The 137,947-nt window shown below is 40.9% G+C and overlaps 4 protein-coding genes and 1 non-coding gene across 7 annotated transcripts; 2 read left to right on the top strand and 3 right to left on the bottom strand.

Annotated features, from left to right (window-relative positions):
* Positions 1-5,991: 5,991 nt before the first annotated feature.
* On the bottom strand, positions 5,992-14,518 carry Pnn (pinin, desmosome associated protein). Its single transcript, XM_059279428.1, has 9 exons — positions 14,278-14,518; positions 13,513-13,584; positions 12,718-12,786; positions 12,267-12,339; positions 12,070-12,164; positions 11,884-11,959; positions 9,394-9,549; positions 9,177-9,315; positions 5,992-8,412 (listed from the first exon to the last, which is right to left on the bottom strand). The coding sequence occupies exons 1-9, from the start codon at positions 14,388-14,390 to the stop codon at positions 7,040-7,042; spliced, it is 2,166 nt and encodes a 721-aa protein (XP_059135411.1). The 5' UTR covers positions 14,391-14,518; the 3' UTR covers positions 5,992-7,039.
* Positions 14,519-19,883: 5,365 nt separating this feature from the next.
* Positions 19,884-38,963, top strand: Trappc6b (trafficking protein particle complex subunit 6B). Its single transcript, XM_059279606.1, has 6 exons — positions 19,884-20,196; positions 30,001-30,068; positions 31,516-31,633; positions 34,428-34,511; positions 37,700-37,793; positions 38,402-38,963. The coding sequence occupies exons 1-6, from the start codon at positions 20,116-20,118 to the stop codon at positions 38,431-38,433; spliced, it is 477 nt and encodes a 158-aa protein (XP_059135589.1). The 5' UTR covers positions 19,884-20,115; the 3' UTR covers positions 38,434-38,963.
* Positions 38,964-44,780: 5,817 nt separating this feature from the next.
* Positions 44,781-61,473, bottom strand: Gemin2 (gem nuclear organelle associated protein 2). Its single transcript, XM_059279709.1, has 10 exons — positions 61,029-61,473; positions 60,588-60,672; positions 58,176-58,265; positions 57,879-57,938; positions 55,760-55,873; positions 52,113-52,157; positions 50,827-50,895; positions 48,210-48,320; positions 46,066-46,124; positions 44,781-45,125 (listed from the first exon to the last, which is right to left on the bottom strand). The coding sequence occupies exons 1-10, from the start codon at positions 61,163-61,165 to the stop codon at positions 45,086-45,088; spliced, it is 810 nt and encodes a 269-aa protein (XP_059135692.1). The 5' UTR covers positions 61,166-61,473; the 3' UTR covers positions 44,781-45,085.
* Positions 61,474-62,593: 1,120 nt separating this feature from the next.
* On the top strand, positions 62,594-135,512 carry LOC131924426 (protein transport protein Sec23A). Of its 3 annotated transcripts, XM_059279707.1 has the most exons (21): positions 62,597-63,005; positions 68,279-68,524; positions 70,420-70,477; positions 71,194-71,280; positions 73,780-74,016; positions 75,744-75,823; positions 76,949-77,093; positions 82,011-82,169; positions 83,051-83,166; positions 85,317-85,440; positions 87,926-88,006; positions 88,883-88,972; positions 92,864-92,970; positions 100,383-100,536; positions 103,560-103,637; positions 105,051-105,212; positions 108,090-108,176; positions 111,388-111,543; positions 112,726-112,791; positions 117,734-117,849; positions 135,261-135,512. In XM_059279707.1, the coding sequence occupies exons 2-20, from the start codon at positions 68,304-68,306 to the stop codon at positions 117,821-117,823; spliced, it is 2,298 nt and encodes a 765-aa protein (XP_059135690.1). In that variant the 5' UTR covers positions 62,597-63,005; positions 68,279-68,303; the 3' UTR covers positions 117,824-117,849; positions 135,261-135,512. The 3 variants fall into 3 exon arrangements, with proteins under 3 accessions (XP_059135691.1, XP_059135690.1, XP_059135689.1); XM_059279706.1 differs by lacking the exon at positions 135,261-135,512 and having other exon boundaries at positions 117,734-119,087; XM_059279708.1 differs by lacking the exons at positions 111,388-111,543; positions 112,726-112,791; positions 117,734-117,849; positions 135,261-135,512 and adding an exon at positions 111,150-111,355 and having other exon boundaries at positions 62,594-63,005.
* On the bottom strand, positions 111,152-111,288 carry LOC131924798 (small nucleolar RNA SNORA2/SNORA34 family). Its single transcript, XR_009383058.1, has one exon. It is a non-coding gene; the product is annotated as a small nucleolar RNA SNORA2/SNORA34 family (small nucleolar RNA).
* Positions 135,513-137,947: the final 2,435 nt, after the last annotated feature.

The following is a 137,947-nucleotide window of genomic DNA, read 5'->3' as shown; positions in this document are numbered from 1 at the left end:
AGCTGCCTTGCCATAGGCCAAAGCAGCTTTATTCATCAACCAATGAGAGCAACACATATTCACAGTATACAGCAAGACCATCCCATAGCATGTTTCCACTTTGCATTCTAGATGACATGGCCTCTAAAGTCATCACAGAAGTGCAAGAGAACATGCTGAGAACCACATGTGAACTTTGATGATCCAGTCTGAGAATGCATCCCCTTTACCCAGACACTGCAGAACCCAATCCTGTGGCCACAACTTGATTGCCGGAAAGTGCCCAGGGAAGTGATATACTCCGCCTTAAGATAGCTTCTCTCATCAAACCTCTGCAGTATGGTTTCCTGCAGATATGCACTGGTAGTTCTAAACTAGCCCTTTATTATATATATATATGCTGCTTGCCTCAGAATTTTATCAAGTCATGACTTGTTTAAACGAACATTACAGTGGAATTTTGTTCACATTGGTTACAACTCTTGAGTAAGAGGTCATAATCCCAAAGTAAAGAACACACTGTTCTACACTGAAGTGCTGAATCATATGCTTTCACTCTCAGCAGAGCTAAAGATGGATAGAGTCTTAGCTGAGGAGTTCAAAAGGTTAAGTGACTAAATAGAAAATTACCTTGCAGCCCCACCCTAAAAGTAAATCAAAAGAGGACTAAGGACAACATGCTTGGCAACTAGGAAAAGTAATTTTGCATTTGCTCCAGGACTTAGAATGATAAAACTATAGAGTTCTAAGTTAGCATTATCCAACATCCGTAGACTAAGTGTGGGTGGTAAGGTGGCTCCGTAGGTAAAAAGTGCTTGCTGCCAAGCCTAATGACCTGAGTTCGATCGCCAGGGCCAGACGGTAGAAGAGGACCAGTGCCCACAAGCTGTCCGCAGACCTTCACACATGCTCCATAACACACATTCCCCTATACAAACTAAATAAATAAAGCTTTAAAAATAGGTAGCGAATGATAGAGGGAGACACCTGAAGTAAACCTCTTGCCTTCACACATATGCATACATGTGCACCCACGTACACACACACACAGACACATACATGTTCAAAATTATCCTCGGCTACATAGTAAGTTGAGGTCAACCTTGGTTCTTAAAAAAAAAAAAAAAAAAGAAAAAGGAAAAAAAGTGGGGGCTGTGTCTGTATGTATTTGCACTACATGCATGACTGCTGCTCACAGAGGGCAGAAGGCATCGGATCCCCTAGAACTAGAATTACAAGTGGTTGTGAGCCACTGTGTAGGTACTGGGAACAGAACCCAAGGTCCTCTGCAAGAGCAGCAGGCACCCCTAACCACTAAGCTTTCTCTCCGGCCCCAAAGATTGTTTCTTGTTCATACTAGAGTGATGGATATAAAGTGAGCATAAAACAGCTAACCTCTGCCTAAGCCATCTAGAACATAAGACATCCAAGTTTCTGTATCCATGGTAGAAGAGAGCTGGGGAATGATGCTTAAAGATTATGACTATGAGTTTGAGGCCAGCCTGGTCTACACAGCAAGTTCCAGGATGGCTAGGTTACATAGAGACCCTGTCTCAAAACAAAACAAAACAAAGACCATGCCTGAAAGTGGTTTGTGTGACTCCTGGAGTTGGAAGGCTGAGACCAGAGTAACCAATGGTGTAGTTCCAGTCTGAAAATTAGACACTTATTCAAATCAGTCAAACATGTCAACGGGTGCAACCACAAAAGGCAATTTTCTTGTCTTCCTGGAGGACGTCCATATGGATTCTATGATTCAATAAAGTATGGCTAGAAAACGTCGTAAGACTCTATTCTGGAGACAAGAGAAAAACAAGCTTCCTACATTCCAGAAAGACCTTTAAAGTTGTTTTGACATGTAAGTAAATAGATTTGGCATGCAACGAAACACGAAACTTCTATTTATAATAGCAAAATCGAAAACTCTGAGGAACTTAAAAAACTGCACAATCCGAATGAAGAAAACGATTGGAATTTTCATAAGGACTGTAGGTGATAAGGTAAATGAGGAACTGAATTTCTTTGTTTAGATTGATCCAGCATTCTAAAGATGTTAATTACTCCCAAATAAATGTAAAAGTTAGTAGGACAACTAAAATTAACAGTGGGTAGTGGTGACACACACCTTTAATCAAGAGAACTCAGAAGGAAGAAGCAGGCAGATCTCTGAGTTCAAGGCCAGCCTCGTCTATAGTCCTGTCCAGAACAGCCAGGACTACACAGAGAAACACTGTCTAGAAAGACTAAAAGTAAGACTAAAAAAGGTGCACACCTTTCATTCCAGCACTCGGGGAAACACAGGTAGGCAGATATCTGTGAGTTCAAGGCCAACCTGGTCTACAGAGTGAGTTCCAGGTCAGCCAGGACTGCTCCACAGAGAAACCCTGTCTTGAAAAATCAAGACTAAAAATAAATGAATAGGTAAAAATTATTTTTGGTTCTTGAGAAAATAAGTTTACATTAAAACTAAATACAAAGACTGGAGAGATGGCTTAGCAGTTAAGAATGCATATTGTTACTGGGCAGTGGTGGCACATGCCTTTAATCCCAGCACTCGGGAGACAAAGGCAGGCAGCTCTCTGATAGTTCGAGGCCAGCCTGGTCTACAGAGGAGTTCCACTATAGCTAGAGCTGTAACATAGAAACCTTGTCTCAAAAAACTAAGCCAAACCAAAAGAATGCATAGTGCTTTTGCGGAGGACCAGAATTCAAGTCTTAACACTTGTGTTAGTTGATAGCTCCCAATCAACTAATCAACTATAACTTTAGCTTCATAAGGATCTGACACTTCTGGCCTCCTTGGGCACTTGTATTCCTGTGTACATAACCACATACAAGCAGAGGTAGGCATATCTCTTTTGAGTTCTTGGCCAGCCAGTTACATGGCGAGATCCTGTCTAAAAAATAATTTAAACAAAAAACTAAAGGCTTGTTTCTAAGTCAAGCATAATGATGCAGGCCTATAGATCCAACACTTGGGTAATGGATGCAAAAAGGATCAGGACTTCAAGGTTTTCCTTGCCTCCACAGTTGAGTCCAATGCCAGCCTGGGCTGTATTAAGACCATCTTGACATGGCACCCTCCAAGTCTAGTATCAAAATTTCATAATAATAAAAGATAATTGTGGAAAATATTTGGGTAAGCTCTTATTAATTTGGGTTGACAAAAATGATAGACAAGCTAAGAAAAGTAGCCTTATTAAAACACATTCTATAATGATAGATTCTTTTTTAGACTTCTAAAAAAATTTATGTTTGAAGCCAGGCAGTGGTGGTGCACACCTTTGATCTCAGCACTCAGGAAGCAGAAGCAGGCAAATTTCTGAGTTTAAGCCCAGCCCACTCTACAGATGGATTTCCAGGACAGACAGAACTACACAGAAATACCAAGTCATGAAAACAAAAACAAAACAAAACCAAATTTGTTTCGGTGTACGTACACAGGTGTCTAAGGATACCAGAAGAGGATGTCAGATCCCTTGAAGTTGGGAGCTGCCTGGCATGGGTGCTGGAAAATTAACTCAGGTTCTCTGGGATACAGATCAGGAAAATGCAATGGATTCTGGGTTGGGTGGAAAGGGAAATAAGGAATACATAGGAGACTTTAATTCTATTAGTTCACTTTCTAGGTCATTTCACCTACAAAGAATTCAGTGATGACCCAATTACCACATAATTTGCACTCTGAAACACAAAGGTAGGCAGCCTTGAACATAACTATGGCTGTATTAAAAGCCCCTGAGAACACAGTGGAAGCAGGCAAACATCCATTTGAAGGGAACTTTAGTGTCTAGCTCATACTCTCTACTCTGAAGGGCTGTGGGATACTGTTAAGGTTGTGTAAGTGGCCTATTTTAAGATTTATTTATGTATATGAGTGCTCTATCTACATGTATGACTTAATGTCAGAAGGCATCAGATCCCACTCTAGATGGTTGTTAACTATGTTGTTGTCAAGAATTGAACCCAAAACCTCTAGAAGAGCAACCAGTGCTCTTACCTGCTGAGTCATCTCCCCAGCCCCTGTGGGGAAGCAGTTTATGATAGGTAGAGTGCCTGTTTAGCATGCATGAAGCCCTGAGTCCCATCCCCAATATTGCATAAACTGGGAGTCATGGTAAATACCTGGGTTACATGAGGCCTATAAAAAAAGATATGGACTGTCAATTAAGATGCAAATATTTTATTATCATTATTGTGTGTATATATGTATGAGTAGAGACGGACATTTGCAAGACATCAGTTCCAGAGATCAAGCGTGGATTTGGCAAGCATTTTTAATTGCTGGGCCATCTCACTAGCCCTGAATTCACAATTATTATTTTCTACACAGGGTTTTTCTGTGTAGTCCTAGCTGGCTGTCCTGGAGAATTCACACACACACACACGTAAATGCAAAAGATAAAAATTCTGAATTCTTAGTCAGGGGTCACAAACCCCTTCTCCCTAAAGATCTACAGTTAATGACTACTGGGGAGAGACATTTCAATACCTGTGCTCTTAAAAGGAACCTTAATTAAATTTAGAAAGCCATTAAAATAAGGACAGGAAAGTAGAAGGGGACTAGCTGGGAAGTGAAGGAAGAGTGGGACAAAGAGCAAAGAGGAACAAATGTTATATCCTTGTGTGAAATATCACAATAAAACCCTTTATAACTAATACATGCCAATAAGTCTTCCATGGGCTGGAAAGATGGCTTAGCAGTTGGGACACTTGCTGCTTTTCCAGAGGACCTATCTCCCAGCACCCAATAGGGCAACTCAAAAATGCCTAGAGATCTGACACCTTCCTCTGGTCCACACACACACACACCAGTGAATAAAATACTAAATTTAAAAAAATTACAAGCCTTCCAGTTGAAAATACATGTAACTTGGGCTGGAGAGATGGCTCAGAGGTTAAGAGCACCAACTGCTCTTCCAGAGGTCCTGAGTTCAATTCCTAGCACCCACATGGTGGCTCACAACCATCTGTAATGAGATCTGGCACCCTCTTCTGTATATGTAATAAATAAATAAATAAATAAATCTTAAAAAAAATACATGTAACTTAAAATATTAGTACTTAATACTTATAAAGCTTAAGTGGAAATTGTGAATTATTCCTTTCTCCTTATAAATTATATTCCTTTGACCATTATCCACTAGTTGAACAGAAGGAAGTAAAACTTTTATCACAAAATGGGCTGTATCCAGGGCCTAGCACTTTCTAGTCATTGGACTACACCGCTATTCCAGTACGTAGGCTCTCAAAATATGCTAATGTCATCAAAAAAGGTTATGAGCTCATATTTCCACACAGACAAAACATATTTAAGTAAAAAAATGTTATTAAGTACTTCTTCCTTGGAGGCTCTCCCCACCTTCAGTTCTCACCTTTCCTTAATCTATGTGCTTTAAAAAAAGAAAGGCCAAGGTCTGGAGAGATGATTCAGAGGTTAAGAGCATTTTAGAGGTCCCAGAGTTCAATTCCCAGCAATCACATGGTGGCTCACAACCATCTGTAATGAGATCTGATGCCCTTTTCTGGCATGCAGGCATACATGCAGACAGGGCACTCTATACATAATAAATCATAAGAAAAAAAGGAAAGAAAGAGGCCAAGCTTTTTTTTCTCCTCAGCCATTTTAAATCTAGTCATTCCCTTAACAATTTGTTCCACTGCACGGCACAAGGTCATCAAGAGCACAGAGTTGTTAAGCTGGTCTTGGTGTAAACAGGCTCATGAACGAAGGTGGTTCTACAGTTTTGACTTTTGTTCATCTAACCCAAGAAAAGGATTTTTAAAGAATTCTTTTCACATTTGCTTTAACAAGTGGGTTGTGCAGACACAAAAATTAAATTAAGATGTTTGTTCATTTTTCGTGCAAACTGTTTAGTTGTTGATGGTATACTAATATTTAAAGTCAGGCTACAGCTATAATGTTAAAATATCAACTCAAAAATAGCCACTGCCATTGAAATGCTCTCATGTGCATCAGAACGTTAATACAAATACTAATCTTAAACAGTCACAAGTCTAAGCCACATTTATTTGCACATATATAGTAATGGGCAACAGATACTCCAAGTCCATACAAATTTATAAACAAAGTTAATAATCACTTGGTACACTTGTGTGTTATCTTGTTTACATAGTCCAGTCTAGATGAGCTTCCTTCATTGGGTAAACTTCCATACAATACTTCCTTAAACAAAAATTCTTGAAAACACAGATTGGCATGTTTCAGTTATAGCCAACAGAAAAGACAAGACCACAACTTCAAAAACCAAGTTTAGAAGATACTTTTACCCCCCAACCACCCAGGAGGTGATAACTATAACAGATTTATATACTATGTTGTTATCACACAAGTAGCTATGAGGACAAGAGAATGATGTTCCCATAATCATGAAATGACAACCAAATTACACTGTTTAAGTTATCTACCAACTGAATGGTTTAAATGAAAAACAGGAAAATGCTTAGATTAAAATTATAAGATAGGAAATAATTAAATGTTTTAAAAGAACTATTTCCCGTCAAAGCTGTAAAGACCTGGTAACTCAAAATAACTGTTTTTAGGCAAATCCAAGTGATGGAACTTTCAAAAACATTCTAATCATGTTCAGTATCTTGTGACAAAAACTGAAAATGATATAAAGATATTTATTATACAAGTGTTAACAAGGACATCCCAAAAATAATGAAAGATGCACATTTATTTCTACAAAAGCAATGTATGGTACAGAACATAAAGGAACAATTTAAAGATTTACCTATTAAAATATACAGATTTTGACTGAAGAGTAATAGGGTATTTAAAAAAGATGACAAGGGATGTTAATCTTTTTTTATTATTATTATTTTTACATATTTTGGAACCTCACATAATTTTGATAAATAACTCTTACAAAATTATGCAAAAAGTACAAGAATGTCTGGTAAACAAACAGTCTGTATTTTCCAAAAAGAATTTTTACAACATGCAATTCTTAAGGCAGCATCCTCCTTACAAGGTAATCCTTTTACTCATCAAATCTTCTGCTGCAAATAGGCTAAGAAAGCCTGGCTTCTTCCATTAACGCCTTTTGTCTTTCCTGTCTGATTTTCGGTCTCTTTCACTTCTTGAAGATCTTTTGCCTGATCGACTACTCTCTGATATAGACCTCTTTCTGTCAGATCGGGAATTCTTATCCTTTGATCCTTTTGTATCTCTACTACTACCACCTTTGGAAGATTTGTGACTTCTTTCTAGTCCTGCAGTATCCCTCCGCTTCCGGTCCACGCTCCTCCTGTGCTTTCTATCCCGGTTATGTCCTCGGCCCCTGCTCCGACTCCTACTCTCACTACTGCTGCTAGTGCTGCTGCTGCTGTCTCTGCTGCTGCTCCCACTGCTGCTCGAGCTGCTACTGGAGCTGCTGCGACTACTACTGCTGCCACTGCTGGAGCTGCTCCCGCTGCTGCTGCTGCTCGAGCTGCTGCTGGAACTACTGCTGCTACTGCTCCGACTTCTACTCTTGCTCGTCTTACTTCTCGCTCGACCTCTGCTTCTGCCCCTAGTTTTGTTCTTACTCTTGTTCTCTGAGTGTACTGCCAACACTGGCTCTACAGGCCCGTCAGGGAGCTTTACAGACTCTAGAGGAAACTCCTTCCGCTCAGGTAGTAGATGCCCTTGCTCCTGAACAACCTGAGGTGGAGGCTGCAAAACTGCTGCTAACGGCAAAGTCTCAGGCTGAGAGAGAAGCTGGGACTGGAGTACAGGTTGGGGCTGAGAGTGGGGCTGGCTCTGGGGCAAGGGCTGAGGCGGGGGCTGAGGCTGAGCCATAGGCTCAGGTTGGGGCTCAGGTTCTTTATCTTCTTTTTCCTCAGACTCCTTTTCCACTTCCAGAGAATTAATATTCTCTTTTCCAGGAGAAAGAGATTTACATTCTTTATCTGGCTCAACATCAAATTCCATCTCTGGCTCCAATTCTTTGCTAGTTTCATTTTCTGAAGGCTCTATACTTTCAACTTGATTAGTTTCCATTACTTCCTGCTCAGCAATTACATTTTTGACACTTTCAACCATCTCTAACACATCCATAACTTCTTCTGGCTGACTATCCTGTTGCTTCTCACCTTCTCTTACCTCAGTTTCCTCCTCCATCTTAGCCTCCATCTCCTGCTTGTGTTCCTCCTCCTCCTCCTGTTCTTTCTCTGCATCACTATGAACTACACCTGCTTCCTTCTCCTCTTCCTCTCCTGCCTCCTCTACTTCTACATCATTGTGCTGATTACCTGTCTCCTCCAACTCTTCCTCTCGCTGAGCCACCTTACCCTCTTCTTGTTCCGCCTTCTGTTCTTCATTACGCACCACCTGATGCTCTTTTTCCTTCATTGATTGTCTTCTAGGCCTAGCCTCCATTTTATTTATTTGTTCTGCAAATTCGATGCGTCTACCTTCAAATAAAGCTAAACAATAAAAATTACATGTGTACAATTTATGGTAGTTAAGAAAGAAAAAAAAAAGTAACAACTTTATACCAGGTCACAAATTGTCACTATCATCTAATAGTCTTTTTATTATATCTCTAGTTTTTGTTTTTTGGTTTTTTAGGGGGACAGTGTTGGGAAGTGAACTCAGGGATCTTAAGCAAGCTAGACAAGCACTCTATAGCTGAACTACCAGTTCCTGAATGTTTTCCTAAAGAGATGACAATACTGATTATGGTAAATGTATTACAAACTGACATATTGACAGGAGACCTACAGACCAAGGTCCTGCACACCTGGACATCTTTGCTGCTCAACTTCATGCCAGAAGATCAACAAAACCTCTTTAAAGCAGACCCACCATTATGGGTAACTTTCCCGGTCTCAGGCACAACAAAATGCCCAATTACCAGCCTACCAGTAGCCTGCCATATGAATACCTAATATGAACTTTTATTTTGCCTAAATTTCCTTAGCATTCTTCTGTGTCTGCTAAGATTTTTAAGCACAAAGTAATCTTACATAAAGTCTTTATACATATAATCACCACCACAAAATGAGTTTGAGGTTAAACTCAACTACGTAGAAAATATTCCCGAACCCTAACCCCACTATCAATTTCAGAATATTATAAAACAGCAAAACAACCCAAAACTGAACTATTAAATCATTTCTAAGAAATGGGTATATGTGAATGTACGGTTTTAACATTGAGAAAGCTTCAATGGACTTCATGTACTTACCATTCATTTTTCTCTGTGACTCTTCTATTAGCTTTTGAGTAGCTGGACACATTCTTCCAGGAATATAGAACAAATGGGGCTTTGTTTTAGTTCTTATATACTTAATTATCTTGGCATTATGCTCATTCCATTCTTCTTGCTGAAGAAAAAGTAGAAAGGTCAGTTCTCTGTAAACATGAAGGATCATCTCATTTAGGACTTAGAAACCATTGCTCACCAGCTGCGCAAGCTCAACCTTCTGTTCCAGAAGGCGCAGTTCTGTCTGTTTAGCACGTCTCTCCTCAAACAGTTCTCTCCTCTCATTTTCAACCTGCTTTCTCTCTTCTTCAGCCTGAACTTCAAGTTTTTGTTCAATTTCTTGGCGTCTCTTTTGCTAAAAATAAATAACCTGATTTAGTATACAAGATAATCAAGATTTCAGTTTTAGTTCAATTACAATAAAACCACCACACATCTTGATTACCTGAAACTTACAATTTTACCACAAAAATTTACTTGCATACTTTTTTCTGTATCATACTTTCAGGTATTAGTAATTTGAACTTAGTATTTGGTATTGATTGTAACTGACAATTTCAGGAAACACTGACTAAGGAAACATAAAAGTTTCTTTAATATAACTTAACTCAGGTCTGCAAGATGGCCCACTGGATAAGGGCACTTGTTGCCACACCTGAGCAACTGAGTTCCATTCTCAGAGGACATGTTGAGGGTATGCATGATTACCTCCACAGGTGTGTGGTGGCATCTACAATGTCCCTCTCTCCCTATTAGTTTTCCTGCAAAAGCATTAACATCAGTTCCAGAGACACAAATCTGTAGCTGTACTGAAATAAGAATTTATAGAAGCCAAAATAAAATAAACTGTAAAGGGCAAAATAAACTGTAGAGGGCAGCCTTTTGCTTCTAGAGTGGTAAGGATTGCCTTTGTGTGTGTAATAAGACTCAACTACAACCCTTGAGTTGCGTGACTTAATAACTGTAATTCCAACATGTTGGTGTGGGAGGCAGGAAGACCAACTGCTCGAGGTCATTCTCAGCTACACAGGTAGTTCAAAGCCAGCCTGGATTACATGAGACCCTATTGCAAAAAGACAAAAACAGAACCAAATACTAAAACCCAAACCCCTTTGAAGGAAAATCTGAGACCTAGAGCCAGTAAGATAGCTCAACAGGTAAAGGTGAATGCCATCAAAGCCTGATAACCTGAGTTTAATCCCCCAAACCCACATCTTGGAGAGAGATAATCAACTCCCAAAAGTTATCTGACCTCACTCACCATACATGTGCCTACCACATAAATAAATGTAATTAAAACATACACTCCCCAACCAAACTTGATACCAAACTTAAGACCACACAATGAGACTGTTGTAACTTAGGCCAGAACCCATGCTCTCAATAGTTACAAATTCAGGCTCTTTATAACAATACAAAAAACATTAAAGAAAAAAAAAGTCAGCTGAAAATAGAACAATTTCTGAAGATTTTAAGTGTTTCCTTAGATTTTACTTTGTATTGCTATGGTCTTTAAAGAAAATTTCTTTCTTTTTAGGGGTGGTGGTGGGAGGGCCAGGGTTGTACTGGGAACTGAACTTAGGGCCTTAATTATCCCAAGCAAGGACTCTACCAACTGAGCCACTCTCCCCAGGACTCGATTTTGAGACAAGTTCTTACTATGAATCTTTAAAGAGCCTTAAAGCTGGACACAGTGTTACAGGCCAATAATTCTAGTCCATCACTGATATAGGTGGATTAAGAGTTCAAAGCTGGGGTCAGGTGAGATAGACTATCGGATAAAGGTACTTGCTGACAATTGGAAGTTAATCCTCTGGGTCTACAAGCAAGTTTTCCTTGTATATGCCCACATGCATATACACAATAAAATAAACACAACAGAAAATCTTTCTTAATAGTTAAGACTGGCATGGACTACATAAGACAATGTCTCAAAAAAAAAAAACAAAAACAAAATAACCACCAGATGTTCTTCTAGAGGACCTGTGTTTGATTCCAAGCACCCATAGGGCAGCTCACAGACCTGTGATGTCAGCCCCAGAGAACCCAACACCCTCTTTCTTGCCTCCACAGGCACTGTACACACACTGTGCACAGACATATGTAATGGCAACACCCATACATATAAAATAAAGGCAAAAACCTATTAAAAAGCCAGTAATGGTGGCTCACACCTTTAACGCCGGCACTCAGGAGGCAGAGGCAGGTGGATCTTGTTTAGTTCGAGGCTAGCATAGTCTACATAGTGAGTTTCAACAGACAGATAGTGAGACCACCATCTCAAAAACTCAAAGGTGGACAGGTAACCTATTCAAAAAATAAATCCCAGTACTTCTAAGGTAGAAGCAGGAGCATTAAAAGTCCAAGGTCTTTTTTTTTTTTTTGGTTTTTGAGACAGGGTTTCTCTGTAGTTTTGAAGCCTGTCCTGGAACTCACTCTGTAGCCCAGGCTGGCCTTGAACTCAGAGATCCACCTGCCTCTGCCTCCCAAGTGCTGGAATTAAAAGCATGTGCCACCACCGCCCGGCTCTAAAGCCATTCTTAGTTACAGGGTGAATATCAGCTTAGCCAGAGCTTCACAGCAAAAGACCTTATCACAAAAGCAAAGAGAACTTTCAAGCTCTTTTTAGAAACATTACTCCCCTATTTGGTAATGAGAAAATGAGGCAAGACAAAAACTGCACCAATACCCTTTCAGTCGCAACAGTAGATTCTTGTTTAAATTTTTGAAGGGTGCCCATCAACAAGCCAAATATTCGCCGGTTCCTAAAAAGCAACAAAATAAAATCAATGTCTGCAGGATCTATACCAAACCCCACATTTTCTAAGAGATCCTCTAGGCTTAAAACTCTATTATCTGACATGTCTGCAGATACCTTTGCTTTCCCTTTTCATCCATATTTTGATCCTGGATAAGGTCTCTACGTGTGCGCTCTTTGGAGGTAGCTACAACAGAAGACTGAAGTGCTGGCTACAAGAGAAAAGAAGTATGGTTGATTGCCTGCACACAGGTAACATGGTTTCCAAAACGCACAAAGAATCGTGTCCATCCTCTAATATTTAATTTCAATACCTTTTTAACATCATCATCTTCCGGGTCGCTTTCCTGGCGTGATTCTCTTCTTGTCCGCCGCTCCCCCCCCAGCCTATCACAAGAAAAAATATAAATGACTGCTGCAGAATCAAGCACTTAATAACCAAGGACAAAAGCCACAGTGTATCAGTTTACATCTCATTCACCTTTTTTTTTTTTAAAGTAAAAAAATAGGGGTTGGGGATTTAGCTCAGTGGTAGAGCAAGCGCAAGGCCCTGGGTTCGGTCCTCAGCCACGGGGGGAAAAAAAAGAAAGAAAAAAAAAATAGAAGCAAAATGCTCAAACCAAACTCTACCCACATTTCTCACAATGAGTTTCAAATTATAAAACAAAGTGTTACTTCTTCCAATCTTATTGACTTTTCTAAGACACTGGCTAGCCCAGTTCAGACACCAAGGGACTCCAGGGAGAAGCCACTATATCCACTTACCTACTGACTGCCCCTTCCAGGTCTCTCTGTTTGGCTGGGGGTCCTCCTCCACTATCTGAGAATCCACGCCTGCAATTAAAAAAATCCAACAGAAAGCTTGAGATAAATTGATATTTTGTATTGGTGAAAGAATTTAATTGACTTCATAAAAAATAAAAACACTTCCAAACAAAGTGAACTTTAGTGAACATTCACAGGAAAAAGTTGCCTTCTTCCATTCTGGGATTGCAAAGCAACACTCTACACCAATTATAGTCACAGATGTCAAAAAGCATTTATAGTACTTAAAAACACAATTAAGTTTATACAAAACTGTTCTAATTAATAGTCTTCAACCTGTACTTTTGCAATACACTTATTAGAAACCTAACAGGTTCAATCTGATTCCCCACTCCCCCCCTACCTCCACCCCCAACCCCGCAACACAAGGTTTCAAAGTGTAACAGTCCTGGCTGTCCTGGAACTCAATTTTTAGACCAGGTTGGCCTCAAACTCACACAGATCCACGTGCCTCTGCCTCCTGAGTACTGGGACTAAAGTTATGCGCCACCACCCCAGCTCCTGATAATTCTTTTTTGTTGTTTTGGTTTAGTTTGGGTTTTTGTGACAGGGTTTCTCTGTTTAATTTTGGTCCCTGTCCTGGCTCTGGCTCTGTAGACCAGGCTGACCTGGAACTCACAGAGATCCGCCTGCCTCTGCCTCCCGAGTGCTGGGATTAAAAGCGTGCGCCACCACCGCCCGGCTCAATTAAGTTTATAAATTTTAGCATTAGGTAACATATATCAAAGACCTTACCTTAGCAATAAACTACCACGTCCTCTACCTCCAACAGGACCAGAAAGGGCCAGCAATCTGGCTTGGATGGGCCTATAAAAAGATTTATAATCAGTGCCAAAGTCCTACGTAGACATATGCAAGGGCATCATCTACTTCCACAGGTGTGGGTCACCCTAAGGAAAACTGAACACAAATCATTCTAAAACGACGGTTTCAGATCCACGTCTTGGAAACGGGAAATTACATTCCTCCCCCTTGTTTCCCCAAGGCCCGTATTTCGGAAAATTAACATTTCCTTCGAACCTCTACACATTAATAAGGCTGGATTAGCTTCTATCTGCCAGCCCCAAGGGAGGGGGACACCTAGGCCAGAGCAGGGAGAGAGGCGGCCACCCGCGTCCCCGGAGGGTCTCGGGGTTGGGCCGGGGCTGGGGGGCCGCCGGGGTGGAAACCGGGCTTTGTACTGCAGTTCCGGGCCTGCAGCGCCAAGGGCGGGAAGCCGTGGCCTCGGCCTCCTTCCCACGGGTGCGGAAGCCATGCGGCGCAGCCGGGCTCGCTCTCCCTCCGCAAGCACTTGCGCCCAGCGCCCCGGGGCGCAGGGATGGCGTCTCCCCTCCGCGACCTAACCGAGAAGCGTGCTCGGCCGCTGCCCGGGGAAAAGAGGCCTCTTGACCCGCAACCGGCCGGCTGCCCTCTCGCCCCCGCTGGGCCCCGACCTGAGGCGTGCCTCGCCGACCTCGCAGGTTCCGTTCGTTCTGCCTCCCCCGCCGACTCCCCGCTTACCTCACATCATTTGGGTCCCGGCCGGTGAGCTTGCGGATATTCTCGTCTACGTTCTTGAGGCTCTCTTTGGCCTTCTCCAGCTGCTCCTGCAAAGTTCTCACCGCGACCGCCATCTTCTCTCTGCAGCAGGCTTCGCGACTGCTCTCCAGGCCGCGCAGCGCCGCGCCGCCCCGCGCCGCGCCCGCCGCCAGACGCGGAAGGACTGACAGCCCGGCCCAGCCAATGACCGCGGGCTTGGGCGGTCGGCCGCAACCACCCAGGGACCGGAAGGGGAAGAAGCTTGCCGCTCCGGGACTCCGGACCAATGAGAAGCCGGCAGGGCGCCTCGCGGGGTGGTGGCGCTGCTGCTTCTTGCGCAGAGCCGGGAGGATTTATGCCGGTGGGCTCGACTCCACCCACCCCCGCCCACCCCCCACCCCCAGCTCGCGCGTCTGGGAAGGCAGCGCCTGGAGTGTGCGATGCCGCCGACTTTGCAGTGATTTTGAACGTCTACTAACGCCCATGGGGCGGCAGCGGCTCTACCCTTCCCTCTTTTCCCTCCACCAGTGATTCAATTAGGACCGGGCATGGCAATGAATGGTTGTTGCGCATGCCCAGAATGCAGGGAGGCGCTGGCTGCCTGCCATTAAAGGGAACTTGGACGTAAAGCAAAGAACCACTACCACCACCACCACCACCACCACCACCACCACCACCACCACCACCACCACCACCAAAGGGAACTTGGACATAAAGCAAAGAACCACCACCACCACCACCACCACCACCACCACCACCACCACCACCACCACCACCACCACGAGTCTTCATCCTAACAGCTAATAATGGTCGTGGACGCTGCGAATCGCTTTGCACGCCTTAGTCGTTAAAAACTAGAAACTTGGATACAATGGTTATTAATGATAAGGAAATTGAGGCTTCGGTTTCCCTAGGTCAAGCAGGTCAAGTCAGATCTATATTGAGAAGTGATGTGACCCCCAAGAAAGGCTGACAAGTCTTCACCGGACCTAGAGCCGGCTAATTTAACAGTGGATCTAGGGAAGTGGTCTGGCCAGAATTTTGCTGAGTGTGTTTTCCAGACTCCACTCTGACCTCTCTGCACTGTCAACATTGGAGCTGGTTCTGATCCAGATGTACAAGTTGTAGTTCAGAAAATGTTACCCAGAGGTCAAATCCTCAGAGGCTTGCTTCCTGAAAAAGAATGAGTTTTTGTTTTCAGTAACAGTAATTTGGCCTTATCCTGTATACTGTTTATGTGGAGGCCCATAACTGGATAAGTGAGGAATAATTTCACTGTCTTTATTAAATAAGTAAATGTTACAGCACCTGTGATCTACAAAACGGACAGCCAGGGCTACACAGAGGAAACCCTGTCTCGAACAAAACAAAACAAAACAGCCAGGAGGTAGTGGTGCAAGCCTTTAATCCCAGCACCCAGGAGGCAGAATGTATGTATGTGTGTGTGTGTATATATATGTGTGTGTGTATATTATATATATTTGTATACGTTTTGTATAATATTTTGTGTTCTGATAAAACTTGCCTGGAGATCAGAGGGCAGAGCTACCTACTAATTAACCATAGGGGCCAGGCATTGGTGGCACACACCTTTAATCCCAGCACTTGGGAGGAGGAAGCAAGAAGATCAAGACCACCCTGAACTATACAAGATTGAATCAGTCTAAAATAGAAACAGAGCCAGGAGGTGATGGCTCACACCTTTAATCCCAGCACTTGGGAGGATCATGTCTTTGATCCCAGCACATGGGAGGCTCAAGCCTTTAATCCCAACTAGGGAGACAGACACAGGAATATAAGGTGGGTGGAGACGGGATCTGGGGCTTCCCGTTGGGTCAGATGATCCAGAGAGGTAAGAAGTGACTGCGGCTGCTCCTTTGCTTCTTTGATCTTTCAGCCTTCACTCTAACATCTGACTCCTGGTTTTTATTGATTAGGACTAATTAGGATCAAACTATATATATATATATATATATATATATATATGTATATATATGTGTGTGTGTATGTGTGTATATATGTATGTATACATATATACATATATATACTGTGTGATATGATTTAAGAGGTAATCACACTGTAATTAAGAATCCATGTTTGCTGGGCGGTGGTGGCACATGCCTTTAATCCTAGCACTCAGGAGGCAGAGCCAGGCAGATCTCTGTGAGTTCGAGGCCAGCCTGGACTACAGAGTGAGTTCTAGGAAAGGCGCAAAGCTACACAGAGAAATCCTGTCTCGGAAAAAACAAAAAACAAAAAAAAGAACCCATGTATGCCAAAGGCCAGCCATCAAGCAAAATCATTTTGTTGGCAAAATACAGCCAATGAAATGATGTGGCTAGTAAATTCATTATTCTATTAATTATTTTTAAATTTTTTATTACATTTATTTTTAATTTACTTTCAAAGTGTTCATATATGTGTGTATACACATGAGGGGTCAGAGGACAACTCACTGGAGTCAGTTTTCTTCTTCACCATATGGGATTTGGGACTCAGCTTGTCAGGCTTGGTGGCAGGTGCCTAAGTCATCTCATCAGCCAAATAAACTCTAACACTATTGAAAGACACAACACATGTCCATGTTTCTAACATAGTGTGCTGGTTTAATTATCTTATCAGAACCCTTCTTAGTATTGGGACTGGTGGAGCATGCCTGTAATCTTAGCACTTGAGGATTAGATAAACAGTTCAGCATTTAAGACTGGTTGCAGATACCTGGTGGTGGTGTGCTGGGGATGTCTTTCTGTATGCTATGAATGTGTTGCTCTGATTGATTGATAATTAAAACACTGATTGGCCAGTAGCAAGGCAGGAAGTATAGTATAGGCTGGATAAGGAGAGAGGAGAATGCTGGGGGAAAAAAGGCTGAGTCAAGAGACATGGCCAGCTGCCGCCTCCATGAGAAGCCAGATGTAAAGGCAGAACTGGGAAAAAGTACCAAGCCATGTGGCTAAACATAAATAAGAATTATGAGTTAATTTAAGTGTAATATCTAGCTAGCAAGAAGCCTGAGCCATTAGGCCAAACAGTTTTAATTAATATAAGCGACTGTGTGTTTATTTGGGTCTGAGCAGCTGCAAGCTGGGTGGGACCAGGAAAACTTCTCCCTACAGTGGTGGCATACAACTTTGATCCCAGCACTGGGGAGGCAGAGGCAGGTGGATCTCTGTGAGTTGGAGGCCAGCCTGGTTTACTGAGTGAGTTCTAGGACAGCCAGGGCTACACAGAGAAACACTGTCTCAAAAAACAAAACAAAAGAAGCAAACAAACAAAAGTTTGGTTGCTGTTCTTGCAAGGATGCAAGTCTGGTTCTCAGCACCCATATCAGGCTGTAGCATGCTTTTGTGAAACACCAGCCCTCAAATCATGACACAGAGACTTATTATTAATTATGAAAGCTGCTTTTGTGAACCACCAGCCCTCAAATCATGACACAGAGACTTATTATTAATTATGAAAGCACAGCCTTAGCTTAGGCTTGTTTCTAAATAGCTCCTATAACTTAAATTAACCCATTTTTAAAAATTAATCTATGTGCTGTTGCATGGCTTGTTTACCCCTCCTCCTGCATGTCCTGCTTCCTCTGTGTCCAGCTGACAACTCTTTTTTTTTTTTTTTGGTTTTTTGAGACAGGGTTTCTCTATAGCTTTGGATCCTATCCTGGAACTCACTCTGTAGACCAGTCTGGCCTCGAACTCACAGAGATCTGCCTGCCTCCCAAATGCTGGGATTAAAGGTGTGTGTCACCTGGTGACTCCCCTTTTTTCTTCTGTCCCCAGAAGTCCTGCCTAGCCTCTTCCTGCCTAACTATTGGCCATTCAGCACTTTATTAAGCCAATCACAGTGACACATCTTCACACAGTGTAAAGGACTATTTCACAATATCAGGTGGTTCACAACTATCTGTAGCTCCAGTTCTAGGGGATCCTACACCTTCTGGCCTCTGCTAGCATCCACACTCACTCTTGTGCACGTGTACAGACACATACACACACAATTAGGAATGCAATGAATTTATGGCATTGGAGAGATGGCTCAGTGGTTAAGAATACTGGCTGTTCTTCCAGAGGGTTGGGATTTGATTCCCAGAACCCACTTGGCAGCTCACAACCATTGGTAGCCCCAGTTTTAGGGAATCTGACACCCTCTTCTGGGTTCCAAGGGTACCAGACATGTGAATGGTGTATAGACATATATGTAGGCAAGACACCCATGCACATGAATAAAAAAATAATGTCTTTAAAAAAAAGATTATAGAAATCCCCTAGGCTGCTGTGGGTGAGAATGGAACTGTCCATTGAATCTGTCCTCTTCATGCTGAAAATCTCCATTTCTGCTTCCACCACATGTGCCTTTCAGGTGGGACTTTTATGTTTGATGCATATGATGAATGACACAAATTAATCTAAATGTTGGAAGGGATTTATTAGGACAAGAAAACAAAGAAGCCCATGTTATTGTTGTAAATAAGAATGATTCCAAGTTCCCTAGAGAGGTGTGCCTAGACAGATTTCAGGGAAAATATCCTTTAGGAATGTCAATCACTTGCATTGGAGGAATCTCCACTTGTCCCTTGAATCCAACTCCCCAAAATCTTTGCTGCTAAGATGCCTTTCAGGGTTTGTTGTTGTTTTGTAATCTGAGTTTAATCCACTATATCTGATATTTGCAGTCTGAGCAGGGTTTAGAAGCAGGCCTGCTGGTGCAAACTTTCAGCTACAGCACTTCTGAGGTGAGGCTGGAAGAGCCCAAAGGTTGAGGTCAGCTTGAGCTGCACAGAGACACTCTTCTTTTACCCCCAATTCATTCATTCTTTTCATTTGTGAGACGGGGTTTCACGTCTCTCGACACTCAGATGAGTCACAAATCATGGAGCCGCCGATGACAGATCCTATCCTCTTGCCTCTATCTCCGGAGTGTTAGGACTACAGGTATGTCGCCATGCCCAGTAATCATAGTGTTTACTTTTTCATGTTAAAGAACATAAGATAACTTAAAAAAGTATTTTAGCAGTGTTGTGTATGTGTGGTTTGTGTGTGTGCGCGCGCGCAAGCTCCTGAGCGCAAGTGGCCACAGAAACCAAAGATCAGGTCCTCCCCTGGAGCTGGATTTACAGGCAGTTGAGAGGTACTCAATGTGGGTGCTGGAAATCGAATTTGAGGTCTCTTAACCGCTGAGCCATCTCTCTGGCCCAAGTTTTATAATTAGCACCGAGATGGCAGAAACAAGACTTTCATCAGCTTAATAATACTGCTTTATTTATTTATTTATTTTTGACAGAGGTCTTATTCTGTAATTTGCGCTGGTTTCAAACTCAAGGCAATCCTCCTGCCTCAGCCCCCAGCGTGCTGGGATGACATGCATGGACAACCACGCCCGACTTTCAAGGCAGACGCTTGGGTCTTTACCCTCCAGCCCTGTGCCACCTCCACTCTGCCTCGTCCTGGAGAAAAGTCCTTTTCTCCTTCTATCTGAGAACCTGGACTAGCTGGATGCAGCTCGGTTATCACCGGTCTCCCAGAGCCGGGCAGAGCACCGGAAGTTGCTCACCCCAGACCGGAAGTTGCTCACGCCCGGCGCCGGGCGCACTGGGCTTTGCGGGGTGTGGAGCTGTCAGAGGTTCTGGTGGGTCCAGTGGCGGCGGCCCCGGGGAGGGAGGGAGGGAGGGGCGCGGTCCACAGCGGCCTTCCGCGGCCTCGGCACCGGGGTAGGCCGCTGCGCCTACGGGCGGCGGTGCGGGCCGCCGGCGCGGGCTAACGGGAACGGCGAGTCCCGCACTAGCTGGAGCCGACTCGGCGCCGGAGGGATCGGCGGGAAATGGCGGACGAGGCGTTGTTTTTGCTTCTCCACAACGAGATGGTGTCCGGAGTCTACAAGTCCGCCGAGCAGGGGGAAGTGGTGAGTGCCGCCGCGCAGCCTGGGGGCCTGCGGGCCACTTGCTTCCGTTCCCCTCCCGCCCCGCGGCCGTAGACGCCCCTCAGTGAGACCGCACTGGTCCACCTCGAGGCATCCCACAGCCTAGAACCTGTGTGTGTGTCGGCTGTCTCCTCCGAGATTTAATCCCCCGACCCTTTCTGTCTTGTGTCTTCAGTTTGGTGTGTTCGTGTCTCTATGTTCCTTTGAGTGCATGCCACACAGATGATTTTTTTTTTATAATTGGCACTATTAGGATTTACTGCGAGTCTAACTGCAGATCAGCTGGTTTTGACATACCTGCTTAGTTTTCCTGGTGCGCCCAGCGCTTTGAGAGGCCCACGACAGCAGTCCCAGAGAGACTCTTCTCCCACTTTCCTCGTCTCTTGACTCAGGATACCACGCCACACAATTCCAGGGCCGAACCCTGATGAGCCTTGGAGTTAAAGCATAGGAAACTTTGCAAGATTTTTTTTTTAAAGCAATAATTATGACGCTACTTAATTACTTAAAATATTTGGTGTTCATTATGGCAGAGCTGGTTTTGGGAGTTTGGTTAATAGTTTATAGTAAATGACACAGTGGCCTTATCCTTGTGGGGAGGTTACATCGAATGTGGAAGTTCTTATTTCCTCGTTATTCTGAAAGAATAACACTTAGTGGGACTGGACCTTCTGGGTAAATAAGATTAACAGTCGTTAGGGAATAGAATTTATCGATTAAAGTATTGGGTCGCAATCAGTCATAAAATCACAGAATGTTATCGAATTTTAGAAATGAGACAGTCTGAAGTTATAGTCAAGTCAGGAGGCCTCCTCTTTTTTTTTTTTGAGACAAGGTCTCACTCTTTAGCCCTGGTTTACCTGGAACTCAATATGTTGATCAGGCTGGACTAGAACTCACAGAGATCCTCTTAACTCTGTCTCCCAAGTGCTGGCATGCGCCAACACACCTGGGAGGAGCCCTTCTTTAGTGCTGATGATAAAGAGGGAAGGATGATGATGATGAAGGCTAGGGAAGGAAGCATCCTAGTTAAAGTCATAGAATTATGAAAGAGTGAGGACTTTGTTTTTGAGACAGCGTCTTACTGTGTAGCTCCGGCTGGCCTGGAGCTTGGTATGTAGATCAGGCTGGCTTCAAACTCACAGAGATCTGCTTACCTCTGCCTCCCGGATGTTTCTCAGTGGGGGACTTAAAGTTAGGGAACGATGTGGTCCATTTGCTTGTAATGAAAATAGCTCAGTGTCTGGACTAAGAAATCTTTGTAGTGAGAAGATATATTTTTACAGGAGTCAGGGCAGGAGATGATCGAGGTCTGAATTCAGAAGAGATAGTGAGAAGAGGGAAGAGACTTAAGAGGTAGGGAGATGGACACTAAGCCTTGGTTAAGTATGGGAATGGAGGTTGAAATTACCCCCTGTAGATAAAGCATGTGGGTTGGATGGGGGTGCTGTTAGTGAGAGAAGGGATAAAGAGAAGAAGTACAGAGACTGTTGACTTATGCAGGTTTAACTTTTGAGACACTTAAGAAAAGGTGCAGACATATTGTAAACTATAGGAAAGATGGGCATTACATAATTGAAAATACCATTGGGAAGAAGATTGAAACTGAGGTTTGTTTTCTTTTCTTTTCTTTTGTTCTGAGACAAGGTCTCACAATGTAGCCCTGGTTGGCCTGGAGCTTCAGTGTGGACCAGAATGACCTCAAACTCTGCCTCAAAGGGCTGGGATTAAATGCATGCTACACCACATCTGGGCCTTCACATTTTAAAAACTGATTTCTGTGGGTATTTTGCCTGCACATATGCCTGTGCATTCTGTGCATGCCTAATGCCCACAGAGGCCAGAAGAGAGCTTCATATTCCCTGGAACTAGAGATACAGACAATTGTGAGCTGCCTTGTACCTAGGTCTTCTGGAAGAGCAAACAGTGTCTAGCTTCCCATACTTCTTTTTCTTATCTTCCACCTTTTAATCACTTTTCCCTGGGGTTAACTCAAAGTAATACAAACATAGTTGTTCTACTCACAACAGATTCTTACAAAACAAAAAACTTATAAAAAAAGGTTTTTGTTTACCTATTTCAATGTATTTATAGTTGGGAGAGGGAAAACCAAATAGAGAGCAACGGTGATGATGATGATGATGATGATGATGGTGATTTGAGAGTGTTTCATTATGTAATCCTGACTGGCTTGAACTCCATATGCAGGCCAAGCTTGCCTTGAACTCACAGAGATCTACCTGCCTCGGGAGTGCAGGGATTAAAGGCATGCACCACCATGCCACCTGACATTTAAATTTTTTCTTTTTCTTTCTTTTTTTTTTTTTTTTAAATTTATTTATTTATTATGTATACAGTGTTCTGTCTGCATGTATCTCTGCAGGCCAGAAGAGGGCACCAGATCTCATTACAGATGGTTGTGAGCCACCATGTGGTTGCTGGGAATTGAACTCAGGACCTCTGGAAGAGCAGTCAGTGCTCTTAACCTCTGAGCCATGTCTCCAGCCCCTTTCTTTTCTTTTTCTAAGTTACTTTCTGAGGTGGCTTTTCCCACTGCAGTGGTCTCTGTGACTTCCACTGTGGCGGACAGTGGTGAGTACCAGAAGGTGCCAATGGTGATGGTGCAGCCCATTGTCCTCATTTTCAGACACTTGCAAAATAGGTCTCAGATTCAGGCTTGGCTGTATGAGCAAGTGAGCATGCAGATGGATCAAACAGAGCACTTTTTTATAGCCTTTGATGAGTTCCCTCCATTAGTAGACATTCTCAAAGTGGAGAAAACAACGGAGTCTGATCACACTAAAAGGAACTAATATCCCTCTGCTACAAAGTGTCTCCAACTGGAAATGGCCCAGGAACCCAGAGGTTGAGAAGGTGATACAGGGATTTTTGGGAGCACAGTCTGAAACACTTTTGCATACTGTTTTGGTGACCCTTATGTTATTATCAGGTAACAAGTAATGCTGTGAGATTGCTTTTATTTAAAAAATATATTTTTAAACTTCAAAAAATAAGTTTCCGTTTTAAACATTCTTCTTTGTATCTTATTTTGTGTGTAAGGGTGTTGCTGTGTACTAACTTTGTTCCTGGTAGCTGAGCAGGGCAGAAAGGTGTGGGTGTGCCACTGTATGCAAGTGAGAGGAGAACTTGTTAGAGTCAGTTCTTTACTTCTTTCGTGTGGGTTCCCGGGATCAGGTTAGGGCTGTAATCTGGGCAGCAAGCACTTTACCTACTGAGCCATCTCACTGACTTTTTTCATTTTTCTAATTAAAAAAAAAAATACACACACACACACACACACACACACACACACACACACATTATGTCTATGCAGTGCCTGAGGAGACCAGAAAAGGCCATCAGATCTCCTAGAACTGAAGTTACAGATGGATGTGAGCCTCCATGTGGGTGCTGGGAACTGAACCCAGGTCCTCTGGAAGAACAGCCAGAGCTCTTATTGGCTAAGTCATCTGTCTTAGCCCCCTGCTGTTGTTTTAAGTTCAGGGGTAGTTCTAGTAGCCCTTAAGAGAAAAGTAACGTGACATGCGGCGGCAAGCAGTAAGGCTCAGCTGCTGCCAGGAGAGGGGACATGAAGAAGAGAAAGAGAAAAACCCTGGTGTTTGTGGTGGAAGTAGACAGCCACTCAACAAAAGGAGAGACTTCAGAAAGCCAGGGAAGAAGCCCAGAGTCCCAGGGAAAGCCTACTTGTTTTGGGCCAGTGTCTAAGAAATAGGTAAGAAAAACTTGAGCCTCTCAGAAGAGGGGCGGGCCCCCTGGCAAAAGCCCCACAGTGCTGCATGATGGAAGCAGCTGCAAGGGACTGCCCTATTTCTAAAACATATACTTCAAAATTTTTATTATTTATCTTTTGTGTATGAGGTTTTTTTCTTTTTCCCCTACATTTATGTCTGTGCACCATATGTGTGACTGGTGCCCAGGAGGGCAGAAAAGGCCATCAGATCCCTTAAAACATCGTTATGAGCCACCATGTGGTGCTGGCAATTTAACCTGGGTCCTCTGGAAGAGCAGTCAGTACCTTTAACTGCTGAGCCATCTCTCTAGCCCTTAATATATTTTTTAAAGACTGAAACCATTCTTGATAGGGATTATATGTCATTTTAGAAATACCTATTTATTATTTGTGTGTTCACCCATGTGCTATGACACACATGTATAGGTCAAAGGGCAACTTTCAGGAATCAGTTCTCTCCTTCCATTGTGTCGGTCCTGGGGACTGAACTCAGGTTTGTTAGGTTTGGCTGTAATTGACCTTTACTGGCTGTCCTAATTAGCTCTAACTGTCAACTTGACACAGCCTAGACTAATACTGCAACCCTTTAATGCAGTTCATGTTGTGGTGACTCCGAATCATAAAATTATTTTCATTGCTACTTTATAACTGTAATTTTGCTACTGTTATGAATCATAATATATCTGATATGCAGCATATCTGATATGTGACTCCTGTGAAAGGGTTGTTTGACCCCCAAAGGGGTGACTCTTGGTTGAGAGCTGCTGGCCTGGAGTCATCTGAGTTTCAAGCCTGGATTGAGGAATTGCCTAGATCAGACTGGCCTGTGGATATGTCTGTGGAGAGTTGTCTTTGTTTTTAACTAATGCAGGAGAGCCCAGTCCATTGTGGGTGGCACCATCCCTACTCAGGTAGTCCTGGACTGTGTAAGAAAGCTAACTAACCTGTGAATAAGAAAGCTGGAAAACATGGTTTCTTTGTTGAGTTCCAGCCTTGGCTTCCTCAGTGGTGCACTATGACATGGAAGTGTAAATGAAGTAATCCCTTTCCTACTCTTAAGTTTCCTTGGTCATAGGTGATATGATCATAGGATTCGAGTGTCTGTATAACTATAGTCCCTGCTAATAAATATGTTCCTGGATGATTCTGCAAAAATAGATTGTTTCTCCTCCTCTCAGGATTCCTTAGTTGCCTGTAGTTCTTTGTCTAGGATTGAGGCCTCAGGAGCTTTCCCTCTTCCACATTAGCATGTCTATTGGTTCTATTAGTTGTCCTTATTTAGGTCATATTTAGGCAACCATGTTGGTAAGACTTCATGAGTGTATTTTCTGACATTTCTAGGAGACACAATCTCAGCAAACTTCCTGTTCCTCTGGCTCATTAAATCTTTCTTCTTCCTTCATTATGATCCCTGAGCCTCAGGTGCAGGAGCTGTATTGAAGATGTATCAGTTGGGACTGACTTTACCACTCTGCATTTTGGACTGTGTGGTTTTCTGTAATGGTCTCTGTTGCAGGAAGAAATTTTCTTGGTGAGGGGTGAGGACTACATTTTATATCTAAAGATTTTGAGCTAGGAACTTCAAATGAGAGGGAATATGTGATGTTTGTCTTTCTGGGTTACTTCACTCAATATAGTCTTTTCTAGTTCTATCCATTTACTGGTGTAGGCTCTTGAGAAGGATGTGTAGAATCTTGCTGAGTGGAGAGGTTGGATGTGGCATTTTTTACAGTCTTTCTGCTCCCTCTTCTACAATGATTCCTGAACCTCAAGAGGAGGGTATATGATATAGATGTCCTGTTTAGGGATGAGCTCTCTGCAGGTTTAGTGTCCTCACTGTGACCAGGGTGAGTCTTTGTTAATCACTGTTGACTGCAAACAAGTCTCTGAGGGTTGAGAGATGCAGTAATCTATGGATGTAAAGATGAATCATTAGGCCTTGGTTTAGTACTATGCCCATTTAGCAGAGTCACAGTATAGTAGTAGGTTCTCCCCTAGGGATTCTTTTTTTCTTTTCTTTTTTTTTTGTTTTGAGGTCTTTACAGAATCAAGATAGCAATCCCATGTCTGTATACTTAGCAGAGATTTTTTTTTCCATTCCATCATTCTGTAGTTTATCTCTTTACTTTGCTGACTGTTATGTAGAAACCCTTTATTGCATAGGATCTCATATGTCAGTTACTAAGATTATTTCCAGTGCTACTGGGAACCTTTTCTGAAATATTTTGCCTCTGATTGTATCTTTTTTTTTTTTTTTTTTGGGTTTTTCGAGACAGGGTTTCTCTGTGTAGCTTTGCGCCTTTTCCTAGAACTCACTTGGTAGCCCAGGCTGGCCTCGAACTCACAGAGATCCGCCTGGCTCTGCCTCCCAAGTGCTGGGATTAAAGGCGTGCGCCACCACCGCCCGGCGTCTGATTGTATCTTAAAGTGTTTTACTTTAGCAATTTGAGAGTTTCAGGTTTTTACATTAAGATCTCTGATCCATTTGAATTCATTTTTGTACAGAGTGAGAGAACTATTTTCTTTTACCTGTTACAATCCATTTTTTTCAGTGATCCCCCTCTTTCCTGGAAAGAACCCCAGATGTTAGGGATTGTGGCCAGGGTCTTGTGTGAGTCCCCACTAGAGAAGTGTTCTGTCATTTACCCACACCCCCAGCACTGTTCACCAGTGTATGTTTGTGCTGTTTTTATGAAGAATCAGCTGTGGCTGTGTGAGTTTGTTTCTGGGATTGGTCTTTGTGTCTGTTTGTGTGCCAATGTCGTGCTGTTTTCGTTACTATAGCTCTGGAGTGCTCCAGCATTATTCTTTCTGCTCAGGATTGCTTTGGCTATTTGGATCTTAGGCAGTTTTTAGGTTTTGTTCGTCTAGTTTTGTGAGGATCTTACTAGATTCTTGATAGGGATTGGGTGTTGACTTTCACAGCATATTCACTAATCCTTGAGCATGAGAGGTATTTCATCTAGTGCCTTCTTTTTTTCCTTCACTTTTCTTCAACTTTATTTTTTTTATTTAAATTTTTTTGAGAATTTCATGCATTAGTACTGTATTTATATCACTTCCACCCCACCTTTTTTCTCTTCCGACTTATCCCATGCTTCCCCACTCTCAAACATGACCTATTCTTAATTATTGTTCACATACACACACATACACACACACACACACACACACACACACACACCCTACTGAGTCATTCTAGTGTTGTGCGTTATTTAGGGCTGACAACTTGGGATTGAATAACCTATAAGGGACTCCTCCCTGAAGAAGACCAATTCTCCCTCTTTCTGCAGTCTTTAATGGCTCTCAGCTCTTCATTTAGAGGTGGGGCCTTGTGAGACATTCCCTGTCTCTGTTGGCATGGCAACTGGTATTGTGTAGGTTTTGTTTAGGTGACTGTATTGTTGAGAGTTTATGAGTGCGGCGTTCCTCTCATACACAGAAGACACAATATAGTCTCATAGCAGATGTTCTGGTCCTCTGGCTCTTGCAGTTTTCTGTCCCCCCGCCCCATTCTGATATATTCTCTGAGCCTTATATATAGGGGTTATGTTGTAGATGTATTAATTGGCATTGGGCACCTTACAGTCAATTGTTTTCTATGTTTCACTTGTGGGTTTCTGTAATGGTCTCCATCTGCTGCAGAAGAAACACTTATATGTAGGTATAAGGATAAGCATTGAGAATGCAGTTAGAAATTATATTGGTTTAGGAAAATGGCAGAAGGAGGTTCTCCTCTAGGGTTCATGACTTCACAGGTAATTGGTTAGGGTCATAGTACCAGATATGACTCCCTTCCTCTTGAAGAGACCTTATGTCCAATTAGCTATCTACTGGTTACCCCCAAGATATAAGTGCGACTGTTGTACCCTTGGGGACGACATTCTGCCATGCTGGTCATTGTGGTTTGTAGGCATCACAGCTGGGTAGGACTATTGATCGCTTTTCTCTCTTGGCAGCTTGCATACTACTTTTGGATACTGTGGTAGCTAGTCTTCAAGGGAGTATACTTCTAGTCAGTTCCAGCTCAGTTTGTGACGTGTGTTGTGTCTTCAGCAATAGGGTCTCACTTCAGGTTCTGGGAGGCAGCCAAGGGCAAGGGCAATAGCCTATTGCTGTGAGATGTCTTTCTGTATGTTGTGAGTATGTGCTGCTCTGACTGGTTGATAAATAAAGCTGTATCGGCCTATGGCAGGGCAGGATGGAGCCAGGCTGGAAAATCGAAGAGAGATAGTGGGAGGAGAAAGGGGAGGAAGGAGACAGTGCAAGTTGCTGGCAGAAGCAGCAAGATGTAAAAATACTGGTAAGACACAGCCATGTTGGCAACTTATAGATGAGTAGAAATGGGTTAATTTAAGATATAAGAGCTGGCTAACAAGAAGCTTGAGCCATAGGCTATGGCCACACAATTTATAATTAATATAAGCCTCTGTATGTTTATTTGGGTCTGGGTGGCTGTGGGATCGGGTGGAACACAGAAAAACTTCCAGCTACAGCCTATTGTTTTGGGGAGTCTCTTGAACTTCCCTTAGCAACAGCTCACAGAGAGGTATTCCACTCCTGGCAAACCTAGTTTTTGTTAGTTAGCCTGTGGCTCTGGGGTGAGAATTATCCCCTAAAGTGGTGTAACTTCATTCAAACGTGTGTGTGTGTGTGTGTGTGTGTGTGTGTGTGTGTGTGTGTGTGTTATCTTGAATTTATTTTTTAGCATTTCAAAATTGTCACTATATCTACCAGCAGAGACTCTGTTGAAAAGGGTGCTGTAGTAGAATATTATTTTAATGTATGTTACTTTTGTTTATGTTGCATTTGTTTAACTCTGTGAAGCTGTGTTACTATGCCTGTATAAAACACCTGATAGTCTAATAAAGAACTGGCCAATAGCAAGGCAGGAGAAAGGATAGGTGGGGCTGGCAGGCAAAGAGGATATATACAAGGAGAAATCTGGGAGGAGAGAGCTAGGAGCCAGAGAAGGAGAAGGACTCCAGGGGCCAGCTGCTTAGTTACACAGCAAGCCATGGAGTAAGAGTAAGATTTACAGAAGTTAGAGAATGGGAAAAGCCCAGAGGCAAAAGGTGGATGAGATAATTTAAGGAAAGCTGGCAAGAAACTACCAAGCTAAGGCCGGGCATTGATAATTAAGAATAAGTCTCCGTGGGCTGGAGAGATGGCTCAGTGGTTAAGAGCACTGGCTGCTCTTCCAGAGGTCCTGAGTTCAATTCCCAGCAACCACATGGTGGCTCACAACCATCTGTAATGAGATCTGGTTTCCTCTTCTGGCCTGCAGGGATGCATGCAGGCAGAACACTGTATACGTAATAAATTTAAAAAAAAAAAAAAAAAAGAATAAGCCTCCGTGTGTGATTTATTTGGGAGCTGGGTGGCGGCTCCCAAAAAAGAGTAAAAACAAACCAGAGGATGCTTGTTACCAAGCCTGAGAGCCTGAGTTGGATTCCTGGGACCCATATGGTAGAAGGAGCAAACCAACTCAGTTTGTCCTCTCACTCCCACAGGTGCATTGTGAGCATGGTACACACACCACGCGTGTGCACATACACACACACACACACACACACACACACACTACATGTAAGACAAATTTAGGGCTGTTAAGTTGCTTAAGTTGCTTACTTACAAAGGTGCCTGCTGCCAAGCTTGAGAACCTGAGTTGAATTGTTGAGTCCCTTGAATTCCTATGGTGGAAAGAGAGCTAAGACCTACAAATTGTCCTTTTACTTCCGCCTGTGTGCCATAACATGCTCCCCAGATACTTACAATGAGACATTTAAATAAAAAGTTGTTAGAGTCTTGTTGTGAGGGTCTTCTATCTTTTTGTAATTTATTTAATTTTTAAGTCATTGTGAATTCGTTTGCCCCCTGATTTCTTTCTTTGCAAGTGGTATATAGTAAAGGTACTGATTAGTGGCAAGTACCTTTACCTGCTGAGCCATCTTTTTGTTCTCTGATTTCTATTTTACTGTTTTAAAATACAGATGTCTTAGAATTCTAAGTATTCAAAACTTTTCTTTTGATAGGAAAATGGACGATGTATTACTAAGCTGGAAAACATGGGGTTTCGAGTGGGACAAGGATTGATAGAAAGGTGAGCAGTATGGATTTGAAAATTTTCTTCCAGGTAGGTTATGACCCCAGAAGATCGGTTTCAAATCATTATATAACACTTGAGATACTTTGATTTTAATTTCCAATTTTTAATTCTTTTCTGCCTTTTTTTTTTTTTTTTTTTTTTTTTTTTTGTAGTTTTGGTGCCTGTCCTGGAGCTCGCTCCGTAGACCAGGCTGGCCTAGAACTCAGAGAGATCCACCTGCGTCTGCCTCCCCAGTGCTGAGATTAAAGGTGTGCGCCACCACTGACTGGCGTCTTTTCTGCTTTGTAGTTGATAGAATGGATATTGTTTTTAAGGGGCTGCAGGTATATCAGTAGTAGGGCATGTGTTTAGTGAGCCTGAGGCCCTGGGTTCCATCACTGGAAAAAAAATTCTCTTTAGATCTGATGCTTGTTTAATTCTGTTATTCGGGTTTTATTATTTTTGTTTATGGACTTGGCCTTGCTGTGTAACCCAGATTGGCTGAGACTTACTATTCATGCTGTCAGTCCTCCGAATACTGGGATTATAACCATTCTCCACTGTGCTCAGTTTCAAATTTTATGTTTTAATAATTGAGGAAGACCTATTTTACATACGTGATTTTTTTCTGTGAAAACATTAATATACTGAAATATCTATTTACAGTCTCATTGCGTTTTCTGTTTGTGGCTTAGTAGGTTTTTAAAAACCGAATGGAAATGGAATTTTGTTTAACTGCAGAGGCATAGAAATGCCTGAAAGTCTCTGTTCATGGATCATTTCTTTTTTGTTTTTTTGTTTTCCTTTCTGAATATCTAAATAGTTGAATTTAGATTAGATTATATTTTATATAAAACACTATGCTTACTCTTCTTTGGTTTTTGGTTTTTCGAGACAGGGTTTCTCTGTATAGCCTTGGCTGTCCTGGAACTCATTAGGCTGGACTTGAACTCCTAGAACTCACAGAGATCCACCTACCTTTGCCTTCTGAGGGCTGGGATTAAAGGTGTGGGCCACCATTGCCCAGCATTTTTTTTTTTTAAATAAAGTTTCATACTGTAGCCCAGTCTCCCAGCCTGCCCTGGAATTCATAAAGCCCAGGTTGGCCTCAGACCTGTGGAGATCTTACCTCAGCCTCCAGAGTGCTTGGATTATAGGCACAAACCACCACGTTCAATGAAGTCGTTTTTGTTGTTTTTCATGTGCAAGTTTGAATTGTCACTGAAAGTATGGCTGACTAATAAATAATAGACTCTTGAGCCCCATAATTATGTGACAGAATGTAAATCCACTGAGATGAGATTGGCTTTGCTTGGTATTAATCACTGTATGACTGTCAGTAAATGTTTAGTAATAGTGGCATTTAGAAATTAGTTAATAATTTGCCCCTTGTTAGAAAAATACTTCCCCCTTTGTTTTCTTTGGAAGAAATATATTGTATTACTTCTAGTTGATCTTTTAGGTTTACGAAAGATACTGCAAGGTTCAAGGATGAATTAGACATCATGAAGTTCATATGTAAAGATTTTTGGACTACAGTATTCAAGAAACAAATTGACAATCTAAGGACAAATCACCAGGTATTTAGATAAATCTATTTTTGTTTTTTTTGAAGACCTGTTTTTTTAAAGTCATTTAATGTGAATGTCCTTCATATCAAATATTTACTTACCTATTGTTGTATATGATATATGTGTGAATGTAACTGCTTGGGTGGCACAGTGAGGTTAGAGGACAGCTTCCAGGTTGTCTCTCCATCTACAGTAGGTTCAGGGATCCAGTTGAGAATGTGAGGCTTGTGCACAAGGGCTTTTACATGCTGAGCTGTCTTTGTTGGCCCTTAATTTACTTATTTCAATTACATTTTTTAGGATTTGTTTTTATGTATGTAAGAGTACCTTGTGCATTTAGTGGCCAGAAGAGGGTGTCAGATTCCTTGTAGCTGGAGTGAGGAAAGATTGTGAGCTTCAGTGTGTTTGCTGGGCAGCGGGTGATCTTAATAGCTGAGTCATCTCTCTCCAGCCCCCTAGAAATCTTTTTTTTTTGGGGGGGGGAGGGGTGAACTTCATGTTTTTCTAATGTTATTGATAAGTGGGTCTTTTTCTTTGGTAGGGTAAAGTGAATAAGGAAAAGGCAATAGCTATCAGTAACTATAACTGGTTCTTTCCTCTAATTACTTAAGTTGTGTTAAAAATTTGAAATGTAGCATTGGGTGGCAGAGGCAAGGCAGGTGGATCTCTGAGTTTGAGGCCATCGTGGTCTATAGCATGAGTTCTAGGACAGCCAGCCAAGGCTACACAGAGAAACCCTGTCTTAAAAAACAAAAACAAAGCAAAACAAAACAAAAGTAAAAAGTAGCAATGGGGGCTGGAAAGATGGCTCAGTGGTTAAGTGAATGTGTTGCTCTTCTAGAGGACATGAGTTTCGTTCCCAACACCCATGACAGTTGTCTCACAAGCTCTTGAAATTCCAATTCCAGGAGGATTCAGTGTCTGGCTTCTTTAGGAATCTACATGCATGTACACACACATACCTATAAACACATAACTAAAAATAACTCAGTGGAGTTAACTATGTGGAGTGGCCTTAATAATTTCACCAATATCTGGCTCTCACATGGGGCAAATTCCAAAGGCTCAGCTAGCTCAGTCGGTAGAGCATGGGACTCTTAAACCCAGAGTCGTGGGTTCGGGCCCCACATTGGGTGCCAGATATTGGTGAACTTATTAAGGCCACTCCACGTAGTTAAAAGGAAAGTTTATTAGTGGCACAACTTACGAATGAAGGGATAGGTAAGTCGCAAGGTCTGGGGAAGGTGTATCGCAGTCCAGTGGTGTTCTCTGGAGCTCTGCTCGGTCAACCTCCACCGTCCAGGGTCCAGGAACAAGAGAGAGCGGCGCATCCCGATCTCGGTTTTTCAGGGCCCTCCCTTGGCTCCCCCTTGTAGGCGTGACAGTTACTGAAGCCTCAATGGGGGTTGGAACTTCCAGACCAAAGCTGGAATGGCTACCCACTACAGCTGGGTGTGGTGGCACATGCTTTTAATCCCAGCACTTGGGAGGCAGAGGCAGTTGAATCACTGTTTGAGGCCAGCCTGTTCTACATAGCAAGTTCTAGGACAGTGAGGGTTACACAGAGAAACCCTGCCTCAAAAAACAAACAAAAAACAAAACAAAAAATACAATAGCCCTCTAGCAGTGGGCAAAGAGACACCTCATTTTTGGTGGTGTTTTGATAGCCGAGGACTCTGCATTCAAGTTTGCAGGACCGTCATTCATGGCAGTGATTCAGTGCAAAGTACTGACAAAGAGATGAGTCTGTGGTTCAAGCCGGAATAACTAATTGACTACAAGTTTGTGCCATCATTGGGTCTCTGAATAGAGGTGAACAAAAAAGGGTCCTTTTTAGCATTACTGAAGGGTTCCTGGACACAGCTCTTCATTCCACTGACCAGAAATGATAAAATGAGTCTTCTTTTCAAAAACATATTTTGTAATAAAACTGTTGGAACTGGGAAAAAAAATCTTTAGAATGTACGACAGAGTAATTGGTTTAGGATTGATCTTTTATTTATCACTCAGAACCATAACCATTATCATATTTATATCTTTAGAATAATTTCTAAAGTCTAATTCATAGACCATATTTAACTCTTAAATAACTTGCTTTGGTTTAACTAGAGAGATGGCTCAGTGGTTAAGAGCTCATAATATTCTAACAGAGGACCTGAGTTTAGTTTCCAGTCCATGTCAGACACTCATAGCTGCCCGTAGTTCCAGCTCCAGGGGATCTGTGTCTTTTTTCATCTCACTGAGCAGCTACACTGATGTGCACATTCTCATATACAGTTTTTCAAGACAGGGTTTCTCTGTGGAACAGCCCTGGCTGTCCTGGAACTCGCTTTGTAGACCAGGCTGGCCTCAAACTCGCAGAGATCTGCCTGCCTCTGCCTCCCAAGTGTTGGGATTAAAGGCAGTGGTATCGGATTAAAGGCACCATGTGTACCACCATCGCCTGGCCCTCATGAACAATTAAAAAAAAATGAATCTTATACAAGAAGTTGTTCGGGTGTGCAGTAGCTAATTTATATTCTTTTTATTCCTAGATCCGTTCACTTATTTATCCATCTGTCTGTCTGTCTGTCTGTCTATCTATATCTATCTATCTATCTATCTATCTATCTATCTATCTATCTATCTATCATCTGTCTGTCTACCAGTCTTATCTACTTTATCTGTTTATTTATTGAGACAGGCTGCTGACTTTGTGATAGAATCATAGTCATGGGAAACTACACCCGCCTAGGGTAAGGTAATTTTTAAGGACTGCAGACTGCTCGGACTTTTGATATCATTTTTTAATTTTTTAATACAGGGCATATATGTACTTCAGGACAACAAATTTCGACTACTTACTCAGCTGTCTGCAGGAAAACAGTATTTAGAACATGCATCAAAGGTATTTAATGGAATTTGGTTTTGTACTAAAACAAAAAAATAGAATAACAGGGAAAATTACAAAGCCAATCACAACAGATTGAAATTAAACATAGTAATCTCAGCAACTCATTGAGAAGCCCATACCCATGTTCTTAAGTGATCCTTTATTTATTTATTCATTTATTTATTTATTTACTTATTTATCTATCTATCTATCTATTTATTTATTTATTGGTTTTTCGAGACAGGGTTTCTCTGTGTAGCTTTGCGCCTTTTCCTGGAACTCACTTGGTAGCCCAGGCTGGCCTCAAACTCACAGAGATCCGCCTGGCTCTACCTCCCGAGTGCTGGGATTAAAGGCGTGCGCCACCACCGCCCTGCGATCCTTTATTTTTAAAGTAGATCTTTTGGTAGAAAGCAGAAAGAAATATAAGGCGTGAGGATCAGAAACTAGGAGCATTTGGCTGGTTAAGCATTCAGGTTTTGAGCAGCACAGTTCAGCTGAGAGCCATTCGGATATGAGGACATAGAAGCTTCCAGTTTGAGGAAACAAGATCAGCTTTGGCCGGGCGGTGGTGGCGCACGCCTTTAATCCCAGCACTCGGGAGGCAGAGCCAGGCGGATCTCTGTGAGTTCGAGGCCAGCCTGGGCTACCAAGTGAGTCCCAGGAAAGGCGCAAAGCTACACAGAGAAACCCTGTCTCAAAAAAAAAAAAAAAGATCAGCTTTTTTTATCTAGAATTTTTATTTTATTATTTTGCGTGTAGAAGTGTTGCCTGCTTATATGTGTGCACTATATGCGTGTCTGATGCCTGAGGAGATGGTGAGCTTCCATGTGGGTGCTGAGAACCGAATTCCTGTCCTTTGCAAGAATAACAAGTGGTCTCAACCACTGAGGCAACTCTCCTCTCCGGTCCCCTCTTTTTTTCTTAACCTGAATATTAAAAATCCAAGTTAAAAATGTCTTTTAATAAACTCTTTCGCTGGTAATGGTGGTGGTGGCGGTGCCTCACGCCCTTAATCCTAGTGCTTGGAAGGCATCGATAGGCAGATTTCTGTGTTCAAGGCTAGCTTAGTCTACAGAGTGAGTTCCAGGACAGCCAAGGCTACACAAAGAAACCTTCAAAAGACCAATAAAAAAATAAATGAGTAAGTAAGTACACTGTCTCAATAAATAGTAATTTCACTTATACCATTTTGTTTAAGCCATTTGCTATGAAACAGGAGACATGTTGACCATCAGCTCCTGTGTACCTGAGACACTCAGTGAATGTAGACTTACTGCAGACTCTTTAATATGATGTTGTTATCTCAGTAAAGGTACTCAGACACAGACATCAGCTGTGCAGAATTACTTACCTCAGAGTTTACCATCTCTTTGCTAGGCTAAAATGTTTAAGAAATAGAATTGTCATTTGTTTCTAAAAGTTTGTTTTTCATTAAATATATCTGTATTTCTAGAGTTTGTGTGGGTTTTGCCTTTAATCTCACAAAGAAGTCAATGAGTAAACAGATGGACTGTAGGAAACTTAACAAATTTTAGGGTGTTTTGTTTTTGGAAGGGAGGTGGGATCTCACTCTGTAGCCTGGCTAGTCTGAAACTTGCTCTGTAGACCAGGCTGGCCTGGAGCTCACTGCCTTCTAAGTGTTGGGATTAAAGGCCTGTGTCACTATGCCTGGCAGAATCACAAATTCTAATATAAAGATTCCTTTGAAATATTAAAAGTATCTAAGCAAGTATAATTTGCTATTTATCTATAAATATTGTTCATTCTTCAATTTTCTATGAATTTTTTAAAAATTACCATGCAAAGGTAAATCATACAAAGGTGTCATGATTCTTTTTTCATGTATGCTTTGTTCTTATTGGTCCTCCTCGCCCCCTGCCCTCCTCTTTTTGTCTCCCTCCTTCCTGCTGTCCTCCTACTCTTCCTAATATCCTCCCATATCTAAAATAGCTTGCAAATGCAATGTAGTTATGATGTAGAAATCATGGACCTAGAACCAAATGAATTCAGGCTTTAGGCATTTTTATGGTTAATATATATTCATTATTTTTCTTTTTATTCACATTTTACTACTTTTAATTCTCACTTAACTTTGGGGCCTCTTAGTTTCTTCAGTCGTGAAGAATAAGTTAAAGATTTTTTTGCTGGGGGACTAGATTGATGGCTGCTGAGTTAAGAGCACTTATCACAAAGCCCAGGCTAGTCTCCAACTTGTAGTGATGTTCTTGCCTGAGCTGCTTGAGTGCTAGGATTACAGGCAAGTTCCGTAGCTAAGCTTTAAGTCTTAAACAAGATGAGATGTTTGGTTTTAGGAGGCTGGATATGATAGCGCATGCTTGTAATCCCAGTATTTGGGAGACAAGCTGGGAGACCAGGAGCTAGCTACATAGGAAGTTTGAGGCCTGGCTGACCTACATGCGACCCTGTCTCAAAGGTGAAAAAAGGAAAAAGAAACATAGACGTCTTCACTTAGTCAGCAGTGTTGATAGGAAGACCAAGAAAATAGGCAAGAAATTAAGGCTAAAGGGACTAGAAAAAGAACTAGTTAAGTGTTGTACAAGTGTGTAGTTAGATCCCTGTGCACAGCCTGGAGAACACTTACAAGCCAACTCTGTTGTTTCTCTGTTTTTGTTATTATACTAGATTCAGAGTCTTATTCTGCAGCACCAGATTGATTAAGCTGAAGTCATTTGTCCATGTGCTTTAGTTACAGTTAGATTTAGCTCTTAACAGTTCTTTACAATATCTGTGCTGTTTCTTTCTTTTTAGTTAGGGGTTGCATGGTGTGGGGACTCTGTGTGTTGTTCAGGTTGGCTTCCAATTCCTGCCTCAAGAAATGATCCCCTTGCCTTAGCCTGAATAGCTGAAGTGCAGGGGTGTACCACCAGTGGCTTTTTACACCTTTTACTATGTAGCTCTGGCTGTTTTTGAACTCACTGTAGATCAGGCTGGCCTTGAACTCAGAGATCAGCCTACTTCTCTTTCCTAAGTGCTGGGATTTAAGGCCAGCTTCACAACTTCATTTTTTCTTAGTCCTGTCTTTTCCTCTTGCTCTTACTCCTTGTCCTCCTCTTTCTTCATTTTCCTTTTTAAATATAGCATTGATGTGTTGATACCATAGCTTAAATCAATTCCATGTTTATCAATAGCTTATTGTTTTAGTAAATCCTTACTATTTTTTAATTTTTTTCCCCTTTTAGTATCTAGCATTTACATGTGGCTTAATCAGAGGTGGCTTGTCAAACTTGGGAATAAAAAGTATTGTAACAGCTGAAGTATCTTCAATGCCTGCCTGTAAGTTTGTTTATCTTATATATGTTTTAACTCATTTTTTAGGTCTTTTTCTTTTAAATGTAGTGGAAACTAAAAATGCTGAAACTTTTATTTTAGTATCATTTATTTCACATTTATTTTGGTAATATGTAATATCTTTTCACTCAAGGTACTAACCAAGAACACAAGTTAGTTGAATTTCACTGTATTACTTTTCTATCCACTGACAAATTAGTAATGAAATACCCAGAATTACCAAGCATGGTTATTCACACCTTTAATCCTGGCATTGAGGAAGCAGAGGCAGGCAATCTCTGAGTTTGAAGCTTGCCTGGTTTGGTCTACATTGTGAGCTCCAAGCCAGGGCTACATAATGAGACTCTGTCTCCAAACAGAGTTGGGGGAGTTGAGACAGAGGGACAGACCCAGGATGTAGGAAAGACACTTCCTCATAAACCAGACAATTATTCAATGAAATAGGCTTTATTGAATACCTTAAGGAGTGCAAAAGACCTTTGACATAGCAAGTTCTTTGAATGAAACTACTTCCTGAATGGAAATGAATGTGCTTGTTTTCCTTATGCCTGCAAATTGAAGAAATTTGTTCTGTTTTCTGTTGTGTTTTTCAGGCAAATTTCAGGTGATGATCCAGAAGCTGTAGAGTGCAGTGAAGCACAGAGAGACTCTCCTGTACAAAGTGTTGCAAGTCCTGATTTCACCTCATCGTTGGCTGGCTGTGCTGGATCAACGTGTTAGCTCACCAGATTCTTGTAGACCGAATCCCAGGAGATAAAAGGTCCTTCCACCACGACACAGACTAACCGAACTGTTCCAAGTGATTGCAGTGAACTAGGCACCAGGATGTAAAGCTCATTATTTTAAACATCCTTATTTCCTTAGTGTGATATGTATTTAACCATAGATTGGGAAGTGAAACTCAGGGTGTATTGAATTCCTGTATAGAAAAATATGCACCAATCACAATAGTTTGTGTTCAAATGACCAAAATTTGTTAAAGTATAAATCTGTTTTAGTTATTTAAAAAACAAACCACTATGCTAAATTAAGCTTAAGTTTTATTGTATTGTTTATAATTTATTTCTGTTAAGAGAATTTGTATGCTTGTATAAGGATTTCATTTATACATTGTGTGTATATATGTACATATAAATACATATGTTACTGTCTAAATTGCTTGAAAATTTAATTTTACTTTAATAGATTTCAGTCCTTGAGACCTCCGTCAGTTAATCAAAGTGAAATGTAGGTTAGTTGATAACTCCAGTGCCAGAGAATATTAGACTGGGAAGTAATTTTTATACTTACTCCTGATCATACCTTATCCTTTTAAAAATATTTCATTTTAGTTGTGTGTTTGTGTGTGTGTGTGTGTATCAATTTTCCTGTCTGTTGGTGAAACTTAGGTTGATTCCATAACTTAGTGCTTCTCAGTAGTGCTACAGTAAACGCCTGTGTGCAAGGACCTCTGATTTGTGAATTTGAAGTCTTTCAGGTAAATGGCTAAGTGCTATAACTGGACCACAGAGTAGGTCTTTTTTAAGGCGCCTCCATACTGATTTCAGTACTGGCTGGACAAGCTTCAATTCTCAGCACCACCATTTTGTTCACAGCCTGACCGGAATTTGTTGTCTTGTTAAAACCAGTTCCATGCTGCCTGCTGAGACGGGATCTCGTTTGCAGTTCTCTTCTGACTAGTGGTGTTGAGCACTTTTTATTATGTTTATTGGTCATTTGTACCATCTTTTTGAGAACTGTATACTCATTTCATTAGTCAATGTGTATTTTGTTAATTGTAGCCAAAAAGAAACTTCTTTCAGTAGAAACAAGGGAAAGTTAAGTTATTTAAGAGATTAAAAGGAAAATTGAATATGCTTTTTCTTGAGGTTATAGCAGACTTAAAAAGTTTACGTATAAAAATGTCATAAAGTACTACAGAAAATAAGAGGTTACTTTTATGATCTGGTAAAGGCTTTTCCAAAATAAAAGTAGAAACATGGTTAAGGAAAATAGAAAAACAAAAACAAAAAACAAAACCCTAAATGTCTATATTAGTTAGGTTTCCATTGCTGTGACTAAAAACTATGACCAAGTATAGCTTGAGCAGGAAAGAGTTTATTTGGCTTCCTTATCTCGAGCCACAATCCATTGAGAGAAGCCAAGGCAGGAACCTGGAGGCAGGGACTAAAACAGAAGCCATAGAAGCATGATGCTTACTGGCTTGCTCCACCTGCTTTCATATACAATCCAGGACCACCTACCCAAGGGTGGCACTGCCCACAGTGGACTGGACCTTCTCATATTAGTCATTAATCAAGAAAACACCCACAGATTTGCTTTCAAGCCAATTTTTTCTCAACTGACGTTTGCTCTTCCTAGATGACTCTAGCTTATGTCAAGTTCACAAAAAAATCCAACAAGCACATCTCTTCTACAAATGCTAGGAAAGTAATATCCATGTGCAAAAGAGTGAAACTGGATCACTATACTAATACTACACACAGTGATCAACTAAGGTAGATCAAAGACCTAAACATAAAAACTTAAAAATTGGCCTTACGATGTGGTTCAGTTGGTAGAGCACTTGCCTAGCATTCATAAAGCCCTAAATTCCACCACGAGGAATGTATAAATGACATGGTGGCAGTGCACACACAACACCAGCACTCTTAGAAATTCCAGGTCATACAAATTCAAGCTACTATGATCCTGTCTCAAACAGAACCACAAAATTACCCTGCAAAGTTCTAGAAGAGAATGAGAAAAGCATTAGATTGGTCCTGGTAATAATTTCTGGGCTCTCACACCCTGAGCACAGGCAGCCGAAGTAGGAAGATGAACAGAGCTAGATCAACCTGGAGAAGCTGCATGGCAAAGACCTTGAAGATAAGCAGCTTAATAGACTGAAAGAAAATATCGCAAATGTCTAAAGGTACATAAAGAGCTTCCATAACTCAGAACTGGCCACTGCTAAGTTGCTCATGATCTGTATGTGTGGGAACAACCCTAATTCAACTCAGTAGGTAATTAAAAACAGACATGTAAGTAAGGGGATGGTGTTGGGAAGGAGGAGGGTCCTGGAGGGAGAGGGAGGGGATAAGTGAGGGGGATGAATTTGATCAAAATACATTATATATATGTATGACATTGTCAAAAATATTTTTTTTTTCTTAAGAGCTCCTATAACTCAGTAGCAGAAGCAGCCTGATTGAAAATGGCTAGGACTGAATAGACATTTTTCCAAAGAAGGAATACAAATAACCAAATAAATATGAAAACATGCTCAGTGCTGGAATGCTCAACATTGCATAGGAAAATGCAAACAAAACAGTAAGCTATTACTTCACAGTTCTTAGGATGGTCAGTATATAATATAATATGATTGGTGTGTGTGTGTGTGTGTGTGTGTGTGTGTGTGTGTGTGTGTGTGTAAAACAAAACAGATGTTCCTGACACACACACAGTGTGTCAATCCTTATATACTGTCCATCATAAGCACTGTGAAGTAATGTTTTACAGTTTTGTTTGTATCTTCCTGTGCAATGCTGAGTGTTCAGCACTGAGCATGTTTTCATTTTAATTTAGTCATTTATTCCTTCTTTGGAGAAATGTCTGTTCAGTCCTATTAGTTTCCAGTCAGGCTGTTTCTGCTGCTGAGCTGTACGAAGTGGGGATTCCTCAGTTTCTGGCTGCAGCTGGCATCACAGCTTACAAGCAGGCCTGGGTAATTCCTTACCCCTTACCAGCAGTGAGTGTTAGGGCTCTTGTGTAGGCCTAGATGTCAAGATTCCATAGTCTGTAAAATATAAATATACTAGCACTCTTGGCCCAGGTTCTCACATTGTGACCTTAATAACTAATTCTCCTGGTGATCAAGGCCTGCAATTTCTCTCTTCCGGCTCTTTTTACTCTCTTAGTCTCAGCTCTTCCGTCACCCGTCCAAAGCAGTGGAAGTGTTTATTTTGGCTTCTCATTCCAGGGTATAGTCAGGCCTGGGAAGTCAGGGACTTAGAAGCTTGAAGCAGCTGGTCATATTGTATCCAGATCAGGAAGGACAGAGAGATCAGCTCACTGTCCATTTTATAGTTTGGAATCCCCAAGCAGAGATTGGTCCTGCCCAGTTAAGATGAGTCTTCCCACATCAATTAACCTGATCAAGATAAACCATCACAAGACAGTCTAGCCTTAATCTGGTTAATTCCTCACAGATGTGCCTCAAGGCTTTTCTGTAGATGAGTTTCTAAACAGTCTTATTAAATAAGAAACACAGAGCCAGATACAGAGTTAAACCAAAGAGATCAGAGCAAGAGCAACCTAGCTTTAGCTTACCACCAACAGTAGCTTCCCCCGAGAGAAAGAGACCTTCTAATGTCTGACTTGTGTTTTTATTCTTTCCTGTTCTTCTAATTGGCTCTAAGCCCAGCTACATGACTTCCTCGTCACTGCCTGTCTATACAGACCTCCTGGTCTCTATGGTTGGTACTGGCATTAAAGGTTCATGTCACCACGCTTGGCTGTGTCCTTGACCAACCAGAGACTGCCTGCCATGTGATCTGGATTCCCTACTATAACATCTTTGCCACCTAAAGTTAGAATGGAGTGTTATCCTGGAGCCTGTTAAACATCTGGGTTTCCTACTGTAACATCTTTGCCACCTATAGTTAGAATGGAGTGTTATCCTGGAGCCTGTTAAACATCTGGGTTTCCTACTGTAACATCTTTGCCACCTATAGTTAGAATAGAGTGTTATCCTGGAGCCTGTTAAACATCTGGGTTCCCTACTATAACATCTTTGCCACCTATAGTTAGATTGGAGTGTTATCTTGGAGCCTCTTGTACATCATAACAAATTTATAAATAAATACAATGAAAAAATGAAATGGATTTACATGGGCACATGTAAATTGCTATTTTAACAAAAAAATGAGGGGCTGGAGAGATGGCCTATAGTGTATCTTAGTTTTTTTTCTATTGTGACACAACACCATGGCCAAAGCAACTTAGAAAAGAAAGCATTTAACTGATGTTATGTTTTCAGAAGGTTAGAGTCCATGATGGTGGAGTGATGGCATGGCGGCAGGTGGCTGGAGCAGCAGCGAGTGCTCACATCTCACAAGCAGGAGGCAGAGAGGGCACATTATGCTTTTGAAACTCACCCTCAGGCAGTGACACCTCTCCTCCAACAAGGCCACACAGCCTAACCCTTCCCAACACCAACTTGGGACCAAGTACTCACTGTTAGGAGCCTCTGGGGGTCATTCTCATTCACACCACCACAACAGGTTAAGGCACTTCGCCAAGCCTTGTGACCTAACCCCTGGCTGGTTAGATCTACATGGTGGAAGGAGGGAATCAACTCCACTAAGTTGTCCTTTGACCTCCACACAACTCCACTAAGTTGTCCTTTGACCTCCACACATACGCTGTATTGCAGGAAGGACCACACAAAGTAATAGTATAACAAAAAACCTGTCATAGAATATTGCAGTATATAAGAATACATATGAATGAAACTTTCTAGGCATGAAAGTTACAGTGTAGTTTTCCAAAACTTTTGACATTTAGCCTTTATATTTTGTGTGTATCTTAGTGTTCTATTGCTGTGAAGACAGCATTATTATAGCAACTCTTAGCATTTAACCTGGTGTTTGCTTGCAGTTTCAGAGGTTTAGTCCATTATCATCATGGTGGGAAGCTTGGCAGCATGCAAGCAGACATTGTGCTGGAGAAGGAGCCAAGAGTAATGAGCAGGCAGCAGGAAGAGACACCCAGACTGGCTTGGGCTTTTGAAAATCCAAAGCCCACCCCCAGTGACACACTTCCTCCAGCAAGGCCACACCTCCTAATGCCACTCCCTAAGCCTTCAACTATATGAGCCTATGGGGGACATTCTTATTCCAACCACCACAGTGGGGGGTTATTAATTACTTCCACAATAAATGCATTTCTATGAGAAGCTGGGAGCTGGATGAAGGGTGGGGGCAATTCTAGAGTCTAAAGAAACCATGGGGTTATTGTGCAAAGGTCTTGTGGTTTAAAATGTTTACTTCTGTTTGTCTCCAGCACCCAAAATATCCTTACACCAAATTAAATCATTATATAAATGGTTTCTCACTTTTGTTCACAATCCTCTAGCTAAACCAGGTATGGTAGCTCATGACTGTTATTACAGTTTTTGGGAAACTGAGGCACACAAGTTTAAGGCCATCTTGGGCTACATAGAGTAGCATATATAACTATGCTACTAGCTGTGGAAATTAAAACAAACAGTAACTGACACTTTACTTTGTCTGTACCATATCACCATATACCATGTCCCCAGTGCATCCTCCTCTCCCAAACAAATCAAGACAATGTGAAGCTTTAAATCCAGCTGTGGTATATCTTCTTGTTTTTAAGACTTTATTTTGAAGATTTCTTGTTGATGTATAGAAGTGTTTTGCCTTTATGTATACCAGTGTGTATACCTGGTACCTGGAGGGCAGAGGAGTGTGTCAGATCCTATGGAACTGATGTCACAGACAGTTGACATGTGCTATGTAGGTTCTGGGAACTGAACCCAAGTCCTCTGTAAGAGCAGCAAGTGCTCTTAACCACTGAGCCATCTCCAGTCCCTTGTTTTTTTTTTTTTTTTTTTTTTTTTTTTTGAGGTAGAGTCTTATTATGTAGCCCAAACTGGCTTAGAACCTCCAAATGCTGGGATTACAAGCTGTACCATGCACAGCTTATTAGGTCATTGCTGAAAATGATTTGCCAAAAAAAGATCTGGTGGTGCAATTAAACGATTGAGTTCAAACCTGAACATCTGATTAGTTTTGTTGACTATGAACAGATTTGCCATTTCATCTATATGAAGTATAATACTAAGGACATCCGCTGTCTTTTATTTTGTTCAAAAGTCAAATGAAATTTGAGTAGCCAAAATACATTTCAACATAAATATGTATGTATATTTGTAAACAAACAATGAAACAGCACCAGGGACCTGTATAAAATTTCATCAGTTTTTATGCAAGCTGCTTAAGTAATAAGTCACACTTCATCTATTTTCAATGCACATGACTGAAGAAACTATTCCAACTGTTCAGATACCCCGTGGACTTTTCCTTAGGTATTGCAGATACTCAAACCAGTACTGTCTTTATTTTGAATATCAACTTGAGCTGCAGATTAAGATGAAACACTTCACATAGAGTTGAAGAAGTGCTGCACTCTGTCCTCAAATTGGCATTGTGCTTCCTCAGACTCAGGCTGCCTTCAAAGAACTACCTTCCATCCCCAGGAGATAAGCTCTATCAAGACGGCTCATCAGCTAAATCACGCTGGTCAAAATACCTAGTAAGAAAAAGAATTCAGTGTATGCATTCATATCAAGTACAGTACTACCTGTAGCAGCAAAAGCTCACACCTCTATAACAGACTCAACTACAGCACGTCTACCCAATGGGAGAACACCCATTATGGGGGGAGGGGGACGCTGAGTTCTTGAGTAAAGCTGCCTGCGTTTGGATCCTGTCTCTACCATACACTACTGTGATGTTCAGGAAGTAGGAAAATCACTTTCCATCTTTCTGCCACAGTTTCCTCATCTCTAATAAAATAAACAGCATAATTATTAATAGATCAAGAAACTAGATGAGCCAGGCAGTGGTGGTGCACGCTTTTAATCCCAGCACTTGGGAGGCAGAAGCAGATGGATCTCACAGTTGGAAGCCAGCCTGGTCTATAGATGGAGTTCTAAGACAGCCAGGACTAGCTAGACAGAGAAACCCTGCCTCAAAAAACAAACAAAAAAACTCAACAAAAAACCCCCTAGATGTTCAGTATGTGTGTATTTTCAGAACGCATCTTGTTTGGGGAAGCGGGTGACTTGGGGTATGTAGTTGAACATATTATGAGGCTTTAGAAAGGTGCTAACAAAACCAAGAGAAAGCAAACAAACAATAATAACAGCTACTCATCAATGAGCAAAAACATGTCCAGGAAGAGACCTAAAATAAATGTGCCTTTTGTTTGGATTTAGAATATATTCTCAAATAAATTCAGGTGAAACCCTGATATAATGTACTAAATCAAACAAGGAATGGAGATGCAGCTTAGTTGGTAGACCCTTGCCTGACATGTACAAGGCACTGGGTTCTATACCCTGTACTGATAAAAAAAGAAAAGGAAAAATGAAGCATACTAGATAAAAATATACAGCACCTGAAAATGAATTAAGTGTTAAGCTCGTTCTACCTCATACTGTTAACAATCAGGAATCGGGTTAATTTACCTGCTAACTAAGCAGATGAGCAAATTCAAAGCAGGAACTCTTTCATCATCTTTACTACCCTGAAAAACAGAAAAAGTACAGGTTTTTCCCTCAAATATTTTCATAATAAATTTCCTTTTAAGATGAAAATGTGAAAATTTTATTAGGTGATAGTCATCACCATATGGAATAAACTGTCAAGATGCTGGTGTTTGACTCATGCCTCAGATATCAGAGATCAGGAGGCAGAAGCAGGGGGAGCTCTATGAATTTAAGGTCAGCCTTGTCCCCAAAATGGACAGACAGATGAGAACTGAAGTTAAGTATTCCCTGAAAATACTAGAGTATTTATTTATTTATTTTTTGAGGTAAGGTCTCACTGTTTACCCCCAGCTGGCCTGGAACTTCCTATGTAGACTGGACTGACATAATATTCAGAGATCTGCCTGCTTTACCTCCTGAGTACTGGGATTAAAGGCATGTGCCACTACACTTGACCCATCTTTTATTTATAAAATTAGAATATAAACACATTATTTTCCCTGTTCCTAAATTTTCTCCCTGCAATCATATCCATGTACCCCAATCTTGCCTCTCAAAATTATGGCCTCTTTTTCTTATTTTTTTAAACAAACACACACAAGTATATATAATCTGCTTAGTTCATATACCGTTACTTATGCACACAATTTTGGGGCTGACCAGTTGGTGTTGGAGGGCCTCCAGCTATTAGTATTGCTTAGTTACTTATAAGCGGCCCCTTATTTTATTCTGAGGCTTAGGTTTCATGTAGCCCAGTGGGGCCTAAAATTCCTGTGTAGTCTCCAGGCTCTCCTTGATCCTCCTGCCTCCACCTCCCCTGTGCTGACAGGCTTGGGCTATCACACTTGAAATATGTAGTGCTGTGGCTAGGTGAGCACTGGAATCAGTAGGTTATAGTCCAAACTACAATCTCTTATTTTATTTTATTGGTTTTTTTGAGACAAGGTTTCTTTGTGTAAGTCCTGGCTGTCCTGGAATTCACTTTGTTCAAGGGTGGCCTTGAACTCACAGAGATCGCCTGCCTCTGCATCCTGAATGCTGGGATTAAAGGCTTTATTTTATTTTTTAATTATGCTTCTATTTAGTGTGTGTGTTTCCCAGGATATCAAACTCAGGTCATCAGCCCAAGATCATTATATAAAGATGCTGTTCAGAAGGATTAATAATTAATGCTGCGGCAGTGGTAACACATGCCTTTAATCCCAGCACGTAGGAAGCAGAGGCAGGAGGATCTTTTGATTCTGAGGCCAGTCTGGCCTACAGAATGAGTTCTAGGACAGCCAGGGCTACAGAGAGACCCTGTCTCAGAGTAAAAAAAATTAGTGCTGTTTACAAGGCTCCTAGTTTTATGGGCACTACAACAGGAGTTGTTATAAAGTGAACATGAGGTAGGGATTGCTCTAAACACCTCCTGTTAGGTGATCCTCCCCAGTATATCATGGTGTAGTTGGAAGGTAGAACAGATGGGGCCTCTGAGCTTCCAAAACCGAACTAAAATCAATTTCTTTTCAGGCTGGGGAGAGTGCTTGCCCAGCATACTCAAGGTCCTGGATTCAACCCCTCCATACCTAATAAACAGCTTCAGGTATTTTGCTATAGCAACACAGACTAAGAGAAAGATGGAAGTCATGAGCATCAGAACCAAACTTCTGGGTTCTAGTCACTTTCGATCTTGTCTGTACCTTCAGACTTCATTGTACTTTGTTTTCATATTCTTTTTTTTTGAGACGGGTCTTACTATGTAGCTGTGGCTGGCCTGAAGCTCACTCTGTAGACTAGGCTGGCCTTACAGAGATCCACTTGCTTCTGCCTCCTAAGTGCTAGGATTAAAGGTGCACACCACCATGTTTGGTCCCCCCTCCCTCAATATAGCCCAGGCTAGACTTGAACTGCAGTACTCCCCACTTCTACTTGCTAGATGCTAGGATAACAGTCTTGTGCTACCATATCTGGCTGTATGTTATTTAATCTACTATTTTTGAGACTTTTTTTGTTTTTATGGCCTCTTTAATCTCAACTAGTAACACATCCCACATTTTTCTATTTCACATATCACTGGAATCTTCTTTTCCACCATAGGCTTGAGTAGACAATTAGAATCTGAAATATACGTTATAACTCACCACAAGGAGCCTAACTTCAGAGCATCTTCTTGCAAGCTGTCGAATTAGTGAATGAGCCTCAGGTAATAAAGGTTTTTCAAGACAAGCCAACAAAGCATAAAACCATCTTCCCTAAGTAAAAATTTAAGAAGTAATAGATAAGTAATGAAGCACCCATTTAACTTGTTTTTCTAAATGCCCAAGGCTGTTACCTGTTTACATGCTCTTACTAAATCAAGGGATGAACAAATCAAATGATATCTCTTCATATCTCCTGACCACAGACCTACGCCACTAGATACTTCAAAATAGCTCCTGACTCCCAATGAATTCATTTTTGATATTTGTACTACAGTTTAGTCCCTCCCACCCTCTTTTGAGACAGGTTCTCACTGGGAGCCCTGGTTGACCTGGAATTCACAGAAATCTACTTGATTCTGCCTCATGAATACTGGGATTAAAGGAGTGCATACCATGCCTTGTCCTAAGGCTCTCAATTATAAGCAAAAATCTTTTTTGTTTTTTGAGACAGGGTCTCATTATGTATCTCTGGCTGGCCTCTGGCTTAGAGAGATCTGCTTGCCTTTGCTTCTATAATGCTGTGATTAAAGGTATGCACCACACCGGGGTATAATCAAAACTCTTTATTTCTAGGTTTGGTGGGCGTGTAGTGCTAATCACTTGAGAGGTTGAGACAAGAGGATTGTAAGTTCAAGGCCAGCCCGACCAACTTAATGAGACCGTGTCTTAAAATGAAATAGTAAAATGAGGGCTGAGGGTACAGCTCATTATAAAGTACTTGCCTAACATACATAAAGCTGAGGTTCAACCTTCAGTTTTAAATAAGACAAAATCTTAATTAAGATGTATATAAAAATTTGTTTCTCATACAGTAGTGCAAATCATTTTAATATTAAAACCTGTCTCCTGGATCCTCACAAAGGAACTGTACTGCAAACAAAATAGTAGTCTGGGTCTTCGTTGCTGAATGGGCAGGTCAGCAGCTGTGCTTCACTATTCCCTACCATCATGACGTCAGTCCTGCCTCACTGAAGCCGGGAACAATGGAGAGAGGCAGCATGGCCGCGAGGACCCCGAGACTATGAGCCCAAATGGACCCCCCTTTCCTTAAAAAACGACTAAGTTCTGGGGCTTCATGTAGCTATACTCTTGAAATGGTATTTTAATTATAAAATAGAAAAGTAATAACAGTTTACACAGAAAAATGTCAAGAATATGAAGCAAATGGAAAGAAACATTATCTTCAGTCTTATCATCCAGACAAAATTTCTGATTTTTGAAATGTTTAGAATTCAGGCTTTTTGCAGTATATGATTAAAATTATCTGAAAGACAGGTATGATTCTAGGGAAAAAATTGGTATGAGTGACTTTAATGTCTATTATCTCATGAAAAAAATATGCTAAAGAATTGTTTTTGTTGAAACTGGGCCTACTTTGTAGCCCTTGCTGGCCTCAGATTTGCTATGTAGTCTAGGCAGGCCTTGAACTCACAAGTGATCTGCCTGCCTCTGCCTACCCAGTACTAGGATTTCAGGTATGTGCAGTATACTACAACTGACTGAAGATCTAAAAGAATGACTCTCAGAGAAGACCACATCCAGGTTCCTGGTGTATCTTAATTTTCTTTAGAAATTTTTCTTTCAACTCTCATGCTTAAAACCTGTATTAAAATATCTTTAGGGGCTGGAGAGATGGCTCAGCGGTTAAGAGCACTGGCTGCTCTTCCAAAGGTCCTGAGTTCAATTCCCAGCATCCACATGGTGGCTCACAACCATCTACAATGAGATCTGGTGCCCTCTTTTGGCCTGCAGGCATACATTTAGGCAGAACACTGTATACATAATAAATAAATAAATCTTTAAAAAATCTTTAATAAACTCTTACTTTATTAAAAAAAATGGCTTGAAAGAATGAAAAAGCCCCAGGAGAAGGCCTAGTGCTGAAGTGTGAGCTCCACCTCTGATGGACTATGTGACTGTAGAAACTGACCTACCTGTGCTCTAATTTCCTTACCTGTAAAACGGGGCTGGCAGCTCGTGCATTCTTAGTGAAGAATTGTATAAACGTTCTTAGGATAATGCACGTAACGTAGTGTTTGCTACTATTGCTCACACCTCTGCTGTATTTTTTCTTTCTGGTTTTTCAAGACAGTTTCTCTGTGTAGCCCTGGCTGGCCTGGAACTTACTCTGTAGACCAGGCTGGTCTTAAACACAGAGATCCGCCTGCCTCTGCCTCCCGAGTGCTGGGATTAAAGGCGGGCGCCACCATTGCCTGGCTCCCTTTCTGTATTTTTGAGACAAGGTCTTATTCTAAAGCCTAGGCTGACTTATAATTCACTGTGTAGCCAAGGCTGCCCTCAAACTCTTGTATCTGCCTCCCAAGTACTAGAATTCATAGGTAGGTGACTTATATTTCCAGTCCCTATGACTTACTTAATGAGGAAAATATACTGATTTTTCTTATAAGGTCCTTATTTATAAACAAGATTAGGATTTTATATTGCAGAACACATGAAAACATATATATGCATATATCTGTATAAATACTACAGTCATACTTCATATAAATAAACATAATTTTGCCTGCATAATGAAAAGAAAAAGATGCAATACTACCAATTCTGGAGTAAAATCTCTTTCTCCAAACCAATTACTCAGGTATTCCAAGACACTAGTAACTGTTGCCTAAAAAAAAGGTGGGGCGAGGGTAGGAAACAGTGACATTAGAGATATAACACCGACAAATTCAGAGTTCCATTAATTGTACTTAAAAAGCAGCTGGAAGGGTTAAAATGGCTTTGTTCTTTAGGCTTCCAAAGAAAACCATGAGTAGTGCTTATGGCTCACCTCTAGCAATTGGCTTTTTGTTTTGTTCTTGAGACAGTGTCTCACTATGTGACCGGCCTGGATGCACAATGCAGAGCAGGTTGGCCTCAAACTTGTGGCCATCCTCCTGCCTCTGTCTCTCAAGTGCTACCATTTATAGTCATGAGTCAATATGGCTGACTAAAAAAAGTCTTTTAAGAGAAATAGTTTTATATTCTCAAGTATCAACTTAGGCATTACATTTAGTTTATAAGTAATGAAAAAATTTAAATACTCCTACAAAAAGAGCCTTTAGTTTACTTACCAATTCAAATTGCATTGAAAACCAAATCTAAAGAGAAACAAACTTAGCTAGAGAAGGATGTTTTAAAACTATACAGATGAAATTATCAATGCTTTGAGAATATTCTCTTACTTAAATGTAATTGGGTACTTTAAAAAAAAGCCCCAAATAATAGACTGTAGCTATGACTACCAGCTTCTTTCCTTTCTGAGACAGGGTGTCTCTACAGAGCCCTGGCCGTCCTGGAACATGCTCTGTAGACCAGGTTGGCCTCAGACTCAGAGATCCACCTGCCTCTGCCTCCTGAGTTCTGGATTAAAGGCATGTGCTGACTGGCTTCATTTGCTTTCAAGCTGACAATAAAGTCTCTATTCCTAAAGGACTAAAGAATGAAATGCCATCTGTTTTCCCCCTTTGGTCCAATAAATAATCTATTTCAATCTTCATGGGCTCTGCTGAGACAGGCACTTTACAACTAGAACTGTATCTTGGCCTAAGTACTGAATTTCAAATGCAGACTTAACACTCACAACTAAATGTGTACAAGTGAGTATGTTAGCACCTTATCAGGAACACAAGCACCACCTGTCATGGACTCTTTTTACTTCATGAAATTTTGTTTCCTCAGCTATAAAACAGCTATTAACATTATTTTCTCACATTGATATGTACTCAGAATCACCGCAGGACCTCGGACAAGACCCTGCATACTGTAAATAGTGAGGAAATGGATTCAAACCCTTTCATATACACTGCAAGCAAAAGACTGTATTCACTGTTTGATGATGCTTACCTGATTCATTCTGCTCACAATACTAAGTAAGGGAGGAAAACCAATCTGAAAGAAAAAAGGAGAGACTGAGGTTTACTAAATGACAGCTCAATTCGGGCTTCATTTACTTCTGTGCAAACTGGTGAACTTCTTACCAAAGGACAGGAAATTCCAAGGGCTGGGGATGGAGCTCTGTGATAGAGCACAGTTAGTGTGTGTTAGATGCTGGGCTTAAGTCCCACTTACGTGAGGGAAAAGAAAAAGAAAGAAAGAGAAGGAAGGGAGAGAGAGAGAGAGAGAGAGAGAGAGAGACACTCTGGAGAAATGGCTCAGCAGTGAAGGCTATTTGCTGCCCTTGCAGAGGACCCAAGTTCAGTTCCCTACACACATATCAAGTGGCTCACAACCACTTGACACAGCTGAGATCAGATGCCCTGTCTAGCCTCTGTAGGCACCAGGCACACACACACACACACACACACACACACACACACACACACACACACACACGTACTCACATAGATACATGAAATTTTAAAAAGCTTTAGCAATAACAGTGCAAGAGAAAGAGAAGGGCTGGAGAGATGGCTCGGAGGCTAAGAGCACTGGCCGCGCTTGCAGAGGACGTGGGTTGTTCTCAGCACCCACATGGCGGCTCACAGCCATCTGTAACTCTAGTTCCGGGAGATCCTCTCCCCTCTTCTGGATTCTTGGGACACCAAGCACACATATATAGGCAGGCAAACACTCATATACATGAAATTAAAAGACTCTTAAAAACAAGAACAAAACAAAACAAAACACCCTTGAAGAAAGAAGCCTTTGAGGCTGGGGAGGGACGGCTCAGTTGGTCAAGTGCTTGTAAGTGAAAACGAGGACCTGAGTTTGACTCTAGAACCTGTGTGGCACGGCGGCTGTGGTGGTGCATGCCTGCAGTCCCAGTGCTGAGCGAACAGACAAGTGGGTCCCTGGAGCTCACTAGCCCATCAGCCTAGACGAACAGGTAACCCCTAGGCTAGTGAAATTCAGGACGGACAGCACCTGAGGAGTAAGAGTTGAGGTTGGCCTCTGGCTTCTATATGCACCTCCACATACATGTGTACCCACACATACACACACAGAAGAAAATCTCTTCACTGTGAGACATTCTGAGCATATAGTTTTCAAAAAAAAATTTTTTTTTTAAATTTTTTTTCGAGACAGAGTCTCACTACATAGCACTGGAAGTCACAAGGATCTGGCAGCCTCTGTCTTCTGAATGTGGGATTCAAGGTGTGCACCCCTTCCCTGCCGGGCTGCTTATTTGTTCTTAAGACACTGTCTCATTATGTAGACCAAGTCGGCATTAAATGCCACAGATCTGTCTGCTTCTCTCTCCTGACTGCTGGGATTAAAGACATGCATCACCATACCTGGCTTTGATTTTAATTTTTTATTTGTTTTTTTTTTTTGAAACATGTTCTCTCCATGCAGTCCCAGCTGATTTTGAACTCACTCTGTAACCAGTGATCCTCCTGCCCCAGTCTCACAGGGACTGAGCGCTAAGATTACAAACATTCACCATAATGCCTGGCTAAGAACAGGATTTTAATAGCTGAACTACTAAAGGAAGAAATCTAAAAAGCAATATGACTTTAAACATTAACTTTTTTTGTTTGAGACAGTCTTATATATTCTATAGTAACAAGCCAAATCAGTACAGTTCTATGAGGAGTGAGGTTGGGCATATTCTATAAAAAGCTGATATTTCCTTTTTGTGAGATGTATATTTACACCCTTTGTCGAGACTGAACTCCTGCCACGAGGCCTGGTTTGGGAAGTAGTTTTAAATAGGAAAAGCAAAAATACAGCACCGCATACCAAACAAATTATCTCTTAAATAGACTATAACATGGAGAGTCTGGGGGTGGTGGCACACATCCTTGATCCCCAGTCATAAGGCAGACATAGACATCTTTGAGTTCCAGGCTAGCCAGGGTTACATAGTGAGACCCCACCTCAAAAAACATAAAACAGGTGTTGGAGAGATTGCTTAGAGGTTAAGAGCATTGGCTGCTCTTCCAGAGAACCCTGGTTCAATTCCCAGCATCCACATGGCAGCTTACAACTGTCTGTAACTGCAGTTCCAGGAGGTCTGACATCCTCACACAGACATAACTGCAAGCAAAATACCAATGCAAATAAAAAATAAAAAGGAATCATCAAAAAAAAAATCAATATACATATAGAGTAATGTAGATGTATACAGTGGGTCTTAAAAAATTAAAAATGTGCATATTTATTTTTCTTGTATGTATGTGGGTGGGCAAACATGTACCACAATGTGTGTAGATGGGAAAACAACCTCCAGGAGTTGACTTTCTCCTTCCACCATGTAAGTTCTGGGGATTGAACTCAAGTTGTCAGGCTTGGAGGCATGTGTCTTTACCCACAGAGCCATCTGCTGGCCCTCACAATGGGTGTTATGGGAACATCTTCAAACTTAGAGGCAGGTCAATTGTGAAGAATGAGGAGTTAGACACAAAATTTATGACTGGAGTCATGTACATACTTTGGGTGTTGTGTCATGATGATTATGTGGTCAAGGCCATCCTGGGATACACAGCAACTTCCAGGCCAGCCTCGGGCAAGACTGTCTCAATATTCTCCACAAAGTGATGAAAAATTTAAAAATATTCTCAATATTTCATCTGCAGAATAAGTTTATTAATAACTTAAAAAATTCCTAATTGGGCCAGGCATGGTTATGCAGGCCCTTACTCCCAGCACTCAGGAGACAGAGGCAGGAGGATCTCTGTGGGTTTGAAGACAGCCTGGTCTACACAGGGAGTTCCAGGACAGCCAGGGCTACACAGTGAGTCCCTATCTGAAAAAAAACCAAAAGCCAACAAAAGCAAGAGTTTTCTAATTATCATGTTTTCCTGTGTTTCTGACTACTTATAACTTAATATTTTATCCATGCCCAATCATTAAAAACAAAACAAAACAAACAAAACCACCCAAACCCCAAAGCAACTCTTGAGATGTCGTACACACCTGTGTTCTAGGGTGTGTATTTTTGAGTGCCTCTTTCTATACTACTCTTTATGCCTGGAATTCATATTAAAATGTCTTTAGTAATTAGCAACTCTGCTTCACAGAAACCAAACCAAAACACACAAACAAACCAGCAAAACCTCAATCCTAGGTAGACAGGACAGCATAGATGCATAATGCTACTCAAAAGACTCAGGCGGGAAGGTGATGTCAAGGCCAGCTCCAGCAATGAGATCCTGTCCCAAAATAAAACAAACAAAAAACCCCTTCCACGACAGAATATCTTTTAACTCATAAAATCATTATATAGCTAACACATGAGAGAGAGTATGAAGCCCAGTAATTAGAAACTGAACTGATACTTTCTAAGTTAAACAGCCAGGGAGCTAAGTGAGAAGTTAAGTATTTTCTACACAGGATCAGACAGTCTTTGCCAGCCACATACTGCCTGAGCCATACTCGGCTTTGTTATTAACAACCTGTGAAGGAAGAGCAGGCGACTCAGGTCACGAGGTGTACACAGACAGTTTGTGGTTTGAATCCGGTGGAAGCTGTGAACTGCTAACTCCAGTACACCAATGGATGTCCGCACGTCTGTGTCACTTCTTGTGTTTACCTACAGCATCACCTACTTGTACATAATCGATCCCAGGACTTTCATTTGTAGATGGTTCAACAGCCCCTTCAGCACATAACCTTTCACCCAGACAAAATTTTTTCCAGCCTTCTTCATCTTCAGATTTTGGCTGAAAGAAAAAAAAATTACTTATTTCTATTTATTTTTATACTGAACAGTAAGAAGTAAGGCCAAAAATGTTACTGAAGGTAACATCAAATGCAAGGAATGAACAAATAAAAATTTGGGCTTATTTTCTTTAAAAAGAAGAAGTGAGGGTTCCCTATATCTTGATTACCCCAACTTAAAAGACATGGTGCTAGTTAAGGACATAATTGTGTATGTTCTCCAAATTCCCATGTTGAAGCCCTAACTGTCAGAACTGTAGGCTGTGACTGCTGTTGGAGATCTGACCTTTAAAGCTGCAGGAGTGAACTCTAATTGACCCTGATGGCCTCTTTTCCAAAAACCCAAACCCATTTCTGTTATGCATTTGTGTGTGCACAGTCAGAGAACAGCTTGAAGGAGTCAGTTCTTTCCTTCCACTATGTGGGTCATGAAGATCAAACTCACATCGTCAATGGCCTTCACAGACTGAGCCATCTCACCAGCCCCTGACTGGTCTATTTATAAGGGGGCATTGGGATCATAAAGAATACATTTTCTTCTCTTTCAGTAGATAAATAGCTTTCATCGCTTTCTTAGATGTGTGATTCCCTAGAAGGTTTAAGAAAACTGGCTAGAACTATGTATTCATCTCTTCTCCAATTCCAATATTTATTCTAACTGCTAATATTTGAGGAATTTAATTAATTATATATAAACTGCTATGATACAGAAAGCAGTATCTCCCAATATGGACTACAGGCTTCACCACTATGTCTGTTACTGTGAAGCATATAAATGTGCTCATTGCATGGCATCAATATCTCACCAAGAAAATCTAATAAGCGTCCCTTCAGTGTTTTTAGATCCTAAAAACGTGTTTACATTCTAAAAAAGCAACAGTTTAGAAGAATCCTTAAAAGCCTGGAGAGGTCACAGGGTCACCATCTGTCAACCTAAATGAAAAAAATAGATGCCCACATGACAGCACATGCCTGTCCCAGCACTTGGGAGATAAAGGCTTGAGGATTCCAAGTTTAAGGCTACACATAGTAGACTTTGTTTTAAGAAAGCAAGGGCTAGGGGGTTAGGGGTAAGAACTACATATGCAAGGCCCTGAGTTCAATCCAAGTTTAAGGCTATACATAGTAGACTTTGTTTTAAGAAAGCAAGGGCTAGGGGGTTAGGGGTAAGAACTACATATGCAAGGCCCTGAGTTCAATTCCTAGCACTGCAAGGAAAAACATACACCACAGGAAGCTATAGGAGTACTTAAAGAGGCTGAGGAAAGGACCACAGCAAACATTTTGAAAAATCAGTCTGCTGGTGAACAGATAGCAGCTGGGCAGATGTCCTTGTAGAAGTATTTTGTTTACTTGCTTTTTTGAGATAAGATTATCCTATAGCCTAAGCTGACCTTTAAATTACTCATGCTGGTCTCAAACTTATGATCCTCCAGCTTCAGCCTCCAGAGTGCTGGGGTTACAGGAGATGCCACTGTGCCCGCCTTCGAAGTTTAAGATGGTGGTGGTCTTGTGTAAGATTATAGTTTGACAGTCTTTTGTGGCTATTATTAGGCAATAATCCATAAGAACATGTTCTATGTTAGAACTGAGACAGCAGTAATACTCTATTTTGATCCTGACAACTTTCACACACTCTAAGTCTCTCAAGATAAAGTGAATTAAAACAGTCATGGGCCGGGCTTGGTGCTGCATGCCACCAATTAATTCCAGCACTCCAGAGGCAGAAGCAGGCAAATCCCTTGTGTCTAAGGTTAGCCTGGTCTACATAATGAGTTCCACACCAGCTGGGGTAATACAGTGAGACTCTGTCTTAAAAAAATCAAACACAAAACCAAAACATGAACTGACTCAGGCTACTAGTATAACAAACTGATACACATACATATCGACATATGAAGGAAAATAAAAATAATATAGATCAAGCAATTAACTCTTTAAAGACTAGAATATGGATTATTTCACACAGACATATACTGGACAACTTAAGCCAAGAAACTCACATACCATCGTCACATTACTATCCAACTGCTGAGATTTCCAGTGATTTCTATGCTTGTTCACACTCTAAAGGAAAACAAGTTAATGATCGTCAGAGAATGAAAAACTAAAAAGAAGTAAGTTTTTGTACAAAATTCCAACTATCCTAAAATTTAGAGAATACATACATACCAAATATATCTAGTAACTAGAATAATTTGGTAATTGATTCATAAATATTTACGTATTTATAATTTTTCCAACTACAGTCTAAGAACAGAAATACATCTGACGCAGGTTTAATTGATTAGGAGGGACACTTGCCTGTCGAACAGCTGAAAACCGTACCACTTGTTGCTGCTGCCACTGAAGTGTTGGAGAATAACCTTCCGGGGCAGGCTGGCATCCTGAAAGCTGGAAATCAGTTCACAAGCGTTAGAGTCCATTTTATATCTAGATCTGTGCCTATGCCAGATAAGAGTAAAACCAAGATGAAGAGTAAATAAGTTTTAGTGAATACGGTTATTTAAGAGAATAAAGATATATTTTATCAGAGCAGGAAAGCAAGTAGTTTACTTTACAGTCTATGGACCAGTTAATAAAAGAGATCCTTTGGGGCTGGAGAGATGGCTCAGTGGTTAAGAGCACTGGTTGCTCTTCCAAAGGATCTGGGTTCAATTCCCAGCACCCAAATGGCAGCTGACAACTGTCTGCAGCTCCAGTTCCAGAGGATCTGATGCCCTCATACAGCTATACATGCAGGCAAAACACCAATGAATGTGAAATAAAAATAAGTAAATTATTAAAAATAAAAAGAGATCCTTTGTCATTTTACTTAAAAAAATATGGACTGAACGTTGTGGGTGATATGAAATTTGAATGCTATGAACCTGAAGGATATAACTTAATTTTACTTTTCTATAATAGTGAAGAGAAACAAAAAAGAGAGATATACCTCAAATAAAGAATTTTAGGATGGTCAAAATGTATCCAATAACACAGACACTTGACTTGAAAAGATCTACTTGGTTTTTTGGGGGGTGGGGTGAGGGTGGGTGGGCCGGCACGGTGATGGCACTGTAACCCCAGGGTTCTCAAGCAAGGTGGCCAAATACCAACATTACTTTAGTTTTCCGAAACAGCACACAGTTAACAAATGATCAGGTATCGCCTTCTAATAAAACTCAGTGGGGTAACTTTGAAATAAACTACGTTTACATGAAATCATGTGCCATCAAGTAAAAATTTTTGAAGTTATATAAAACCTTATAGTGCCTGAATTAAAATGTCCTAATTATAAACATTAAAGGAATTACTTCAAACATAAAAAAATTATCAAAAACCTTCCAAAATAAAACAAAAACCTGATCTTAGGTTAAATATAATCTTCATTGAGAAGATTTTTTTCCCTTGAGATGCCTATGTGGCCTTGGCTGTCCTGGAAATCACTATGTAGACTGGGACGGCCTTGAACTTAACAGAGGTCTGCCAGCCTCTGCCTCCCCAGTGCTGGCATTAAAGCCATGTACCACTATAATTGGCTGAGAGATTTTTGACTAAGAAGTTTCATTTATTTTATGTGTATGAGTGTTTTGTCTGCATGCATGTCTGTGTACTATGTGCATGCCTGGTACCTGAGGGGGTGAAAAGAGATCCCCTTGAACCAGAGTTAGAGATGGTTGTGAGCAACACTGTGGGTGCTGGGAATTGAACCTGCATCACCTGGAAAAACATCCAGTGCTTTTAACTACTGAGCCATCTCTCCAGTCCTGTAGTTATTTTATTTATTGAGTGCTGTTTATTTTCTTCATGCAACGACCAGATGATATAATTATTTGGTTATTTTCTGTGTCCTTTAGGAGACTGTTACTGTACAAGCATAGGGAACTTTCCTCATTCTTTCTTTCTGAGATGAGGGTCTTTTATATTCCAGGCTAGCCTGGAACCCTCTATGTAGCAGAGCATGACCTGAACCTCCAGACTCTCTTGTCTCTACCTCCAAGTGTTAGGATTATAAGCGTGCTCACCAACATGCCTGGTCTTATCTTCTGCTGTGTTCCTAGTTCCCAGCACAAACTAATTAATTGCTTAATAAAAAGTGTGCTGGATAAGCAAATGAACAAAGACCAGAATACACATGGAAAGAATAGAAAGATGCTAAGACATTTGTGTTTCCATTCTGAGACAATACGGCGTCAAATGGAGAATGTGCACCGAGCACCAGGTTGATAATAATTATAAAGGTATAGTCAGAAAAAAATTCCTTCATAATTTACTTATAAAGGTCAGCATTAGTAAGCAATTGAAGTATTCTGGGGTGTGTGTGTGTGTGTGTGTGTGTGTGTGTGTGTGTGTGTAATCTTTTCTTCCACCCCCCCACCCCCCCAGGGACCTGGATCTTGCTCTGTAGATCAGGCTGGCCTCGAACTCACAGAGATCCATCCGCCTGGCTCTGCCTTCCGAGTGCTGGGATTAAAGGCATGTGCCACCACCTCCCATCATGTGTGTAATCTTTTAAATGATACACACACACACACACACACACACACACACACATATTTACATTTTTCAGAGGGTCTCATAAGGCAGGCTGGCCTCAAAATGGTGTCTAACTTTGTAGGGAGCAACTGAATGTTACCCTACACACCATCTCTGATATTCTTGACAAGATAGGAAAAGCTTTTGTCATTTGTTTATGTGTGGTTAGAATATACCCAGTTGGTTAGTAAAACTCACGGAAATATTCACACTTTGCTTCCTCTTCAACTTCTTTGGATCAATTTGGGCTACCACAACATCTGGACACTGAGCCGCTTCAATCCTGTAAGTAAGAGATACATGTGTTTAATTTATTATTGCGCTATGCTCGTGTCTCGTATGTAGTAAAACAGATGCATTTTACTTCATTATGAAATCGCAACTAAAATTCAGACTCCCAGTGAAAGAACAAAAGCGCCTGACACTATCTAGATGAAAAAGCAAAGAGATTTAAGAGCACACCTTTTAACGTGCAATCAAGTTCAAAGGATATTTGCCAACGACAGGTTGTCAGACAGGGATCTTAAACTTCCCAGACCTCCCGAGAGATAGGAACCCAAACAGAGGCGAGACTGTGGCACACGGAGGGTCAGGCGCGGCACCAGGTCCATGCCCAGGGGCACGACAAAAAACACTCACTGCACCCTCCTTAGGTATTCCTGAGGCGTCCTGGGGGGCACCGAGGGATCGAAACCTTCCGTCAAGTCACAGGGCTCCACAGGTAACAACCGTGGCATCAACTCCTCCACCGCAGACTCGGCAGGAACCCACGCCATGGTATTCAAACCCGCCAATCCCTATTGCGCCTGCGCTCAGGGTGGGCACGGCGCCGGAGCTTCCGCGGCCTCCGGTGGCGCTGACAGGCTTAAGGGGGCGGAGCCGCGCCAACTTGCGGGTTGCATCAAGTTAATGGCTCCGGTGGTGGAATGCAGCGGGAGAGTAGAATTCCTGAGAAGAGTGGTTCCTAAAGAATTTCTAGGTCCTTTTAACCCAATTCCACTTTCTCTTCTAAAGCTTGAGTAGGGAGCAGGGACTGAGGATGAACTTCATAGTCTTGAATAGTTTCTAAATTAATGAACACCACTGCGGTAATTATCATTTTTAGAGTCCTAAAGAATCCAGCCACTGCTAAGCACAATTCATTCATCTAAATCTTACAACCCTTTCTGGTTTCGCGGGGAACAAAATTGACACAAAGTGGATAGATGGAGAGTTTAATTTTTTTTCCTCCTTTTTTTGGATAGGATCTTAGTGGTTTGTAGCTCAGGCTATTCTGGAACCCATTAGGTAGCTCCGGTTGTCCTCAAACCTGTAGTGATCCTCCGGCCTCAGCTTTCTTAGTCGTGAACCAAGTAGCACACCTGAATAATTTTTAGGGTTTTGCGACTACGTCTCTTCTGTAGCCCAGAAGGGTCTACAGTTCGCAATGTAACCTAGGCTGGCCTGTCTTTTTTACTTTGACTCTTGGGATTCCAGGCTTGACCCTCCACCACCAGCCTAAAAAGACACTTCAAAAATATACAATTACGATTTTTGTGTTTGCATGAGTGTGGGTGCGTGCCTGTCACAGCAGGTGCGGAGGTCAGAGTACAACTTCGGAGAGTAGGTTCTCTCCTTCCACCTTGTGAGTTCTGCTGAGTCCAGCGAGTTTACTGGCTGAGCCATTTCATTGGCTCTTAACACACTGGCGGAAATTCAAAATTAGGAGACTCGGAGCATCTTTTTCTAGTAAATACTTCAAATATTGTTGGCTAGTGCCTTGTTTTTTCTCCATTTGAACACACGGATAAAATCCATCAGAAAAGAAACCCATGCAAGAGCTTTTCCCCGTAGGCCAGAAAGCTGAGAACAATCATTCCAACAAACAAGCAGCAGACAGGAAGGCTCCATCTGGTGGTTAACGGAGTATTTTTCTTCCCGTTACCAGCCACGTCCCAGTCGGGTATTTTAACTTTACTACCAAGCCTGACCCCAGTAGCTTCACAGCGGCGCCTTACCGCCAAGTCCCACCTTTTATTACAGCCCTTCCGCCACCCGCCCCGCCCATTGCCTCCTGCTCGCCCCGCCCCTTCCTGAATTATCCAGGACTTCTTCGCTCGCCCCACCCTCTTCATTACTCCGTCCCATCCCTTCCGCCAACCATCCCCGCCCATTGCCACCGGTGCGCCCCCGCCCCTTCCGGGGCTGTCCCCGCCCCTGGCCTCCCTCTAGCCCCGCCCTTTCCTGAATTATCCCCGCCCTCTGCCTGGGCTCTGCAGGACTTCTTCGCTCGCCCCACCCTCTTTCTTACTCCCGTTCCATCCCTTCCGCCACTCATCCCGCCCCTTACCACCGGTGCGCCCCCGCCCCTTCCGGGGCTGTCCCCGCCCCTGGCCTCCCTCTCGCCCCGCCCCTCCGCGGCTCGCACCTCTCCTCGCCTCCTCCCCTTTGACGTGGCAGAGGCGGCAACCAGCCATGTCGTCCCGGCCGAGGCCCTCCCGAAGGCCGGGGGCGGGGCGGGGCCGCCCCTGATTGCGGTGCCACGGCTGCTCCAGGGCGACGGCGGAGGGGCCTGACTCTGTGAGGCGGAGGCTGCGGCCGGCGCGCGCGGAGCTCGTTTGGAAGGAAGGTGCTGCGGTAAGGACCGGCGTCGCTGCCACCTCCCCAGCGCCACCCGGGCTGGGTGGCGGGCAGCGGGCTGGGGGCTCAGGAGGACGGTGTTGTCTGTCCTCGCTGTGCCCCTAGCCTAGGCGGCGAGGCGTGCCGGAGGCTGTGGCCCAGCGCTGGCGGGAGAGCGCTGAGCACTGCAGCTTGTCGCGGCGATCGGGCGCCCACGTCCCCAGCCCTCCTAGTGTCGGTGGAAGGATGGGAGCGGGGTGGAGAACGGCGGTCTGGGCAGCTGGCCCTGCACCCACCCACCCCTCCTCCTGGGTGACACGCTTTCCCGTCCCTGCCCTGGGCTCCTGGGCCCGGGGGCCTCTAGGTTCGTTTCTTGATCAGGAGTGCCCTAGACTTTGAACCCAGGTGACTACATCACCCGTAATTCGGCCTTGGGCTTTATAAAGGTTAAAAGTAGCAGGTAAAGCTAGTGCCTTGGGCTCACGGCTAATGATCAGTTTTCAGAAGTGAGCAATACCGTGGTGCACTCGGGCATCCATCCTGTCGGTAGGGCTTTACTGCTCGTGGCAAAGGAAGAGTGACAGTTACAGTAAATGCATAGGTGGACCAGAGAGGAGATGCTTCATTCACTTTCTCACCTAAACTTCTGTCCTGTCCTACGTCTTAGCACACTCCCACCCTAAGGCGCGGATAACTAAGCATATTTGCTTAAAGAAATCTAAATATAAATGCGTATTAAATCTCCCTTCTTCCCAGTATCTTCAAAAGTCCATGTGTTTTTAGTTGTTTCATAGACCTATATAGTATTATTGCCCAAATTTCTCATCGAAGTTTATTGCCCAAGAGCATGACATTTGTTACTCAGTTCTTTTCATTGAAAATTTTACAACTGGCGCTGGGAAGATGGCTCAGGAGTTCAGAGCAACCAGTGGGTCGCTCTTCCAGAGGACCTGTGTTCAGTCCTGGTTCAAGTGGGGACACACACACACACACACACACACACACACACACACACCACAGCGGCTCACCTACTAGCTTATAACTATCTCTAACTCCATTCCTAGGGGATACACACACACACACACACCCACACACCCACACCCACACACCACAGCGGCTCACCTATTGGCTCACAACCATCTCTAACTCCATTCCTAGGGGATCCACCGCCCTCTTCTGGTCTCCACAGGCACTGCACACACATGGTATACAGACACACATCAGGCCAAACACCCACACACACAAAATGAAATAAAATAAATACATATAAGAGAAAATTTTACAACTGAAATGTAGAGAGGTACAATGGTAACACATAACTAAGGAACTTCAATTTATTTACAATTTGTATGTTTTTCAATTAGGAATGCATAAGGAGGTTAAAATTGGAACTGAGAAAAACAATACTAGGGAAAGCCTTTCAAGATACTTTAGGAAAATATTTGCTGTGCTACATTAAAGTGACATGATGCTTTTGGTCTACCAGGAGAAATTATTAAAATAGTTTTCACTGCTATAAATTATTGAAAAATGTGTCATTTCTTTAGAATGGTCTTTTGTATCTTATATCACTTTTAAAAAAGCTGAGTTTGTTAAATCTGTGTTCTAACGATATTTCAGAATATGTGTGTGTGTGTGTGTTTTAAAGAGGGTCTCACTACGGCAGCTTGGAACTGAGAAGAGATCCCCCTGCCTCTGCCTTCTGAGTGCTAAGATTAAAGTTGTGTGCCGACATGCCTGTCTGGTTTTATATATTTAGGCTAATGTTAATACTAGGTAATAAAGTGCCTGCCAAATAATGTCGTCACATTAAGGAAGTTTGTGAAAGGACTTTTGTGCTGGGATTTGTGATTTTAAGCTTGAGCAGACACTACTTTTGAAAGTAAGAGAATATTGTATGTGACCATGTAACCAGACACAGTAAGAACAGGTGCAGCTCGCTTCAGAGGGTTGCTGGGAGGGGAGAATGTTAAGAAATACAATATCAGTGAGTGGATATAATTTTAGAGCAGAGAGGGTGAGAGAAGAAAACTGAGGAAAAGGGAAATTGTACTCAAATATCACTCAGGTGACATTTCGTGTATTATAATAAAATACAAGCATATAGAATTAGAATGCACTACATAGGCTAGAGAGATGTCTCAGCCATTAAGAGCATTGGCTGCTCTTCCAGAGGACCAGGGTTTAATCCCCAGCACTCATGTGGCAGAACATAACTTTATAACTTGAGTTCCAGGCAATCAGATACCCTTACACAGACATACATGTAGACAAAACAACAATGCACGTAAAATAAAAATAAGTAAACTTTTTCAAAAAGTATTCTAGATATAATATACTTTAAAAAAAAATCCAGTCCACAACCTGTTGTAGAAACTTAAACCTGGCTCTTGCTTAAGTGTGAATGCCTTCTGAGTCTTTTAATCTTCCTCATTGAGAGGGAGCTTAGGCAGTGGTTCTCAGGACCTCTTTATACTTTTAAACGTTGTTGAGGATCCAAGGAAAACATGTTTACTTTTTTTTTTTTGGTTTTTTTGGTTTTTCGAGACAGGGTTTCTCTGTGTAGCTTTGCGCCTTTCCTGGAACTCACTTGGTAGTCCAGGCTGGCCTCGAACTCACAGAGATCCGCCTGGCTCTGCCTCCCGAGTGCTGGGATTAAAGGTGTGCGCCACCACCGCCCGGCTCATGTTTACTTTTTATATCCCTTAAACAAACAAACAGAAAGATTACTATATGTAGTCTGCATTGGAACAGAGAGGAGGGGGAGAGGAAGCAACTGAAGATTTCTGTTCATGTAACCATTGTCTTACTTATGATCTCTGCTCAGTTTCTCTTCTCCTATTACTTTTAATTTTGTTTCTTTAAGACAAGGTCTCACTCTATCAACCTGTAGCCCAGGCTACAGCAGTCCTCCTGTCTCAGCCTCCCCTAGTACTGGGGTGGCAAGCATGCAGCACCATGCTGGTTTTACCAGATATGTTTATTGCTCCTCTGTCCAAGGAGAGAGCCTAGCACATAGGATAGCAAAAGATGGAAAGTCACTCAAGCCTGGTGGTTTCCAGCAGCTTCATTCATCAGTGAGGGATGGCTTACAGAACTAATGCTAGGTATGACAACATCGAAAACCTTACCAGCATTTTTTATTGACTAGAAGCTTACTTCTAAGTTTCAGAAGAAATCCCAAATCAAGATGCTATATTGGGTGTCTGGTGAAGGCCTGCTTTCTGGTACATACGTGGTACTTTGCAGTGTGTTCTCACATAGCAGAAAAGGCATATAGTTTTCTGGAGTCTTAAAATAAGGCCAACAGGGCTGGAGAGATGGCTCAGCCATTAAAGACTGGGCTCACAACCAAAAATAAAATAAGGCCAACAATCCCATTCATTTAAAATCAGTTTCTTTTCCCACATCCTTCTCAGCAATTTTACATCCATATTCTCTCTTCTGACAATGTAGGTCTATGATTTTCAGTTCTATTCTTTTTCTAATTTTTTTTCAGCATGGCTCTGTATCAATTCTGTTTTTAGACTTTTTGTTTTGTGTGTATGGGTGTTTTGCCTGTGTGAATGTCTGTGCACCACTTGTGTGCCTGTTGCCCTCAGATGCCAGAAGTGGGTGATCCCTGATAGAATCTCGTAGTGAGCTGCCATGTGGTTGCCAGGAATTGAACCCAATAGCCAGTGCTCTTAACCGCTGAACCATCTCTCCAGCCCCCCCCCTTTAAGTTTTTTTTTTTTTTTTTTAATATGTATGAGTACTTTGCCTGCATCTATGTTTGTGCATTACTTGTGTGCCTGGTGTGCTCGGGGGCCAGAAGAGAGAATCAGAGCCCCTGGAACTGGAGTTAGAGATGTTTGTAAGCTGCCATGTGGGTGCTGGAAACTAAATCAAGGTCCTCTGCAAAGGGCAGTGAGTGTTCTTAACTATTGCCATCTCTCCAGCCTCAGTTCTTTTAACCTTATTTTTTTCATTTTTGTTACACTAGTATTTGAAATTCTATATTTTTGTGCTTTTAAGTTCTTTGGCTTCCGTTCATGACTAACCACTCTTTGCAGTTGAAGAGCCTGAGGCAGGAATGTACTCTAGATGGGGAAGCCAGCACCTTAACCAGCCAGTTAGAAAGTGGTAAGATACCTGGTCGTGATGACACACACTTATAATCCCAGCACTCGGGAGGCTGCAGCTGGGGGATGGGGTTTTCCAGGATAACCTGGATTATGTAGTGAGACTCTTTCAAAACAGTGACAGTGACAAATGATGACCAGAAAGCCTAAACCTGGCTGTGAGTTTAAAATATTCTGTTCACATTTTATATCTCAACATGCTTTCACAAGTTAGGATTCAGTTTCTACAAGGGGCTCTGTGGTGTGTAAATCCTGGGGATACCACTTAACAGGCACTTTGTCATGCCACTGGTATTCTCTACCTAGTTTCAGGACAAGCTTTCTTGTTAGCAGAAATACTATTAAATGCTCTCTTTTAGAAAGTCAGATGAGAGCTTGTCCTTTTTTTTTTTTTTTTTTTTTTTGGTTTTTCGAGACAGGGTTTCTCTGTGTAGCTTTGCGCCTTTCCTGGGACTCACTTGGTAGTCCAGGCTGGCCTCGAACTCACAGAGATCCGCCTGCCTCTGCCTCCCGAGTGCTGGGATTAAAGGCGTGCGCCACCACCGCCTGGGAGAGCTTGTCCTTTTTGAATTAAAAACCATGTATATTTTAGAATTTTACAATTTTTGTATGTTTATTAGAATTATATAACTTACAAAGTTGATGATTGGAATCATAATGTCTAGGTTCCTACTCCCTTTTTGTCCTTTCCCCTATATACACATTTAAATAAATAATAAGGGCACTCATTATATATTGGTCCTACTCTTTGATGTTTAATATTTTATTATATTTGTTTCTTTTGTGTGTGACAAAGTGCATGTGGTTGGTTGTGTGCACAGTGCGTGCATGTGCACAGCACACATTTGGAGGTCAGAGAACAACTTAGTTCTCTTTGTACCGTGTGAGTACCAGGGATCACATTTGGTAGCAAGTGCCCTACTGAGCCATCTCACCTTGTCAGTAGTTTTAAAAGAGTGAATTAAGTTAGCTAAAATCACTACTTCTTACTGAGCCTCATGAGCATTGGGCTTTGTAGAGCCATTATGGATTATGAGTGGAGATGTTAGGTTTTTGTTTGGTCGTAATTTTTAATGTGTTAATGTTGCCAAAGGTAGGAAAACATATTTACTTTGAATTTCTTATGAGGCTTCTGGATTTTTAAATATCTTTTAATTTATGTTTCAGACAGAGATAAGAATCAAGCACTACAATGACAACTTATTTGGAATTCATCCAACAAAATGAAGAACGAGATGGGGTCCGGTTCAGTTGGAATGTTTGGCCATCTAGTCGGCTGGAAGCTACAAGAATGGTTGTTCCGGTGGCAGCCCTGTTTACACCTCTAAAGGAGAGACCTGACTTACCACCCATTCAATACGAGCCTGTCCTGTGCAGCAGGACAACTTGTCGAGCAGTTTTGAATCCTTTATGGTAATCACAATACATGGAAGGGAGTACTGTGGTAATATAGTTCAGAACTGTAATTTGTGCTGAGGGGTTAGCTCAGTTGGTAGAGTACTTACTTAGCACACACAAAGTCCTGGGTTCAGTCCCCTGCTTCACATAAACCAGCACACACCTGAGATCTCAGCACTCAGAGAGTGGAGGCAGGGCAATCAGAAATTCAAGATTATTTTCAGCTGCATGGCAAATTCAAAGCCAAGCTGGGCTACATGAGATCATCTCAACGAAAAGAAAAGGAAAATACATTGTTTCTTATTCATTTATGTAAAGAATTCTGCTTTTTCTATTTACAATTGTAGTCGAGGAATCTCAAGAGCTTAAGTTTTAGTATTCTAGTTATAATGAATTAGTAAAGTGAAGAGACCAGATACAAATGTCATTATAAAAAGTATTATATACTACTAATGGTACTGGCTGTGTGTGAACCCATCTTATGACTTGGAAAAGTCATAAATGAGTTAGTGTGGTATTCAAAAGGTGCTATTATTCCTAAGGCAAGATCTCAGGAAACATTTTTTAAATTTCTCTTTTTTCTGCCTTTTCTCCCATCTAGTTTGTTAGTGAATGCAGTCAGTTCTACCTCCAGAGCACTGTGGATTCTCTGACTTTGACTTGGTGTTCGCTGATGCTGGGATTATAGGCTTACCCAGTCTTTCCTATCGGTGTCACATCTTCCCATCTTTTCTCTGTCTGAGCCTTGAGCGTACCAACTAAACTTACAGCCTGGCGCTTTGCAAGTGTTTGTTAATTCTTCATATAGCTTTCTGTCTCTGTTCTCCTGTCATTGGCTTCCTTTCCTTCAGCCTGTTCTTCAAGTGTGAAGGATCTCCTTTGGTTTTCTTTGTTATTATCTTCGTTGTTGTTGTTGATTTGTGTTTTGTGAGACAGTCTCACTGTGTAGCCCCGGCTGGCCTGGAACTTGTTATGTGGCTAGACTAGCCTCGAATGTGCTGCATGTAGTCCTCCTGCACCTGGCTCCCAAGTGTTGGGATTGCAAGAATGTACTACCGTGCATACCCAGGAAGGCTCTGCTTTATTGAATTCTTTTTTTTTTTAATTAAGAAATTTTTTTTTATTTGTTTTACATACCAGTTAAAGATCCCCCTCTTCCTTCCTCCTGCCCCTCCAGCCTTCCCCTCTCAGCCTATCCCCTATTTCCTCCTACAAAAAGGAAAGGCCTCCCATGGGGAGGTATATTTAGTAGCGGCAGGTTCAAGCCCCTCCCCCTGCCTCAAGGCTGTGCGAGGTGTCCCATCATAGGTAGTGGGCTCCAAATAGAAGGCTCTGCTTTAAAGTAGCTGTTCCAAACACTTTCTCTAGAAATATCACTCCTTTCTTGTTTTGTGTAATTAAAACAAATAATTTGTGTTTGTGTGCATGTATGTGTGGTGCTATGGAGGTCAGAGGATAACTTTTGGAAGTTAGTTCTCTCCTTCTACCATGGCTCTGGATATTGAACTGAGGTTGTTAGGCTTTCTTGGCAAGCACTTTGACCCAGTGAGCCATCTTGCTGGCCCTTTAGTCTTTATTATTGCTACTTAAGTAGTATTTTCAGCTGGGTGTGGTAGTAGAAGCCTATAATTCTAAAGACTTGAGGGGTTGTGGGTTCTAGGTCAGCCTGGATGTTTTAGCAAGATCCTGTCTCAAAACAAAACAGGGGTACAATTTAGTTTGGTGGTAAATGTTTGTCTAATGTATGAGGCCCTGGGCTCAACCCCTCATGCCCCCAGGAATAAAAAGCAAATCACTTTGATCATCAATTTTACTCCATGTTTTTGAATGAAATTAATTTTATTTAAATTGAGGTCCTTGTAAAATGGAACTGAAACATTGCCTAACTAATCTGTCTTTTCTTAAAACAGTCAAGTGGATTATCGAGCAAAACTCTGGGCTTGCAACTTTTGTTACCAAAGGAATCAGGTAAGGACATCTACAGATGCTAATGCTGTAGTGCTGGTCATGTAGGGGAATGCTTGTGTAAAAAGGATAAAATGGTTACAACAAAACAATCCTGCTTTTCATTCCATGTTTGGCTTGTGTGTGTGTGGGTGTGCATGTGCAAGGCTGAGCATGTGTAGGTCAGAGGAAACTTGAGGGATTTAGTTCTGTCCTTATACCATATGGACTCCAGGGGTCAAACTCAGGTAGGTAGTCAGGGTTAGAAGCAAGAGCACTTAGCCACTAAGTCATCTCACCAGCCTGAAAAAATATATATATATATATATATATATATATATATATATATATATATATATATATATATATTTTTGTTTTGTTTTGTTTTGGTTTTTCGAGACAGGGTTTCTCTGTGTAGTTTTGCGCCTTTCCTGGAACTCACTTGGTAGCCCAGGCTGGCCTCGAACTCACAGAGATCCACCTGGCTCTGCCTCCCAAGTGCTGGGATTAAAGGCGTGCGCCACCACCGCCCGGCTGAAAATATATTTTTAATAATTAAATGAGACCATCCTGGTCTACATAGTGAGTTCCAGGACAGCCAGGGCTGCATAGAAGACCCAAACACAAACAACAACAACAACAAAAAATGCTGACAGAAATTTAAATGATGAGGAAACAATTTTGAGTTTAAAACCTTATTTCTGGCAATAATTTGGTAATTTTTTTTTTCCTGTTTGCAGTTTCCACCTACATATGCTGGGATATCTGAATTGAATCAGCCTGCTGAGCTTTTACCCCAGTTTTCAAGCATTGAATATGTAGTTCTGGTAAGAAATAAGAGTAGGTATTTAAGAAGGCTATAAGTGACAAGGACTTATGTCAGAATAATTATGAAAATGGAGATCCTGTTAAGGGCCTGATAAATTGAATTGAGCATTTCACAGTTAAGAAACATTAAGATCAATTTGATGAAGGTAATTTCTGACTAGAATTATTTGATGATTAGTCAGATACTGGGTAGGATGGTGTGATTTGATCAGTAAGAAACAAAGTTTCAGCTTCATTTTATAATTGAAGGTCTCTTGACATATATTCTTGGTTAATAGAATACTAAATTCTGCTGTGTGTCCTGGAGTTTATGAAAGAACATACCCTTGTTGCTTATGGATTTTATTGTGGAGAGCTGGGCAGGTTAGGTCATGCCTGTAATCACAGAACTTTGCTTATGGAAGCAGAAGGATCAGGGGTTCAAGGTCATCTTGGTCTATGAGTTCGAGGCCCACCTGGACTTTATGAAACATATCTCAAAACAACAAAAATCAAAAAAGGTGTGGAAATTTAAAAGTATAAATATATTTTTGAGACAGTACCTGTCTCTGAAGCCCTGGCTGACCTGCAGCTCCCTGTGTAGAGCAGGCCGCCTCTGACTGCCTCTATAGTGCAGGGATTAAAGGTATGTATTATGGCTGGCCAATAAAAAATACCTGAATGTGGTACAGGAACAGAATTGTGGTTCACTAGAACTAGTTACTACATTTGTCAAACCTGGCTAGGTTTTGATTTTCTGAAAAGTCATCCCAGGCTTAGGTAATTATTTTATAAACATTATTTCATTATTATTAATTTTAATAATTTTTCTTTTTATTTTATGTATATTGGTGTTTTGCTTGCATGTAGGTCTGTGTAAGGGTGTTGGGTCCCCTAGAACTGTAGTTACAGTTGTGAGCCGCCATGTGGGTGCTGGGAATTGAACCTGGGTCCATTGGAATAGCAGTCAGCACTCTCAACCACTGAACCATCTCTCCAGGCCTTCATTATTATTATTATTTAACATGTATTAAAGAATTAAAAAAATTAACAAAACCTTCTGAAAGCCACATGGAGAAAGATGTATATTGGTTTAGTATAGGGAGGGATAGTGTGAGTTAGGGGCCAAGCAAAAAAAATTACAAAGAACCACTATGAAATATCCAGTAATCATATTTCTATTTTTATGTATGAGTATTAAATATAAGTAAATTAAATCAAATTGAGAAAATAAATTGTAAAAATATGAGTAAACAGTGTGATTTTTGCTTATCAAAAAAAAAGAAATACAATAACCGAAATTATCTCTTGGGGGTAGGATGGAGGTGGTGTTTATTTTCTGATGAGGATTGCTGCTTTCATCCTAATGAAATAAAAATCAGTGAATATTGCTTTAAAAACAAAAACAAAAACAAATTATTTAACTAGCTGGGCGGTGGTGGCGCATGCCTTTAATCCCAGCACTCAGGAGGCAGAGGCAGGTGGATCTCTGTGAGTTCGAGGCCAGCCTGGTTTACAGAGCAAGTTCCAGGACTTACTCCAAAGCTACACAGAGAAAGAACCCTGTCTTGAAAAACAAAACAAAACAAAAGAGTGAAATAAACCCAAACGAACAAAAATAATTAAAAAAAAATGACTATACTTACAGAAATTCACTCAAGTAGAAATACAAATATTACTAGTGTGCTATTTTACTCGTAGTAGAATGCTATTTAACTTATTCTATACGGTTTTGACCAAAAACTTGGTACATGGTTTATGATTTTAAAATAATATGTTATATCATTTACTTTTTTTATCTGGCACCCCACTCTGTTTTCCATCCAGGTTAATCTTGATTTTGTTGTTCTAAGTGAAATCTCCCCAATAGCTGAAGCCATAGGTGTTCCTGTACCTGGCCTGAACTTTGTAGTTGTTAAATTATTATTTGAAATAATTTAAAATTATCATTATTATTTGCAACAGAGTCTTACGTATTTCACATTTCCTATGTAGATGAAGATGACCTTCAACTCTTGGTGGTCCTCTGCTGGGGTCACAGGTGTGCATTACTACACTCAGTTTGAAAAGTAATAAATGCTTACAAGAAATTAAACTTCATGTAATTAAATAGAAAACCAAAGCCGGCCCCCCCCCCCCCCCGTGGTGTGTGTGTGTGTGTGTGTGTGTGTGTGTGTGTGTGTGTGTGTTTGGAGGTCAGAAGAGAGTTTTCCGAAGTCAGTATTCTTCTTCCATTGTGAGTTTTGGGATGGACTCAGGTTCTCAGGCTTGTGCCAACAAGAGTCACCCTGTCAGCCCTTTACACTTCCTTTTTCACTCAGTGCTATGTCTTAGTCCATTCCAGGACCACGGATATAACCTGTTTCATTTCTATAATGGTTTTATTATAATTCCACTGCATGCACATATTAATATTTCACTGTTTTCAGTTTTAATTGGTCCTTGATTGACTATCTTGAATATTGTTATACAATGCTACTATCTTTATAAGTCCTTTTCTTACTGCATTTTTTTTCAAGCGCGGTCCCCAGATGCCTTTGATATTTCTCTATGTGGTTGATACTTGTATAGAAGATGAAGATTTACAAGCTCTAAAGGAATCCATGCAGATGTCATTGAGTCTTTTGCCACCTACAGCTTTGGTTGGACTTATTACTTTTGGGAGAATGGTCCAGGTTCATGAACTTGGATGTGAAGGCATTTCAAAAAGCTATGTCTTCAGGGGAACAAAGGATTTATCTGCCAAACAACTGCAGGTGGGTAAGAATGGGAGTGCTCAACCTATTCTTTGTGTACTATGTATGTTAATAAATACTTTCTAGATGCATGTATTTTTAAAAATAATTTATTCTTATTTTATGTACATTGCTGTTTTGCCTGCATGTATGTCTGTGTAAGGGTTCAGATCTTGGAGTTACAGACAGTTGTTAGCTGCCATGTAGGTGCTGGGAATTGAACCCAGGACCTCTGGAAGAGCAGTCATTGACCTCAACCACTGAGCCATCTCTCCAGACCCTAGATGAACGTACTTTAAAAAACCATGATGACAGTTCCAGGAGAGGCGCAAAGCTACACAGAGAAACCCTGTCTCAAAAAAAAAAAAAAAAAAAAACCCAAAAAAAAAAAAAAAAAACCATGATGAATTCACTTTCTTAATTGCATTATGACAAGGCTTTAACTTTAGTATTAACATCAGTTTTGTTTCTTGTGTAATTTAGCTGTCATACAAATTGAAGACTTTCTACTTCATAGTGTGTCTTTGATATCTCTTCATGACCACATATATAACCTGTTTCATTTCTGTAATGGCTTTATTAGAATTTCAGTGTATGCTCTTAATTAGGATTTCACCGTGTGCATTGTTTAGTTAGTGACTGTATGTGCATGCGTGTGTGTGTGTGTGTGTGTGTGTGTGTGTGTGTGTGTGTGTGTGTAGGCCTTAGGATAACCTAAGGCATTGTTATTCATCAGGCACACTCTACTTTATTTTTGTCTTTTGTTTCTTTTTGAGACAGGCTCTCTCATTGGCCTAGAGCTTGATGATTAGGCGAGTCTGGGTGACCATTAAGCCTCAGGTATCCATCCACCAGTCTCTATCACTCAAGTAGTGGATTACAAGTTTGCACCATTACACCCAGATTTTGATTGTTGTTTTTTGAGACAGGGTTTCTCTGTGTAGTTTTGGAGCCTGTTCTGGAACTTGCTCTGTAGACCAGGCTGGCCTCAAACTCACAGAGATCCATCTGCCTCTGTTTCCCAAGTGCTAGGATTAAAGGCATATGCCACTACTGCCCGGCTAAGAAAAGATTTTTTTTTATTTAAAAAAAAAAAAGTGTGTGTGTGTGTGTATGCAGGCACATGAGTGCAGGTGCTTGCAGAGGTAGAAGAAGGTATTGGATTCTCTAGAGTCATAGGCTGATAACGGCTGGTAGGCTGATATGTGGGCCACCTGATAGAGGTGCTGGATCAAACCCTGGTCTTCTGCAAGAGCTGCAAGCCTCTTAACTGCTGAGCCATCTCTCCAGTCCTTGGTGTACTGCTTCATAGTACTGCAGTTATGATTTTACACTGCTTTATTAGATAACTTCATTCCTTTCTTCTAGATTTTAAATACCATGCGAGCAGTGAGTATTTTTTTAAACCACTGTATTCCTGCTACAGAGCAGGTGTTTAAGACAATAGTTGCTGAAAAGGATGAATGCATATAAGCTAAGAAGAAAGACATTTAAGTTAATCATTAATGCATTTTGACTACATTAGATAAGAAGTACTTCTAAATTAGTATCCTTTTTAGTTCATCAGAACTTTTATTTGCTCTCTCCTGGTGCTACTGAGAGAGAGCTCAGTTTCCACAGATAGACTGTTGGCTTTCTGGGGAAAGAGACCTTATGCTCAGTTTGTGTTCCTAATTTGTAGCAGAGCACCTTGAACAACTTAAGAAGTTGACAAACATTGTGATCTCACTGAAATCATCTTTTTACAGGAAATGCTGGCACTCTCTAAAGTACCTGTTACTCAAGCCACACGTGGTCCTCAGGTTCAGCAACCACCTCCTTCTAATAGGTAATTAATATGGCAAACAGAATTCTATAATTCAAGCAGGTACTTAAACATATCATGTCCTCAACTTCGATAAAGGCATTAGGTGATAGTATAATTTTGGTATTGTTAGGGATATAAATAGATTGTGGTAGTACATAGTTGTGAAAAATAAGCTATAGTTTTTTTCAGGCTGTTTATTTTTTTATCATTATGATGTTAGGAGTTTAGTTCTAATATGTTAATTTTTTTAAGTTCATAAAGGCTTTATGTGGTTTGAGGGTGGCTATACAAAAATAGAACCTCAAAAGCTTTTAATTTTCTCTTTATGGGTAGCTTTTTCTTTAACCTTCTGATCAGAGGTGCTGTTACAAAAATTCATTGATGTATTGATGTATCTTCTTTTTCTTTTAATTTATTTAACTTTATTTTATGTGCATTGGTGTGAGAGTGTCAGATGCCCTAGAACTGGAGTTACAGACAATTGTGAGCTGCCATGTGGATGCTGGGAATTGAACCAGGGTCCTCTGGAAGAACAGCCAGTGCTCTTGACCTCTGAGCCATTTCTCCAGCCCTGATGTATCTTCTAACTATGTTCATAACCTTAAAACTTTAAAAGAAATTGGTAATAATTGTATTGATTCCTTGGTTGGTAGCAGCAGTATGACTGGAGTGATAAACAGACTATAGTATATGGCCCAGTAATAACCATTTCCCTTTCTTTCTGGGGAGACAGTATCCTATAGCCAGGTTGGACTTAGACTTGATTTGGTGACCTTGACCTCTTGATTCTCCTATGTCCACCTTCTTAGTGCTGGAATTACAGGCGTGTACTACCATGCCTGACTCATTTCTTTCTCCCTTTTCCTCTTGCCTCCTTCTCTTCCTATCTCCTCTTTTTCCCACCACTTGGAGTGTGTATTTGTGTGTGTTTTTGTGTATTGCTGGGGATCCAGCCTAGGCTCTCATACCTGCTAGATAAGTCCTCTACTGACTGAGCTACATCTCCAATAGCAAGCTGCTTCCAAAGAAACACTCCAGTGCATTCTGCTGCACACAGAAGATTGTGAACTGTTGGTCTACTGTGTATCAAATAGTTTTTGCAATATCACATTTGTAAATGGCTTTTGGTTTACTCCTGTTTTGCAGATTCTTACAGCCAGTACAGAAAATAGACATGAATCTCACAGATCTTTTGGGAGAACTTCAGCGAGACCCTTGGCCTGTACCACAAGGGAAGAGACCTTTGCGTTCCTCAGGAGTGGCCCTTTCCATAGCTGTAGGACTACTTGAGGTAGTAATGATGAAAATTTGGTTTTGAAATGTAAGAGTCCTTGTGTGTGTTCGCTCACATGAGTGTGTGTGTGCACATGTAGAATGGTAAAGATGTGAGCCAAACACCATGGTGGTGGTTGGTGTAAGGGTCTATTCTTTCTTCTTCCTTTCTTATTTCTTTTTATCTTTTTCTTCCTTGCTCCACTTTCATCTTTCTCCTCCTTTTCTTCTGTCTCACTATATAATACAATTAGTGCTGAACCTGAACTGACGGCAGCCCTCCGACCTTAGAGTTCTGAGTGTAGGACTATCGCTGTGCACCTCCATGTGTGGCTCTTCTCTTCTCATTCAGGAATCAGTGTACAATACCTTTTTTTTTTTTTTTTTTTTTAAACTCCACATTTCAGGCAATTCTGTGACAGAAACAGCTGTGTGTCCTATCAATTCAATTTTGACACTGTTTACTAGAAGTAGCATTAGTTCTCACAGATTAAGGGCTCGTTTCCATGAATAGGCTGTTCACTTCAAATTCCAGCTACAAGTAGTAGGTTGTTACTTGTACTTCTAGCTTTAAGTTGGGTAGCTCCTCAAGTTTGATTAATTTGCTATAGTGGCTGGCTCAGAGAACTTACGGGAAACCGTTTACTTGAGTGTTACAAAAGACACAACCTGATAGGAGAAATGCATACAGTTGCAACATGAAAGGGCATGTCCCCTCTATACACCACATATTAGAAAGCAGCATGGGTTCAGCCATCCAGAAACTCCAAATCCAGTCCATATGATTTTTAAAAAGGAATTTATTTTTATTATTTTAAATTATGTGTGTGTGTGTCTGTGTGCATGTGTGTGTGCATCTGAGTATAAGTGCCCTCAGAGGTCAGAGGCAGAGCTGGAGTTATGGGTCTTTGTGATCCACCTGACATAGATGCTGGGAATCAAACTTGGTTCTTCTAGTAAGCTCTCCACCCTGATTTTTTTTTTAAAGATCTATTTGTTTTTATTTAGTATATGAGTGTTTTGCCTGCATGTATGTCTGTACACCCTGTGCATGTCTGGATGCCCATGGAGGCCGGAAGAAGGCATTGGTTCCCTGGAACTGGAGTTACAGATGATTGTGAACTGCTGGGTGGGTGCTGAGAACCAAGCCTGGGTCTTCTGCAAGAACAGCAAGTGCTTTTATCACTGAGCCATCTCTCCAGTGTCCCCGCACCCCATGATTGGTTGTGGAAGCTTCACTACAGAGGGGAGATTGACTGCATCGCTGGCTGGTGGTGTTCAACTTGTGATCTTTCTTTATTCTTGAAATCTATTAGTAGGATGATTGTTGTAGTTAATTTGTTCTAGTACCTGTTGGGCCCATGTGATTTATTCCTGTAGCACTTTCTTGGATTATATTTATTAGTTTTCCTTCCTTCCTTCCTTTTTTTTTTTTTTTTTTTTTTTTTTTTTTGGAGACAAGGTTTCACAGTTTTGTGCTGGTTGGCCTGGAAAAGTATGCCACAGAGATCTGCCTGCCTCTGCCTCCTGAGTTCTGGTATTAAAGATGTGTACTACTATCCTAGTTAGGGTTATTATTGCTGTAGTGAAACACCATAACCAAGAGCAACTTGAGGAGGAAAGGGTTTATTTCACTCACAGTTCCATATAACAGTTTATTATCAAAAGCAGTGAGGGCAGGAACTCAAGCAGGGCAGCAACCTGGAGGTGGGAGCTGATGCAGAGGCCATGGAGGGGTGCTGCTTACTGGCTTGCTCCCCATGGCTTGCTCAGCCTGCTTGGTTTTTTTTTTTTAACGTTTTATAAAATCTTTATTGACAGATAATTCACACTGTATACAATTTGCCTGTTTGCACAATTTGATAGACTTTAGTCTAGCATCCTCATAGGCCCATGACACCATCACCACTTTCTATTTTAGAACATCGCTGTCCTCAATTTCATACACACATATAACGTATGGTGATTACATTCCACCTTATTTTTTAAATGAACGTAATATTTGCAATTGTAACCATTTTAAGTTCATAATTCAGTGGTATGAATTACTTTGAAGATATTAATTACACTCATGATATTAATTATACTCATGATATTAATTACATTTGTGGTATTCATTGATTACATTCACAGTATTCATTCAATAACTATATGATATTAATTAATTACATTAATTGTATTGATTTATTACATTCATGATATTATGTCCTGATACTACTGTCCATTTTGGGGGCTTTTCCATCACACAAAACAGAAACTCTATACATAGGAAATCATTGCTCTATATTCCTTTCTTCTTTGTCTTGAGATAACGTCTGATCTTTCTGTCTCTATGAATTTGTGTATTCAATATATTTCATGTAATACAATTCTATAGTATTTGTCCTTTTTTTTGAATGTAAAAACATTTTATGTACAACTGTAGGAGAAATAATACACAGATAGTTTGCACATAAAAACAGGTTATAATTCAAAAGTCCAGGGTTATTTGAAACTGGAAAGTATTTTCTCTTTAGAAAATAGTAAAAATGGTAGCATTTCTCTGTAGTGATATCCACAGCATTTCTCAATAAGCCCTTTTAACTCAAATAATAGCTGAATTATACATAAATATTGATTAGATTCTGGGGTACAGAAGAAACCTATCTTCATCTGTTCAGACAGCTATGTTTTACTTAAGTTGTGTAAGTGAGATTCCTATTCATTTTCCCCTTCACTGTTTGATTTATGGCAGACATTTTTCTATAGGCTAATCCATAATCTAAAAAGATTTTAGCCTCCCCTCCTGAAAGTACAGCCAGTATATTCTTTCATCAGCTTGATACGGTACAAATTCTTATCCTAATAGTGAAATGTTTCACTAAAGCTTGCCCAGTGATTGGGCAAAACCAAAACTTATTATAAGCCACAGGTATCCTAGGGTCCTCCCTGCTAGGTTGTTTCCAGGTTCTGGCTATTATCAATAATGCTGCTATGAACATAGTTGAGCATGTATCTTTGTGTCAGCCTGCTTTCTTATAGAATCCAGGACCACCAGCCCAGGGGTGTCCTGACCTACAGTGGGCTGGTCCCTTCCATATCAATCAATTAAGAAAATTCTCTACAGGCTTGCCTACAGCCAGATCTTATGGAGGCAATTCTCAAATTAGTCATCAGTAGCTTGTTTCAAGTTGACATAAAAACTAGCCAGCACAGCTCCCATGTCTGTCTGTCTGTCTGTCTGTCTGTCTCTCTCTCTCTCAACAGAAGAGTTTATTTTATCTTCTTACTCCACAGAGAGAGTCCATAATGGCTGGGGAGGAATGGCAGCAGGCAGCCAGAGCAGGAAACTGAGAGATCACATATTCAGTCACAAGCAGAGAGAGTGAACTGGCCATGGGACAGTTTTTGAGCTTCTAAAGATATATTTCTTTAACAACTGCAACGCTGTGTAGCCTTCCCAAACAGCACTACCAAGTTCAGAGCAAATATTCAAATGCCTGAGTCAGTGGGGTCATTTCTAATTGAAATCATCACAAACTGATTATTGTATTTCATCTTGACTTAATTGAGGTACATTATATGCATCTAGAAATTCATCCATTTCTTTTTGATTTCCTAATTTTGTAGAATAAAAGTTTATTTATTTTTTTGGTGGAAGGGGGCGGGCAGTTTTTGAGACAGGGTTTCTCTCTGTAGCCCTGGCTGTCCTGGAACTCACTGTATAGACCAGGCTGACCTAAAACTCACAGAGATCCACCTGCCTCTGTTTCCCAAGTGCTGGAATTAAAGGCGAGCGCCACCACCGCCTGGCTTTAAATAATTTTTAAAAAATTTTATTGGTGTTTTTGCTTGTATGTATGTCTGTGTGAGGGTGGTAGATCCTAGAGTTACAGACAGTCGTGAGCTGCCATGTGGGTGCTGGGAATTGAACCCAGGTCCTTTGGAAGTGCAGTCAGTGCTCTTAACCTCTGAGTCATCTCTCCAGCCCCCAATTTTTTAATTTTTAAAAAATTATAGTATAGCTACATCATTTCCCTTTTCGCCCTCTCCTCTTTTCAAACCCTCCCATATGTCCCCTAGTTTCTTCCAAATTCAAGCCTATTTTTTCTTTGTTATGTATGTTTTCCGAGCTGATCATTGGTTATTGGATAAGGAATTGGTATGTTCTTCCCTGTCATCCCTCCTTTCACTCCTCTGCCTCAACTCACACCCCCCTCAATTCACACCCCAATCCCCTCCTCCAAAAGGGTAAGGCCTCCCATGGGGAGTCAGCAAGGCCTAGTACATTCAGTTGAGGCAGGTCCAAGTCCTGCATCAAGACTGAGCAAGGTGTCCCATCATAGGTAATGGGATCCAAAAAGCCAGCTCATGCACCAGGGATAGATCTGGTCCCACTGCTAGGGGCATCTCAAACAGACCAAGCTACACAACAGGAGACACAATCTTACAGCAAACTTCCTGTTCCTCTGGCTCATTAAATCTTTCTTCTTCCTCCTCCACTATGATCCCTGAGCCTCAGGTGCAGGAGGTGTGGTGTAGATGTGTCAGTTGGGACTGACTCTACCAACTCTGCATTTTGATCCTTTGTGGTTTTCTGTAATGGTCTCTGCTGCAAGAGGAGTTTCTTTGATGGGGGTTGAAGACTACACTTCCCTGGAGAAGGATGTCTTTTTCATTAATAGTGTGTGTGTGTGTGTGTGTGTGTGTGTGTGTGTGTGTGTGTGTAAAGGTGGTTGGGAGGGAGGGAGAGAAATAGCGAGAGAGTTCATGTGTACCTTGTGTGTGCAGCAGACCCTGGAAGACAGACGAGGGTGTCATATACTCTGGAGCTATGGTCGCAGGGAGTTGTGAGCTGCCATGTGGTGCTGGGAATTTATTTATTTGAGACAGGAGTGTATATACCTGCTTTCTGTTATCCTTTACATTTTTTGAATGAGTTCTTTTCCTCCAATAGTGTACTTTCCCCAACACTGGTGCTCGGATCATGATGTTCATTGGTGGTCCTGCTACCCAGGGGCCTGGAATGGTGGTTGGAGATGAATTAAAGACTCCAATAAGATCCTGGCATGACATTGAAAAGGACAATGCCAAATATGTTAAAAAGGGAACTAAGGTAATTTTTTATTCAGTTGTTTTCTTGTGAATTGTTTTCTATTTCTGTAACTTTACATTTTTAGGGGTGGTTTGCAAAGGTATATTTCACTAATGATGATTCTTGAATCTTTGTATTGTTTCTGCTTGAGATGCCCTTGTTATTATTATTATTGTTGTTACTATTTTTAGTTCAGATTTTTACTTCAATTTTGCTGTACTATTTGATAGTTTATGGTGGTCATTGTTATATTTTTAACAATAATTGATGTCATATTTTTTGACACTGTGAGTGCTTTTGTCTGCTAATGAGTTTCCCATTTGAGCTCAGTTTTATTTTTTTGTTAAAGCTGCAAAAACATGCTTTAGATTGGCTTATCTTCTGTAAGAGTTAGGGTCAGGGTTAGGGTTAGGGTTTTTTTTCTCTTTTCAGATACATTTGTTACTTGCCTGTGGATTTAGCTAGGAAAAAGAATTTTGTATTCTCTTGGGTTTTTTATTGTGTTTGTGTTGAAGAAGACAATATATATATACCTCTTTAGTTTTGTTTCACTTAGGAACATATCTAAAAATAATGGCTTTTAAGTCAAAGAATGTTAAAATATCAGACTTTACTTACTCATTTATTTATTTGTGACAGAATCTTTCTATATAGTGCAACTCATGATGCTCCTTTTGGAGTCTCCCCAGTGATGGGATTTCTGACATCTGCCACATGTCTAGCTGGAAGTCAGACTTTTAGAAGTCATTTTATCATTTGTATGAAACTATAGGAAATTAAATGAGACAAGATCATATGTAAATGAGTTGTTCTTTTACTATTAAATTATTTTATCTGTTAATAGGAAAAAGATTTCTAGGACAGTTAGATTATATATTTGATTTTATTAAAATCTTTCCCAGCACTTCGAAGCACTGGCCAATCGAGCTGCTACGACTGGGCATGTTATTGATATCTACGCATGTGCATTAGATCAGACAGGTCTCCTGGAGATGAAGTGCTGCCCTAACCTTACTGGGTACGTATGTGCATATCTAATAACGACTGCTTACAGTGTGAACCAACACTGAGAGCTTAGGAAACGACACACTCACTCATGGTCTTCTGCTTTATGGCAACATTCCTGACAGCTCTGCTGCGTCTTCTTTGGAGCTCATGTTACACTTTTTTTTCTGAAAAGACAGGCTTATAAAGGCACAAGTTCTTTGGAAAAAGTTTATTCTAAAGTTTCTTAGTTGTTTTAGTAATGTTTTTGAGATAGCACATTGTAGCAGGCTTTCTTTGGTCCACCAACCATGGTGGAGACTCCCAAACCATGACCCAGAGACTTCTGATTAATTATGAATGATTGGCCTAGCTTAGGCTCATTTCAGCTTAGCTCTTTTAATTTAAATTAAGCTGTTTCTTTTTATCTACTTTTTGCCTCAGGGCTTTTTTCTTTTCTTTCTGTATGTCCTACTTTTCCTGCTTCTTCTGCGTCTGTCTGTCTGGCAGCTGCCTGCCTGCCTGGCTGGCCCCGGGCATGTGCCTCTCTTTTCCCCTCGTTCTCTCCTCCTTCTCTCTTCTCCTGTGCCTAGATTTCTCCTCCTATTTATTCTCTCTCCTGCCAGCCCTGCCTGTCCTTTCTCTACCTAGCTATTGGCTATTCAGTTCTTTATCAGGTGCCATAGACAGGCAAGGTAAACTAGCAATACATCTTTTCACAATTAAACAAATGCAGCATAAACAAATGTAACACATCTTTTCCTAGTTAAAATAATATTCCGCAACAGCACATCATGAAATGTATCCATTTAAAATGTTTGATGAGGTTTTAGTACATTCACATATTATATGACCATTATTGTGATTGAATTTAGAACAATTGTCTGACCCTGGAGAGACTCTGCCTGTTACCTGTCACTTCCCATTCCTCTCTCCTTTCTCACCCCATCCTCTTGCCCTAGGCAATACTACTTGCCTCTTCTGGATGTTTCATGTAAGTGGTGTTTGCTATTGGTTTCTTTAAAAAATATGTTTATGAATGTCTTGTGTATGTATGTATGTATGTGTGCTGTGTGTATGCCTGGTGCCCAAGGAGGTTAGACAGAGAGTTGGATCCCCTGGAATTGCAGTTACAGAGGTTATGAGCCACCTTGTAGGTGCTGGGAACTGAACTGGGATCTTCTGCAAGATAAACCAGTGCTCTTGACCACTCAACCATCTCTCCAGCCCACCACGGGCTTCTTTTATTCAGCATGCTTTTTAAGTTTATGCACATTTATGATGTGCCAGTATTTCTTTTTATTGCTGAAAAAAGTGAAGTAGGGGTTCAGCTTCATTCAGTGTTCTCTTAGACATATACCTAGGGAAATGTAAACAACTAGGAACTCAGTGGGGAAAAATACTATAACGTAAAGGCCATGGCCATCCGTGCTAACCATTACAGATACAAAATAATGCAGGATGGAGATTAAGTAATTCAGCATTGTAAAGGTCATTGAGAATCTTACTAAAAACAATGAAAGTTGACCTAGAGTGAATTAGAAAGACAACAGGAGGAGAGAGTTGGAAGAAGCTGATATGGACAAGAGCTTCTCAGGTATTAACTTGTACAAAATCTTGGGTTTCTTGTGAAAAAACCAGTGCTCTTTAGTATGTTTGAGATGGAGTTGTTGTTGGTGTTAATGTTGCTGGACCAAGGACCACACTTTGAGAAGTAGAAGTATAGACAACTTTTGTGGATACTTACTGAGAAAAGGAGCAGTCATTAATGCACGATGCATTATCAAGTATTTTACAACACGGATAATCTTAGATGATGCGTGTGAAAGGAGAAAATCTGGACCAGTTAACCAGTTTTTTTACCAGTGGGTAAAAGCCTGGATGGCTAGCCTGAGGCCCTGAGGTAGATACTTTGGACCCACATGGTGGAAGGAGAGAACTGGTACCTGAAAGGTGTTCTCAGACCTTCACGTGCACACTGTGTTGTGTGCATACCCATATACATAACATAAATAAAGGTAATTGTATTTTAAATGAATTATTAATAGAAATAGAGTTAATTACATTTGTTTTGGGGAAATGTTTTTACTATTTGTTCATAGTGTAAGTAATTTATTTTTTTCAGGTAATACATGAGCCCAATTAATTGTGTTGTTATGTTGTGTTTGCCTTTTTCCTGTGCAGAGGATACATGGTAATGGGTGACTCTTTCAACACTTCCTTATTCAAGCAAACTTTTCAAAGAGTGTTCACCAAAGATATACATGGACAGTTTAAAATGGGCTTTGGTGGCACATTAGAAATAAAGGTAAGAATCCAAACTTGACATGTGTGATATGTTATCAAGTGAGAACATTGTAGGCTTAATGGTAACTTTAAAACATTAATCAAATTCAGATGTACTTTAAAAATACTGGTTACTTTTGACCTTGGATTAGAGATTTTGTTTCCCAGAAAAAGGTTTGTCATTAAAAGCCCATGAGACTGGGATCATTCTGAATAATGGTTAGAAAAGTAGATATAAGTAAAGTTACTTATATTGGATATATATTTTCATTTTTTAGAGATAAGTTCTCATCAGTTTGTCTTCTAACTCCTGACATCAGCTTTCCAGGTGCTGTGATGCACGTGTGTTCTACTCTGCCTGGCACTACACATTATATTTTTATCCTAAATTTATATGTTAGTTTTTTGTTTGTTTATTTGTTTGTCTTTTTTTTCAAGACAGGGTTTCTCTGTGTTGCCCTAGCTGTCCTGGAACTTGCTCTGTAGACCAGGCTGGCCTTGAACTCAAAGAGATCCAGCTGCCTCTGCCTACCCATTGCTGAGATTAAAGGCGATCACCACCACTATCCAGCTATATGTTAGTTTTTATAATGGCAGAAATGAACTAACTTGAGAGGAAATTATTCTTTAGTTTTGAGATTAGTGTTGGTTGTATGTAAAATTCCATCATGAATTTCAAATATTGACTTAAAACACTTGGAAGCCTTTGTGTTAATTACATGTATATTGCAAAAACCCTGATTGTGAATTTTCATTAAATATTTCTTATCATGTAATCAGCATGATGGTAAGAAATTGTGGAGATGTGATTGGATCTGTAAGGTAGAGGTTTTATTATTAGGGAAATTTCGTCTTGAGAGAGAGACTAAGCTAATGTATATGATCAAATGAAGTAACAGCAGAAAATAAAGTGGTGTAGAAGTTTAAGAGAAGCGAGAGCTGGGCATAGCGGCTCAGGAGGCAGAGGCAGGGGGATATGTGAGTTTGAGGCCTGTCTGGTTTATAAAGGACTGCCAGGGCTACACAGAGAAACTCTGTGTCTCAAAACAGAAAATAAAACACCAGGGGAGTGTGGCTTGTATTATTTTCTGAAAGATAAGAGGAAAATGAATGTAATTCAGTGGCCCAAATTGAGGAGAATCCTGGAGGCGAGCATCAACATGAGATGTTTGGGAAGAATGCCTGGTGAGAGTGGACAGTTTGTGTTGAAATATTAGAACCATAGTATTAATTATGTGAGCTGCTTGTAGATTGTAGATACATGTATCTGTCATTTGAGGGTTAATGAAGAGCCACATTTCACTGTATAGCCTGGCTGGCCTGGAACTCACTATGTATGCCAGCTTGGCCTCAGATTCATAGAGCTCCACCTGACTCTGTATCCCAGTGTTAGAATTCATGGCATGTGCTGCCATGCCCAGCAAAGTAGTTTTTTTTTTTTTTTCCCCTCCAGTCTTGGGAATTAAACCTTAGGACCTTTTCAGTGCTTAGCCAGTGCTCTGTCACTGAGCTACAGTCCCAGTGTTTTCTAATTTTTAGTTACAAGACAATGTAATAGCTTACATTTGGTAGCAGGAGAAACTGGGAAGAGACTAATCTTGGGGCTAGAGAGATGGCTCAGTGGTTAAGAGCACTGGCTGTTCTTCCAGAGGACTCAAATTTGATTTCCAGCATCAGCTCATAACTGCCTGTAACTCTTGTTTCCAGTCATCTAGTGCTGCCTTGTATCTGTGGGCACTAGACATGTATATGATGTATAGATATACATACAGGCAAAACATTCCTACACATAAGATAATAAAAAAAGAGATCAATATTACAGACAGAATTTTCTATGGAGAAGCATTAGATGAAGCCAAGGATTTTGATGTATGCAGTTTGAATTTAAGGCATGGCATGACTTTGAAAGCATGGTCGGATTCCCACATGGAGTCCTCCTATGGCTGGTGGAAATAGAAGACTGGAATTTAATTAGAGCCTAATCGTTAATTATTTTTAATTTTAGCATATTTTCATTGTCTTGTTTTTGAGACAGGATTTTTCTGTGTAGTCCTGGCTGTCCTAGAACTTCTTACAAACACCAGGCTAGCATCAGCCTCACATAGATTCACCTGTCTTTGCCTCCAGGTGCTGGAATTAAAGACCCACCATACCTGAGTCTTCACTGACTTTCGAGTTTTAAATATGGAAGGATGTCTTATATTCTTAAACACTTATAAACATCTGAACTTACTAAGATTTTTATTATTTATTAATGTGTGTGTGTGTGTGTGTGTGTGTGTGTGTGTGTGTGTGTGTATGTGTGTGAGCACATGCTCATGCTATGATGCTTGTATGGAGATCTGAGGACACCTTAGAGGAGTTGGTTTTTTCTGCCTACCACGTGGTTCCTGGGATTTAAACTCAGGTGGTCAGGGTTGGTGGCAAGTACCTTTATCCACTCAGCCATCTTTCAAGCCCTGACTTTATCTTTGAGGAAACCAAATGTACCGTGTTCTTTTTTACAGACCTCAAGGGAAATAAAGATTTCAGGAGCTATTGGACCCTGTGTGTCTCTTAACTCTAAAGGACCCTGCGTGTCTGAAAACGTAAGTAATGTTTGTTCTAAAAAACACAGTTAATTTCTAGGCTAGCACAAAGACAGGCCCGTCATGGAAGCCTGTGATTTTCCTTTTCAACTGTTGTATGTGGTTGAGCTTCTGTCGCACACTTCCATGTGTGGTTGTTCTTTCTCATACACTGCCACCAGTCACCATAATTAACAACAGAACAACCAAATCAGAGAAATTTAGGTTTCAATCCCCTCTTTTTCTCTGCATGTTGAGAGACTGTAATGCATTGTAAAATTACAGTCATGTAGTTGTAGATAGGATGATAAGACAGCACAAAATAGACAATCAGCTTTCAAAAATGACAAAGCAAAAAATCAGTTTATATGCAGTTTGTGTGGTAAAGATTTGTGTCTGCATTTTCTTGGCATTTAGAATGCTTTTAATTCTGATGCAGAGGACCTAGTCATATATGCATATATATAGGATCCCTTGACACAGATAGGAAAGTTGGGTGGAAAGGTAATGTTACTGGTTAATCACTTGTTAAATAGTGCATGCTTCAAAAAACCTTGTATCCTTTTCATTTACTTAGCAAACCATTTAATAATCTTAATGTTTTTGTCATGCAAAATGCTTAATTGTATTTAATTATATGTTGGTGATATGGTGTTAAAATTTTTAAGCTCTTAAGATTTATTGAGGGTTGGGGATTTAGCTCAGTGGTAGAGCGCTTGCGTAGCAAGCACAAGGCCCTGGGTTTGATCCTCAGCTCCAAAAAAAAAAAGATTTATTGAATAAATCTGAAAGCTGTGTGCTTTTTCTTACTGGAGGCTTATCCCTGCTTTTCTTCTTCCTATAAATTAATAAATAATGTTCTTTAGCTTCCAAGCACCCTGTCTTTTTTTTTTATAGGAGATTGGAACAGGTGGCACTTGTCAGTGGAAGATATGTGGACTCAGTCCCACTACAACCTTAGCCATGTATTTTGAAGTTGTTAATCAGGTATGACTGCTTACATTTAAAAAACCATGTTTTTGGTATTTTGAGACAGAGTATGTAGCTCTGGCTCTCTGGAACTCACTATGTAGAACAGACCGGCCTCGAATTCTTAGTGCTCTGCCTGTCTCTGCCTCCCAAGTGCTGGGTTCAAAGCATGTTCCACCCTGTCTGGCTGACTGCCTGATTTTTAATACTGAAAGGTAAACAAACACTAAACTTAGAACTGAATCTTTCATATGAATTGGAGGATTTATTTTCTAGTTCTGTGAACCGTGTCATTAGTAGTCTGATAGATTGGCAGTAAATCTGTAGATTGAATTGGGTAGTGTGGACATTTTAACAATACTGATTTTCCTGTCAATGGACAAAGATATCTTTCTATTTATTTAATTTCTTTCACCTTTGTTTGGATTTAAAAATAGGTATTTTTTCACTGTTGTAAATGTGATTATTTCCTCTTCCTCTCCCCATTTCCCTCCCTCCATCCCTCCCTCCATCCCTCCCTCCTTCCCTCAGCAGTGCTAGGGAATGAACCAGGTTTTTACTCTGGCTAGGTAGATGTTCCACCATTGAGCTCTCTATGTCAGCCCTTGATTTCCATTTCAGAGAGTTTGGTATGTATGACAGTGTTGTGGATTTTTTTAGCTAGAGTCTTATGTAGCCAAGATGCCTTGAATTCCCTGTGTAGCTGATGATGGCCTTGAACTTCTGAACTTCTTCTGATCCTCCTCCTTTCAAGTGCTAGATTATAGGCATATCATAACTTCCCTGGTTTTTTTTGTTTAATTTATTTTAAAGTTGTGTGTGTGTGTGTGTGTGTGTGTGTGTGTGTGTGTGTGTGTGTGGTTTTGTGCCTATGTGTACAAGAGCCCACAGAAGCCAGAGACATCAGATTCCCTGCTGCGATAGTTACAGGTGGTTGTAAGCCGTCTAGTGTGGGTTCTGAAATGAAACTCGAGTCCTCTGCAAGAGCAGTATTCACTTTTTTGATTGTTTTTGTTTTATTTTGTTTTGTTTTTTTGAGACAAGGTTTCTCTGTGTAACAGCCCAGGATGTTCTGGAACTCTCTTTGTAGACCACTCTGGCCTCGAACTCTCAGAGATCAGCCTGCCTATGCCCCCTGAGTGCGGGGACTAAAGGCGTGCACTACCACTTCCCAGCCAGTATTCATTCTTTTTTTCCCCCAATCAAAATAAAATTTATTGCCTCCTTGTGTCAGCTTACTGTAACAAGGTAATCTTTTTTTAAAAAAATTAATTTATTTTACATCCCTACCGCAGCCTCTCCTCCCTCTTCTCCTTCCACTTCTTCCCCTCTCCCCTCTCCCCTCTCCCCTCCCCCTTCATCCACCTCTCCTCCATATTTGCTCAGGAAGGGCCAGGCCTCCTATGGGCATCAGCAAAGCATGGCATATCAAGCTGCCTTAAGACCAAGCACCTCCCCCTGTATTCAGGCTGGGCAAGGCAATCCAGCATGAGGAACGGGTTCCCAAGAGGCAGTCAAAGCACCAGGGACAGCCCCTGCTCCCACTGCCAGGAGTCCCACAAGTAGACCAAGCTACTCAACTGTCACATATGTGCAGAAGGCCTAGGTCAGTCCCACGAAAGCTCCCTGGTTGTTGTTTCAGACTCTGTGAGTTCCCATGAGCCAGGCAGCGGTTTCCAGACAGGGTGGGTAACAAGGAGGGCCTGAGTGGGGGACATATGGATCTGCCTGGGAAGTGGAAACAGGAGATCTGCAGGGGAACTGGGACAGGGTGGGCATGGGAACTTGAGGGATTGGGTTGTGGGGTGGACAGAGGGAAGAGTGCTGAGAGACATGACTGGAAAGGGGGGCTTAATGGGGTCAGGTAGAAGCCTGATGCCAGGAAACTCAGAGCTACAAGGATGGCCCAGCTAAGACTCCTGACAGCAGTAGATGCATAGCCTGAACTGGCCATCCCCTGTGATTGGATTGGTGACAATCCCCGTTGTCATCGGAGAGCCTTCATCCAGTGACTGATGGAGGCAGATTCAGAGATCCATTGGATCTTTTGGCCCATGCTTGGGAGTCTTGCTGAGGAGAGGGAGGAGGAATTGTAGGAACCAGGGGGGTCAGGGAAAACCCACAGTATTTACTCTTAATTGCTGTCTTATCTCCAGCTTCTCCCTCTCCCAACATTAAAAAGAGCTTATTTTTTTTCATGATTTTTAATATTTTTAGTGAATGTGTAGAGATCTCTATGTGAGAGACAGGTTGTGTTATTTTAGTGACAGTTTGACTTCCTGTTCCAATTTCGATGCTCTGTTTTCTTCTTCTTGCCTGATTTTGTGCCTAGGACTTTATGTAGTACAATGTTTAGTGACTGGTAAAAATAGGAATCCTTATTTTATTCTAGACATTAGAGAGAAGCTCATTTTCTCCTACTAAGGTGTGATGTCATTTGTGGCCTTTTTAAATGCATGGCCTTTTGTTATGTTGAAGTAGAATTCTTCTATACATAATGTGTTTATCATTCTTATTAAAGAGTGCTGAATTTTACCAAATGCCTTTTCTGCATCTATTGAGGTGACGTCATATGCCTTTTGTTTTACACTTTATTGATATAGTACTATCATATCATTTATTCATTTGCATGTGTTGAACCACTCCATAGGAAGAATCCCACTCTGAGAAGATTAGTATTAGTTCTTTGTTGCTGCTGTAGTTAGCAGTGTGAACCAGGGAGAGTGGGGGCCTAAAAATGAGGCAGACTAAAGTCTCATACAATAGCCAACTTTATTCAGAGCATCAGACAGTTTATACTCTGAGGGTTAAGAAGAGTCACCTGAGTAAACTGTACAATGACAAGGACAGGCTGCATGTGGCAAAATCATGTTTTCCATAGAGGCATATAAACAGATGATAGCCAGCTGTAGTGCATCATTTAAATGAATCCACTCTTATCCCCTACATTTGGGAGGGTCAGCAAAGCACATTCCAGGAACAGCCCAAGTTATGGAGGAACAGAGATTACAAGACTTCTGTCTTGTTTTCTCACAAGGTCTCAGAAGTCTCACCTAGCTTTGTTCATGGACTGTGTTCTGACAGTTCTTTAAATATTTATTGGGCTCTGTAGTGAAGACTTCTGTCTTAGTTAGACACATACTACTACTCAATCTGGGTGTCTTATTTGGGTAACATTTATCACTAGAAAATAATACTATTTAATTGTGGGTGGCTTACAGTTCAGAGGGTTAGTTCATTATTGTCATGGTGGGAAGCATGGTGGCATACAGGCAGACATGGTTCTGGAGAGGTGGGTGAGAGTTCTACATCTGGATTGGCAGATATCAGGAGGAGAGAGTGACACTGGGCCTAGCTTGAGCACCAGAAATCTCAAAGCCCATCTCCAGAAATCTCAAAGCCCATCTCCAGAAATCTCAAAGCCCATCTCCAGTGACATACTTCCTCCAACAAGGCCACATCTCCCAACAGTGCTACACCCTATGAGCCTATGGGGACCATCTTCATTCAAACCACCATAGCATCTGACACTGGGCTTTATTTTATATTTATTTTATGTGTGTGAAATTTATTTTATGTATGTTTTGCTTGAATGTATGCATGTGCACCACATGTGTGCCTGGTGCCTGAGAGTCCAGAAGAGAGCATTAGATGGCTAGAGTTGGAGTAATGGATGATTGTGAGCTGCCATGTGCATTCTGGAAACTGAACCTGGGTCCTCTTGAAGGACAGCCAGTGCTCTTAACATCTGAGCCATCTCTTAGCCCCTGGGCTTTCTCTTGCCCTAGAATGATTTTTTTAGTGCTAGAAAATATGTAGTCTTTGATACTGTGACATGGCCATAGTAGGTTTTGCTTTTTGTTGTTAGTAGATTTTAGATTTTGTTCTTACTTCTTTATTTTTATACAGCATAATGCTCCAATTCCTCAAGGAGGACGAGGTGCGGTCCAGTTTGTCACCCAGTATCAGCACTCAAGTGGGCAGAGACGTATCCGAGTGACCACAATTGCTAGGAAGTAAGTTTTTATTTTATTTTATTAGAGGTTTAATTATGTATAAAACTATTGTAGGTCATACTCTCAATCTGGGTGTCTTATTTGGTTAACATTTATCACTAGAAAATAAACATGTATGATTCAGAGTTTGTGATTTATTTGTTTCAAACCTAGCTTATTTTGTAGAATAGTCAGTTATAAGTTTAATAGTAGTTTTTTTTTTTTTAAAAAAAAGTACTTCTAGAACAGCCGGGGCTGCATAGAGAAACTGTCTTGAAAACATAACAAAACAAAAAGTACTCCCCAGGGTTGGGAAGATAGCCCAGTTGGTAACATGCTTTCCTTGCAAGCATAAGGACCTGAGATTGATCCCCAGAACCCATGGGAAAAAAAGCTGGATGTGGTGGAACCTACGTGTAATCCCAGCTCTGTGAGATGGAGACGGGTGAATTGCTGGGACTCACTCTCCTGCTAGCCTAGCCTATTTGGTTACCTCCAGGCCAGTGAGAAATCCTGTCTCAAAAAACAAGGTACATGGCTTCTGAGGATAACACCTGGGATTCTTCCCTGCCTTCCATATCCTTGTGCACAAATGTGCAACCACACATGCACACGAGTGCTCCAGAGTCACACACTTAAATTGTGTTTTTTTATGACCACATATGGTGGCACAAACTTGTAATCCCAGCACTTAGGAGATAGAGGCAGGAGGATCAGGAGATGTAGGTCATTCTCAGGGAGTTTGAGACCAGCCTGGCAAACATGAAACTGACACACACACACACACACACACACACACACACACACACACCAGGCTAGAGGAATGGCTCAGCAGATAAGAGCACTTGCTGCTGTTGGAAAAGACCCAAATTCAGAGTCCAGCATCCGTGTTGGGTAGTTAACAACTGCCTATAACTCTGGTTTCAGGGGATCTAATGCCCTCTTACGACCTCTGCAGGCACCCACCCACACATACACAGACAGGTTTACATATACACACTCCTAAATCAAAATTAATAACAACAGCAAAAAAAGTGAACAAATTTTATTTATCTTATCCCCATGGGGGAGAATCAAACATTGCATTTAGTAGATACTAATATACATATATATATATGTACAATACACTTTTATACATGCATACACATATGTGAAGTATATATCATATATACTTAATAATATAGTGCTATGATTAATGACATTATATCTGGATTGGCAGACATTATTATATCTGCCAATCCAGATATAATAACACTATAGTTAGTCTATAACTATAATTTCCCATGTGCTATTAATGCTCTAATTCTTTTATCATACCATCATGCAGTTCCTGCTTTGTGGATTAGGTGCTATTAGGGGCTTGATCCACTATGATGGTGTGGTGTAGACTGCTCTTCAAACTGTCTGTGTTGAAGGGTTAGTTGTGGTTTTTCTTCTCATCCTTTGGAATGAATGCTTTTACTAAGTACAATAAAAGTGAGTTATTACAAAAACAAAACTATTTAAGGCCACTGAAAACACATGTTCTTATTTTTTATTACTTGGTTTATCAGGCATAAAATTATCCAACATACACACAAATACACATTGTTACTTGCTAACATCATTCCATTATTGAACTATTTTATTTTCAGGAGAAATGTTTCCTTTGTAATTCAGTTTAAAGCAGCTAAATCTTATGGTTCACTAAGATGGAAAAGTGCTAATTTAAACAGCTTCATTATTCTTGGAGTTTATTTTGGTAGTGAGCCTAGCCTTTAATGGCTGAGCCATCTCTCTAGTCCTGGAGTTTATTGTATAAATTAAAGTTTAAGTATTAAGCTATGAACACTAAATATTACAATTAAATTAAAATAACTTATATAGTTCGTACCCTCATTTGCCCTGTTTTTTTGTTTCTTATTAATATTTCAGTACACTGAGATAAGTTTTTTTAATTGATTATCTGGAAAATTTTAAAATTGCTGAATGAAAGAAAATTAAAAATAGAGGAAGGGGCTTACCTTAGTCAGTGTTCTATTGCTGTGATGACATAACATGAGCATGCAATTCTTATAATGGAACACATTTCCCTGGGGCTGGCTTATATTTCAGAGGTGTGGTCCATTGTCAGCATGGCAGGGAACACGGCAGCACACAGGCACACATGGTCCTGGAAAAATAGCCAAGAGTTCTACATCCAGATCAACAGGCTATATGAAGGAAAGCCACTGGGACTGTCTTTGGAATTTCAAAGCCCACCCTTGGCATTCCTTTAAAAAGCCCTTTAGTAGAGACAGAAGGATCTTGTGGGTTTGGACCCAGGCCCTCCCGAGGCTATCCTGTGTTTTCTGTCTCTCTCCTCTATATTTCTATCTACATATTCCTCATTTCTCCCTGCTCAGGAGTACCCTGGGGGAATAAGAGGGAGCTGGTCTCTCTTACCACCCCCAGTGACTCATCCTCCAATAAAGTCACACCTACTCCAACAAGGCCACACTTCCTACTCCCTCTAAGTAGTGCCACTCTCTGATGACCAAGCTTTCAAATATATGAACCTATGGGGGCCATTCTTACTCAAATCACCGGGCTGAAGTCATGACTCAGTATTTAAGAGTGCTTGCTGCTCTTGTAGAAGACTATTGTTTGGTTCCCAGTACCCAGGTTGGACAGTTTACAACCACTTATAACTCCTGCTCCAAGGGACCTGACACCCCATTCTGACCACTGTGGACATCTGCACTCATGTATTCATGTGTACATACATACATATAGATACACACTCATACATATTGTTGTGTGATATTTTGTTTGTGTTCTGACAAATAAAGCTTGTCTGGAGATCAGAGGGTGGAGCTAGCCACTAGTTAACCATAGAATCCAGGCAGTGGTGGCACACACCTTTAATCCCAGTACTTGGAGGATCATGCTTTTGATCCCAGCACATGGGAGACTCAAGCCTTTGATTTCTACTAGGAAGGTAGAGATAGGAATATAAGGTGGGTGGAGACAGGATCTGCCCCCCCCCCCCCATTCTTTCTGAGGATTCATAGAGGTAAGTTTCTAGTAGCTGCTGCCCTGTGTCTCTGATCTTTTGGCTTTCACCTTTGATATCTGACTCTGGGTTTTTATTGTTAAGACTAATTACGATAGCGCTTCATCATAAATAAAAATGAAGTTTAAAATAAAAGGCAGAAAAAAATTAAATATATCAGTATAAAATAAATTACATGTAGAGTAAATATAATGTGTGGACTATGGAATAGGTCAGTGGGTATAATCCTTGCCCATACATGAGTTTGATCACCAGAACCCATGTGAAAATTCTAGACATGGTCCTGTGCTTGTAATCTCAGTATGGGGGTGTGGGGGCAGAGGCAGGAGTATCCTTAAGGCTTGGAGCTGTATAGTCTAGACTAATTGGTGAGCACCAAGCCAAAGAGATACTGTCTCAAAGCAGACGAAAGGTGTTTTTGAAGATGGGATCTGGGGTTATCCTCTGGTCTCCACAGGCATCTGGACACAGTGCATATACTCCACCCCACAAGATCATGCACAAGATGATAACTCACACACACATAAGAAGTACACAAAGGATGGCCAGGCTTGCTTAAAGTCAGATACTTTGCAACTAGGATCAGCAGGAGTATTGAAAAAACCCAAAAATTATGTCTTTGAAATATTGCAAATAAAAACTAATACTGGTTCTACCCAGAGGAAGTTTGACTAGATTATGTTTCTTGAACATGTGTCTTTACTTGGGAAGCAAAGTACGGGCGGATCTATTTCTGTGAGTTTGAGGCCACCTTGGGCTATGTGGTAGTTTGGAAGAAAGTGGCCCCCAAAGGGAGTGGCACTATTAGGAGGAGTAGCCTTGTTGGATGAAGTGTGTCACTGTAGAGGCAGGCTTTAAGGTCTCATTTGCTCAAGCTTCCCTCAGTGTGACAGACAGTTGACTTCTTGTTGCCTGTTGCCTGCAAGTTGTAGCATTCTCAACTCCTGCACCAGGTCTGCCTACATGCCACCATGCTCCCCATCATGATGATAATGGACTGAAACTCTGAAACTGTAAGCGAGCCCTCTCAATTAAATGTTTTCCTTCTAAGAGTTGCTGTGGTCATGGTGTCTTTTCACAGCAATGAAAACCTTAACTGAGATAGGTTACATAATGAGCTCCAGGCCAGCAGGGCCTACACAGTAATGCATTATTTGTAATATCAACCACTCAGACTGAGATTCTCACTTTAATTTTTTTCAAATCTTTTTTCCCTGTATGTATATAAGTGTGTGTGTGTGTGTGTGTGTGTGTGTGTATGTGTGTATGTGTGTGTGTGTATGCGCACAGGTGCACTCATGCATGTATGATCTTGTGGAAGCCAGAGGTCAACATCAAGTATCATTTTCTATCACTTTTCATTTTAGTGCTCGATACAAAATGTCTCTTACTGCACCCTGAGCTTGCTGTTTGCTCTAGACTGGTGGCCAGCAAGCCCCTGGGATCTGCTTGTCTGTGCTTTCCTAGCACTGAGTTTCAGGTCTGCCTTGGCATCAAGCTTTTTACATGGGTGCTAGGGATTGGAACGCAGATCCTTATGATTACATAGCCAACACTTTATCTACTGAGCCATTTCCCAGCCCAGCCCATCACTTCATTAGCGTATGTAATTTGTACAGAGTGTTGGGTTTCCTTATGACCTTTGGTCATGTCCTTCTTGTTTTCCTTTCTTGCTCTCCCTTTTCCCAATCCCTTCCTCGTCTGTGATAGTCCTGCTTTTACTGTTGTCTGTTACTGACCCTCCTAATCCCATGTATGGAAGGAAATGCAATACTTGTCTTTATGAGATTGACTTACTTTGATTAACATGATGGCTCTCTAGTTACCCATTTTCCTGGTGTATTTTCATTCTCCTTTACAGTGGATAAATCTCTGTAGTTTTTCTAAGGCCACATTTTCAACCCCTTCCTTCTTTTTCCTTTTTCCTCTGTAGCTCAGGGTGGTCTGAAGTTTGCAGTGATCTCCCTTGTCAGCCCCCTCCCTGACCTCCATGTAGTTCTGACTGTTCTGGAATTCACTATGTAGATCAGGCTGGGGTTAGAGGCATGCAATCACTAAGTCCAGCCTGCCTCAGCTTCTTATGTCCTAGGATCATAGGCCTCCACCACTGTGCTCAGTGTGACGTTTTCTTTGTCCATCCATTCATTAATGGGTGCTTAAGTTGGTTACGTAATGTAATGAGAATACATAGTAGACACAGATGTGTAGGTGTCTCCCCTAAGGGCTGACTGATTCTTTGAGAGTGGTTTAGCTGGATTATATGAAAGTTTTTTTAAAAAATATTTGTATTTTTGAATTATGTATGTGCTTGTGTGTCTGTGGGAATATGTGCATGTAGGTATGTAGGTATCTGTGGAGGTAAGAAGAGGGCATCATGCTGGAGCTGGAATTATAGGCAAACATGAGTCCTAGATATGGGTACTGGGAACTGAGCTCAAGTTCTCTGGCAGGGAAGCAGGCGTTCTTAACTGCTGAACAGTCTCTCCAGCCCCAGGTGTGGTAGTTTTCAATTTTTGAGGAGACTTACTACTGCTTTCCATGATTTTGCTTAACCTCTTTTGTTTCTTAAAGACAGGGTCTCATGTATCTCAGGCTGGCCTCAGATTTGCTGTACAGCTGTGTCTGACTTTGAATTCCTGATCTTTCTGTCTCTAACTCCCAGGTTTTGGGATTATAGGCTTGTACTGTCAGGTTGAAGTCCCTCACTTAACTTTTGATCTGTCTTGGTCAGTGTATTAACAGGGAAAGAGAAGAGTAGAAAGCAGTTTTAGATATGGGATTTTTATCACTGATGATAGAACTAAAGACTAATGAGAATAAAATTCTGATGTTTTGTTTACCACAGTTGAGAATAAAACCTTTATTTTTATATTTTAAGTTTTTGCTTTTCTAAAATTGAATATGATAAAATTCAACATAGAATTATGTAGTAAGATAAAGACTAATACTGCCATGCAGTGACATGGGTAAGAAAAATGCCCTCCCCCCACTCGCCACCTGGGGCAGGCCAGAGAGCTGGCCTTGGGAACACTAGAGTGGGAGAGGTGGCCCTGACCCTCACCAGCTGCACCACTCGGGGACATGAGATTGGGAGAGCAGAAGAGTGGCCCCTTACCTCATCTGGGCAGTACAATAGAGCTGGTGGTCCTGGTGGTGTGGGTACATGTGAGCTGGCCCTGAGGGCATGAGAGTGGGAGAACTGGCCCCACCCCTTGCTGCCTGCATCATGAGTGAGCTAGCTGGGGCAGCACTAGAGAGCTCACCTTGGTGGTGAAGGTGTGGGAGAGCTGGCAGTCTGACCAATTTAGCTACCATACAGGCCCAGAGTCAGAGCTATGAGTTGACCAGCTCCAACATCCATCCCACTTATGAACTGCTGGAGCATGAGAGGGGGCCAGTCCTGCAGATCCAAAGCTGCAGGATCTCCAAGAGACAGAGCAACAACAGGATATCCAAGAGGAGTCCCAGTGAGGATCCAGTATTGACAATGTAGCAGGAGCCAGAGGTCTCGAACTGGACCAATGGTTTATTGAAATGAACATTTGCAAGTAAAGATGTCTGGACTAAAGGTTATACTGTGTGACTCACAGTGACACGCTACAGCTTCCATGATGAGATTTATGTTTGTTTGTATGTATGTTTTATCTTTTTTTAAAAAAAAATTATTTTTGGGGGAGGTTGCAAGGGCAGAGGGCAGATACAAAGGGACAGGGAGATGGGTGGGATTGGGGTGCATGATATGAACTCCACAAAGAATCAATAAAAAGTTAAAGACTGATAGAAATTAGTATTTGTCTATACACATGTATATGGTATTCTCTCTATATAGTATGTATTTATGTGTATGGACTTTTTTATGTAAAAAGAATTCTTAGGAATGATGTCACCATCAGGATTTCTACATCATACACATTCACTGATGCTATTTATTAAAAACGATCTTGATTTGTTATTTATATGTGCACATGTGCAGGTCACTGTAGGCGAATAGAGGTCAGAGGAGGGCTCTTAGGAGTCAGTTTTCTCCTGCCACATTGTGGGACCTGGTACTTGAACTGAGGTTGTAGGTCTTTGTGCTGGTGTGTCTACCCACTGAGCCATCCTCCTGACCCATTCTATTTACTTATCAAAATCTTGATGTCTTAAAGAATATGTTTGGAGAAGTTCCTTTAGAGTTATTTTAGAAAATATATTAAGGTTTTTTTTTTTTTTTTTACGAAAATCAGTGTAATGAACAGCTATTTGTGATGTTTTAATAATGCTAATTAATCTGTGTAGTATTAGAATTTTGAAATGTTGAGGAGGCATTCTGTATTCTCTAAGTGTAGCTCTGTGTGGTAGCCAACTGTGGTATTATGATATAATTCATTTCTGTTTCTGTGCTTTCTTATTTCTTTAGCTGGGCAGATGCTCAAACGCAAATCCAAAACATTGCTGCATCTTTTGACCAGGAAGCAGCTGCCATTCTCATGGCCCGGCTGGCAATATACAGAGCAGAAACAGAGGAAGGGCCAGATGTGCTTAGATGGCTGGACAGACAACTCATTCGACTGGTAAGAAGAGGACATTGTCAGCTTTCCTTTGTAGTAAATGTCCTTTAAAGCACAGACAGTGGGTGGGAGAACTGTATGAAGAACTAAGTCAAAGTATGAACTAGTGAATAGAAGTGTTCTACTCACTTCCTTGAAAATGAATGATAGTTATGCTACCTATTATTTTTGTGATGTGGAATAGTGTGGAAATTAATTTTATGTTACTAATTCTATGAATTTTGTTTTTGTTTTGAGATAGAGTCTCTGTATAGCCTTGGCTGGTCTGGAGCTTCCTATTATTCTAGTGTGTGTGATTAATCTTTACTCTGGCTTCTATTTTCTGTTTTAATTTCAGTTTAATATCACTATGTAGACTGTCCTTAAACTTACTCTCATATCCTGGAACTATAGGCGTAAGCAGTTCTTAACATTTCATTTTTACCTTGTAAACTCTATCCTGTACTTTTTTATTCTCTCTTCAACTTAAACACATGGTTGAGAATTCTCTGTTAGCTACCAAGAGAGCTGCCTTTAACCTTTCCCTCAGGTGTCACAGGTGAGCTTGGTTGGAATTAGCTACTTTTGCAGTATTGTCTAGATTTCTCCAACCTATGATCACCCCCTTCTCCCAACACCTCTTAGTGAAGAAAGCGGTGTTGTGATATTCAATATGTCTTTTCAAATGAGCTTTAACCTTGGACAGCCACCAGTGATGGAACACTGTTGCCACCAAGGCTGGCACAGGTCCTCCCTGGGCCTTTGATTCTAGATGGGGAAAAATGATTAAGAATCTTACTTGTGCTTCTTTAAAACAACGGGATGTATTTATAGCAGAAAAATTTCCTTGACTATCACTTTCAATAGATCCATATACATTCCTGGGCCTCCAACCTGAATACAAAAGCTGTTTCCAGTTTATTGCACACACCTCCTAGCATCATGTGGCATGGAGCCAGTGCTTTGAGTCAGTGCACTGTTTTAAATGTCTTTTTCTTTTTTTTAAACCTTTCTTGTGTTGGTGATCATACTCAAGCCTTGTCCATTGTGCTGACTCCGTAGTTCTAGCAATGTACTCTCAAATAGGAGTGTCTCTATTTCCTAGTTGCATTTTGCTCTAGCATTTTACTGACTGTAATTTTATATGTTGGTGTATCTGGGATCTGACCAACCATGTAAGCTTTCCTTCTGTGGATAGTAAGTTGTATTCTGAAATAGTCTTTATTTATTTATTTGGGTTTTTGGGACAGGATTTCACTGTGTAACAGCCTTGGCTGTCTTGGAACTAGCTCTATAGACCAGGCTGGCCTCAAACTCACAGATATCTGCCTGCCTCTGCCTCTAGAGTGCTGGGATAAAAGGTGTGCACCACCACCTGACCTTTACTTTGTCTTCATAGGTGCCCTATTGTTTTGAGATTCTAAAAGCTGAAGTCTCTGGTGTATGTACTTGGGCAGTGGCTGTGATTTGTAGTAAAGTGCTCTTTCCATGTTGCTGGAGTCATAGGTTGTCACATATGACACTAGAATTTTATAGTGTGCTCTGCATTATCAACAAAACCCACTAAGCATCTTTTATTGAGAGAAAAAAAGACTTTTCTCTTTGTCCTTTGCTGCACAAAAGACTCAGGACTATAATTTTTTAAAGAGTTCTTAGCAGGTTTAGGCTTCTTTTCTATCTCACATCTCCCTTCACAAACGTCTGCAATTGTCTGGTATATTTTAAAAAGGGAAACACTAATAAAAATCAAAATGTCCTAGTGAATAACTGAATTAGACAATTGCACGAAGCACAACATTAGTTTCCTCACCATGTATAGCCAGCTGTTAGTCTCACACTGAACGTTTTGCAACACAGCACAGCAGCAAGGCAGCTGAGCTAGAGAACAGGTTATGGATGGAGTCATGGAGAGTTTACTCTGATCTTGTGTCACATCAAGAGGAGACTAGTGGAGGTAATTCAGGAGAAAGGCCAATACAGTCAAACCACTGTTGTACTTTTTGAGAAACATCTATTCTATTTCTTTGTGCCTTAGCTGTATAGTGTCCAGAACGGAGAATGGCATCATCCAAGTGTTAGTCACATTTCCTTCGCCACAACACAGAAAGGGTTTACTTTGGCTCATCATTTTAGAGCTTTTGGGTTGTGATCCTTGGCCCTGTTGCTTTATAGGCCTGTTTTGATGCTGCAGTGAGGAAGGGAGACTTTTTGTACAGTTCCCTTTAGGGCATGCAGTGAGGAAGGGAGACTTTTTGTGCAGTTCCCTTCAAGGCTTGCAGTGATGAAAGGAGACTGGTTGTATAGTTCCCTTTAGGGCCTGCCCTCAGGGATCAAAATACCTCCTATTAGGCCTTTTTCCTCCCACTGGTGCTGTAAACTGGTGACCAAGCCTCCAACACATGGGCCTCCAGGGCAGAGACTTTTGCTTGACAAAGTGAGGCTGGTGGTTAAGGTTCATTGCCTGTTGTAGTAAGAGTTCATGATCGTGCAAGGCAGCTGGATGCCCCTTGTCATATTCTCATAGGTGACTTGCTTCCCTGTTGCCTGTGTGAGTGACCTTATTTCATTCTAATTTTTGCTTCTGTAAATCCTTCTCTTTACTAGACTTTTTTTTTTTTTTTCTTTTGGGCACTTTCAGTATGGCAAACTTTGGACCAGCAGCTTACTTTTGTAGCTGCTGTGGTGTGTTGATTGTGCATTGTTCTGTCTTGGCCAGTATTGAAAAAAGATACTCTGATAGTCTTAGGAAGCTTCTGTTGGCCTCTCCCTTCTCCCCCCATTGACATTTACATATTCCTTATTTGCTACAAAAGACATTTGCTTAAAACAAATCTAAACATTTTGGAGCAAGTTGTTGTCTTTCTGAAATTCAAATGGTTTTTTGGTTGTAATTAGTCTCTTGCTAAGTCAATACGTAGTATTCCAACTTTACCCTATCTTCAGTATCTGTTTCCTAAAAAGTTAGCAACTTTTTATATATAGAATTTTATGGGTAGAATTTTAGTTATTATACCAGGAACAAATCACTAATATTTTATTTTATTTAGTGTCAGAAATTTGGAGAATATCACAAGGATGACCCAAGTTCCTTCCGGTTTTCAGAAACATTTTCCCTTTATCCACAGGTAAGCTATTCAAGGAACATGCTGTTCTCTTGTTACCAATAGTACTGAGTTTCATCTTTCTTTTTGTTTATCTTTTAATAATCATCTATGAACATATTTTATTGGATTATTCTTTTAATTTTGGGATAACTCAGAAATTAATTTTATGCTCTGTAGTTAATGAAAAGAATATAATATCCCCATATGGGCCTTACAAATAGTCACTATTTATGGTGCCTGAAGACTTAACTGAAGCTGACTGTGTGTGTAAGCAAGGCTAAAGCCCATTAGCATGCCATTGAAGGTAAGAGGTTCCAGTTACAGCTATGCCAAAAGAAGGTGTGTGCTGTAATTTTACTGAGGAGATAATCTGGTGGCATATAGTCAGCACTGAGACCAATTTTATAGTGCCATACCAGGTAGGAGACGTGAGCTTAACTTGCCTTATAGCACCTTCACCGTGTGTGTGTGTGTGTGTGTGTGTGTGTGTGTGTGTGTGTGTGTGTGTGTCTGTGTGTGTGTGTGTGTGTGTGTGTGTTTTCCTGTTTTTGAGACAGAGTCTCGTTTTGTAGGCAGGGTTCATTTTGAACTTGTCATGTTCTTGCCTTCATCTTCCAAGTGCTGGGGTTACACACTTGTATCTTTATTGCTTCAGTAAAGTTCATGTTTGACTATAAAAGCTTTGTCCTGAAACTTCAACTTTTAATGTTTTCCTTTTGGTCTTTTGAGACAGGGTTTCTCTGTGTAGCCCTGGCTGTCCTAGATCTCACTCTGTAGACCAGGCTGGCCTCAAACTCAGAGATCCCCCTGCCTCTGTCTCCTAAGAGCTGAGATTAAAAGTGTGCGCCATTATCATACAGCCCTTTTGTTTCTCTTGAGGCAAGGTTTCCAGCCTAGGTATTCCTTGGCCCCTCCCTCCCCCCAAATAGCTTGTTATTTGGGTGCCAGAGCAGAACTCTAATCCCCATGCTAGCAGGCTCTCTTAACTGTAGAGCTGTTTCACCAGCCCAGACATAGCTCATGAGTATGAGGACAAGCTTTCTTGGGATATACTTTAGAATATTGTTTTGAAAAAGACATTTATATTTTTATTTTATGTGTCTGTGTATGTGCCTGTCTGAGTTTATGTGCACCATGTATGTGCAAGTGTCTGCAGAGACCAGGGCTTCTGATACCCTGAAATGAAGTTACAGGGACTTGTGAACCAAGTGTGGGTTCTGGTAACTGAAGCCCCAATACCCCTCAGTCCATTAGTAAGTGCACTTAAGTGCTAAGCCATCTCTGCAGTCCTGCTTTAGTTTATTCTTAACAGAAGGTGTTTTTATTTGTGTGTGTTGCCAATGTGATGCAGTAATATAACCAAATGTTTTGTTATGGAACTGCTATTGCCATATTAAAATCAGTAAAAGCTATCTCACCTGTTTTGTCTTGTAGTTTATGTTTCACTTGAGAAGATCTCCTTTCTTGCAAGTTTTTAACAATAGTCCTGATGAGAGTTCATATTATCGTCACCATTTCATGCGTCAAGATCTGACACAGTCTCTAATCATGATTCAGCCCATTCTGTATGCCTATTCTTTTAGTGGCCCACCAGAGGTAAGAGGATAAAGAGAGTTGATTTGTCTTTTTACTGTGATGTGTGGTATTAACAAAGTGAAAACAACTGTTGTTTTGAAATTAATTTGGAATTTGTTAAATTATGATTGCAAGATATTAATTTAAAAATATTTAATTGAGTGTTCCCTGTTTAGTAGACAATTTGGTAGGTTATGTCATTAAATAATACAAAAGTATTATAGAAGATATTCTTGGGTGACTGTTTAGTGTTTTGTTGGCAAAGCTCAATAGAGTTTATGACTAGTCTTTGAAGGCTCAGAAATGATCATGGTTCTGGAGGAGATGGCTATAGCTTCATGTCTGGCACACAATCTGTCATAGTCCCAGTCTCTTGTTTTCATGTACCTTATTTCCCTTTGGTCTTTTAAGAAGGTAAGATACAATTATCCTAAAGATATGTATTTGGAAGAGTGATAAAGTCACCCTCTGAGTTATTTTGGGAAACTGTTCCACACATTTTTATCTATTATTAAATAAATAGTTTTTCCTTTTCATAATTTGAATTATCCATTTTACCATTTAAAACTATATAACCACCTTTAATCATAGCACGTGCGAGGCAGAAGGAGGCAGATCTCTGTGAGTTTGAGGCCAGCCTGGTCTACAAAGCAAGTTCCTGGACAGCCAGAGCTACAGAGAAACCCAGTCTCAAAAAACAAAAACAAAAACAAAAACAAAAATCTAAAAACCTGTGGGAAGCCAGCTCCCACCTTTTTTAGGAAGAGGAGAGAGGAATGAGAAAATATTAGCTAGATAGAGAGACCTAGACGACTAGAAGAAATACAGAAACTCAGGAAAGCTCCGGGAGGGCCTGGATTAATACCCGACAGCCTCAAAGGTTTATTCAAAAGTCTTTTTATAACATACCAAGGAGCAAGGCAAAAAGAACTCCGCCTTGCTAGATCAACATATACTGTACAGCCAAGTGTAGACCATTTCAAACACCTGGTAACCATGCCTGTGGCCAAATCATCTTCTTATGCATCTCTGCTGGGTAAAGCAAGCTCAGATTCTCTGACCCTGAGTGATTTGGGCCTCCACAAAAACCTATATAATAGATATATTTGGAAATGGTACCTTAGGGAAGGTCAGTACAACTGGGTGTTTATTATATCTTTTGTATTGTTATACCTCAAGTCTCATAAAATAGTAAAATGATGCCCCCGTTGGTTACTTTCTTTTTGTCTTTTTGAAACAAGGCTTCTCTCTGTAGCCCTGGCTGTCCTGGAACTCACTATGTAGACCAGGCTGGCCTCTAACTCACAGAGGTACTCCTGCCTCTGCCTCCCAAGTACTGGGATTAAAAGCGTGCGCCACCACCATGCCTGGCTTGTTACTACTTGTTATACCCAAGAGTTGAAGAATAGCTTAGAAGAGAACTGAGTCCTTCCTCTCGAGCACCTGTCCTTGTCCAGTCCCAGCCATTGTGTAACTGCGTTTGCGTAATGTTTTTCTTTTAGTGTTAGTTCTCTTTCTCTCTCAATTTTCTGAGCCATTCTCATTAACGTCGTAACTTTAATAACACTTATCTTTAAAAGCAAATCATCAAAAACTCACTTTGTCCTAATTATCACTTAATTTCTCTGCTCCCTGACACAGTTAAACTCAAGGTTATTTGTTGTCCATACTAAAAGAAGATTTTCTTTTAAATTTGAATTTTTTGATTTCTGAGCATCATGTGTGTGCTTGGTGTCTGAGGAGGCTAGAAGAGGGTGTTGGATCTCTGGAAGTAGAGTTACAGGCAGTTCCCAGTCACCATGTGGTTTCTGTGCCATCTCTCCAGCCCCCACACTTTAAATTTATTTTCACATGTGTGTGTATGTGTGTCACTATGTGCACATGCATGTGGGTGGTCATGGAGGACACGGGAGGCTGTTGTGTCCACTGCAGCTGGAGTTACCTGGAATTGTTTGTGAGTTGCCTGACGCGAGTTCTGGGGACTGAACTCAGGACCTCTGAAAGAGCAGCAAGTACTGTTTGTTCCCTCGCCTACCCTGTTGTCTATGCTTTCTGACCTCACTGTTAGTAAACTGGTTGCAAAACTCACGTTCTGGATTTGGTGTTCTGGGTTTCGGCACCAAAATTGTAGGTAAATTGCACGTTTTGCAACTCTGGAAAGGTGTCCTGACTACCTGGGGAGTCAGGCAACACCTTGACCTGTGTACCACAGCTCTGATAGCTGAACTTCAAGGAGACAGTTCAGCTCTGGAGGGGGAGGTATCCTGCACACTGCTGCTCAGAACAATAGCTCTGCCCTGAAGGTGTCCTGGACACCTGGAGGCTTTTAGCAGCAGTTCAGCTGAGATCCATTTGGATGAAGACTCAGAGGCTTCCAGTTTGAGGAAACAGGATCAGCAGAGGAGTTGGTGAGGTGAAGTTGGCCGTGGCCTGTTCTGTTTCTTTGATCTTTCAGCATTCACCCTAATATCTGGCTCCGGGTTTTTTATTAATAAGACTGTTTAGCAATTTGTGTTACAACACACAGTCTCTATATAGTCTTGGCTGATCTGGAGCTTGCTGTGTAGACCAAGCTGGCTTGAAACTCACAGAGATTCCTGTCTGTGCCTCCCAAGGGCTGGGATTGAACTTGGGCACCATCACACCTGGCACATTGACTTTTAAAATTGTTACTTCAGTGTTAGAGAGATTCCTTAGAAAAATGAAATACACTGAGAATTTACAATGTCAGGCAACATTTGATGAATTGAACATTGAAAAACTAAGATGAAGGGAAAAGGAGCTACAACAGCTCACTTTCCTGGATGGCGCTGTAATATGAAATACCTAGTATGCAAATTTAAAACTAAATAACAACTGCAAACGATAACCTTCATCTCTATCATTGCTTCCTTTCAGCCAGTTCTTCTGGACAGCAGCAGCATTCTTGCAGATCGCATTCTTCTCATGGACACCTTTTTCCAGATTTTGATTTATCACGGTGAGGTAAGACAATAGCATTTAAAGCTATGTATGTAAAATCTTTTCACTTGGAATAAAAAGTTTTCCCTGTCTAATATGTGGCTCATATTTAGTCCATGCTAAGCCTTGATTTATAATAAGATACAGGTTGACTGTCTAATCCAAAAGTTAAAAATTCAATGTACTCCAAAATCCAAACATTTTGAGTAACAAAATGTTACAGATGGAAAATCCTATTTTCTTATGTTGATAGTTATTATTTAAATTTTTGAATAAAACTAATTTTGTTTATTTTATTTTAAATAAATAATTGTTTGTTTATTTGTGCAGAGGTCAAAGGATAACTTGTGGGAATCAGTTCTTTCCCTCCCTTATGAGTCCCTGGCATCAAACTATGTCCTCAGGCTTGGAGGCATTTGCATTTACCCACGGAGCCAGCTTGCTGGCCCTAATGCTCAAAATTATTTAAAATGTATAGTATTGTCTTCAGGCATAAGAAATATTTAAACCTAAGTGAATTTTGTGTTTAGGCTTGGTACCTATCCCCCCAAGTATCTTAATATGAATTTACACATACCTATACATATATATATATATATATATATAAATACATGAAAGTACCTGAAATCCATAGTGCTTCTGCTCTCACAGATTTTATACAAAATACTCAACCAGTACATACACAATGCGGTTCTTCATGGTATAGGATTTTGGGTGTCAATCATACTGAGCCTGCTTGTGTTTACTTTGTTGTTTTGTTCACACACTAGTGGACAAATGGATTTACACAAAGCACAGTACTATGAAAGTATAACCATGGACCTGTCACACTCTTGGGTTTCACCTAAAGAAATGGAGGGAAAAAGTCAGCTTTTGTCAATGGGCTAACTTGCTTTTTCATTGCTATATGTAATCTAAAGGCTTTTCTACATGTTCCCTATAACCTGAAAACTCATGTAAGGCATAAATGGAAATTTATAAGTTTTTGAAGTGCTGAGAGGTTAAAAGACCAGAGTGGGTAGCTGTTCAGCTTTACTTTGGGTATTTAGCAGAAGTCTATTCCTGCATTTATTCATTCAGCCAATGCTTAGTCTGTCCTCCATGTATGAAAATACTGCCATGGGCAGTTTGGAAGGCACTTCTAGTTTTTCCTGGATCCCTGCTTTAGCTTGTAGTGTAGTGTATTATCAATTATAGGATTTATTTTCGTGGTTACCATATTTGTAAATTATTTTAGATTTTATTTATTGACGAGGATGGCTGAGTGTTGAGACACTGTGTGATATGATAGTCTTGCCTTCCCTTGGACTCATAATTCTCCTGTTTCAACCTCCTATGGTGGGATTATTGGTGTTAGCCACCACACTTGGCCCTCTAATATCCTTTTAAATAGTACTATCCAGTATTTTAAGAAGGATTTGTGCACTGGGCTTGGTGACATGTCTTTGATCCAGCACTTGGAAGTCTGCTCTGTGAGTTTGAGGCTAATCTGGTTTACATAGCAAGTTCTAGGCCAAGCGGCTACATGGTGAGACCCTGTCTCAAAAATTTTTAATTATATTTTTGTTTTGTATTTTTAAAGATTTGTTTTTAAATGTGTATGTTTACTCATGGGCACCCATGTACCCATGAGTGCAGGTGCTAATGGAGTTAGAAGAGCTGGAGTTACAGGCAACTATGAACTTCCTGATGTGAGTGCTAGGATCTGAATTTGGACCCTCTGCAAAATGCTCTTAAGCACTGAACCACGTCTCCAACTACTATTTTTTGGGTTTTTTTTTGTTTGTTTATTTTTAATTGATGCCAGCTTCTAATGTACCTTATATTTTAAGAAGAATAACAGAGACAGGTTTTTTCTTTTTCTTTAATGGTAATTTTTGCTTTAACTTTGTTAATATGAGAAGTCCAAAGTACATTAGTCTTTGAGTTGCAGAATATAAAGTTATACAGATTATACATTGACTGAGTCAGATAACTTGGATTCCAAACCAGCCTTAAAATTCAGAATTAATTAATATGGCTCTAGACTCATTTAATATAAATGTGGATACAGTTTCCCTTCTACAATGCATTGTTTTTATAACATTATTGCTATCATTGTTTTTAGTTTATTTCTCTTATCAGAATGTAACTCTAACAGCATGGTGGTGTATGCCTTTCATCCCAGCACTCGGGAGGCAGAGGCAGGCAGATCTCTGTGACTTTGAGGTCAGCCTGGACTACATAGCCAGTTCCAGGACTGTATAGAGAGATTCTGTCAACAACAACAAAAAAAATCAAAACAAAAGAATGTAACTCCATTGGTGAAGACTTCTTGAAAGTAGACCTTTGAAGTGTCTAGGAATTTTTGATAGAAACCCCTCACAGAAAAGGAAGACATGTTTTAGTAAATACTAATTTGATATGATAGTGTTTTAACTTTTTTTTCCTGGCATTTCTATTTCTTTTGTCTTATGTTTTAAACACAGTATAATTTTACTTTACATTTCTTTTTGTTCCTTTTGTTTTCAGTTTTTGAAACATGGTCATCTTTTGTAGCCCTGGTTGCTCTGGGACTTGGTAGATTGGCCAGGCTGGCTTTAAGCTTGTGTTGATCCTGCTGCCTCTACCTCTTCAGTGCTGGGGTTACAGGTGTGCACCATCATGCCTGCTCTGCCTTTAAACCTGTTTTTCTATTAGACTCCCTCCCTTTCTCCCTCCCTCCCCCCTTCCTCCCTTCCTTCTTTTCTCCCTATGTTGGTTTTGAACTCTGAACTTAAGTAACCCCACCTCAGCTTTCTGAGCAGCTGAGATTACAAGGTGTGTTTAGTGCACCTGCTTTTGTTTTACTCTTAAATTGAAGAGGAAATATGCTAATTTTGTATTTAGTAATATACTCTTTTACTTACATTTTCTCTGCTGAAATAAGTTCTTGTAAGTTTAGAAATTGAGGTAAGTGAGAGTATTTTCTCTTATCCTGTTTTCTTTCTTTCTTTTTCATTTGTTTATTTTTTTCAGCCAGATGCTTTTTTCTAAGGAATTAACCATACCATTTTTAAATTTCTGAAATGCCCAGCAGACCATCGAAAGACATTTATTTAGGCACCTGCTTGAAACCAACAGCTTCAGCAAACTGCTGGCCTTGATTCAGGGCCAATCTTATCCTGTTTTCTGATAACTTCCTTTGAAGAAAATTCTCAAGAAATTTAGATCACCAAGAAATTTAAAATCATTCCTTTAATTGTTGTAAAATTAGACTATAGCACAATGGCGGAAGTCGGGATACCAGGACATGCCAGAATATGAGAACTTCCGGCACCTTCTGCAAGCCCCAGTCGATGACGCCCAGGAGATTCTGCACTCCAGATTTCCAATGCCGAGATACATTGACACTGAGCATGGTGGAAGCCAGGTGAGGAGCGTCCCTGTGTTGTGTGTGTAGACTGCAGTGAGGTGCTCCTGCTTGTGTTGTTTGTAATGAGAGCTTCTACCACACAAGGCCAAGGGCAAGGGAAGGAGACGGGAGGGGAGGGCGGCTTTTTGCAATGCTTTGAGAACAAAGCATTACAGTTACTGCCTAGTTTCCTAAAACAGCCAGCATTCTCTAGTTCACAGCAGCCATGATTGGCCATCCTGACAATGTGCCAGCTGTAGATTAGCAAAAACGTAAGAACTGTTTGGAAAATCATTTAGGGTACTTTTTTCCATTTAATTTTTTTATTTATTTTACATACCAACCACAGTTTTCTCTCCCTCTTCTCCTGCTCCTTAAATCTGTTCACTGGTAAGGCCTATGAATATGAAGTTTTGGTAATTTGTTTCAGTTTGGTAGAAAGTAACTTGTCAGGTTAAGGAAAACACTGTGGCCAGGCGGTGGTGGCGCATGCTTTTAATCTTAGCACTCAGGAGGCAGAGCCAGGAGGATCTCTGTGAGTTCGAGGCCAGCCTGGTCTATAGAGCGAGTTCCAGGACAGGCTCCAAAGCTACACAGAGAAACCCTGTCTTGGGTAAAAAACAAAACAAAACAAAGCAAAAACACCCCACAAACCCCCACCCCCCAAAAAACCTGTATTTTAAGACTTATTTTAAAATGATTTTTAGGTTTACAGTTGAAACATTTTTAAACTTATTTAATGTGTTTGGGTGTTTTGCCTATATTTATTTAATTTGTGCACCACATTCATGCAGGGACAAAGGAAGTGAGGAGAAGGATGGTATCCCTAGGATTATAGTTACAGGTGGTTTTGAGTCACGTGGGTTCTGGGAACCCAACCGCAGTCCCCTGGAAGAGCAACCAGTGCTCTTAACTGCTGAACCATCTCTCTAGTTCTGTACATATGATTTTCATATGCTGAGTTTGGGGCTTTGTATTTTAATATTTTACCACTGTTACAAATATGTAATGTTGAAAGAATACATTATTTCTTTATACTGTGGCCTGTGCACATGTATGTTAAATTTTAACAAAGTTAATTTTACCAGTATATTCAGTTAAGTTGGTGTTAGATGGTATGTTATATGTAGCTTATCTTACTAAGTCTGTTTCTGATTGGTGCTGTTATTATTTATTTATTTATTTATTTATGCTTTTTAGGCACGTTTCCTCCTTTCAAAGGTGAACCCTTCACAGACTCATAATAACATGTATGCCTGGGGACAGGTAAGTGTGAATAAGAGTCTTGGAAACAATTTCTTTTTGTGTTCTTAGTTATTTTAGTAAAAGCCACATTTTCCCTGTGTATTTAATGATGATTTCTGTGGGAAAATATAAGGGAAGAGTAGAAAATATAATTAGTATTTGGTGCTAGTATTTTATTAGAAAATAAAAAAGCAATCTTGTCACATAGAACCTCTCCAGATTCCAAGTTTAGCACCAATACACTGGAGATAAAAAGCAATAAAGTCTAAAAGACAGGCATATGATAACTCAAGCTATGAGCTACAGAAGACCACAGTAAGCCAGGAGGGCTCAAGGATTGTGGTTAAGAAGGGAGGCAAGAAGCCTGGAAATAATTATCTCCATGTCTTAGATTGGTTCAAGTCCTACCTCTTGATGCCGCATGCCAACGCTTTTGGAATATCCAGTCTGCATGGGCTCTGTGCTGGCACTCCAGGGTGTGTGATGACAGCCTCCCCAGCCTGTGGAGAGCTTGTGGTCCAGTACTAGAGATAAGCCACATCAGTGCAGTACAGGACAGAATATGCAAAGTGTGACTACAGGGAACTAGAAAGGATGGAGGGGTGGAAGAAGAATCGGCCCCATGGTGGTGACAGGAGAGGGTGTGTGAGGAGGAAAGAGCTCCATGAAAGGACTGTTTGGTTTAAGGAAGGCTTTTATCTCCATGGGTGGAAATCCATGGAGAATAGGGAATTCAGAAAGTGTGGGCTGTGATAGAGTGTAGGTAGAAATGAGTTGTAGAACTTAAAACTGTGGATTGAATTGTGGAGGACCTTGAATGCCCCCAACGGAAAAAATGTAAAACTCTTTTCTGCCTCATGTGCTATGAGGATGTCGGCCATTCTCAGCACTCAGTGTCAGCATTCCAGAAAACGTCAACATCACTGTGAAGGGGTGTATAGTTATTGTGAAGAGCTCCCAAGGAAGTCTCTGGGAGAACTTTAGTCACATCTGTGTTGAACTCAGTTTCCTTGGGAAGAATAAGATGTGGCTCTGGGCCGAGGGCTGGTGGGGGATGGAAAGGAACTGGCTGCTGTCTGTACTGTCTGTAGTCAGTGCACAACATGATGAAGGGCATCATACTGGGCTTCCTCACAGGGTGGGGTCTGTGTGTGCTCACATTTTATCAATGTAAATATCCAGAGTCCATAGGAGGACACATGTTGTTTATTCAGTATCTCAGTCCCAGAAAGATGATTTAGTCCTCGAGGGGAATGATAGTGAACTTGTTTCCAATTCAATTGCTATGATTCCGCCAATACCAAGTTAGAAGGACATCAGAAACATTTTGGATAGTACTTATGCTTCTGATATAAGAAACAGGTTGATGAATAATCAAAATATAGAAACAGGATCCTGGCTTGTGAGACAGATGTGGGGAAAAAGGCTTTTAATGATGACTTTTAATAATAATAATAAAAAAGAACACACACACACACACACACACACACACACACAGAGACACACACACAGACACGCGCGCGCGCACAGACACGCATGCACACACAACTCCAGTGACAAATGTTATTCATGAATGGCCTGAAGAGGGCATCACTCTAACACTGTTATGCAGTGCTTCATATCCTAAGTGATGTAAATCTTGAGCCTCAATGTCTAATCTTGGATGTATTTTATTTGTCTTAGTTTTTAAATTTTGTTTCTGGAGTGTGTGTGTGTGTGTGTGTGTGTGTGTGTGTGTGTGTGTGTGGTGTGTGTATGCCTATGCACACATGCCACAGTGCATGTGGAGGTCAGAAGGCAACCTTGAAGTTAGCTCTCTACTTCACCTTTATGTGGGTATAAGGGATTGAATACAGGTCTTCAGGCTTGCATGGCGTGTACCTTTCCCTGCTGAACCTTTGGATATATTTTATTTTTCCCTTTTATTGAAAATAGATTTTTGGGGGTCCTGGAGTGATGGCTCAGCAATTAAGAGCCCAGACTGCTCTTCCAGAGGACCCGGGTTCAGCTCCCAGCACCCACATGGCAACTCCATGCATGGGATCCAACACCCTCACACAGACATGAATGCTGTCAAAATACTAATGGGCTTAAAATAAAAATTAAATAAAAAATAACCTGACATTGCTTGTCAGGCAGTGGTGGTGTATGCCTTTAATCCCAGCACTCGGGAGGGAGAGGTAGCCAGATCTGTGAGTTCACCTGGTTTACAAACTGAGTTACAGGATGGCCAAGGCTATGCAGATAAACCTTGTCTCAAAAAAAAAAGCAAAAAAAACAAATAACAAAAAACAAAAAAAAGAAAAAGAAAAAAGATTTTTCCCTCAGGTAGTAAATCCTGATTATGTTTCCCTCCATCTTCTCCTCCAGTACCTTTCACCTCCCTCCTGTCTAGAGCCACTTTTTTTCCGTCCCTCATTAGAAAACAAACAGGCTTCTAAGGGAATGTAATAGAATATGATGTATGACATGATGAAAAAAACGAAAGAATGGTATGAGTTTGCTTCCTTCTGGCTAACATTTCTGTTAAAAGTGCCAGGGAGAAGTGAGTCTGGAGATCAAACTTAACACACACATAAAGAGAGAGATTATTTATTTATTTATTTGTGTGTGCATGCAGGCTTGTATGAGATTGTGTGCACATGTGTATGCAGGAGGCCAGCAAGGCCAGAAGAGGGTGTGGGTTTCCTGGAACTGCATTGCCATGTGTGTGCTGCAAACCAAACCTGGATCTTCTGCTAGAGCAACAAGTACTCTTGACTGCTGGGCCATCTCTGTAACTTCTAGCTATTTTCTTTTCAATTATTATTAATTTTTTAGGTTAGCATACACAGTGATAGGTTTCTTTATGGTGTTTTATATTTGCCACTTTTTTATTTTTTTATTTTTTTTTATTTTATTTTTTTTTTTTTTTGTGGTTTTTCGAGACAGGGTTTCTCTGTGTAGCTTTGCGCCTTTCCTGGAACTCGCTTTGGAGACCAGGCTGGCCTTGAACTCACAGAGATCCGCCTGGCTCTGCCTCCCGAGTGCTGGGATTAAAGGCGTGCGCCACCACCGCCCGGCCTCTTTTTTATTTTTTTAATTTAATTTTATTTATGTATTCTTTTGAGAAAGGGTCTTTCTGTATAACCCTAACTGTCTTAGAACTCTCTATGTAGATCAGGCTATTCTTGAACAGAGATTGACCTACCTTTGCCTCTTGAATGCTGGAATTAAAGATGTGTGCCACTACACCTGGCAAGATATATTTTATTTATTTACTTGTTTTTTGAGACAGGATTTCTCTGTGTAACTGCCCTGGCTATCCTGGAATGTGCTGTGTAGACCAGTATGGCCTTGAACTCACAGAGATTTGCCTGCCTCAACCTTCTGAGTGCTGGGATTAAAGGCGTGTACCACCACTGCCTGTTTTTGTTGCTATTTTTTTAAAGATTTTTATTTATTTATTTATTTATTTATTTATTTATTTATTTGGTTTTTCGAGACAGGGTTTCTCTGTGTAGCTTTGCGCCTCTCCTGGAACTCACTTGGTAGCCCAGGCTGGCCTCGAACTCACAGAGATTCGCCTGGCTCTGCCTCCCGAGTGCTGGATTAAAGGTGTGCGCCACCACCGCCCGGCTAAGATTTTATTTTTAATTACATGTATAAGGTGTGTGTGTGTGTGTTTGTGTGTGTGTGTGTGTGTGTGTGTGTGAGTATGTGAGTGCCGTGCTTGTGAAGACCAGAAGATGGAGACAGATTCACTAGGGCTGATGTTACAGTGAATTGTGCACCACCTGATATGGGTCCTTCCTTGCTATGTAACTCGGGTCCTCTGCAAAAGTAGCGAGCTCCCTGAACAGTTGGTGCCATCCCTCTAGCCCCCATATTTTGTTCTAATTTGTCTCCTGTCCCTCTGCCTTTTTAGTGTCCCACATCTTATTCCCTTTTCTTGCCCCAAGTACTCCCTTCTGCTTCTATGACAACTGTATCCCATTGCAACACCCTCATTAAAATTACTTCTTCCTCTCTCATCGTATCCTTCCTAGTCTTATCTCATACACACACACACACACACACACACACACACACACACACACACACACACACACACACACACAAACTCTCTTTCTCTCTCTCTCTCTCTCTCTCTCTCTCTCTCTCTCTCTCTTTCTTTCTCTCTCTCTCTCAAGCCTAGGTGAGAGAAAATGTGTTTTGGTTTTTTTTTCTTTTGAGTCTGGCTTGCTTTTCTTAATAGTAATTTCAAGTTTCATCCATTTTTCTGCAAATGTCATGATTTCTTTGTACCTAAATAATGTTCCACTGTGCATTTATACCACTTTTTTTTTTTGTATCTGTTCATCTGTTCATAGAAATCTTGGCTGGTTCTGTAGCCTAGCTATTGTGAGTAGTAGTTCAGTAATAAATGTGAGCATGCAAGCATTATCATCTCTGTGGCAGGACTTAGATCCTTGGGTAAATGCTCAGAGGTGGTACATGGCAGCTGGGTCACAGGACAGCTCTGCTTTTGCTGTGTTGTTTGAATGAATCTCTAACATTGTCATTGGTTCACACTTAACTGAAAATAGTAAGCAGTGTTTTTTGAAGTATCTGTAATGTGTCTAGGGTGGCTGCACATTTACCTCAGCAGCGATGGCTCCTCCTTCCCTGCATCCTCACCAGGCCAGGCCATCTGAAAGCCCTAACCCTCCACTCTCACACTGTTGGTCTTAGTGATGACCAGCCCCATCCTGAGATAGTTATTTCCTAACAGAGGCTTGAGTTTCAGGAGCAGCCCCTACACCACAGACAGACCTGCTGCTCAGGCCATTCTGGGCATTTAGATGAGTTCCCTCTCAGGAAGCAGGGCCCTGTGGTAGCCATTACTCTATTTAAAATGAGGTCCTTGTCTGTTGTAGATTTCCATGTGCATTCCTCAGTACCACCCTGTATTTTAATCACAAATCCTTCTCTTTTCCTCCAGGAGTCTGGAGCACCTATTCTCACAGATGACGTTAGTTTACAAGTGTTTATGGATCATTTGAAGAAACTTGCTGTGTCAAGTGCTGCTTGACATGCCACATGTGTTAGACATTCAAGGTGAAATACTATTCCAGTTTCTTTTGCTTTTTCCATTTATCTGTGGAAGCAACAGAGATCTCTCTCCAAATCTGTTTTGTGGCAGTATGATCTGAAGTGACATATGAACAAATATCGATGATTAAGCTGAAATATAACAAGAGCAATGAGAACAAGTTGGTTTTGCTTGGTACAGTATTATAACGGGTTTTATAAATTTGAGGTCTTTATGATTTAATATGTTTAAAGAGTTAGAATGGTCTGCTTTGTATTACAGAGAACACTTATTTGTATACTGCAGACAGATCCACAGTGGCACTGGGTATCCGCACTGACCTGTTAGGGGTATTTAACAGCAGCCAGAAAGGAACAAATTAGTAGTGATGTCATATGAAGAGTTTGCTTCTTTGTCACGTAATTTTCCTGTGTTTTTTAGCACACATGTATACCCCATTCTGTATTTGTTAAAGTGGATTTATTTGTGTGATTTATTTAGGAATTATTTGACTTTATAGTAGTAATTCTTATGAAGGGAATTTAATGTTTTTGGTGACTTGCAAAAATCATTAGAGTTAAAAAATCTGAGTGAGGTTACAACCTCATAGCTGACATTAAATGTGAAATTCCCACCAAGTACCCAACTCATGTGACTAACCAGAGTAATTTTTTAAGGAAGCTAGAAAAATAAAGCATGTTGTCAGGGTGATGAAAGAAATTCTTCACAGTAAAAAGACTATTAAAATTATTAACCATATTTTGTTTTTGTTATATCATTTTGTTGTTTTCCCTTCTTAGATAAATTTTCCATTGTGTCCTTCAGTATTTTAACACCACTTTAGGAGTTTTCACTTCACTTTTTGTTTCAGATTCCTTGTGAAATTTATTAATTTGTGGTTCTTACTGAGACAGTATTATATAATGTTTAGCTATATCATGTGGAGATAGTTCTATTTGATTTATTGATTAGTATCAGTCACTTTTACCTTTCAAGTTTACTTGTAGCAAATGTTTACATTGCTAAAGCAGATAAGTTTGACAATGAGTTTTATGTACCAAGTGCTGCAAATGCAAGGTTGTGCTCTGATAGTTGCTAAGGGCAGTGGTGACTGTGAGTGTACTTGCATGAACACAATCAGACGATGGGAAAGCAGGAACAGCTAATTGTTATACTCTACTGTTGAAATAAATCGCTTTGTTCTGTGTTATTGGAATTGAACTGTGCTAGGCCAAAATGCCAATAAAATATACCTTTCTCTTTCTCTGTTTTCTTGGTTATTTTACAGTCTAGTAAAGCCTGGAAAGCTTAATGTAAAATCAGAGCACTGTACTTTTTTTTTTTGAGATAGGGTTTCACTATGTATCTCTGTCTGTCCTAGAACTCATTATGTAGACTGTACTGGCCTCAAACTCATATAGATCTGTCTGCCTCTGCTGGAACTAAAGGCATGGGCCACCACACCCGGCCTAAATTTTTTGATTGATTGACACAAAATTGTACAAATTTATGAGTATGGTGTGATAATTCAATACTTATGTGTAGTTATGATCAGATTATTTTAATTAGCACTTTCATTTTTCTAAACAGCATTTCTTTGTGTTGGAAAACTTCAGACTTTATTCTCCTAATTCTTATAAAATATGCAATAAATTGTTGTAAACTGTCGTCACTCAGCTGTGCTAAAGAATACTGGAACTTTGTTCAGCTATATTTTGGTACCTGATCTTTCTCTTTCCCTTCTAGTCCCCAATGACCACCATGCTACTTTAGTATGACTGTGTGTGTGTGTGTGTGTGTGTGTGTGTGAGAGAGAGATATGTAAATGTGTGTGTGAGATATGTAAATGTGTGTGTGAGATATGTGAATGTGCACCAGAATTCGCATTCTGCCATAAATAGCAAGATTTCAAACTTCTTGTGGTTCAACAAGACTGCAGTGTATGTGTGTACATTAAAAGTTTGTATTAAGTCCGTATATAAAATAATGTGCTTCATTATGGCATTATCACATGTATCTGTCATTATACTTTATTCCTATTTGCTCCCCTTCCCAGATGCCCTCTTCCACTCCCCTGCTCTTGCTTATACCAGATTTTCTCTATCCCTTCGTCTGAGTCCTTACCTTGACTACTATAAGTTAGTGGTGCAATTAACATATGAGTTCAGATAAATCTTTGATAGAATGATTTCATTTCTGTTGGTTAAATACCCAGAAGTGATAGCTAAACCCTGTGGTGGATCCATTTTTAGACTTTTTTGGGGGATGGGGGAGCCTTGTAACTATTTTCTTTTAGAGGTGTATGAATTTGCATTCCCATTAGACTCTAGACTCTAGTGTTGCAGTTATTAGTTTACATTGTGTGAAGATGTGTCACTGTGATAGTTTAATAAAGAGCTGAATGGCCAATAGGTAGGCAGGAGAGAATAGGCAGGACTTCCAGGGAGAGAGAAAACTCTGGGAAGAAGAGAGGTGAGAGACACCAGTGAGACTCTGAAGAAGTTGCGCATACTGTACAGAGCACAGGTAACCGAGCCATGTGGCAGAATGTAGATTAATAGAGACAAGTTCATTTGAGCTATAAGAGCTAGTTGGGAAAAAGCCTAAGCTAAGGCCATGCTTTCATATTTGCGGGCTGGCGGTCCAGATGAGAAAGTACTACCACACTCTAGTGACTATAGATTTGCAGAAGTTCCATGTTCCTGTGTTCTCACTAGCATGTGCTAGCTTTCACTTCTTTGGTAATAGCCACTTTTCCTGGGGTGAGGTATCTTGGTGTGATTTATATTTCTCTGATGATTAGTGACACATAGTAAGCATTTTTTCATCTAGTTGGCTGTTAACCATATTATTGATTGTTGTAAATTAAATGCTGTGGCTTATTACACTTGGTTTTCCTTCCTTCCTTCTTTCCTTCCTTCTTTCCTTCCTTCCTTCCTCCCTCCCTCCCTCCCTCCCTCCCTCCCTCCCTCCCTCCCTCCCTCCCTCCCTTCTTTCATTTATTTATGGCTTTTTCGACACAGGCCTTCTCTCTGTAGCCCTGGCTGTCTTAGAACTCATTCTGTAAACCAGGGTGGCCTCCAGCTCACAGAAATCTGCCTGCCTCTACCTCTTGAGTGCTATGTATTTCTAGCTGGCCTTGAACTCGTGATCCTCCTGCCTCATTCTTTTGAGGCAGGGATTACAGGCATTTGTCACATCTATAAGTATGTAGTTTTTCAGTTATTTTAAAAATAATGTTGAGAATTCAGATTTATTCATCTTTCTAGTGTTCTTAGAACTAAAAAAATGTATATATAGTTTTTTTTCTGTGTATGAGTGTGGTCTGCATGCATGTTCTGTGCACCACGTTTGTGTCTGGTACCCTTGGAGATCAGAAGAGGATGTCAGATTACTGGAAACTGGAGTTATGGATGCTTATGGGTGCTGGGAACTGAACCAGATCTTCTGAAAGAGCAACACATGCCTTTAACTTGTAAGCCATCTTTCCAGCCCATTTTGGGAATTATTTTCATCTTTCATGTCTGCAGTATGCCTGTGTGTGTTCTTGTTCTCAGTGGTGTTCTGTATGACTCATATGTCCTTTTTATGTTAGTATGCTTTCTTTGATTTTACCATTTCCCCTAACAGCATATATTAGCAGTAGGATAGTGATTGCTCTGTTCTATATAATGCTTTATGTCACTTTGTATCATTAATACAACCACACCAGCTTGCTTTCTGTTGAACTGATATTGTCTTTTATTTACTTCTGAACATTTCATATCATTCTGCCTTGATCATGATGCTTTTAGAGGCCCTGGATAACAGATTAAAAACAATCTACTCTGATTATCTTGACTACTTTTTATCTTTTGTACCTGTTTTAACCATCTAATTATTAAAGTTCAATTCATTTTTCCTCTTTCTCTGTCTTTACATCTTTACTTCTATATCATTTCTCCCTCAACAACTGGTAATAATTTTAATATGTGATTATTAACCTTTACGCCAATTTGACTGTTTAATCACACAGGAGACACCCTCGGGTATGTCCATAAGGTTGTTTTCAGAGAAGACTGACTCTGAGGCAAGGTCCACCTGAATGCAGGAAAAGAGAAAGATGCCATTCCCTTCTGTCTGCTCTCTGATCTGCCCAGAAGGGAGCAGCCTCATTCCTGCAGCCAAAGGCGGGGAACAGCTCCCACCAAACCCTCCTCACCACAAGGGGCCGCTTCACCAAAATGAGAGCCAGAGTCAGTCCTTCCTTCCTTAAGCTGCTTTTTGTCAGGTTTCTGGTCACAACAAGGAGAAAAGAAGCTAGTGTAAACATACACTAGAGGAAGGGATGACCCAAACCTGGACCCCCAACTTCCAAACTAGTAGGGGAAAGCAGGGGATAAATGTGATTTTATCAAAATGAAGAAAGAATAGCAAAGGAAAAATGTGGTCAGTAAACAACAACAAAAAACAGGCTAATTAATACTTTTTAGTGTGTTTTATGAAAATGCAAAAGGTAACGTTTAGTCTGTCACAGTGGTGAGTTAATGGCATTATAGGTACTCTTAACTCAGTTTCTTGCAAATGGCACAAGACCATTGATGGCAGCATAGCCATCTTCCACAGAACTTACCCAGGTTTGTTCCTCTGGCCTTGTTCACTGTTGAAGAGCACCTTTGTCAATTTCAAGGGTGTTTTTTTTTTTTTTCTTTTTCTTTTTCCTTCAATTAAACCAAGTTGCTGAGTGCTGTGGGCAGCTTATACATTTAGACCAGTAAACAATATATTGGGTAGGATTTAAATATTGTGTACTCAAGTGAGCTTTGACCAGGATTTTTACAGGGCAATCTTTAAATCTGTTTTACAAAACCAGCACATTCCTAAAGGCTATGACTGTCGTCGACCTATGAAGCCACCTGACACTTTATGATATTATCATTTAAGGAATTTAGGGCAGCCAGTTGAGTTGTTGACTAGCGGGAAAAAATGTTTGAGTCAGTCCACCAGAGAGACACACTTCCCACAGAACAGGCCAGCCTTTTCCTAACTGCAGTGACTTGGATATTTTGGCAGAGAAGGGAACTTTGTTAAGCCTGGTGTTATGGATTTGTTCCTTTAGGAAGTTGGCCTGATGTACTGGGGAAGCCATTGTTTTCTTTTTTGGCTTTTTTGAGACCATGTCTCTCCATCTAGCCCTGGCTGTCCTGGAACTCGATATATAGACCAGAGATCCTCCTGCCTCTGCCTTGTGAGTTTTGGGATTAAATGCTGCATGGCCTTAAAAAAAGGAAGAAAGTTTTATGTATATGAATCCACACTATGTGAGTGCCTGGGAGTTGGATGGTTGTGAGCTACCATGTGTGTGTGGATGCAGGGAATTGAATTCAGGACCTCTGCAAGAGCCATAAGTATTCTTAACCAACTCCCTGGCCACACTGGGAATGCATCCACACACTTCTCCTATTTGGGCCATTAACCTGTTCTGTGGACCACACTGTGTGTTTCAAAAATCCACAAAATCACTTGTCATAGGGATTAGAATCTATTCTTAAGAATAACAAATCTGGAGATTAATTATGAATAAAGATCTCTCAGAAGTCGCACATCTAAAAACTCCCCAAAAGAGATCATATTTCACCTTGTGTAGTGGCTTAGGTTTCTTTCTTCAAGGCGATTTAAAAGTAACTTAATCTCCAGAGGTTTAAAAATTAATCTTTGTTAAATCTTCATGAGATGCTGATAGTTAAATGTTTGGAAACATTTGTGAAGAGGTAAAATTCAAAAGAAACAAGAGCATTCCACTCAGTGCTGCTTAAGCTTGAACTTGCACAGAAACACTGCGTGTGTGATTGTGAGTGTGTGTGTGTGTGTGTGTGTGTGTGTGTGTGTGTGTGTGGTGAGAAAATACTGCCATACATTCTGTCAAGAGTTTTTGGTTTTAACAGCTCCAAGGAGATATCAGCGCTGCCACCGTTGGAATCTAATGTTGTGGTGATATATTGTATACTCTAATAAAATTTGACTGAAGATCAGAGAATAGAACAAGCCATTAGATTAAACATAGATTCCATGCAGTGGTGGCACACACCTTTAATCCTATCACGTGGGAGGTAGAGATTCAATTTTCAGGGTTAAAAAAACCATATCAGGTGGCAATGCAGCTTAGATGTTAGAGTGTTTGCTAGTGTACATACTTCTGGTTCTAGTCCCCAGCACTACATGAACTGGGTTGGTGGGGAGCCTATAACCTCAGCACTAGGGCAGTGGAGAGAAGAAGATTAGGAGTTCAAGGCCAGCCTTAGCTGGGGTCTCTGCAAATACCAGGGCCAGCACAGTAACAATCCATGTGAGTGAGGCAAGAGAAGAATCTAGTTCAACATGACTCAGTAGCCAATGTTAGTTCAAACTTCTAGAGTATGACACTGGGCAGTTTGTTTTAGGCATATTTAAATATAGTACATTTGGAAAAAGATTCCTGGTGTAACAATCCTTTGTGCACAAGGATGTACAATTACATGGAAACTCTTCTCAAAGTATATGTTAGTTCTTCCATGAAGATGGGTTCTAAATATAGGCTACACATGGTGTAGTTGGAGTTATCTCCAGTTCCACTTGGGCCTGCTGCTGCTCAGACCCAAGTAAACACACAGAGACTTATATTACTTATAAACTGTATGGCCATGGCAGGCTTCTTGCTATCTAATTCTTATATCTTAAATTAACCCATTTCTATTCATCTATAAGTTGCCATGTGGCTTGTGGCTTACTGGTACTTTACATCTTGCTTTTCATGGTGGCAGCAGCTGGCAGCATCTCCTGACTCAGCCTTCCACTTCCCAGAATCCTCTTCTCTGCTTGTCCCGCCTATACTATACTTCCTGCCTGGCTACTGGCCAATCAGCATTTTATTTATCAACCAAATCAGAGCAACACATTCACAGATACAGAGCCGTATCCACAGCAACATGTTATCTTAAGGACCTCGGGGAAAATCTTGGTCTTGGTCATACAGATAGCACAGAGGTCATCTAGACTATTGGTCATCTTTGGTCCTGTGTGGGGGAGCCTGCTGGCCATACAGATAGTCCAATGATCACCTAGTCTACCTCCATTTCCAGCCTTCTGGGTGGAAAACTGTGTGTTTAACATTCTTGTTTTCTCTACATATTATCTGTGAGCACAAGAATCTTTGTGTTCCCAACACTTAGCTACATAGAGTTGGAGGGTAACTTTGGGATACAGAAGACTCTATTTCAGACAAAAAGTATTAATTAAGGCAGGAAAGAAATGGAAAATTAATGAAAACTTTAAGAATGCCTAGTGGGGTTGGAGAGATGGTTCAACTGATGAGAGGGAGCTGCTCTCCTAGAGGACCCTTTTTTCCAGCAGCATAGCTGTCAGTTAGCTCCAGCTAAAAGGAATCAAGAGCCCTCTTTTGGCCTCTGTGAGCACTACACACAGTTTGTGCACTGTGTAGCTTAAATATTCACATACATAAAACAAAAAACAAACCATTAAAAAAGAGAACTTTGTAATTAAAATATAACTTGAAAACTAGAAATTACTTTTTAAGTGTTAATTTAAATTTAAAGTTTATATTTATTATTTATGCAGCCTATAAGTTATCTTGCTGTGGTCTTTTTGAAAATAATAATGAATTATTGCTTTCATCCTTTAGGGTTAAATTCTCACAGTATCAGCTTTCTAATTAAGAAACACTCTTTCCTAGATAAGAACATCTGCATTTAGTTTGATTTCTTATTTTGAAAGCTTAATTGGATTATGATTTTATATGTACATTTTGATTTTAAGAACATGCATAACAACTTTTCTCATTTAACTATTATAATACCAATTTTATTTGATATTCCAGGATTCTCTTGTTTTATTGGTTTTGAGACATTTTACTACTATTTAGCATTAATGTGATTAAAAAGAGATAGCAGTGAAAGAGATAAATCTTTTGGAAATAGATTTTAAATATCTCTTCTGTGTAAAGATTAGCAGTGTTGAAAAGAATCAGTCCAGCAGATAGTCTAACACTGGAAATTGAGAGATTAGCAGTGAAAAGATTTCCTGTTGACAGTAGTGGAAGCTCTAATGCTACGTGAATGATGGCTTTAGGTCCACTGTCCTTCTGGAGGATGAAGTGTGGATGGGGTAAGGAATGATGTGCTTTAGAACAGTCAGTGACTCACTCAACGAGGGAACATGTGCCACAGGGCATTTCAGCAGTTGTACAAACACCATAGAGCACATTTACACACTTAGATAGTATAGGCCAGTCACATAATGCAGCCACTTGATGCAGCCAAGAGATGGGGTAAACCTGAGTTGTAAGATGCTTTACAGCAACCGTTTTTATTTTATTTAAAAAATAATTGGAAAGGAATATATGGTAAAATATGACAAAAAAATCTAATACAACAAAGGGCTAGGGATGAAGCTTAGTGGTTGAGTACTTGCCTACCCTACACAAGGTCCAGGTGTCAATCTTCAGCACTGGGGGAAAAATGTTGATATAGTAAGTACATGTGGGAGCCCACAGAGGTTTTGTAGTGAGATCTTAGCTTGCTTTACCCAGCAGGGCTGCATAAAGGGATGGATTGACCATGTGTGTGGTGGCCAGGTATCTGGAAGGGTCTGCACTTGGCTGTGCTAGGGGGAGGTCTTTTGCTCCACCCCTTGGCATTCCTATAAAAAGCCCTTTAGAAGAGACAGAAGGGGCCAGTGGATAAGGATCCAGGCCTTCCTGAGGCTATCCTGTGTTTCTATCTGTCTTGCTCTCTCCTCTATATTTCTAAGTTTCTTATCCCTCACTCCTCAATAGTACCCTGGGGGAAAATGTGGGGGCAGGCCCCTCCCCCAAATGGTGCCTGAACAGGAACCCAGGGACTTGGCAAAAGGGGTGTCAGGGGATGTCTCAAGTGTAAGGCATGCTGATAAGGAATTGATAAAGGCGCCAGAATTTTATTCTTGGTAGTCAAGTTAGGCGATGGAATGCCAAAGTTGAAAAGTGAGGCTGCAGCATATATTTCTCTCTCTCTAGGTCTCTCTCTCTCTCTCTCTCTCTCAATTTCTGTCTATAAAAATTAAGGAAAAAACTATAAAGTAGAATATAGAACTATAGTGTAGGAAGAAGTTTAGAGTAAGGTAGAATGTAGAAATATTGGGTTAGGAATATAATTTAAGAAAACATTTAGGATAAGATAAGCAATAAGACAGAGAAACTTTGTCCTTGATTTTCCAACTATGGGCCTATGAACACAAAATCCTGGGGAAGAATCAAAAAAAAATCTATCAAAGATGAGAAAAAACAGGCAGAAAGAGATTCCTATGGAAATTTTTGGCCAGGAGACAGCTTAGAATCAAGCCCTGAGAGGCAGAGGAAATAATTTTCCCTGAGGCAGATGCAGGTGAAATAAAACTTTTCACTCTACTGAGGCTGCCACTGTATAAAAACATTGTATCATCAAAATTAGTCTCTTTGGCCATAAAGTCAAAAGTTTAGAGAACAGAAGTTTTGGGGGAAACTTAATAAGTTTTCTCTCAAAAACTGAAAGCTTTCTTGGGAAAAACTTAGTAAAATTTCTCTCTAAAAAACTAAAAGCTTTTCAGACCTTTTCTTTCTCAGATTTTTTTTCTCTTTCTGTAAGGGCAAAAAATTTAACTCGCCTGGAAATAACATCTATCAGTATGGGAAAATCACCTGTAATTGCTCTAAGAAAAAACAGAACCCCTCTTGGTATATGGCAAATCCACTTTCCTAGTCCTGTCTCTCCTTCCAGCCAATACAGTATTAGAACAACAGCAGCCAGAATCCCCTGTGGCCAGAGGCTATACCCAAGAGAGTGCAGGCAGAGAGCCCAGTGGGGCAGCTTCCTCCCTTTCAACAGGTGGTGTGGGACCTGAGGAGGGTCTGCTGCTATGGAGGAAGCACTGGAGGCATTGAAATTCTCCCTGCAATGAGGGAGGCAGGGCTTGAGTTCCCAAAAATCTCTCTGAAAAGACTTTTATTTTAAGTACTTTCATTGTCCTGGAAAGGCAGGGGAGCAAGCCCCAAGGGGTTTTTGCTTCTGGAACCAAATCAAGTGGGCAGATAGATGTGGCCCACTCTGGGAAGAGTGTCAGGTGAAGGAAATAGACCTATCAATGCCAGCTCAGGGAGAACAGAAATCTCCCATGGTAAAAGAGCAAAATCTTGACTCAAAAACCTTCCATGGTAAAAGCAAAAGTACAAAAACAAACCATGTAAATGGAAATAGGAGTGTGGTATACCCTAAAGGCAGTATGGGAAATGTAGTTCAAAAAGCACCTTGGGAAATGTAGTAATAGCATGATGCTATAGAGAAAGGCAGTCTGGGAAATGTAGTTTATCAGCTCAAAATGGCAACACTGCCCCAAAACTCAAAGTGTGGTTTCTTTTCAAAGCAATGTTAGAAAGCTTAGTCTTACCTCCTGAGAACTAAGAACAAATGAACAGCTTGCCTCTAAGGAGATAATTAAAATGCTAATACCGTTTGTCAGCAAGCTGCTTTGTAATCTTTTAGAAAACAGGGGAAATGGTCCTTACACTGGGGAATTGCTTCAGGTGTGAATAAAACTTACAGGATTGAGTTGTGCTTAAGATACAAGAGGGAAACATTGGCATCACTAAAAGAACTCATGGTAATCTTAAAAAGCAGCTTTAAAAAATTAAGAAGGGGGAAAATTGTACCCTTAGTCACCAAATGAAGCTTGATGGCTACCCACAGGAGTCTCATATCAGAACTCACCATGAACTCTGAACTTAGAAATAAAGCAGTGTTTAGTTTACTTATAATTTTTACTATGATAATTTATGATTTGTGTACTCTCTATCTTGTTGAAAGAAAATGAGTTAGTTCTGTTTAGGATTCTTTCTAATGTAAATTAGTTCTGTTAAGAGATTCTTTCTAGATGGCTGTAAAATAGTTCTATAGAGTTTCCTCTTGAATATAAGTTTGGTAAATAGTTTTTCTAAGAAATATTTTCTAGATATGTGCTAAAGTTTGTGGAATAGAGTTTCCTTATGAATGTAAGTTTGTAAAATAGTTCTATAGAGTTTCCTTTTGAATATAAGCTTGTAAGAAGTATAAATAAGTATATGTTGAATGTGAGTTTGTGAAAAGTGTAAATGTTGAATGTAAGTCTAAATGTTTAATGTAAGTTTGTAAAAAGTGTAAATATGTACAGTGATAATAGTTCAGAGATCTCTTCTAGATGTTTGCTAAGGTTTATAAAGTAGTCCTATAGAATGTAAGTTTGTAAAAAGTGTAAATATATATAGTAAATAGTCATGCTAATATTCATACTAGAATTATGTTGATATTAATGAACCAGAGTTTGGTGAAGTTTAGGGAATCTTTAAGTTTGATGCAATTTATTTGATACAGTTTGCATCAAGAGTTTATTGATTTAAAAAAGGGCTTTGCATAGCTAAGGTTGTTATAGACATCTTAAAACCCATTCCAAAAAGAACCTTCCATCTTGGTCATCCTTTACTCCTTTACTGGGGTGTGTGGCAGCCTAGGGATTGTGGGGTTGTTCAAACTACTTGCAAGCTCCTGAGTCAGCCTAGGGATTGTGGGGTTGTTCAAACTACTTGCAAGCTCCTGCCAGAGTCTGGTGGTCAGAGATGGGCAACTTTCTTCTTGATAGCTTCTAACCTAATCCAGAGTATGTTTGAAGATATGGAAAGCATATCTTCATGATGAGTAACAGAAGAATAATTAAGGAGGATGACCAAAACAGACCCAGTTTATCTGAGGGGCCTGAGGGGCTCTTCAAAAAATTAAGAAGAGGGACTTGTGGGAGCCCACAGAGGTTTCCTAGTGAGATCTGAGCTTGTTTTACCCAGCAGGGCTGCCTAAGGGAATGGATTGACCATGTGCATGGTGACCAGGTATTTGGAAGGGTCTGTACTTGGCTGTGCTAGGGGGAGGTTTTTTGCTTCTCTCCTGGCATTCCTTTAAAAAGCCTTTTAGAGAGACAGAAGGGGCCAGTGGATAAGGATCCAATCCTTCCTGAGGCTATCCTGTGTTTTTATCTGTCTCTTTCTCCCCTGTATATTTCTATCTAAATCTCTTATCCCTAACTCCTCAATAGTACCCTGGGGGAAGAAGGTGGGGGTGGGTCTCCCACAATGCGGTCCCCACCTTTTGTGCTGTTCGGGATAGATTTAGGGGGTTTGACCTTGTTGGAGGAAGTATGTCACTGGAGGCGGGCTTTGAGAGTTTAAAGACTTGTGCTGTTTCCGGTTGCTGTCTCTGATCTGTGCTTGCAGCTCCAGATGGGAGCTTCCAGCTTCCTGTTCCTGCCACTCTACCTGCTTCCATGCTGTCCCTGCCGCCATGGTCTCCAACCCTCTGGAACCATAAGCCAAAATAAATCTTTCTTTCAGAAGTTGCTTTGGTCTTGGTGTTTTATCACAGTAACAGAAAAGTAGCTGAAAAACCAACCTGTACAGCCAAGGCTCTGCCCACTGAGCCATCTTACCAGCTCTCTAGTTGCTTTTGTCAGTTCATCAGAGCAACAGAAAAACAACAACAAAAACTATGACAAAGGAGATATCGAAAAGACAAACCTACCGTAGAGTTTCTGAAATTGAAACTGGGAGATAATTTAGTTGTTTTCCAGCTTGCAGTTCTGTGACATTGGATATGGTTTTATTGCACAGTGTTGAGCAGTGTGAATACAATAGAACTTCAGAGGCTAATTTTCTTTCTGTAACAAATGCCTTAAATATGTACATAACTCTCATTTCAAAAATACTGCTGCTAGGAATTTATCCAATGGCAAAAGTGTAGACCGGAGAGAAAGGTATATGTATACACTTGAATATTTGTTGCATCCAAGTTGCATCTAACCTGTGTTCCACAGGTTGCATAAAGTTACAAGTAGACAAAGATAGTTATAAATGTGGCCCAAAACAAAATCATAAACTTTTTAAAAATTGAGTTTTTATTTTAACTTGATTGTGAAGTTCTCCACAGTATGAACTTTGTAGATGGCAGTGTCATGTTGCAGTTTCAAAAGGTTGGACATGTTTTGTCATACTTTTCTATTGCTGTGATAAAATACCTGGACAAAAGCAATTGAAGGCAGAAAGGGCTGTTTTTAGCTCACACACGGTTCAAGAGTACACTCCAGCGTGGTGGAGAAGTCACGGCAGCAGGGGCTTGAGATGGCTGCATCGCACTCAGAGTGAGGAAACAGAACAACAGATATACCCTCCTGTGCAACTGCATTTCTTTACGTGGCCAGGATCCCACCCAGGGAATAGCACCACCCCTAATGGGTAGACCTTCCCAGTTCAGTTCATGTAATCCAAATAACCCTTCACAGGCTAGCCCAGTGGCCTGTCTCTCAGGTGATTCTAGATTCTATCAAGTGGACAATTAACACTAGTTATCACAGTTTCACTCCTTGTCAACTTGACACTTAAACATACCAATTTTAAACCATAACATTCCACCTCTTGTCCCTGATAAGTTTTGAATCTCTGCTTCTTGGGTTCCCACCATTGCTGATATAATAAGCCAATCAAGCCAAATTAATAAATCCAGATTTAATGAACAGAGCAAAGCAATCCTGGGTGACCCTTGGGAAGGCAGGGGAAGAATTATGTAACAAATATGGCTACCAGGTTTTAAGTAACCTGTAGGCATGGTCTTGAGCAGCCCCAGGGAGGGGCTGGTTTTTGGCAGGTTTCCTCAGGGCAGGGGGAGTCTGGAATGGGAAGGCAGCTCTAGGAGAGGGGCTGCTGTTTGGCGGGGTTTGAGGGGGTGGGTTTGAGGGGACAGGTTCTGGGGAGTGAGAGAGGTGGGGCTTCCACCTAATAGTCCCCATAAGACATGACCATATTATAAAGTAAAATTCATTCAGTGCAAGTTTAAAAGTCCCCATAAACTTCTAACATTTTAAAAGTCTGAAGTTGGAGTAGTAAGATGGCTCAGTGGGTAATGGTACCTGATGCCAAGTTCAGTGACCTGGGTTTGATCCCTGTGTCCCACATGGTAGAAGAAGAAAATCAACTGCAAATTATTCTCTGACCTCCACGTGAACATTGAGGTATATGTATGTTGTCCACATATACGCATACACACATGCTCACAAAATGAATAAAAATCTAAAGTCTTTTAACTGTGAGTTCCTATAAAATAAAAAAATAAGCAACACACTTCCAACATATGACGTCAGAGTAAACATTCTTCTTCTAAAAGGAAGATTCAGAGCACAGCAAGGAGTGCTCAGATCAAAGCAAGACTGAACTCCAGCATGGCCACACTGTGGTCTGCAACTGTGTCCACATAGAGGCCCTGCTTTCTAGGGCTCATGATGGAACGGGTTGGGCTCCAAAAGGCTTAAGTAGCCCCATCTCTCCAGCTTAGCTATTTGCAATACAAACAGCCCCTCTCTTGGGCCAGCTCCACTGTCTATGCCTGCAGCTCTCCTTGTGGGCATCCCATGGTCCTGGCATCTGCAACATCTTTAGGTCTTCACTGAAGTTTAGGCTTCATCTTTACAGCTTTACACAATGGCCTCTTAAGGCCTTCTCACAGGGACTTCAACTAGCTTGGCCTCAGCTGCTTTCTGAAATTTCTGAATTTCTGAAATTGTGGAGCAAGACTCCACGAACCCCTTCAATCTCGTATCTTCCATGCCTCCAAGACAATATCGTGTGGACAACACTGCCAAGCTCTGCTACCGGTTCAGGGTGGAGTGTGGCCCTCTTGCACCACAGTTGTGTGGACTTCTGTGTCCTGATCCTCGGGAAACATGCTCCTATGAAGTTGATTTAGAGCAGCAGGGAACCCTCTCTGCTGCTTTCTTAGTTCAAGTTTTCTTCTGTCACAAAGATTTGCATAAGTTAGAGCCATTTGTGGGTGGGGTCTTGCACCTTTCCTGTTGTCTCAGTGCAGAGCTCCAGGTTTCTCTTTAATGGAGCTCATCTTTTCAGCAATTACAGCCGCTCTGTTGCCTGTACTCTTCATAGCTGAAACTTTAACCTTGCTCTCACACCTCTTTTCTGCTGAATAAGTTAGTCCATTATCTAAGACAGATTATGGGCCAAAAAACTACATAAATGGCCCCAAGTCCCATCCTTAATAGAGTTCTTGTTTCCTGTGAAACTTCATTAGCCAGGCCTTCATAATCCACATTTCTCTCAAATTCTCAAGATCTTACCAAAATGGTCAATTAAACTGTGTTTACAGCATTCAAAGGCTTTTATATTTTAAGTTCCAAACTCTTCCATATTCCAGACACAAAACAGTTTCAATGGCCTAACAACCACTGTCTTAGTCACTGTTCTGCTGCTGTGAAGAAACACCATGACCACAGCAACTCCTAAAAGGGAAAGCATTTCATTGGAACTTGCTTGCAGTCTCAGAGGTTTAGTCCATTTTCAACATAGGGAGAAGCATGGTGATGTGCAGGCAGACATCGTGCTAGAGAGATAGCTGAGAGTTCTTCACTGGGATCTGCAGTCAGCAGGAAAGGGAAGACACTGGGCCTACCTTGAGCATTTGAAACCCCAAAGATCACCTCTAGTTGTAGTGGGTAGCTATTCCAGCTTTGACCTCGAAGTACTGCCCCTAGGTGGCAGCAAGTAACTGCCACACCTGCCTATGACCTCCCCCTGGGGCATGGCCGAGCCGAGACCCTTTAAGACCTGAGATGCATATGTGCTTGCTCTCTTGGCTCTTTGTGATCCTGGATGCTGGACTGGAGACCAGGTCAGAGTTCTCCAGAGAACCATGCTGGACTACACCTCATCTCTCCTAGATCCTGTAACGACCCTTTATTGGTTGTAAGTTACCCCTGAAATAAACCTCTTTTAATTACCAGATAAACTACGTGAAATTGCTTTGTTAATTGCCACTATATCTGGTGCCCAGCGTGAGGCCATGGTACCTAAGAACATTACTCAATGATCAGCTTTGGACTGAAAACTCTTCAGGACAGTTCTAAGAGATTCTAGCCAGAATTTCAGACAATCTTATCCATTTCTGAGACTGGCTTCAGACTCTATGGCTAGCCCTATTGAGACCTAACAATCTAAAGCTTTCTTATAGGACCCTACAGAAATACCATCGCCCCCTAAACAGCAGGAAGTAATTACAAGAAGACAACGCCCCTCTCCCAAATATTTCATTTTTCTCAGGGTTATGGATGGATGTTTGTAGGGTTGGGGGTGGAACAATAAAATTTGGACTCAGTATTCTTTTTTTAGAAAAGAAAAAGGGGAATGGATAGGTATAGGATATTAAGGTAGATTATTGTATTTACTAGTAAACTAATCCAGTAAAATATCAGCCTTAGCTAATTTGTAATATGGATTCTTTTATTTTGATACAAATACAAAACTATATTTGTTGTATTGTACACATATTCCTACTCCTGTTTGAAATATTTTGTATATTGATACAAGTGTAAAATTATATTTGTCATACTGTATGTATGTTCTATCTCTGTTTAGGATATTTTGTCATACTGTATGTATGTTCTACCTCTGTTTAGGATATTTTGTATATTGATACATATTTAGGATTATTTGCATATTGCATATTGCATATTGCACTATATATACATTCCTACCTCTGTTTAAACTATTTTGCCACAATTTTGAGGTCATTGTCCTTATACGGTACAACTGCTTATAGACTGTTTGTCTTGTTAATGTGAAGCTTTAGTCCTTAAATTATTTTAGTAGAGAAGACTTACTGAGCTATAGTCACTCATGCTTGCCATAGTTAGGTTCTCCAGACTTACAGAAACATATGTCAGATGGATAGGTAATCTTCAAACACTTCATAGACTTAGAGAATATGGCATTTAAATGTTTTGATAACTTAGAATTCTGTTGATGTGAGACACGATTGCTCCTGGCAGCACTAGTCTGATCCCGAGAGAATGTTGGGCTTCTGAGCCAATCTGAATGCACCAACAATACTGAGAAACTTTAGGTGACTGTCCAGGCTGCCAGCTGTCTCTGTCTACTCTTGCAAGATTTCTGAAAGGTGCTTGCGTCCTTCTTCTGTTTCTCAGGTATTATTGTTTTCCTTTTCAGGTCTTTGATGGAATTGAAGACTAACAGTTATTGTTACAATCTTCTTGTATCTTAGCTAGAACATATTAAGTATTAGATTCAGGTTCTTCAGGATAGGACACCTTTTGGAATGATCTCTGTAATGTGCCATTTACCTATGCTCCAGACTTCTCTGGATTTTAGTATGTGTCTCTTGTTTGATGTTGTTCTTGTTGGTTGTAGTTCCATCTTGTCTAGGTCATTATCCCTTATTTCTCCTGGACAATATTTGATAATCATTCCTATTGTATATAGTTTTGTATTAGGTTAGAATTTTCTTATTTAGATGAAAGGGGGAGATGTAGTGGGTAGCTATTCCAGCTTTGACTTTGAAGTATTGCCCCATAGGTGGCAGCAAGTAATTGCCACACCTGCCTATGACCTGCCTCTGGGGCATGGCCAACATGAGACCCCTTAAGACTTGAGATGCATATGCTTGTTCTCTTGGCTCTTTGTGATCCTGGATGCTGGATTGGAGACCAAGTCAGAGTTCTCCAGAGAACCATGCTGGACTACACCTCATCTCTCCTAGATCCTGTAACGACCCTTTATTGGTTGTAAGTTACCCCTGAAATAAACCTCTTTTAATTACCAGATAAACTATGTGGAATTGCCTCATTAATTGCTGCTCTATCCAGTGACAAAGTTCCCCTAACAAGGCCACACTTCCTAATTCTTGTCAAGTATCTCCATTCCCTAATGACCAAGCATTCAAATATATATGAGCCTATGGGGGGCCATTCCTATTCAAACCACTACAACCACATAGTCAGGTTTATCACAGTAACAGCCCTATTTCTTGGTACCAATTCCTGACTTGGTTTCTTTTCCTGTTGGTATGTTAAAATACAATGATGAAAGCAATTGAAGGGAGGAAGGGGTTATTTATAATCATACTTCAAGGATACAATACATCATGGTGGGGAAGCCAGGGCAGCAGGAGCTTGAAATGCCAGGTCACATTGTATCCATAGTCCCGAAATAGAGAACAATGAATGTAGAAGCCATCTCCCAGGTGATTTAAGATTTGACAACTTGACAATTAACACTAACCATCACACACCTATAAGGAAAAATGAAAAGAAGTACAGATTTGCTATAGTTATATGATAGTTGGACTATAATGCAGACATTACAAATGTGATACACGTATGTGTGTGCATGTATATACTCAGCCATCTGGGTAGAGGTGTTAGTAAAGACAGCAGCAGGATAGAGATGGCATACGCAAATGGGTTTGAGTGAGGTTCAACACAGAAATGGTTTATTTGTAGCACATAGGCAAAAATATATGGAAACCACAAGAAATGTTATAGAATCTAGAGATTTTAAGGGTGTGGAAATAGAATGTTCTAGGCCTTCCTGAAGAGGCAAGAGGAATTAGACATGCAGAGTTATATCATTTGACAGGTCTTGGGACTTTCCTAAGAAATGATTGGTTATCTTGGCTCCTCTCTTTTCTTTTGTCTGTTTTCTCATTCTCCAAGGCCAGCCAGAAGCCAGATTGTAAAGAGATCCTTTGGTGCATTCTATATAGATCTGTTTCCTAATGCACACAGTAGGGCCGCGAGGATTGGGAGCAGAACTAGTATGATAAACAGAAACTCCTGCAAATGTCTGTCCACATGCTGACAGAGGAAGTCTCAGTTGTCAGTCAGCTCCCACTACTGTGACAAAACAAGCGAGACAAGCAGCTGTTAGGGGAGGAGAGATTTGTTCTGGTCACGGTTTTAGTCTGTTGCTGCCCAACTCCATTTCCTTTGGGTCTGTGGTGAGTCAGAACCCCATGGTAGGGAGTTTGTGGTAGGAAAATGCTGTTCACCCACTGTCAGTCAGGAAGGGGTGAGGGAGGAGTCCCCAGATTGTCTTCAGGGGCATCCTCCCAGTGCTCTGACTTGCTTTTACTAGACCTGCCTCCTAGAGATGCCCCCACTTCCCAGTGGCACCACGGGCTGGGGGACATTCCAGCAGTAGACACTGGGCTTATGAGTGAATGTTCTTCCCCATTGTATTTCCCAGTTTTTGGAAAATAAACATACATGACATATATATGTGTATTTTTGAGACAGTCTCATTATATAGGGACTGGAACTTACTATATAGACCAGTCTGGCCTGAAACTGATGGAAATCATTCTGCCTCTGCTTCCTGAGTGCTTGGATTAAAAGCTATGCTACCGAAACCAGCCATGACTACTTCTTCCTCCTCCTCTTCATTTTTTGAGAGAGGATCTCACTTTGAAGCCCTGACTGGCCTGGAACTCCCTATGTATTCTAGACTGGCCTCAGACAGAGCTCCACATCTTCTACCTCATGAGTGCTGGGTATGGTAGTTTGAATTCAATAGCTCCCATAAGCTCATAAGAAATGGAACTATTAAGAAGTGTGGCTTTGTTGGAGTAGGTATGGCCTTGTTGGAGGTAGTATGTCACTGTTGGGGGTGGGATGGGCTTTGAGGTCTCCTATGCTCAAGCTACACCCAGTGTTACACCATTTCCTGTTGCCTTTTGATCAAGATGTAGCCAGCACCATGTCTGCCTGCATGCTGCCATGCTCCCCGCCATGATGATAATGGACAGAACCTCTGAAACTGTAAGTGAGCCACCCCATTTAAATGTTTTCCTTATAAGAGTTGCCGTGATCATGGTGTCTCTTCACAGCAATAGAAACCCTAACTAAGACACTGGGATTAAAGATGTACACCACTATGCCTGACCTTATTTTTTAAATTAAAATTATATTCATGTAAATAGGTTACATCAAATTACCTGAAAATTGTGAATTCATGTTGCCAAATTTTAATTGTCTTATACAACCAAATGTGCCCTTTAAACTTTAACCCTCTTTACTGTATCCCTAGGGAGTTACTTGGATGGCTCAGACAGCAGAGTCATCTGCCCCACAAGCATGAGTTTCAATCCCCAGAGCCTGAAGTGGTAGTGTGCATCCTAGGGCTCCCATGGTAAGATAGGAGGTGGGCACAGGAGAGTCCCTGGAAGCCTGTGGGTCAGCTAGCCTGGCACATGCAGTAGTAAA

This window comes from Peromyscus eremicus, chromosome 14 (assembly GCF_949786415.1).
Source record: "Peromyscus eremicus chromosome 14, PerEre_H2_v1, whole genome shotgun sequence".
In the NCBI taxonomy this organism is placed as follows: Eukaryota; Metazoa; Chordata; class Mammalia; order Rodentia; family Cricetidae; genus Peromyscus; species Peromyscus eremicus.
This window is presented reverse-complemented; position numbering and strand designations above follow the sequence as displayed.

What these genes read in the sequence shown, in the direction of transcription:
- LOC131924426 (XM_059279707.1), top strand. Translation starts at nt 68,304, where the DNA reads ATGACAACTTATTTGGAATTCATCCAACAAAATGAAGAACGAGATGGG. An exon ending in CTTTTAGTGGCCCACCAGAG is followed by an intron (nt 105,213 to 108,089) that starts GTAAGAGGATAA and finishes GCTTCCTTTCAG; the next exon opens with CCAGTTCTTCTGGACAGCAG. An exon ending in ACATGTATGCCTGGGGACAG is followed by an intron (nt 112,792 to 117,733) that starts GTAAGTGTGAAT and finishes CTTTTCCTCCAG; the next exon opens with GAGTCTGGAGCACCTATTCT.
- Pnn (XM_059279428.1), bottom strand. Translation starts at nt 14,390, where the DNA reads ATGGCGGTCGCGGTGAGAACTTTGCAGGAGCAGCTGGAGAAGGCCAAA. An exon ending in CTGGAAGGGGCAGTCAGTAG is followed by an intron (nt 12,340 to 12,717) that starts GTAAGTGGATAT and finishes TTCTTGTGATAG; the next exon opens with GCTGGGGGGGGAGCGGCGGA. An exon ending in GTCACAGAGAAAAATGAATG is followed by an intron (nt 8,413 to 9,176) that starts GTAAGTACATGA and finishes TTTATTGTTTAG; the next exon opens with CTTTATTTGAAGGTAGACGC.
- Gemin2 (XM_059279709.1), bottom strand. Translation starts at nt 61,165, where the DNA reads ATGGCGTGGGTTCCTGCCGAGTCTGCGGTGGAGGAGTTGATGCCACGG. An exon ending in GGTTTTCAGCTGTTCGACAG is followed by an intron (nt 57,939 to 58,175) that starts GCAAGTGTCCCT and finishes GTTTTCCTTTAG; the next exon opens with AGTGTGAACAAGCATAGAAA. An exon ending in CTGGGATCGATTATGTACAA is followed by an intron (nt 52,158 to 55,759) that starts GTAGGTGATGCT and finishes TTTTTCTTTCAG; the next exon opens with ATTGGTTTTCCTCCCTTACT.
- Trappc6b (XM_059279606.1), top strand. Translation starts at nt 20,116, where the DNA reads ATGGCGGACGAGGCGTTGTTTTTGCTTCTCCACAACGAGATGGTGTCC. An exon ending in CCGCCGAGCAGGGGGAAGTG is followed by an intron (nt 20,197 to 30,000) that starts GTGAGTGCCGCC and finishes TTCTTTTGATAG; the next exon opens with GAAAATGGACGATGTATTAC. An exon ending in ATTTAGAACATGCATCAAAG is followed by an intron (nt 34,512 to 37,699) that starts GTATTTAATGGA and finishes TTCCCCTTTTAG; the next exon opens with TATCTAGCATTTACATGTGG.